Source organism: Ammodytes marinus (genome assembly GCF_949987685.1).
Source record: "Ammodytes marinus genome assembly, chromosome: 11".
Lineage (NCBI taxonomy): Eukaryota > Metazoa > Chordata > Actinopteri > Uranoscopiformes > Ammodytidae > Ammodytes > Ammodytes marinus.
Window position 1 is genome coordinate 6,416,729 of NC_137215.1, and position 118,048 is coordinate 6,534,776.

Below are 118,048 nucleotides of genomic sequence, written 5' to 3' on the forward strand. Positions count from 1 at the left end.
CTTTGGCAGCAGTTGAGGGCTTGAGTGCATATGAATGGATCTGTGGAGTCAATAACCATTTGCCACACATTTTCAAAGGATTGCCGTCTGGACTCACTTCCTCTTTTTATTTGGAAGGAAGTCTTAGAAAAACAGGCTGAAGCAGGTCTTCCTTCAAGATCCATTTGTATTACAAGCATTTATGTGACCCCTCTACCTTAGCCAACCCTTAGGGCCGCCTAATTAATATAATGATATGATATAGGCCTATACTACAGTATAGGGCACCTCCAGTCCACCACAGGCTTCATGGTCAGTATGGTTTGCTCCTGTAAATGTGCAGTATTTTGTTTATTGCAAATACATTGCCTTAGAAGCCTATAACAAGCTTGCAGTCCTGTTAAAGTTGCATTAGCTGTTGTGGTTGCCTGCAACTGTCTCACATGCACTCATGTGGTTTGAGGACAGCCTGCTCAAGGCAGATTTACTGCTGTGCTATTTGATATCCCTATTTCAGGGGTTATTAAATGTCCTGGGAATGTGTCATATCCTTCTCCGCCTGCAGTAGCCTTGGCATGTAATAGGGAAGAATATGCATTTGACTTGATGAAGTTTCTACCATAAAGTAAAATCTCTTCACACGCCTTGATGACACACAGGTGACCTTCATTTGGATTAATTATGATAGCCTATAGGCCTACATCTGAAAATGTGCTACACTGTCAATTGTTTAGGTAAATAGAGTGAATTTAGTAAATCTTTGATATTCCAGAAGCCTATTTGTTGTGTTTGTAAGTGTGAACATTTGTTTTTAAATAAATATGCTACACTCACTCACTGTGTCTGTGTTGTAGCCTTATAGCATAGCTTATGTTGCACATTTGTTATTTTATTTAAAAAAAAATTTTTTGTCACTGACTTCAAATGGGGCCACACAATAGACTGGGTCACACCTCTTTCCATATTACGAAATAAATATATTGTAGTTATTTTCCCCATTATTCAAATTAAAATGTAAAATTTTATTTTTTAGCCTGTTTTCCTACAGCAGCACCAGCTTCACGACAGCTTAGCAACGCACAGAAGTTTCTGGGGCGATATCAGTTCGGACCATGGTTCGGACGGTCCATGTTCTAATCAACATGATTTGGAACAGCTGTGCGTAAGTAGCTTCAGCTTGTTTAAAACCCGGGTTTGAATGCGAACTCACCACGCATTCAGAACCGACCACCGACTCCTATTTGCACCACCAAACAACTTGTTGGCTTTAGGATGTTCGCCTGGGTTTGTATTTTCGTTAGTGCTTCTGCTTGCGGCTTTGTAACCGCCCAACCAGCAGTTGGAGCCCCGGTAGAGGTCCCGCTGACCCGCAAGGTGCTGACCGTTGCAGCGTTTGCTGTGAAAGAATTCAACAAAGCCAACGACGCAGGACCGTTTCGCTACCACCTTTTGAAAATAACATCAGCCAAAACTCAGGTAAAACTGAATTCTGGAGTCATGGTAAACGCAGCATACTTTTTTTTTATTTAAAATAAATAAATCGATAGGCTATCAAATGATAAATTCTGCTATTTCCTTACAGGTGGTCGAGGGAATAAACTACATCCTGGATGTGCAGCTGGCACCTACGTGCAAGAGTCAGACCCATGGACATATAAAGAAAGGTCAGACCACCATCTCGGCAGGAGTACCATGTGAACTTGCTAAACCCAAGGTAACTTCAACATTTCAGGACGGGGAAAAAAAGATGCATCAATACAGCCACATGTCACAACCACACATTTCTGTCCCAATGCAGTCTGTCAATGTGGGACTTTAAAGTAAAGTAAATTAATGCACTAATAATTTGCCATTTATTTCAGGTGCTTACGTGCCACTTCGTTGTTACAGAAGTCCCATGGATATATTCACGTGTACTTTCTCAAAATAAGTGTGAATAGCCTGGCCTACTGTACACACTTGCTTGATTCTGTCTTGCTGCTGGTGATTTTGCCAAATAAAAAAGTTGTTTCTGAATTTTGTTTTGGTATCTTCTCGTAGAACTAGTTGTCGAATCACTTCAAAATAAGTGAATATTTGATCACGTCCTGCTACCTGTCCATAATGTGTGTGCTGAGGGGGGGAATAAAACACTTGATAGACAGCCTAGGCTCTGTGAACGGGCATCTTGCTAAGCCTACTGTAATGGGACCCCTTTGTTTAAATAGCCTACAGTTTTTTTTTCCCCCCACACACATAGTACAGAGAGGTAGTTGGTTGTGGGGTTGTGTGAGTAGATACTGACAACCTACTATGCTGACAACTAGTGATTTTGAAAACATGCATTTTTCAGAATGACTGACTCCACTTTTTAGTTCACACACCAGTTGATTTCATTGCATATATGCCACACGTCCTAATGCAGAGTTGAATAAGTTCAGTGACCTGCAGTCGTCTCTGCATTGTATAGGGCAAGAAAATGGCATAATTATTCCAGTGAGTGAGCGCGGGGCAGCTTTATACTGTGCCTCATCTCTCAGTGTGTGTCCTGGCAGCTGTACGGAGCTCCGGTTGCGTGTCAAGCTTGGTCAGACACATGGCTGCTAAACGGACACCAGGCTACACCTATCCACCCTACAATCGCTGCCCTCCAGAAGGGCTGTGTGTGTATGGAGGATTACAGGCATTTTCAGATTACTGCCCAGCAAGACTGAACTGTCTGCTGCTTTGACCCCCTTTTTTTTTTTTTAACCCTTGGGTATCCTTAACTTTTACTACGCCTTGGTTACCTTAGAGGACAAAAACGTCCTCTCCCTATAAACTGCCATAAAAACATTATACATTAATATTTTTTTCTACTTTTTTTTTTACAAACCTTTTATCTCACTTGACCTCTTCACATACATATCAAATATTCATTCATTTGTAATTGCTTTTAACCCTTTACATGCAAGTTTATGTGATGACGTGAGCCATTTTTATTTAAAAAAAACACAATAATTGAAAAATTTCTCATATAATAGATGCAAAGTGGATTTTTTTAAGTGGGATAATTAGACTCTAGGATATGTTAATGATTTGCAATAAAACTGCTTTTGATATATGTTTAGTATTTGTGCAGTCACAGATGCAAATAAATACTCCCTCTCATGACCTTAGAGGACAAAAACGTCCTCTCCCTATAAACTGCCATAAAAACATTATACATTAATATTTTTTTCTACTTTTTTTTTACAAACCTTTTATCCCACTTGACCTCTTCACATACATATCAAATATTCATTCATTTGTAATTGCTTTTAACCCTTTACATGCAAGTTTATGTGATGACGTGAGCCATTTTTATTTAAAAAAACACAATAATTGTAAAATTTCTCATATAATAGATGCAAAGTGGATTTTTTTGAGTGGGATAATTAGACTCTAGGATATGTTAATGATTTGCAATAAAACTGCTTTTGATATATGTTTAGTATTTGTGCAGTCACAGATGCAAATAAATACTCCCTCTCATGACCTTAGAGGACAAAAACGTCCTCGCCCTATAAACTGCCATAAAAACATTATACATTAATATTTTTTTCTACTTTTTTTTACAAACCTTTTATCCCACTTGACCTCTTCACATACATATCAAATATTCATTCATTTGTAATTGCTTTTAACCCTTTACATGCAAGTTTATGTGATGACGTGAGCCATTTTTATTTAAAAAAACACAATAATTGTAAAATTTCTCATATAATAGATGCAAAGTGGATTTTTTTGAGTGGGATAATTAGACTCTAGGATATGTTAATGATTTGCAATAAAACTGCTTTTGATATATGTTTAGTATTTGTGCAGTCACAGATGCAAATAAATACTCCCTCTCATGACCTTAGAGGACAAAAACGTCCTCTCCCTATAAACTGCCATAAAAACATTATACATTAATATTTTTTTCTACTTTTTTTTTTTAAAACCTTTTATCCCACTTGACCTCTTCACATACATATCAAATATTCATTCATTTGTAATTGCTTTTAACCCTTTACATGCATGCTTATGTGATGACGTGAGCCATTTTTATTAAAAAAAAACACAATAATTGAAAAATTTCTCATATAATAGATGCAAAGTGGATTTTTTTGAGTGGGATAATTAGACTCTAGGATATGTTAATGATTTGCAATAAAACTGCTTTTGATATATGTTTAGTATTTGTGCAGTCACAGATGCAAATAAATACTCACACTCATCCTCTCCCTATAAACTGCCCTAAAAACATTATACAGTAATATTTTTTTCTACTTTTTTTTTTAAAACCTTTTATCCCACTTGACCTCTTTACATAAATATCAAATATTCATTCATTGTTAGTTGCTTTTGACCTTTTAATTCCAGTTTCTTTGATGATGTCAACAAAGTAACAAAGTAAACCTGCAGCCACCTGAAAACCCACAAATTGCACATTACAGCTGCACACATATGCATGCGCACAAAGACACACACACATACACACACAGTAATTTCACAACACACACACAGACACAACCCTAAGGTATCCATATGGATCCACACTTTCCATTAATTTCTCATATTTCTTATGTTTAGGCCTGCAACTCTAAAAAATTACAAAATAGTACAAAAATGGTTTTAGGGAGCATATTTGATCCTCAAAAAAAACTGGAGAAAATAAATGATTGAGCTAGATAAGGCTAAAAAAGCAATTTTGGTGTCTTAAGTGTTGGATTATTGCCTAATATCATCAAATTTACATGTGTTTGTCATCATGGCTATGGTTTGAAAAAATAAAGTTTAAATTGGGCCATTTTTTCCATACACGTTTGAGTTTGTAAAGTTTGGCTGTGTGTACACAAACACACACACTATATTTTCTCAATACACACATATGCACCACACACTAGCATCCCTACCATCACACTCACACCATTTAGGTTGAATTTTTTTTTTCTATTGCACTGTGGGGGGCAGGACCGAAAACCTGGAAAATGCTTGTAATTCAACCCTATGCCAAATATAGGGAAATGGCTCAAAATTTTGATGGTGTTGAAAATGATCAATTTTGATGCTTTGTGTCTAGGATGAAAGCATAAAATCATTGAAAAAAATATTTTATGCTGTAATGACAGCAGGATCAAATTGGTGAAAAAAGGCCATTTTGAATGGGAGTCAATAGGGGACAAAAACGTCCTTAGGGAGCTGAGAGGAACAAAAAAGTGTACAGCCTTTATAATAGATGGTACAAAGTTGCTGAGTAGAAATAAACAAAATATTTGAAAAAAAAAAATCCCTGGCCAAAAATATTTCAGCTAACATAAGCACAGCCAAAGTTATACACAAAAAAGAGCGTAAAAAAAGTGCGAAAGGACAAAAACGTCCCCAAGAGCACCAAAGGGTTAAATGTAACGGAGGGAAATAGCTCACAGTTAATACACCCACCATCCCGAGGGGTAATAGTCAAACACTGTATGAGGATTTGTAAGTGGGGATTTTTTTCTTCTCTAAACACATTTTTTGCAACACTCCCAAGACAAGGAATAACTGGGACTCGCTTATGGACGAGTAATAAATGTTAAAGGTGCACTATGCTGTTTCAGGGTAGGCCTGCCGGTGGGTTACAAAACATATTTTATACATGTTCTTAGTATTGAATAATTCTATCAAAACTATTTTTTAAGGCATCAGTTATGAGAATATATACATCAAAAGTTACATAGTGCACCTTTTTAAAGTAAGCTGTAAAGGGGTGTGTGAGGCAAAAGGGGCTGGACCAGTCTGGCTTTGGTTACAGTAAACAGCCACATGGCTAAGCGGTTAACACACACCCTCTCACCCAGCCCATAATGTCTCTAATCATGGATGTCTTAATCAAACTGAGCAAAACATAAAGAATTGGCTGGCACTGTGGATTAGGTAGCAGGGGTGAGGAATGTGGGGGAAGGAAGGGGGGGGGGAGGCGGGGGATACTCCTTAATGTGGGATGACTAACAACCATCGAAGCTCCAGTGCCAGTGGAGTATGCCCCCTGTCCCATCTGCCATTCCATTCACCCACCCATCCACCCACTGACACACTAACAGGTGCGTGCACGCAGATACACGTGTGTGTTTTCAGTGCACACGCTCAGATACTCCACCCCACCCTCTGTCAGGGCCCTACCCCTGTCCTCACTTAGCCTGGGCAGCAGATGGTGAGGGGTAAGGCTTGTAGCCCCCCACACCACCACTACCACCTCCCCACTCCAAGCCACCAGCCCAGCCCATCACCCCCTATTTCTTACCCCCCACACGAGCAGCACCCCACCCCTCTTTGTGTTGTCGAAGAGCCCGAGTGTTGAAAGGCGAGCCCCAGCTTGTCCCCCCCCCAAAAAAAATCCTTGGCTGGCTGCCATTGGCGGGACTCAGTCAGGTGTCCTAATGCTTCAGTTAGGGGAGGAAACGCTGGTTAATCTGCCCATCGCGTGCCACCGGCCGTGGCCTGGCCTCTTTGTGTCTGGCACCCCTCTGATCGCTCCCTCCACCCCTTCATCTGTCTTTCCCCCTTCTCTTAGTTCCAACCCAGTTTCTCTACCCCAAGACTGTGTCATCCTTTTCTTAAAGATCCTCTCCTCTCCCTCTTGGTATGTGTTTGAACACCGTACTCTATCAGACAGATGCAGTAGTTTTGAAAAGTTGTCCCGCATCAATCTTGATGAATATGACTAAACCCAATTCTCAGTTTTGTGCTGACTCATCACAGGCATCCAGTAAACCTTCACATGCACCTTACTGGAAAAAAAAATTCCACTGAATATTTCACCATTCTTTATAACTTTTCAGTGAATAGGCCTGTGTGTCGATGTGTAACCGTTATAGCCGCCGTTATTACATTTTGCTGCGTATTCCTCATGGTCATCACCCTCTAGTTCAATCTCAAGTCATCATTGTGAAATGTGGGCCAAATATTCAAAGTGCCTTCTGAAATAAATGTTCAAGTGATTAGTTAATAGGCCTACAATTTTTCTTACCAATTAAATAACAGTATGATCACACATACTGTACTGTTATAGAATACACCATTTTAAATGTCATCTTTCGTGTAGTTTTATCGTCGTTTCTCATCGTCCTTCTCCAGTTTTTCATATTTTGCTCTTGATCTTAAATGCATCGGCTAATAGACTTTCATCTTTCTCTTTATACAGAGGCAGCATCACCCCTGTACTCCTGCAAGGTGCACTGCTCTGATTAGAATGAATGATGCCTAGATGCTGCTCGGTGGAGGTTGATATGGTGTCGTTACATAACCGGCGTAGGGGTCATTACCATTTGACCCCTGCTGACCTTGTTTGTGATTGACCCTGGGCTTGGTCACCGCTTCAGAGCACAGGCAGGAGGACCAGGTCATAGTTCAAAGTGTCCTCAGCTGTGCTGCCATGGAAACAGCAGCTTTTGCTCTTCTAATGGTCAGTTGTAATCTTCGGACAGTGGTTCCTTTAAAACCACAGACTTTAATTGGCTGTTTTTTCCTTTCACCTTTTGAAAGTGTTGCTGTTTATTCCTCTAAAAGCTGAAAACTACACTTGTTGGTATTATGTGGCTACAGCCAGACTTCAGATAGTAATCAATGTGGATGCATATCATGTTAGGAAATACTGGAAATGCTTCCTACAGTAGAACTGATGCTTCCTGGGTTGTTTTTTGGTATAATTTGGCTGGAGGTATTCCCATGTTCAAGTATCATTTTGCTTGTTACATTTGATTGATTAATTCTTAGTGTTTTGTCAGTTTTTTTTGTATTTTAAATGCTGTTTTGTGGTTTATCACGTAGGCATCACATGTGCAAGGCAAAGCCGAGCTCTCCCTCCTTTCGGTGTTATGACCAAAGCATTCGGAATCCGCCATTGTAGTCAATCGAAACACACACCCGTGGTTTGTTATTCCACTTCCTGTTTGTGACCGTTGTGAAGGGTTTCCTTGCAATCAGTGCTGCTGTTGGAGGCAGGAGGGAGGGGGGGAGAAAAATCAATACTTTCAATGTAACGTGTGGCCAATGGAATAAGGGAATGATTTATGTAGGGATGGCTACTCCCCGAATCAGATGGGATTTGTGTTAGGGTGGCCGGATGAGTGTTAGGGAGGTGGGGTGGTGTGGCACAGCGACCCACAGCCAGAAGAACTATAATAGGTTAAAAAGGAAAGAAGAAAAAAAGTGCTTGGCTGCTGTTGATTGTGGCACCACTAAGCTGTCCCTCTCCTCTCCCAAACACACCATGCTCTCTGACTGTCCCGCGTAATCTTAGTGCTGTAGTGTTATGAGACTAACGACTCGACGGGACACACACGTACACACACACACACACACCAGGAGTTTTAGCAGGTTGTGGACCACCAGCCAGAAACAGCATATGTCCCAGTCCTCTCCAGATTAATGTGAGCATGTTAATATTACCATACAGTTAGTGAGGAAGGCATAGGGGCACAGGGCTAGGGAGGGCTGAGAGATGAAAGGTACAGGGAGAGTGTAAGAGCCTTTGCAGACAGACTGAGATTTAGATGGGAGCACGAGGCGAGAGCAATGAGCGCAAAGTCTGCTGGCGGAAGCAGCTTGAGACTGGGCAAGTCTTGGAAAGAGAGGGATAGAAGGATGGAAGTGTGGAGGCGGGAAAGACCGAGAGAATCAGGGACATAACAACCATAGAAAAATGTGTGTGTATGTGTGTGTGTGTTTGCTTTATTGCAGTGGCCCCACCTACCCCTCCATCCTGTTAAGGAGGCACAGTCCTAAGGAGGAGGGGTAGGATCCCCTCCCTCAGCCACCAACACACACACACACACACAGACATACTCACTCTGGCTCATACACACACGCTGCTCCGTGAGGAAGCAGTCGCTGAAGAGATAGACCATGTAAGGTTCTGCAGGTGTCCCACCCTTAGACCACCACATGGATGCTTTAGAAGGTACTATTCCTATTTATTTATTCATCCTTTCTGTCATTCATCCCAATTCTACTTCAGTTTTAATGGGTTTGCTATTTCTTCCTCTTTGCTTGAAGATTTTCTCTTTCTTGTCCGGAGTAATCTGTGAGCCTGTACTGTTAATGTGCGTGTGTTTTTAAGAGATTGCATGTGCGTTTGTGTGAGACTGAATGCATGTTTGAATGATAGTTTACGAGCCCTACTGTAGCAGCAGGTCTGATAACTTTGGTAGAGTGGATTCTATTGGCCACATGTGATTCAGTTCAATATCTTTTATTATTATTGTTGTGTAATTCCTTTTTTCAAAACTAATTTTGTCGGGGTCATAGCTGGGGCTGCTTGTTGCATTATTTAGTCTTGAACTGCATTTTTTTTATTGGCGCTCAACTCTTAAGGGTGGAAGGAGACAAAGCGCATTATGTATGCCATGTGTACACCCTCTAAATGCGTATTCATTATATTTGAGTACAAATCAAGTCTGGTGGAAATACATGGCTTCATATATAAAATAACAGAAATGTTGCGGTATTTTGGGTGTGATAGTGATGATGGTGAGTGTAAAAGAGTTAGAGCTGAACTGAGTTTTTTTTAGGTGCCCACCATATGGCATATGTTACTGTACCAGTAACACAATTTGAAAAGCTATTAGTCAGTTAATCTCTGTATTTTGTTTTATCATAAGTAGATTTGTGTTGCATAAAAACTCAATTAGTCAAAGGAAGAAGCAGATAACATTTTTTATTAGGGAGACATGAGGGAGAGAATAGCTAATACTCCTATAATGGTGGGTGTGGGTGTGTACGAGCACATGTCTTGCATGTAGCGTGCTCTATTGGCAAACTCCCAATCCCACCCCTCTACTGCTCAAACTAGAGGTGTAGAGTGTATTGCAACTCTCCTCTAATATTATTGGTAATTTCATTAACTATGGACATTATATTTCTAAATGCAAAATAATTGTAAGTTCTAATTTGTCACAATTCTGTGTTTAACATCAATTAAAAAAAAAAAATCTCGATATTTTGAGCTGTAGCACCAATTTTCAAGGATGACTTGGCTAAAATGCTTGCGTAGTTTTGGGCGCGTTTAGTCTACCCCAAGATTTTCATAAATTATTAGGACATTCGGCTCACTTCCCTAGCCTTTCTGATTTTGTTCAGGACACACAAATAGGCCGTACAATCTATACTATAAATGTAATACATTGAATATTTTCTACCAATGTTGACGTTTTTCAGGACAGCCATACTCTGATTATCCATCGGTTGCATTCAGAATGTATCCAGGTCAATATACCCCTGTTTGGAAATCAAATTGGTTGACCATTTGTTCAAACAAACCTGACAAATAACCTTCAAATCAAATTTATTCTGCAAATCTGTTCCTTCCACAATATCCCCTCCTCATCCCTTTCTTCTGTTCAGGTTAAAGCAGCGTTCTCCCCCTCCCCTGTTTTAGGACGAGTATTGACCTGTTAATAGTATTATCCAAGCAGCGTGTGGCAGGGCCAGGGTCACATCCCTGTAGGGTTTGGTTGGTCAGCCCCTCTGGCCACCGTTTGGACAGAGAGGGACCAATAGGGCCTAAGCTTTGGCCACCTTTTAATCTAGCCCCTTTCACACCAGAGGTCACGCGTGTCAAAGGGTAATAAGTTTAACCCCTTGAGGGGTGAGGAGTCATAGGTCAGAGAGAAGGCTATTGGTAGAGGGTTTGCATCATCAATCAGTGGCACCCCTGGTTATTTCTGTGCATATTGATGACACAAACTCGTTTCTGTCAATCTCATTTGCATGGCCTTGCTAAGCACAAAAGGCAGCCATTATAATCGCATACACGTGAACAGAAATAACATGTGTAATAGGAAGAGGGTGGGTATGGTCAGTTTTAGTACTGTTCCACTTTATACAATACAATAATACGTCTTTTTAACCGTAATTTGTATTTTAACCAATTCACAAATCTAGATAAAACCCTGATTCATGTTTGTGCCATCCACGTTGATTCGCTGTTCAGTCAATTTCCGCTAAAAAACGGTGTGTAGAGGAAAATACACACTTTTTATAAATCCCATAAATGTTTGTTTGTACTAGTAGAAAAAAGTAATATCTATTTTTCTCGATATAACCTTTTTTTTTTTTACCATTAATGTACCAATTTATCCAGACGGTCCCTCTCTGCCATGTGTTTGTAGCTCTTGTGTGCTACACCCGTGCTGCATTGAATGTGAATAGCTGAACACGTGGACTAAAGCATATCAATATTTTGATTTGTTTTTCTGTGTTCGGCAAAAATATCCTGGTAGTTTTACAGTGGCTTCATTTGAATAATAATAGGTTGATTTGTAGGGGGTGTGGCCTTTTTAATGCATTTTCCACAATTTTCTCCCATTACACAAAAACGTCTAGGGCCTCACATATATCTTTAAACATTTCTAATTATTAATCCTTCAAAGGCCACACCGATACTGTGACATTTTCCTTAATCCCTCTGCAGATGAGCAAGTGTATCCCCTCCTTGCAAATGTGAAATGGTGCTGTGCTGATGTTTCTCCTCTCCCTGGCTGATGTTAGCGATGTGTCAGCACTAAGCTAGGCCTGCCTGCTAGGCTGCTGGGCCCAGCCTGGACTAAAGCCAAACCAGACATGTCTTGGCACCAGACAACATCGTCGTGACAGAATCAAAGATTGGGGGGGGGAATATGCTTATTCAGTGAGCAGTATTGTTGATCCATATTATCAACAAAGTGCAACGATATTCATGTTATGAACATTTCTCAAGGATTGTAAATGGTAAATGGACTGGACTTATATGCGCTTTTCTAATCGTACTTGACCACTAATAGCGATTTACACTACTGTCGCATTCACCCATTCACACACATATATACCCGCACTGATTGCAGAGGCTGCTGCCCATCAGAAATCCTGAGGCTTTGAGCTAACTACATCTTTGCCTCTCATTAACCCATTCACACACACACACACACACACACACACACACACACACACACACACACACACACACACACACACACACACACACACACACACACACACACACACCAATGGCAGCAGCTACCACGCAGAGTGCAAGCAAACTGGGAGCCATTTGGGGTTCAGTGTCTTGCCAAGGGACATTTTGACATGAGGCCGGAGGTGGCGATGGAACCGCCAACCCTGGGGGTGGACAACCACTGCACCTGCTTACAACAACAATTAATTAACAATAAAAAAAAATGTCTCTTCTGTTTTTTTCTTATAGATCCAACAGTGCTCAGTGAAGGGTTAGAGAAACACAGAGGGAGCAGGGGATGAAAGAAGACTTTACACAATGATCCCAGGTCTGCCCAGGATGTCGTGAGTACATGGTATGTTGTTCCTTTTGACGGATGAGTCACCACGACCGGCCTGATGTGTATTACTTTAAGGGCAGCTCCACTATACATTACATATATTGGTTGTGTGCGGTTCATATATGTTCGACTGAGCGCACTCGAGGTTGAGCGTTTGCCATTAAGTGTGTGAATAAGAGAGATGTACATGTTGCTCAGTCAGCTATTGCACAGACAGAGACCATCAATCACAAATGCATGGTGAGCCGCATTGCTCTTTTCCTGGTCCCTCAAGTCCTTTCTCTCCGCTGGAATTACACAGCACTTTACCTGCAACACTGCATTTTCCCTGGACTTTGTCTTAGCCCTCCACTGTAACTCAAAGCAACACATATTTGTGGCTAGGCGTCCCTGTCTTTTTAAACTATGACGAGAGGTTGAAATTTTATGGTGCAACTTATAAATCAGCCCTGTGTACTGACTGTGTGTACGGGGGCCGATCTCATATAAACTGTTTATGATATCGGCCACACAGCAGGTTCTGGTTCTGTAGTTGCAGTAATACAGTATGTGCACAGCAGGCTGTAATCGCCATAGCTTCCACGCTGCCTTTAAATTAACAGAGAATTAATAGAATGAGTTGGGCGTTTCTTGCGTTTGCATGGTAACATCAAGTTATTGGAAACCTTTACATCACTGCAACAACCTAATAGCCTCACAATAATGCTTGTCTATGTCCAGTTGACGTCCTGATTACCTGTATGTACCTGATGTCACGTTTCAAAGAGCTCAGCACCATAGGAAATTACTGTCTATTTTGACCTTATGTTTGACCAATAACATCAAGATACAGGTTCTTTCTGTTCCCCTTGTTTTACTACTTAAAGCTATAGTGCGTAACTTTTTCATATGAATGAATGGCGGTTACACTCACGCTATCCCCAAACGAGTTGACACAGTTGATTAAGCCTATTAGCTCCACAAAACTCTCCCTGTATTTCTCAGTAAAGCAGCGTTTACAACTAGTGTCGCCCCTCAACACTGGCGCAGGAGCTCAGAAAAATCCCAAGAAATGTTTCAGTTGTTGATCGTAGTGTTTAGAAAAAACCTGGACATTCAGCAGAAGGAATCAAATCCATGCGCGATCACAGAAGGCTTATCTCGTAGATGCGCCGAAAATGTTATTGTAATTACTCAGAATTCCTCAAAGGGCTAACAGAAATTACGCACTATAACTTTAATGTAATTTTTTTTTTTTTTTACAGTGACTTACAGAATTACCTCGTCTGCTCTTTTGAGTTATTTTAAAGAAACCTAACATTTCACATATTTCATTAAACTAGGTCAGGACACCCTCAAATTAACTATAGTTCCCTTCCCTGGTATGGGCAAAAGCCATCTGTATTTGATAGATGAGTGTAAAGACCTTGGGCTTAGGATAAGACACGAGGCGGCGTATGCTTAGTGCTCTGTGCGTTTTGCAATACCAGCGATGGTTTTGGAGTGTGCGTGTGATAAGCAGCAGGTGGACTGGTTTCTATTGTGATAAGAGCCGGTGATCGATCATGTGGTCAAGGTCTTGTGTTGCGGACAGAGTTTGATCAGCTGAGAGGTTCACTTCATATTTATCTCCTGAAGTACTGTAGTGGCTAACTTAGTATTGTGGGAAAAAAGCACACTTTACCAAACTATTGGCTAAGTAAGTTTTTTTAGTGTTAAGTAAGTGGGCGATTCTGGAGAATGCTTGTTGTCAATGTCACTTTTTGTCAAAATCAGGGAATATCTCATCATGATCTGCTACCTGTCTGTAATGTGTGTGTGCTAAAAAAAAGAAATGGTGTTCATACACAGCCTAGGCTCTGTAAACTTGCATGGAGATAACATAGCCTAGGCTGTGTAATAATACTGGATTTTTTCTGAGCGCCCACACAGTACAGACAGGTAGTGGATGGTGAGGAGATATTGACGGATGAAAAAAAAAAGTGAGGTTTGACCACATGACATCTCTACAGAAGCACTGACTCTTTATAGAGCCATTCAATAGAAATAGAGAAAAGTTAACTAAAGGAATGAGGTGTTTAACAGTATTGTGCGGGAGGTAGAAGTGTCTCCAACAGATGTTTTTTTTCCCAAGATGAATGTAGAAAGAACCCTGCTCTCTGACCGGGTTTTTCTCAAGTGATAGAGTGCCCGGGTTGTTTAGGAATGATCTTTGTAAAGGTCAGATATTACTGCCTGCTTTGTTGTGATGCGGTCAATAAAACAGCCAATAACTGACCTGGTGAAACATGCACAAATTAGAATGTTTTGTCAAGGGTTTCAACACCAGGATTTAATTTATGCCATTTGAAGAAATATAGAATAATCCTTCATGGAATGGAAGAAAACTCAATTTGTAGCATTTAACCTATACAATGGTACAGTGTAGGTTACCATACTATTACACCTCACTTTGCTTACTTATACTACTATTACTAACTGGAGAAGGAGCAGGGAAGACTTTTCATTAAAGACACATTTGAATTATATATACTTCATGGTCCATTCTTAAACATTGCACAACAATTCAAAAAGTGCTACCTTTTTTAAAATACTTTGCAATCTGAGTTTTCAAGGTTACCAAGCAAGTTTATATGAACATATCTGAAGTTTATGAATTACGTTGTGAGTGTTTTCGGTCCATTCATCATACATAATATTGTGTAATCGAGGAAGTTATTTTAATGAATGCGACCCATGTTTAAGAGCTTGTTGGTGGTATTCTTTTGAGGAGATGCTTAAGGTCAGTGGATAAGATGGCGAGGTCTCATTCAGCAGCGGTCCAGTCTAATAAATGAAGGTGACGAACGGGGTCCTTGAAGTGACCAGAAGCCTGTAACAGAATGCTCCCTGAGAAAAGGCCAGTGCTCGAATGAGCCTCCATCGACTCCCCACTCATTTACATGAGACATAAATTCCCATTTAAATGGCAAAATATTGCTTGACTGGCTGATACTCTGGGGCACATGAAATCATAATTGTAGTCAGCCGTGTGTGTGTGTGTGTGTGTGTGTGTGTGTGTGTGTATGACTGACTGTGTGTAGGGGGTTATAAGATTGAAGAGATGTGTGGAGGAATTATGCGCCAATAACGGAGATGGGATGTAAATATGGTCGGGACAGTCAGTAGTCTGATGTGCCATCGGCCCATTTCATCTGTGAATCAGGGGCTAAATGGCAGCCCGTCCCACTCCCAACCAACTGCAAATTAAAAAGGGTTTCATCAGTGCAGTAGAGACACGCTTTATATGAAAAGCATCTAGTATTAATGGACTCTTTGCTTGCCAGAAGATCTTTTTTCTATTGTTGAGATTAGTAGGATGGCAACTAACGATGATTTTATTATTGATTAATTTGTGGATCATTTTCTCTAATAATCGCTTTGTCTGTCTTTGTATGTCCGTATAAGCATAAAACATGCAGGACTGTTTTGGTATTTGGCTTGAAAGATGACTAACAGTTATGAAAAAAGTTGCTTATAAATATCCTTCGACCGACTAATAGATGAATTGTCGGATTTTTGCAATTTCCGGAGAGGAGTAAACTAAGTGTAGAAATTACCACTGACAAAAACTAGTGAAGCAAATGTTCTATGAAACACGTTACCTCTTTTCATGTGCGTCTTACTGTCCTGATATTTAACACACTGTACGCTAGATATGATAAGATAATCCTTTTAGTCCCACAGTGGGGACATTTTCAATGTTACAGCCAAACAGAGGAAAGTGAACATAACAAAAGCATCAGATGCAAAATAAAACAATACCCTATGTAAACTGTAAAAAAATAAGCTGAAAAGCAGTAAAAAGTTAACAGTTAGAAAGTAGGCTGACTAAAACATGTGACACACTGGACTCCAGATAAAAGCACTCTCAGATTCTGTGCACTCTGCTAAACTCTGGTTGTGCCCCCCAACCCCCCTCTCCTCATCCTACTATCCCCCTTTCCCTCCCTTTTTCTGGTGCAGTTTTTTTCTCCCACCTCTACAGTCGGGCTCCTTCAACGGCTGGCCTGGGACACATGCACATGTCACATCAGTTCAGGGAGATCCCAATTGTTTTTATCCAGTGTGAACCTCTGGGAGGTCGACGTGTTGCCCAAGTTTCTCAGCAGGGCTTCTTATCCCCAAATGCAACCTCACTGAATTTCACACAACCCCTTGCACACCATGTCCCACATTTTTATTGTACATATGCCTTTGCATTTCAATGTGGTCAATCTCACATTAAACTTTTTTTTTTTTATCTGAAAACGCCACGTCATTCAGTCCAAACTGGACCATCAACAAACAGTACAATATGTCTCCCCAGGAGGCCCCTTACAGACCTGTTTCATAATTTGGGCTGTTCTGTCCATTGTTATCTGCCTCCTTTGATAAATTTACCTCCGACTGATACAATGCGTCAGTCTTTTTGTTAGGGGAAGACAATTGCTTGTACATAGAAGGTCCCGGGCCTTAATGAAGTGCTTAAGAAGAACACACATCGGCTACTGGGCACAAAGGTCACTCCGTGCTCTTAACATTAGCTGACAGCTAACGGAGCGAGAGACACTGTGAATAGATTGAGACTAAAGTTCATATGGGGATATCATTATGTTATTGTTCAGTGCTGTATGTGGAAGTCAGTCGAGCGTAAAACGGATTTGTTCAAAACGGAATTTGAAAAAAGGCTATTGATGAGTCACAGTGAGAGACTAACTGAAGAAAACAATGATGGTGCCCTTTGAATAGGTCGTCAGGTTCACAGCAGTGATGTGAAGCAGGATCTTGACCTTCCCAAAATACCACCAAGGCCCTATGCCATCTCCTCACCCTAAAGAATCTAAACTTTTTCAAACTTATTTTTGTCATATTTTGTAAGGACTTGTTATATAGTCATAGTAAACCAATGCCACTACTCTGGTGTCAGCAGTAGCCACGTACATTGATGTTTTCCCACTCCTTTCTGGCAATTCTGCTTTTTATTTTCAAGTTTAACCACATTATCCACATTGATGTAGATCAAGCACAAGTCCCAGGCTACCGGTGTAGCAAAAGAAGAACCATTTTCTTGAGGGCATTAACCCTGTTTGAAAAAATAAATACATTGATGGCAAGCAACTCAAATTAAAGTCTTCTAAGAAAGGCGTTTTGCTGAATATATATTGTGTATAAACTTGACAAGTTTTCTTATGAAAACACAATTTTGCGGGACAGCTGTTTGTCTATTTGAAAAACTTTTAACCCGGGCAGTCTTAAATTGTTTTTGCTTGAAGCTCTTTACTGAAGATTAGGTATAGTGTGTTAATCAAAGACTTTACATCACGTGAGGAAATCGGTCTTCTATTCCTCCTTAATATCGGGATTGCAAGATTTTTATGCTAAAGACTCGGGGGACATTTTGGGGAGTGGAGGGGGGGCCTCATGATGTTGGGACAGATGGCATTTAGCTCTAGCTGTGCCGGGCTCAGTGGGACCTGAAGCTTAAGAGGTTAGGCCTGTCAAAACCACTCTGTTCATTCACTGCCTAACAAAGTGTGGACTGTCAGCCTGTTCCGTTTAATAAACTTAAGATTTTTCTTTTGTCAACGCCCAGGCTACACTTTGCAACTCGATGACCCGAATATCCCAACATGCACCGAGGCTCAATGAGAAAGATGGCACCTCTGGCCAAAGACTTTTTAAATGTGTGGACATATGTCTGATGTGCTTGGTTAAAGTGCAAAGGCTGATTGTGTTTTGTTACAGTTTTAAATATAATCAGGTCGGGGCAAATGGCTTTTTCAGCGAGATGTTTGCATGAACATTATGGATCGTTAGACATTGAAATATGTATCTAGTCAGAGTCCAGCATTAAGTGACCGTTCACCAACTTAAATTATAAGATAAGATGTACAGTGTTGAGACATAGACTGGTAAGGACCAAATGTATTAGACTTGAATTAAACTAGTTATTGTGGTTATTTGGTTCAAATCTTAACCCTCAATGCCACCAGAATACCTCATGGCCTGTGTTTTTGTGCCACACTTTTAACTCAAACCCATATAAAATGTTAGATTTTCAAAGCATCATACTTCACCACAAGAGGGAGACATACAGTTACAGACAGTGATTCTCAACCATACTGTACATTGTGCCTACTCACGTTACACTGCTAATCTCCACTCAAAGAAATGCCTGAAGCACGACAAATAAGTTTGTTAGAAAACCCTCAAATGATCATGCAGAATTGAGTAAATATGTTAAATCTCTCCACCTGTCCCTCCCTTCTCTCCCCCATCTCTCAATTTGTTTCAGTGTGTCGGGGTGGAGGGATGAAGGCTGGTGAGTGGTGACCTCAGTGAAAGGTCTGTGTGACATCTGACCTCTAACCGGGTGTGCTGCTGACCCAAGAGGATACGGCTCAACAATGGAAGGCACGTGCCCTGGCCTTGTCACCATGGTAACACAGGACCTTTTGGAACAAGGGGAGGTGGGGGGGGGCTTTATCCTGATCAGTGTTAACCGTCTGCTGCCAATTGACCCTGGATATAGAAAACTGTGTGTGTGTGCGTGTGTGTGTTTTTAAGGGACAGGGCACTGTGTGTGTGTGTGTGTGTGTGTGTGTGTGTGTGTGTGTGTGTGTGTGTGTGTGTGTGTGTGTGTGTGTGTGTGTGTGTGTGTGAGGACTCTAAGGGCTGACTGGGTAATCTCTGCAGGCAACTGTGATGTTTTTTTGATATATTTTCACAATCACCTGGAGAGATTCTGCAGTTGGTCTTACATCCCTTAAAAAGAAACATAAACCCCGTAAAATGTATTTCAGTTCATTTTTTTTTCATCTTGGCGCTTTCTGCAACATGTTAGGAGGAGACCAGTTTGTTTACCGAAGGTCGGCTCAAAACCGTCTGCCTACCTGAGGATTTCACGCTTTGGTGTAAGGTTATTATCATTGCACAATCAAAATAATGTTGCCATGGGCCATGCAACACTTGTATAATATGTTCATGCCTCAAGGTTACATGTCAGCCCTAGTCATAACAGTCATTTATTGTGTAAAATATGAAGAAAGGGGGAAGATGAATGAATAAGTCCTGATTAGGGGCCAACAGGTGCAGTCCACCTGGACGAAAAAGTGTTTTGAACCTTGTACTCAACCTATTTGATGCTGCAAGCTGCGTACTCACTATAGATGACCACTACCTCCTGATCCTAAAACTCAGCAGGACTACAATATATAGACCTATAGAAAACAAAATAATACTCTTGAGTTCCTTAGTAATATATTTTACACATCTGTTTTTTTTCTACCAATCCTAGCTGCCTATTTGATACTGCAAACTCACCATAGATAACTCAACCATCCTGCTACAATTCAGCAGAAGACCCAGAAATGTACTCTTCAGATTCTTTGTAATACATCTGACACATCTGCTTTTCTATCAACCACTACTACCGACTCTCCTCAGTCCTTTCCCCACTCTCTCACTCCTCTGCTTCCTCCTGTGATGTTGCTGTCTCCTCCGCGTCTCCCTGCGTTCTGCTGTGTTTTGGTGAAATCTCAGCTGGCAACTGTGAGTCGTTCACTAGCTGCTCTCACAATGGCCTCTGGGATTATGCTAAACGCCGCTCTCCCCATCGACCGGCGTCAACGACTCCCCTTTGCAGCGCCCAGGAGAGAGACAGAGCGCTCTCAATGAAGATGTCACTGCAATTACACAAGGCCGCTTCACAGGAACTCTCCCTGTCTGCTCTTCCTCCTGCCACAGCCCCCGAACCCTTACTTTTTTTAAACATTTCTTTTTTCGACCGTCTTTTGAAGTGCAGCCTCAACTCTTGCAGCTCTTTCATAATGCATTGCCCATTTTGAATTTGCATGAATTCACTTTCCAGATGCTTCTGCTGCCACCTTGACTTACAATGATGAGTACTGTACAGTATGGGCTATTGTGTTACGGTAGGATGAAAAGAATAATAACAGCGTGTTATATTTGTATCACTCCTCTCACCATTAGGAGATATAATACAGAAGGACCAAAATGTGTCTTTTACTATTTCGCTTTTTTGCCCCTGCACTGATGTTGGGGTGAATGCTAAGTTGCTTTATCTTTCAATTAACACCAGGCTACATTGAAAATGGTCTTTTTCGCATGTCCTCCCTGAAGACACCACACTCCATAGGGGGTCCTTGCCCAGGATCAGCCATAGTACAGCACCCCTGGAGCAGTTTGGGGTTAAGTGCCTTGCTCTAAGACACAATGGTAGAGATGGTGGGCACCGTAGATGTAATACCAGCCACCACTAGTTTTACAACTAACACCCTTCTGTCCGGTGTGACCTCATGGTTACGGGTCGGCTCTTTCCTCCAGGCCATCCCACCACTCCAGGAAGAACGTTGTGATGTGGATGATACTGCATCAGGAACTGATTGGCCGCTGCTCAATAGCCAACAGTACCTGATGCATTGCCTTCCGCATCGAAAGAAACATCACACAGCACTGGCTCCTTTGATTCTCAGAAGAGTGCACGATATAAGTCTATTAGCCCGCCGTACACATGCCTTGAATTCTTGCTCTAGGGACTGTTGAACAGTGATAATGAACAGATTTATACTTTATACACTTGCCACGCAGTTACCTCAGTGTGTGTGTGTGTGTGTGTGTGTGTACACATGCATGTATGTTAGTCACCATTGTTGGCAGGGAGATATACTAATAATCACAGAGAAATGATTAAACCCAAAGGAGTACTCATGTTAATCAAAGATCCAGTCCACCACTTTTTATATTTAAATATATGTTCACGCTATCTGTTGTATCATGTTTACATCATAGGTCCAGTCCATAGGGGTGCCCGGGTCTTTTGAGGACATGTGTTAGTCTTTGTCTTCCCGGCCAACTTTTCTGATTTTAAAAACAGTGTTAGCCGTATCTGCTGTTTTGACCTGAATAACATTTCTCTGGAGACTTTCTCACACCTAGAGGGTCTCCCACCTCAGAGTCACCTCCTGTGATTTGCAGGCACCACAGTCTCATTTAGTTGCAGTGAAGAATCAGACCAGAGATAATGTTCCTCTCTTCCTCTCTCTTATCAGGCTTTGATCAAATCTTCTATTGGTCTCTATAAACTCTTTCAAAACAGTTTTGATTAATCTACTTTTTATCTGTGATTTTGCCTTTTTTGTGCATCTCTTGAATAGCTTGCCAAGTAAAATAAACTTTTAGTGAACAGATGATTTATTTGTGCAGTTATTTTCTTGGGTCATCCCTGTTATTTATTTGCATGTTCGCCAGTGTATTCCTGTGCCGTATTTGATATTGCTTCATTCAATCGTCATGTTAGTCAACATGAATATCCCAATCTTGAGCTTTTAGGTTTTCACTGTTAATGTGAAGAAATAGTGCTTAACTTAGCCTATTAGTCTCACAAAACTCTTTTGTATTCCTCAGTGTGTCAGCGTTTACAGACTGGTGTCACCCCGACACTGGGGCAGAAGCTCAAGAAGCGCCCACAAAATATTTCAGTTGTTGATTCCACTGCTATGAAAACCACTGGACATACAGCAGATGGTATAAAATCAATGCGAGATCAACAAAGGCTTACCTCATATAGATTCACTGACAGTGTTGTAATTACTCAGAATTCCTCATGGGGGCAATATAAGTTACACACTATAGCTTTAAACTATCCAATTACAAGTTAAATATTCACGTTACAGAATGAACACTGGATTTTTTTATTCTTGGAAAGAAAAAAATCTGCTTTTTACCAAGAAAAAGTTTGAGTTTGTCGAAACACCTACAGGTTATGGCAACGTTCAGAATCTGCAATCCACTGTCATCCACACCCTGTGAGGAAATCTCAGAAGGTCAGCATTAAGTAGATGGTGCCAAGTCCGTCTCTATCTACTCATATCAACAAGCTGTTGGCACACACACGTTTGTGTTCACACACAAACAATCACTTGCTGTCTCTTCGCCCATGGGGAATCCAGGAAGCCATGCCAATTCCAGCAGATGTTCCTGAAGCGCAGGCATCTTGTAAACACCATGAAATGTATTAAGAGGCTAATGTAGTGCTTTGCTGACGGAGTCCTTCAACACATGATCTGATTTTACCACCTGCTGCACACACACATTCTGAGCATATATACTTATATACAGGAAATGAACTCACTCACAGCATGAGTTATGGATTCCCAAAATAACACAGATATGGTAAAGGCCGGAACCAAGAAAACTGATGAAATCATACGGAAAATAAGGAGAACAATCCAAACTGACTATGGGAATGTTAAAGGAGCATGTGGTACGATGACAAAACAGGTTTTATTAAAGATTACTGCATCATCTTTATGTATGGTATGGTATATATTTTTTTCTGTAATGTATTGCTATGAATCTATTTGAGAGTCTGAACTCAAGATTGATTGATTGATTGATTGATTAAATGTATGTTAGTCAAAGAGCATAGATACAGTAATGACCTTTATCTACTTACCTTGGTTTCTTAGAATACATGTGATTTTTATGTAAGGTTTTCTGTGCAGAAATATTATCAGAAAGGACTAATAAAACAGCTTAGTCTTCCATTAGCCTTTTTTATGATCATTAGGCCTAGCTTTTATTTATTTATATATTTTAATTTTTTATCAGCAGTCGTCAGTCTATAGAGGGAGCCACTGCAGCCTCCTGATCGTTTACTGCGTTTCCCCGGTGAGATCTCAACCTGCCCGGTACACCCACCCACCGCCCCCAGCATGTCATACTGTACGAGCCGCATGTTTCATCACAAGTGCAGCTTGCGCTCCAGAAACCATCCAACATCCACTGCACCGTTTAAAGAATAAGGACCAGCCTGCTACTACGAACACGTTCGGATTTGCAACACATTCAAACAAACGCATTCAAAACCGGGACGTTTTTTTTATCTCCTTTCAGCGCGCCAGGAGAGTTGGAGACCCGCAGGTAAATTGCAGTTACGTCGCCAAGGCACCACAAGATGAAAACGCTACTGCATACATGCAGCGCTCTGATCAGATTACAATGAAAACATTACACCGACAAGGAGTGTGGATGGAAACAAGTGAACAGAAAACCTGCACTAGCACTTGTTTCTTATGATAATGTTGTTCGCATGTTTCGGGAAATTGTCCGGGAAACAAGTGTTTATGTATTTTGAAACGAGGAAGGATCGAGACATTTACAATGGTATTTAATAACATTGATTAGACAGCATGTTAAGTTAGACACGTTCCTGTGCACATACAGAATTTTAATGAACATGAACTCTGCATGGCTGATTGACTGCTTCATATTCCTGGCGCTGGGCATGTTTACGCACGATCTTTACGCGTATTACGCACTTAATCCTTTTGGAGGAAAAACAGCAGAAAAACACTTCGCTTAGTTGAAGTCGCAGATTTAGCTGGAGCGGTGCCAAGGTAAACACCGCGCCAGCAGCGGGAGGTGTTGGGACTCGTTAAGCAATGCCATCAGTGATGTAATAACTGGTATTAAAACATGTAGGCTTGTCAAGCGAAAAATGATCTTGCACGCTCCTATCCATTCCGAACCTCCGCATCTCGTTACAGTGCTGCCCCAACGTTTGGTCGACATGCTGGGGATCTGCGTGTGTCTTTGTGCGGTGTTCACACAGGTCACGTCTCAGGTGGCTGAGGAGCCCGTGTCCTACACAGTGAGTGAGAGATTTTTATTGTCCTTTTAAGTGTTTTATCTGTGTAAGGGGAACACAACCTGTTCTGCGATGCTTTGTACTGTTATTTTTTGGTAGACAACTCATGTTTTGGATTCATTGTGTTTTTAAAAGAACTAAATATGATTTATTTCATGGTAATCGTGGTGATGTGTCATTCACAGTGCACAGAGGGCTATGAGTATGACAGCGCCAGAGAGCAATGCAGAGGTGAGAGATGACAAATTGCCTTAAATGTGTTTCTTATTTTACTTGTCAACTTTATTTTTTATCCATTTTCATTTAAGCTTAACTGAATGCTTGTGCCTTTTCACCAATGAAACGAATTCCAATACAGAAAATGCCAAAGATAGATAGATAGATAGATAGATAGATAGATAGATAGATAGATAGATAGATAGACAGACAGACAGACAGACAGACAGACAGACAGACAGACAGACAGACAGACAGACAGACAGACAGACAGACAGACAGACAGATAGATAGATACTTTATTTATCCCCATGGGGAAGTTCCTGTATCCAGCAGCTTATACACTGAAAACATACACCTAAAAGTCAAATAGCCACATAAAAAGATACGCATCTAAATTCAAAGGTCAGGAAAGTGCATACAATGTGATCCTTTCTTTTTTTCCATCCTTATCCACTGCACTGTGTTTTCCAGACATCGACGAGTGTGCCTTGCTAGATGACGCGTGCAAAGGAGGGATGCAGTGTATCAACCACTTCGGTGGATACCTGTGCCTCCCCAAGAGCGCCGTCATCTACATCAGCAAAGAGGGCGAGCAGGTGCCGCTGCCGGACCCCGTGCCGCCCGTGCCCTCTGTCCCCGTGGTCCAACCAGGCCAGCCTCAGGTCTCAGTGAGGGTCCCACAGCCCACACGCACCATACGCTGTACCACAGGCTTCACCGCAGATGAGCAGAACCTTTGCAGAGGTAAGGTCACTCCATAGGGCGGCTTGATTATTTAAAAAAAAATTATAATTATAGGGATTATTTCGATTGATATCGAGATCACGATTAATTAACACAATGATTATATTGCATTTGGAAACATCATGCATGCGTAAAGTACCTTTTCGATTTATTTATTTAATGGAAAGCTGAGGTTTTAACAGTGGATTTCCTTGAATTTACATATAGCTCAACTATAGAATAAAAACATGACCTCACTCAAAGGCCTGAACTGTCTTTAAATGATTATCTTGTTAAAAGTTGAGTATCTTATTTTCATTATTGTTGGAAGTCGAAATAGTAATTGTGATTAAAATTAAATCAATTGCACAGCCCTAGACCCCTCCCCCCAACTCTCCCAACACTTCCTCTCTCTCCTGCTTCATGATCATACAAAGTACCATCAAAGTACCTCGAAAAACTATTATCATTTTTTACTGCTGTACACGAACACTTGGAGACGGTTCCTTTTATCTCAGCGAGCTGCGTTGACAAGCTCCTTTAGGAAAGGAATTGGACTCTGTCAGCAGGATATGAGGTGTAACCACAAAATATAGTGTAGAAGTGCAACCTGGGCTGCTGCCACACTCTCTCCATTCACTTTTTTTCCCCCTAAAACCTCCCATAATACAAGAGATTTAAGATTTTTTGCCCCCATGAGACGGATTAGTCCCTAAAAAATATGATTGCGGATTGGATTCCCATTGCACTGGCTGCTGTGTACTGCAGAAATCAATGCCAACATTGAGAGGGGTTTTTATTATCACACATAGTATATATCTTCCAGATGCAGTGCTCCTGCTTGGAGAAATGTGTCAAAATGTGTCTCCAGCAGTGCTATGTAGGTATTTGATAATTACTTGCTAACGACTTTAGAGCCTCGATAAGCAGCGAGCTCCAAAGGTGAACTGTTCATCCATCTGTTTGACAGTCATGGACAGCTAAACCATGCGGAGCTGCCAGATGTGTTGCAAGCTGCTCGCTTTTCCTCACTGTGATGTCATGGTTCTCTAAACTCTTTGGTTGCTCTCAGCGTGATGGTTTTGGCCCCGAGGTCAACTCCTTACTTAAAATATAAAGAAATTGTTCTTTTTTTTTCGGGTGTTGAGGACCTGTGCTTTAGGGGCCAAATCAAGGAGATTTTTTATCAATCTGTGGCGAGCTCTGTGTGTGTGTGTGTGTGTGTGTGTGTGTGTGTGTGTGTGTGTAGCCCCTTTTACACAGAGATTGCGGCATATTGACGGAACAACATCACTCCAATATGCCGGCTTTGCTTGCTTCTGTGTTATTTACACAGAACCAAGCAACGGGCCTGCTGGCGCATCAAGTAGTCCCTTTTACACAGCGCTCCGGAATGAAAGAGGTGCTTGTAAACAGCGTCAGGTGTGACGTAAACATTTAGCGCCGCGCCGGTCAGCTGCTTTACAACAACAACAATGGCCGGTGAATTGAGAGCAGAAGTGCTGGAGCTTGCAGTAAGAGGGGCGTATTTTACTGTCCCCACGATGTGCCAGTTGATCTCGCTACGCGCTGAGTCCAACATCACTGGGACAGTTAACCAAACTGACTAAATCAATCCGACCGCTTCACCTCTGTGTGTGTGTGTGTGTGTGTGTGACAGGTTGGTTGTGAGCGAGTCTCTTTGTGAGGGCAGCGATCTGCCAATCAGACATACACATACACACAGTGTGTGAAGTCACGTTACTGTAGACAGAAATAAAGTGTGGATATACGCTCAGACTTAGGATAATAATAGCGGCGGCGGAATGTGTTAGCAAAACAGTAGCTCTGTGGCTAACAGCTGAGCCGGAGCCTTCAGTCAGCTGAAGCAGACAGTCTAGCGGGGCGAGCAGACTATTCCCCCGTTACTAGGTCGACCTTCAAGCTGAACAAGAGCCCTCCGCTGCGCGTCGGGCTCCTGCTTCAGCTTGTCGGTCTTTATTTCTAGCAAGTGACCCGTTCGCTATACTTTATCCCTTACTTAGCCTAGCCTAGCTTTCCATTGTACAACTTCTCCTGGGCAGAAATAGACTCATACACTCTGCAAAATGAAGCGCGGGGGTTTGGATTGAACAACGGACCTTATGATCAGCTAGATTATACACCGTTCCTTTTATTTGGTGATTTTTACGGGACATCAGGCCGCCGTGGTTAATGTTTTAAACACACGTCCTTCAACTGCTAACATGGTCGCATGTTTAGAACGTAGACTATGAAACGTCAAACGCCCCCCTGTTCCGCAACAACAAGCTGGAGCATTTAAACAGAGAGGCGGAACTGATCGTGTCGGGAATCTTACTACCCCCCGAGGTAGTAAAATTCCCGGAACGATCACTCGCACCTTTCTTCCCTCGTTCCGCAACTGTCGCATTTACACAGCTGGGGGGAGGGCCGAAAGGCCGGCATATTCCCGGCTTTCACTGGCTGTGTAAAAGGGGCTAATGTGTGTGTGTGTGTGTGTGTGTGTGTGCATGTGTGTGTGTGTGTGTGTGTGTTCACATAGAGTGTGAAGGGGCTGTGTGAGTGTGATCCTGTGTTTGAGCAAAACTCTTTGATCTTTTCCAAGAGGGGAGTAGTTTGAAGATTCATTCTTTGTCTCACTAACACACACACACACACACACACACACACACACACACACACACACACACACACACACACACACACACACACACACACACACACACACACACACACAGACTAGTGCCCTTTGTTGCTGCTTTGTGCCAGATGTTCATAGCTGCACCTGAGAGAGAGAACCACCGATATCCCTTCTAACCTTATCTAGCCCTTAGTTCCCAATGCACAATAAGACAAAGTGCATTTGCCATTCAGTACATGTGTTACAGTAAGTGGTTAGGAGTAGGCAGCAGTGGCATGTGGTGAAATGCTGCGCGTTGTGGTTTTGCGGGCGCACACAGCTCCAGCAGAAAAGTAGCACATTTAAATTTTACACCTGGGGCAACGACATGTGTGCTGCGCTTTATGTGTTTCTCTGAATTGGAACCCAATTAGGTTTTATTAGAGTGTAAAACATGGCAGCATATCAGCTAAAGTAACCACATAAGCGAGCTGGCGTAAGGGCGTAATACTTATTCATTCGCTGGCGTGCCGTTGGGAGTGCATGGGCTAAACAAAGATAGGCTGTTGCTGTCAGTGTGTGTTACTGCTTTTGAAAATGACTGTGAGTCCTTAACTGGAAGGCGTCTCGTGCCGTTATGTGGGCGTATAGTTCTGCTGGTAGAATGATATAATCTTTGTTTACATCAGACTCCGGTTTCTCTGTCATTACTTTTAACTTAGCTACAATGGGCCAATTGTTCTTGGATGCAGAATTGTCTTTCTCTATTTTTGCTTTTTTTTGTCCACAGTCAGGGGCTGTTTAGCAAAGGAATTTCCATTTACTTTCAATGGGAATAGGGTGTGTGTGTGGGGGGGTGGGGGGGCTCAATGTATCAAATAGCGCTTACATCAGGCTCCTGCCCTGCTAACTCACCACTCTGTGGAGGAAACCTGGAGTGCAGAGTCAGGTAGGGCAAAGGGGGAGATGAAAAGGCTGACGCTGACTAAGGAACCGCAGAAGTGCCGGAGCATTGACCAAGCCAGGTTGTACCGACGTCATGGGTTGCGCTGACGCTAAGTAGTTTTGGTGACTTACTGCTGAGTGTGTGTGTGTGTGTGTGTGTGTGTGTGTGTGTGTGTGTGTGTGTATGTGTGGGGCGAATAGTCGAGAGATCAGCTTAAAGGCTTTGGAAAAAGATGAAGCCAATTTTCCAGTTTCTGAAATAAAGTAGCTTTTGCGTACTATTCTTTATGCTGATTAGAAGTGAAACAAAACCACAATTTATATATATATATAATACACGTCACTCCGTTTTTTTGTCTTTTAATTTTTCATTCCCAATGCGGACGACTCTTTGCAAATGGGCAGTAAGAAGCCTCTTAGCCCCAAGTGTGAACCTGGGACTAAGTGTGTGTTGTTGCAGTGACACATAGGGGGAAGTTGGCGCCCTGCTCCGGCCCTGGCCACACAGAGAAACTAGGAACCCTTTACTGTATATGTGTGACAGCTTAATGATGCCTCACATTTCCATGACCTCCCCCCCACCAGCCAAACATACACATACACATACTTACTGTGTTTACCGCCGGGAGATCCCTACAAGTGGCTTGTTGTAGTCCTGTGTGTGCACATTTCACTCGCTTTGAGTGAGATCACTTCCTTCTAGAAATGAAGGTTGTCCATCAAAAGTGGTCGAATTGGGTCGTTAAAATCTAATGAAGAGCGAGTTCTTTTATGATCCTCATTTACAGTCCAACACTGTTTGAGAGTACACCTCTCAAGTTGTTATAACCACTTACTTAAAGGTGCACTATGTTACTTTGGGTGTGTGAGAGAATTGAAAATTTTCTAAGGTATATTCTCATAACTGAATAAACAAACTTTCTACACAGAGAAATTGGATCCCTCTAACACTGTTTGAAGTTAGAAAGCTATCTGAAAAGTTGCTGTTTCACTGTCTTTGTTAAAAGCAACAGGGCGGCAAAAAATATTCCAGTCTTTCTTTTGGTTCCAGGTAATAATTAGGTTTTGATTTTGTGATGATAGAATTATATTATACTAGGAATTTTGCTTAGAAAAAATATGTTTTCCAAACACTGCGGGCCCTGCCAATGTAAACGAAGTCCCCTCCCCTGAAATTGCATAGTGCACCTTTAAGCTGTGCTCTTAGTGACTCCAGGCGTGTAATATTGGCCATAATCTCATGTCTTACACTTTGTGGGTTGTGTTATTCTACTGGCAAGTGTTGAGTGTAGTGTACATACTGTAGCTAGCCCCTGCCCCCTTTTTTTCTTCTTCTATTTTTCATCTCTCTAAATGAAATACTAGTGTGGTGCAGTACGGGACATGAAAAGACTTGCCACGCGTGTTTACCTGTCTGGTTTCCTGAGGTCATGTGGGCCACATTACCACCTACATGCCTGACTAATTTCAACTGCGTCTGGGCGCTCTTCACCTTGCAGTGGCTGGAAATCTTTCCCCAAGTATGTTCTATTAAGACCTCTAAGCCCCTGTGTGTGACAGCGAACTTGTGTACTTTTCCGAAACAAGGCCGAGCGCATGCAATAACATTTTTCCACGCCGATGCAATGCACTTGGGAGGAATATCTCTGGAATGTCGAGCGTTGGTTGTTTTTTCCGTTTGCTCCCCATCTTTTTTTTTTTTTTTTTTTTGTGATGGTAGGAATTACTCACCACCTTGACAGATAAGCATCGGATCGATCTCTTGCGTCGGGGCAGGAATGCGGGGAGCGGAACGAAGCGGAGAGAGGGAGAGGGAGCAAAGCAGCGGTTGCACAAAGCACAACTTGATTTATTTTGACCTTTTAAAAGGTTTTTGCACATTGACGCTCCACTTGGTGCCTGTTGTGTCACTCTGACGTCGGGCTGACTTGGAAGAGACACGAGCCACACGCAGCCACCAGCTCTCACAACCACACACACACACACACACACACACACACACACACACACACACACACACACACACACACACACACACACACACACACACACACACACACACACACACACACACACACACACACACACACACACACACACACACACACACACACACACACACACACACAAAGACATGAGCCTGAACAGAGAGAGAGCAATGGCAGTTTTTCAGGAAATTCCTTCCGATGTTATCCCGTCGCTGTTTATTTCTCCTCAAGCTCAATCAAAGATAAGCGACACAGATTTTGGAAAATGTTGTTGCCCGGGGAGAAGGGAACACTCCAGCGCAGAGCGGAACGCGATACAGGACACACACAGGATGTGGAAATTAAAACAACAGTTTGTGTTGTTCGAAAGCAGGAAGTCAGATCAAACACAAAGGCTTTGGCTTGATGAAAACTGACCCACTTTGTTTATAGGGTTACTACTCTCAAAGAAACAGATCCCCAAGGGTGCTCCTTTGTGGCTGTTGAACCCTCCTATTAGCAGCTTTAGCTCTAGTCTTCCACCTGCTCTCAGACCGGTGATTTACACTGTCCTACACCTGTAAGGCTTATCTGTGGGACTGCCCTACCGCCCTGTGATTTAACGGCCTGGCTCATTGCACCTGTTACACTGCGGTTGCAGCTGTAACAACTTTAGTGATGCATCTTTGAGGCTTTGAATTGTAGATGCTTTTAAGGGATGGGGTTGGTCAGTCAGTCTGTCAGCTAACCACTTTGGTCAAGACTATATCAACAGTGCCCCCTTTCCCTGGTGTGCAGATAGAATAGTTGATCGGGTGCCATGAAATTTGGCACAGACATCCCTGCCCCCTGCATCCTCTGACTTTTTCAATGAGTTCTACTTTAAACTAAAAAGGAACACAAAGATGCAACATGGCAAACATTCAACCTGTCATTGTGAACTTTTAGCATGCTGACATTAGCATGTATCTCAAAGGACCACTCTTCTTAAGTTCAGCCTCACAGATCCGCTAGCACGGCTTTGGAATCTTAATTTTGTTATTACAATTTAGCTTATCACCTATCTATCATTATCCGCACAAATCTCGATTGATAAATGTCAGAACAGAAATACCACAGATACCTTTGCGGTTAGTTTGAAGCAGAGTAGCCGTTACATACTTTGTCCATCAGATCATCACGATTACCAGGTTTTTATCAGTATTGGACAAGTTTCAAATACTGGATGTGTGTTGACATCAGTGTCTCTATGGCGATATGGTTTTCAATCTCTTGCTCTCAGAGAAACTCAGAAATCAAGAGAAAAGTTAACAGCAATAACACCCTCAGTTAATGTCAATGTGTTTTAATGTGTGCCCATACCTTGGTGATCAGCTTCCCCACTGTGCCAGAGAAGACCTAGGTATCTTTTCAGGCACTGAATATAATGGAACCATAATGCAGGTGGCCCCTCAGGGTTGGGGCAGTCATTGCTTGTGGTTTTGCCTGCTGGTCGCTCACTGCCATGGTTGTGGAAGCAGCTTTGCCGTGCCTCCCCTGTACAGTGTGCGAGTGGCCCTAATGTTGTTGTTATTATTCTCCCCGAGGTCGGTTGCCTGTCCAACCGCCAGCTGCTTCCTCCTCTGATGTGCGTAGTACATGTGTTGCTCTTTCCGTTGACTTCACCAGGGAAAGGGGGCACAGGGCTGCTATAAATCAGTACAGCGCTCAGCTGGGCGACACTCACTATACATGCGATCGCGTGGTCCCAGTTTCTCACACGTTATTTTTTTTTTTAATTTGACATGATTTCGCAGCATCGCACCATATTTTTTTAAGTGTCTGGGGTTAACAGGTTTTTTCATTCCATTCCTTGCCACTGCATTTTTGCTTTCAAGGCCCGTAAATGGCCACAGCTCTGACCACCAGCCCACTGACATTTACAGGTAGGCAAAGAAGCGATTGATCCTCTTCCCATTGAATAGCTAAGGAGAGTGGCTCAGCACTTCTTTTTTTCATTTCTTTTTTCTTCTACACCGTTTTCAGGAGTAAGAGGAAGGATTATTATCAGCCGGGAATGTAGCTGGCACACTGGACGGATTTTCAAGAATGTCAAGACTCTGCCCGACCTTTTAGAAAGCGTGTGGAACAAACTCACAAATCAGTTAGTAAGAGTGTCAGCATGACTAAAACTCCTGTTCCTCCTGAACAATGAGCGCGATGAGAGGGGGGAATCTTGGGAGTGGTGCGAATAGCAAAAAAGAGCACGGAAATATTTCATGCCCTAATACGGATGGAAATACACGGCAATATAAGGTCAAGGTGTCACCAATCCTTTGATTTCTTATCTGCTTCTTTTCGTTTGGACTTGCTTTTTTTTTAAAGTGGGAATCACCAGCAGCACCACTCCCTCCTATTGGTCCTGAGGTCCTGTTGGAGCCAGTGATAGCTGCATTTCACACTGCACTGCATTGCAGAGGGGGAATCGAACACAAGCGAAACAAACGTCGTGCAGTGCAGCGATTGCCAGGAGGGGTGATATTAAGGTGTTAGGAGGTTAAGCAAAGTGATCGCTCAGGGGGCCAGGGGTGTATGACATGCCAATAAATTTGAAGCCGTGAAATTTTATGGGCTATTAACATCGCACTTCTAGCCCCCTGCTTTCCCAAAGATTGAATTATCCAATAATCAGAGGGAAAGAGTTGACGGCGTCCAACAGCGGGATGGCTCCAACTGTTCCCTGGAACGGGCTCCTGCTTTTCCATTGCAGTGGTTCAGTGAAAACAAGACTAAATGCTCTCAAGTGATAATTACAACAAGTCCTATCATGTCAGTATAAATCTGGAGCAAATAACACATTGTTCTGAATTCAGGCCAAAAAAAATCTCTTTCTCTTACTCCCTGTTTTTGGACACATATGTCTTTTTTTCCCCCTCCCCACCCATATCACACATCAAACATTCAAAGTGTATGACGACATTCAGTTAAAACATGGTAAGCTCTGCAAAAAGGGACATTTAATGTTTGAGCAACAGGACCCCTGGTGCACAAATACACACACACACGTACACACACACACACACACACACACACACACACACACACACACAGATACACACACAGATACACACACACACACACACACACACACACACACACACACACACACACAGATACACACACACACACACACACACACACACACACACACACACACACACACACACACACACACACACATTCTTTGAGCTGCCGCCTTCCCCCCGTTACTCCCCGACTCCCACAAGGCATTTAGAATTAATCTCCCTGAAAAGCAAAGGAGTTTTTTGACTCTGACATCACATGTGCACACACACGGCCGTAAATCTAACTTCAAATCTTAAAAAGCCCTTTTTTTGGTAAAGAAAAAAAAGAATTGCCTCCACCCTCTCTCGCTCTATCTCCTCATTCTTCTCTTCCAATTCTTCCACTCTTTCGTGGAAAGCCTTATCTCTCCCTGTGATGTTGCATAAGGCTCGCTCTTAGAGAAAACTTGTAAGCTGTGTTAAATAAAATGTTGTAGAATTTTAAAAAAATAAAAAAATAAAATCTGACCTCAGGGAATGGAGTCACTTATGTTCTCCCCACACGCAACACATCATCACTTTTGATGGCTTGGTGCAGCGAAATGTATTTTCCTGTGTAAGCTACATGGACTGTGCTGCATGTGGTAAGCTGTTTGAGGCTATACGGGACCTAAGAGCCAGCCAGAGTGGGATGCCCCCCCCCCCTCCCCCCACACACACACACACACACACTTGTACACACACACGCACAAACTTTAGTAGAACTTTGTATTGGCAGCCTCTTAAAGGTTTAGCGACAAAGTAGCAGTTACCACAAGATATTCCCGTGAATGAAACCCTTGGACCGCGTTCAGCACATGTGCTTTGAGTTAGAGCTCTTACAAGCTCTCTTGAAGGGAGCGAGGATGACTCCGACTTTTCCGTTCGCTAAGAGTCTTACGAAGCATCAGTGCGTTGACCTCCCAGTTACAGTAAATGTGCTGTTTCTTCTCTCTGTCACACACAGTTCAAGGGTTTCTGCATGTTCTGTAGGTGATGTTTGGTGCACGATCCATATGGACGTCAATTTTTTTTAAATTAAACATCCATTGAATTTCTAGCTCGGAGCACTTATGCATTGTACAAATTATGTAACTGAATTTTTGGCCTTTGAATTCAACTCATTTTAACCTTTATTTATCAATGTTCAAAAATGAAAGTTTAAAAAAATTCAATATATTCAATTTGCTCAAATCTGATATAAAAAATTGGGATTCATAACACGATTAAACATATGGGAAGCCAAGGCAAAGCAAAGGATTCTAGATTTTAGATCGGTAGCCAACAACGCTCAGCCCAAGTGGTGTAAATGCTTTCGGACTCAAGTGATTCACGCTAAAATGACTCCAAATGCACCTGATGGAATTCTGGTTGGGCAACAGTGGCCCTAACCCTCACCCATCTTTCTGAGCATGATTTCAGCATGCTGACATTAGCATGTAGCTATAGATGCCGCTGTGCCCAATGTTGCATAGATCTGCTTTCATGGCTGTAGACTTGTATTCTTGTTCATCTCTATCTGCTCCTTTGCACTGTTACAGCATCAACACACAGTTCTTTATTAAATCAGGAATCATTCTATCAGGAATCAGGAATGTCATACTTGTGTTGTGTAAATCTATTGCCAGAGGGCAGGGCATTTCCAGTCTAAATGAATCACCAGAATACCTCCAGTAAGTGAGTGGGCTTGTTGCTGTGATTCACAGGGACTTCATGTTGTCTTCCTGCTGGTTCCTGTCAAACTGTTTGTTGACATTCATTTTTCATTACTACTGTAGCCTTTATTCACTTCCAATTATATTTTTCTCTGACAAGCACACAACCCTATTATTCTTCAAAGTGGTTTACCTCCCTAGCTTGAGCTGTAAGGCTAGTTAATACAGTACTGTGGCCTCTGTATTGTTGAGCATGATAGTAGAATAACCTGAATATGCCCTTATTTACTGAGGGGGGTGACGACCTAAGGCAGTATTAACGGATGTTAGCTGACAAATCTACTCCAATCTGTAAAAATCATGCAAAACAAACACTGTCCAGTGTTGATGCACTTGCATTTCTGTTGCCATACACATCGCATGGGCAAATATATCATCCAAAAACAGACTTGGTCGATCTTTTGACCTAACAGACTGAATGTTGATGCAGCAGGCCTTCCACCACTAGTGACTGAGACCATCAAATCCACTACTTTTTTTTAACAGTATCAGTATCCCATAGTGTGAAGCTGTTGGAAAGTCACTGAAACCTGGCGCTGCTTGTGTATGAACTTTCCCAGATGCCTCTCAAACCACATCAGAGCGTAGGCTTTTACAGAAGAGCAAAGCTTTTATCTTTGTCCTTTTACTAAGCGGGTCAATGAGCAACAAGTCTCGTCAGAGCATTCCTCCTTCAATGCAGTTTGCACCTGTTGTCTCTCAGGTGCACCTTTAGATCAGCGCTGCTTTTGTCCCTGATGTAGAGAGTTTGTCTTATCCCTCTGCCCCCACGGAGCTGAACACCTGTAACAGCATATTAGACCATCAGTGAAAAAAACACTATTTTTATTTAGTTATTATGATAAAGTTTAACGATTTACGGCAGAACGACCGGAACATCCTGTGTTTCACGAACGGTTCTAAATCAAAGTTTACTTTGTTTCACCTTTGTAATATTACCATTATTAATCTGTCTAAATGCATTAACTCATCGCAATGCATCCTGAGGTCTCTCTTTCACACTTTCCTTAACTAATGCATGCAACCCCGGTACACGCTTGTGTATCTGATTTTGTCCAAAAGGGCAACTATAATCATAAAAAACTGAAAGGTACTAAGAGAGTGTTAAGACAGCTGACCTGCTGCTCACCTTTTGTTTCATGGGCTTTTGCCCAGCAAAATCAAGCCAATTTCTCACCAGCAATAGTCTCACTGGACGGTGTAGGCAGTGTGACTGGTACTGAGGGCACTCAAAGAAGAGTGTTGTCCTTTTCCGCTGCAAACACATCACACCAAACCCATCTGTGCATCTGCAAGTTTTCGCTTTCCTGCACTTTTCTTAATTGATTTATATATGATGATATATAAGTATTATTGTAAGTCTTTGTCTCAAGTTCAGCATAGTCAGCCAGGCAGGAGAATAAGGCAACTTTGGGTTCTCCAGGCACCTTCCAGTCAGATTCTTCTGCCTATTGTTTGGCACGTGTCAAATCACAATGCAGTTCCACTATCCCCCTCCTTTCCTGTGTGCGTGTGGTATTGAGGATAACTGTCTGTCACGCAGTTAAAACTGATGCCCACTGGCTGTCTGCATATGATGGGTTGTGTCAGACCACCCAAGAGGACTGCTGGTGGGCCCACAGGGATGAGAGTATATACAGTATGGGCGTATTTGAAGGGAGTGTGTGTGTATGAGTGTGTGTGTGCGTGTGCGTGTGTGTGTGCGTGTGCGTGTGTGTGTGTGTGTGTGTGTGTGTGTGTGTGTGTGTGTGTGTGTGTGTGTGTGTGTGTGGGAGGAGGGGGGTACAGAGAAAGATGGAAAAAAGGGATGAGGGGGTTAAAGTGAAAAAAGACTCCCTTTCAAAGGAGGCTCCAAAGCAAATCAAATTTGAGAATGTGATATTTGTAAGATCAACACAAAATGATTAATCTTTCCACTGCGATGCCATCGGGCTGAAAACAAATCAGATTTCTGCTGAAAACTTGAGGGAAAATAAGTGCTTTCTGAGGGTGTAGAAGTTTAACCAGTTATTAAAACATTGTAAACCATGTTTATCATTTAGTCGGCCAGTGGTAAATCCGTTTTTTGAATTTCTTTGGGAAATGTAGGGAAACTTAAAGTTTTAAAAGTTAATTTATCCATTTAACTACTGCTTTGTGCTTATCAAGTTGTATGATTACTAATGATTGGGTGTGTCTGGATCTGCGTGCTTTAGCGCTATGGTCGAAAGCACATGACTTATTATCAGTTGAGCTCTTTCTCTCTCTCTCTTTCACACTTTTACACATCTACACACACACACACACACACACACACACACACACACACACACACACACACACACACACACACACACACACACACACACACACACACACACACACACACACACAACACACACACACACACACACGCCTCCCCACTTCAAAAAGCTGTCCTGTTAGTAGAAGATAGGATCTGTGTTTTCCCCTATACACCCGGAGCTGCTGAATAAAAGCCCTTTTTATCTAGTGTGCCCGCTCTGTGTGTGAACATGTGTGTTTATGTGTGTGATGTGATGGTGTCAGTGATCACAGATTTTTACTGTCTGTGAAAAGCAGTTCACACATCGCAGATCACAGGCTTACATACAGTCCGGACATGTTGCTTTGGCTCATCTGCCATATGTTCCTGGGTTTACAGTATGGGCTTTAACTTGTGTCTGTGTGGGGTTTGTGTGTGTGTGTGTGTTTTATTGCAGACATAGATGAATGCGCGACAGGTAGACACACTTGTGGCCCTGAACAGGCGTGCTACAACACCAGAGGCTCTTACACCTGCCAGTGTCCTGCAGGCTTCCAGAGGAGCGGAGAGCACTGTGTCGGTGAGTTATTATCATTCACAGAAACACTCTCTCTCCTCTCTCGCTTTGTCTCATGATTCAAACTGATAAGTCAAGCCTTTGAAAAGGTATTAGCAACTGATTTAAACCCTCCTACCTCCTACGGAACTTTCAAACATTTATCAAACAGTTAAATGTATCTCTGATGATCATAGATGACCTGAAACAGCAAACAAGACCATTAGTGAAAACAACGCTGTTTTTCTTAATGCCTCACGGGTCCGATCTCCCAGGAACTTTGGTAAAACGATCTACGGCGGGCAGAGCGGAACATCTTTTGTTCCCCGGAGGGTATTTAATCAAAGTTAACTTTGCTTCCCCATCATCATATTAACATTAAAATGTTATCTATTCAGATTTTAATACATAACTTCATTGTGATGCCTCCTAAACTAATGCATAAGTCGCCGGCACGCGCTTAAGAGCTGGTGTAGTAAAAACCCAAAGGTCCAAAGGTGCCGCTAGAATCAACAAAAACAAAAAGTTCCTTGTAGCTACTTTACATACTACATTTTTTGCCCATACTAACTGCACATTGGGCGACCGTGGCTCAGGTGGTTAAGCGGGTTGGCCAATAATCCAAGGGTTGGCGGTTCGATCCCCGCTCTGCCACCTGTGTCACGGTTGTTGTGTCCTTGGGCAAGACACTTCACCCACCTTGCCTCGTGTGAATGTGTATGACTGCTGTATGTTTGAGGTGGTGGTCGGAGGGGCCTTAGGCGCTGAATGGCAGCCACGCTTCCGTCAGTCTGCCCCAGGGCAGCTGTGGCTACTATGGTAGTTTACCACCACCAGTATGACTGTGTGTGAATGAATGGAACCTGGAACCCTGTAAAGCGTCTTTGAGTGCCTTGAAAAGCGCTATATAAATCCAATCCATCATCATTATTACATGACTCTCCTGTACATTTGTTTGCGTCTGTGTTTTCCCTCCTGCAGACAGAGACGAGTGCTCCACGACCCACTACTGCACGCACAGGTGTGTGAACACACAGGGCTCGTACTACTGTGAGTGCAACGCAGGTCACAAACTGGCCAGCAACAACATCAGCTGTGACGGTAAGTCACTGACAAGCCACGTGTGCTCATGTGCTGGGGATTGCAACATCAAATTATGTAAACAACTCGCCTTAATGCTTTGTTATTCTGAAGGCAGCTCCGACATCATGCGTCAGCGTGGATAGATATAATAGATTTGGGCGTGGGTTGTTTTTACTTGCAGGCTCAATGCTAATGACAAGTGATTATTATAATAAATAATCACAATTACCTTACCTTATTTATGTTGCGCTTTCTAAATATCAAAATAGATTTGAATGTTAACAAGATCAAATACAATTTTAAAGTAAAAAAAAAAAGAGAGATTTAACAAGTGCAATTATGTAATAAAAATGTAGTCAGGTGGATTTAATTAAGAGGTCCTGTGTCTTACACAGCAGAGGATGTCTTGTGTTAACAATCACTGTGTTTTTCTTATTCCTCTGTTTTGCCAATATTCTAAGGTCAGGAAAGGCAAACAAACAAATAGTGCAGAGGCTGTCTTTGTTTTGTGCCTAGTAGCTCGGGTTCTATCATGAGATTGACCTGGTAACCCCCAAACCCACACAGAGACACTCCTCCTGAGGTCAAAGGAAGTTATTAAAAATGTCGTGCTGTGATAGAGAGCTGTTTGTTTCTAGAACGTGTGAGTGTGTTTGTGCAGAATGTGTGCATACTGTGTGTGTGTGTGTGTGTGTGTGTGTGTGTGTGTGTGTGTGTGTTTTGTTTTTTCTTTCTGACCTGCAGCGCTGAGGCCAAAGTACAACTTCTGTACAGGAAAATAAATGAGCCAATAACTTACTGACATACTGTATTGTTTGGCCTCCGTTTATGATAACCGTGTCCATCATCACACTGGTTGTACGGGATCTGAGAACTCTGCAACACTGTCACAATGACGCTTGGATAAAACACGTGGTGAAACTACAAAATAAAAGCTCCACATTGTAATAAACCAGAACTTTTCCTATTATGAGGATTCACTTTTTTTTTTGAATATGATGTTTAGTAACAGGTTTTAAGGACATAAACAACACCTAAGTAATATAGGTGATTAGTCAATATAGGAAAAAAATGGAAAAAAATATGATCACACACACACACACATAAATAGGAGAGTCACTGTTAGCCCAAAAACAAATTTGTATAAAATTTTTAAGTGAAACACCTGCTTTTGTTCCAGATGTGAATGAATGTGATGTGCAGAGTCCCTGTCAGCATCACTGCTACAACCTGATTGGCTCCTTCCTCTGCCAGTGTGAACAGGGCTACGAGCTGGCACAAGACTCAGTCTCCTGCCAAGGTGGACACACACGCACGCACGCACGCACACACACACACACACACGCACACACACACACACACACACACACACACACACACACACACACACACACACACACACACACACACACACACACACAGATATACAGTAGTGGATGAATGAATACACTTCCATCCTCCTGTAGACAAAGATAACCATCAAATCACATCATATCGCATTCTTCAGCGCACTGCCTCATACTCATTATCATACTCATTTGTTTGGTGTGTGTGTGTGCGTGTGTGTGTGTGTGTTTGTTTGTGCGTGTGTGCGTGTGTGTGTGTGTGTGTGTGTGTGTGTGTGTGTGTGCATATTTTCCATCCAGACATTGATGAATGCAGCTTCTCCAGCTACATGTGCCAGTACCAGTGCATCAACAGTCCAGGAAGTTACTCCTGTGAGTGTCCGGAGGGATATCAGCTCCAGGGAAACAGGTTGTGTCAAGGTACGCAAATCAACTGGCAAAGTGTAACGATGATATCTATAAGTTAAACATTTGACCCTATTCCCCTGCAGTGTGTGGCCTTAAAGATACCTGTTAAGAGGAACTTGATAAGTCCTGCTATCACCCGCTATTCTACCTCACCAGCGTGAGTGAAATCCACTCTGGACCGACACTGTCATGGAAAGAATGCGGAGGTTATTATAGGCAACACAAACACAGCGACTTCTGTGTTGCCCTGCTTCGCCACCTCTGTGAATTTATATGCATGATGTTGGTTTCTTGAAGTGGATTTATTTGAAGCTCAAAGGGAGAGCTGTTATTTTTTCCTCTCCCCCCCCTCGGTCAGGTGCAGGCTTTTATAGGGGCAGCCATGAATCCCAGTGATTGTGTCACAGGGACCTTTTGGTGATGAATCCAGGTTGCTGTGCCAGAAATAGCCCTGTGGTTTGGGGGAGGAGGGGGGGCATGTTTGATGGGGTTATTTTCATGGTTATGCAAGGGGAGAGAGCTTGCAGTTAGGCCTGTGTAGGGGTTAGATCGGGGGCTTCCCTGGACTTCAGTTCAGCAGGCTTCCCTCCTGTGTTTCCTCGTATCTCCACAGCTGCAGCTTAAAAACCCTTTAACACCGTTCCCAAACTACTATTCCCAAACTGTTCATGTCCTGAACTTTGACTGTGTTTTCACAGCTCTGTGTCGCGAAGCGTGTAGGGTTTGTGAGTTTTGGAAGTGCGGGACACAAGCATTGTCATCCAGCTATTTTTGACTATTAAATACTTAATAACTCATTCTCTCTCTCTCCCTCTCTCTCCTTCTCTCTCTATCCCTCTATCCCTCTCTCCCTCTCTCTCTCTCTCTCTCTCTGACACCCTGCTAAATCACCAGACATAAATGAGTGTGAAACGGGGACCCATAACTGCCAAGATGATGAAATGTGCTGGAACTATTACGGAGGCTTCCGCTGCTATCCCAGAAACCCCTGTGAGGCGCCTTATGCCAAAACCTCGGAAAAGTCAGTAAACATCATCCACTGTTTTTTTGTTTTTTTTCCCACTATCATTTTTTTTACGGCCGGTTTCCCAGTGATCGTGGTTGTTATTGTGTGTTTTGCAGTCGCTGTATCTGCAGGTCTCAGGCCGAGTGCCAGGGTCTCCCTCCATCAATTGTCTACAAATACATGAGCATCCAGGCAGACCGCACGGTGCCAGCGGACGTCTTCCAGATTCAAGCCACCAACATCTACGCCAACACACACAACACCTTCAGGATCAAAGCTGGCAACGAGGCAGGAGAGTTTTTCCTGCGGGTAAGTGGACGGGAATGACTTTTTGTGTGTGTTGTTGTAGATTGATGAATTGATTTTATTTGACCATTTTGATATACAATATGAACTGCACTCTATGTCATACATTAAAATACATAAATAGTCAGGGATGACACAATAAAGCCCGAAGACTTATTTCCATTGTGGTCCCGAGATGGACTGAGATTAAATGCAAAAACCATTAGATTGTAGTGATGCCGTCAACATCTGCAGTTTCAAGCTTAATACATCACATTACTCACATCTTTAGACTATTATTATCCCCTTGACTTCACTGTAAAATGAACCAACTTGATATTTTATAGGCTAATGGAACCTGTAACACAATAGCAACAATGTCTTGTTCATGTGATATCATTGTTTGGCATTCTTTGCAAACCAGGTTAAGAGTCTAGAGCCATTCTAGTGGCTCTTGATAGGCTGCATGTTGGCCAGGATTTTAGCTAAATGTTAGTGTCAGCAAGCAATTTAATTGTCCTCACAATGACTTGCTTGCATGTTGATGTTTAGTTGGTATAATTTTAAGCATGTACCGTAGTTTAGTTTGTTAGCAAGCTTACATTTGCCAAAAAGGAGTAAACACAAAATAGTGCTTATCAAGGATTTGGTCCAAAATAAAAGTATCAGAGAAATAAAAAATTTGATTGATTTATGAGTTATTACAATTCATCCTGAAGTAAACATGGATGTCTGTATCAACTTTAATGGCAATCAATTCAATAGTTGTTGTTGTAGATGTAATCCAATGTACTATATCATTTCAATGTTTACATATTGACCGATCATATTTTTTCTCTCAGCGTTCGAGCAACGTGAGTGCCATGCTGGTGTTGACCAAGCCTCTGTCGGGCCCCAGGGAATACATCATTGACCTGGAGATGGTCACTCACCACCTGACCATGAACTACCGCTCCAGCTCTGTGCTCAGGCTCACCATCATAGTCGGGCCCTACGCCTTCTGAGCACCAAAACTCCCACACAAACACCCACATAAAGTCTGGTTCAGCAAACATAGCAGTGTAACACAGCAGACGCCAGCATAACTTACTGTTCAATTTTCCTACAATAACATGCATACAACATATAACATAGGCTGTCATACACTTGCACAGCAGCGCAGCAGTTCCCATAGGCTTGCTCATGACAGACCAGCCCGCGCTGTATTGTGACCACTGGGCGTCTTTTTCTTTCAAGTGCCTTGAAGCATGTGAAGAAGGTGTTTTAGTGTCCTGAGGAATCAAGCAATGTGTTTCAACAACAGCACTTATTATAATGAAAGGATTTTCATCTTTCAAGTTGTACATTTTTTGTTACAACTGTTGACTCTAAAGCTGTAGTGCGTAACTTCTGTTGCCCACATGAGGAATTCTGAGTAATTACAGCAACACTGCCGGTGCATCTACATGAGGTAAGCCTTCAGTGATCGTGCATAGATTTCCTTCTGCTGTACGTCCAGGATTTTTTCTTTGCAGTACAATCAGAAACTGAAACATGTCATGGGCACCTTTTGAGCTCCTGCACCAGTGTCAGGTGGCGACACCAGTTTGTAAACGCTGCCTTACTGAGAAATACAGAGAGAGTTTTGTGGAGCCGAAAGGCTTCATTAACTTTGGCTTGAATGTAACCGGAATGCATTTATATATTAAAAGTTACGCACTATAGCTTTAAGTGCCTGAAGCGGACATAGTTATGATGCTGGTTGCAGCATTTACACTTGTAGTGGCACTCAGAAAAAGAAGCCCAGTGGACATACATCATAACTGTGATGAATATTTGATGCAGCAGAACCTACATTTATCACTTTATTCCCACCAGCACTGCTTACAATAACCCGTGTGTGCATCATTGAAGCACTCTGTCTTAGGAAAAGAGAGAAAAATCATATTTTCTATATAAATGTACATGAAAAATATGCAATATGAGAAGCTTTTTTTTTGACATTGTAAATCACGGCTTCTGTTGTTACATGTTGTAGGGTTTTTTTAGTATATACTGCTGTTGCGCCAATGCTGTTCGTGCAAGTTTTTCTGTACAGTTTCACTCATGAGTAATAATTTCCAGAAAAAAGCCAAAAACAGTTCAGAAGTGAAGAGGGAGGGAGTTCGCCTGTGAGTTGAGAGAGAGTACCAAACTGTTTACGGCAACAGGCTCTTAAGTCGTGTACATACAGAGGTAACAAAATCTGTTGAGTGTACGTGTGTGTGTGTGTGTGGATGTTTGTGTGAGTGTGTGCGTGGCTTAGTTTAATGCATTGCCAGCAGGTGAACATGAGAGAAAGGAAAAAGAAAAGTTGTTCACTAGGTTACTGTGGACATATTTTCAGACTTTTTTGTGATGCCATCCTCACAGCCCCCTTCGGTCACATCACACAGAGGCAATAACTTACAGGGATTTTTGAACTCGAGAACACGCACAGGAAATGACGGCTCTTTTTTTTGTAACAGAGCGTTTCAGCCAACTGACTGACCCGCACACTGGTGCCACGGTGATTCTCCAGAGGCCAACCCCAAGCTTTCTAATGTCGGTCCCACACTGGCACCAAAACTGGCTTGCGTGATAAACATAATTGCAGCGGCTTTTGCCTTGTAGCTGGTTCATGTTTGACACTGGGGGCTTGTTAGGAAAGTGTTAATACAATGCCACCACACTATTTTTTTTTGGGCCAGAATGAGAAAAATCTTTCAGTACCTGCGCTTTGCCTTTCATGACTCCACTCCCAACGTGTCTGCTCTGGCTTACTGCTGAAAACACTGTACACTGTAGACACGCAGCACTGAATAACCACATCGGACAAGCCAACATGTTGTCACCGCTCTCATGTGTAGAAAGTTATCCATCTTCGTCTGAAAGTCGTTAATGTGGTTTTCAGCAGCGATCATGCCATAGTGCCTTAGAAGTTAAAACACACACACACACACACACACACACACACACACACACACACACACACACACACACACACACACACACACACACACACACACACACACACAGAAAAATATAACACTAATGCTATCATTCAAGCTGTCAAGATTGTTAACTTTCTTCGTTGAATTGCCTTAATGTTTTTCTCTTCTATTTAAAATATATTTTTGTCATATGTATCTTATATTGATTTTACTCTGAAGAGTTATATTGTTGAATAAAATATGATGGATAAATGGGGCTGGGTTGTTTTGTTTTTTATTTATTTACATATATATGTGACAGAGCAGACAAACAACAACAGAAAATGTGTGGAAACTGATCATAACAAGTACTTTGCTGTACTGCACTGTGCCTGTACCATAGACATTATATAAAAGGCCTGTACCGGAGTAAACAAGGCCTGACTTTTGCATACAGTATTATGGAAAGCGCAGCGGTTGTGTGAAATGCTCTGCTGCTCTTCTCCTTGGCTTTTGGGAAAAACGTGAGTATGATTTCATCGGAATATAACAATGATAGATGCGGTGAACACCATGCCGAAGCCATCATATCTATCTTATTTAACGGGATCCAGAGGGGATGTAGTAATATGTTGAGTCAATGTGTGCTGAGGGACGAATGCGAAGATTGCACACACAGTCACTCAAACATACAAACACACGCGCACACACACACACACACACACACACACACACTTCAACATATTTAGATCTGCAATGGGTTGGGAGTGGTTTTATGGTAAGTTGTTACTCAATCATTCTGCTGTCAAGAGCTTTAGTGAGAGCAGTGTAGGGACGTGTAAGATGATCCATGATGTGTCATTGCTCCCTTAACCCCCGTCTGCAGCTACACGCTCATTGGACCTCTTGTGTGTTTTTTTTGCTGTCCGTGCGTGATTCAACCCCCGGGAGAAAACATATTGCTCATCCACTTATTTTTCTTTTGTAAATCTGTGACTCAACCAAGTGCTAAACTTTCACAAGGAGAGCATTGCATTCAGGTTGTCTCTCTCTCTCTCTTGATTGATTGATATTCCACTCAGGCTAACGGTGAAGATAATTAACTTAATCTCCGTGCATACAGCTAGACATTTCATTAATCACCGCTGGATTTATTACGTAGATCAAAGCCCCCAAGTCATTGGCCGAAGATCACTGAAAAGGAAAAAAAAAATGTGTAATGAAAGTTTAGTATGTTAAATGTTTGATCACTCAACTCACCACAGTGTCTTAGTGATGCAACAACTGTCCTATTTATTAGTGTTTGTATTATGTTAAGGGATCAGAGAGATGGTCATGTTAAACAGTCATTTATCTACATGTGATGAAAAATGTGGCAAAAAGCTAGAGGATATTTCAGAATCACGGAATGTAATCAGTGTGTAGATGATAGGAGATTAGCTCATCCTTTAATTCTGTACATCCGACCTCACGGCATCTACAGTAAGCTATGGGGATTTTTCTTTTCAACAGCACAAAATCTGGAGGCCAGGTTCCTGATTCAAGTTTGGGGAAACTACAGTACAAATCCATACAGCATGCAGATACAGTCCGTACCTCTTGATCTCTCCATTTCTCAGAAATGTCATTTGTCTGCGTTAACTTGATTGAGCACAATGTTCTTTAGTTACGGTGCACTGGGGCCTGCAGATTAGTTATTTATGCAGGTGTTACCCTGAGGTAACCTATCATTTCAGTTTATATTGTGGTTTTTGAGGGGCATACAGTGAAAGCAAACACATATGCAATTAATTCTGCTACCATAAAATAGTTTGCCAGTGAACAGTGAAGTCCTTGTACCAGAGCTGTTGCCTGATTTGCCAGGTTGGTAACTCAGCCTTGATTACACACACTCAGCTGACAGTTTGCAGTGTGTGATGCCAAGGAGGTGAAATCCCTTAAGTTTTATTGTGTTTTTGTGTATTTTGTGATGGCCCCCAAAAAGGTAAGAACACACAAAAATTATAAAATAATAACATTTTAAATAGCAGCTCTGTGAGGCTGTGCTTGGGCACAGTGGATCTTTGATGTGCTAACACCAGCATGCTGAAATGCGGGGACAACATGTTGATGTTTAGCAGGCACAAGCACATTTTTATCATGGTCGCCACATTAGTTTAGCATAGTAACATTTGCTAACATAAGCACTAAACATAAGGTAAAGCCTACAGTTAAGGATGATTGGAAAATCATTAGTTTTGCAGGTAAACCAAAATGCTGGACAAATTGAAAATGTCAGTGGATGAAAAGCTAAGGTATTGCCAAAGTTTGGTTCATGGCAATCCCACCAGTTGCTGTGGAGACCTTTTACTCAAAACAACAAATGTCAACTTCATGGTGGCGCTAGAGGAAAAATCATAGGACCACCAGAATCTTAACAATACATTGTCGGGTAACAATGAATGTATGTACACATGTTATTTCAATTCAACCTTTAGATGTTGAGATAAGTCACAGGTGAAGTGAAAACTTTTGTCAGGAAAAGTCAGGCGACCCTCCAAGGCTTAAGGATTCATTGTCAAGGTACCATCCATGCCTTTCCTTACAAAAGTTCATCTTAATCCATTCAATAGTTGTTGCGATATTTCTGCAGGACCAAAGAAACAAACAAACTATATGAATTTACAGATGAATTTATCCAGGTTTAAACCCAGCGACTTCATCACGAAAACTTGAGCTATCGATTACTTCTATCCTGTATCATTTCATAGTGTGCAGTTACATTAGTAACATTATATTCACTTTGGCCGTTTTCTACAGTCTATGGGCCCTGTCTTGAACTCTTGCAGAGTGGTTGTCAGGGAGAAACATAAGAGGTGTTTGAATGGCAAGCGACAGAGTGCATGAAGAGGTGAGAAATGAGTAGTTTATTGGATGGCATTTGAGATCGGAAAGACATAATCGCATGAGGTCACTTGTTAACACTGGCGAAATGTGCCATGCAAGGGTGGCAAAACCATACACAAGGGGCATGCACAGGGACACACACACACACACCCACACACACACATCCACGCCACTCATGAAATTGCTCTCAAGGTAACTGGAAAAAACACACGTCAAACAAACCAGCACAACCACACACCCGTCCATGTGTGTATGTTTGTGTATGTAAATAGTGAACTTTGCTGGTATGGTATGCTGCCCGGTGCCACTTGCATGTGGCTGTTGAACAGGTGCCAGGTTGTAAACACAGTCTGGGTGCCCAACCACAGATGTCTTTTCAATCAGCCTTCAGTCAGACTGAAAAATAAATCCTGGAGGTCCATACCTGCGCGATTACATTCTCTAATTATAGTTTGGAGCTGTAACTCTGAGATGACTAAACGAGACAGGCCCTCGGGGTGTTGTGAATGTAATTATATCTCCTCAATTAATAGGCCCCGGCGCCTCAGAGAAGCTTTTCTTATATGGTGACGACGTAGCCTACCTGGCCGTTTTTAGCTCGCCCTGGGAAAGCTTTTGAATTATGACATAATTACAAGGGGAAACGTGATATACAAGGATGATCATTATCCCCATGTACAGTAACAGTAAATGGCATTGCCTTTTATGTAGCGCTTTCAAATCAAGGAGAAAGTTTACATTTTCTCATCCGTGGGCCCTGCAGCAGTAGTGTAGTGTTACTGTTAGCCGCTAGGTCAAAAGAGGGAATATCTTGGATCTGGGGTGCATCATGTTAGGCTACAGCTGCTTCTATGGAAGTGTTACTTTTATACAGAGACTTGATATGTTGCTATAGTAGCACACTGGCAAAGCAAAACAGCCATACTATAGGCTAAATATTAAAAGACTAATTTGCACACTTCTTCACATTAAGAGAGGAACATTTATTTCATTTCATGTTACAAGGGAGTACATGAAGAATGCCAGTTGAAGAGGTGATTTTATATCTCCTCTCCAACTGCTTACAGGAAGGAGTAGCTTCCCTGCTGTGTGCGTAAATTAGCAATTAAAACTTTGCATAAGTACTGCATGATAAGTGCGTTTTAAGAGAAGCTGCAATATGTAGAATAGTAAGATATGGGATAAGAGGAAGTAGAGGTTGGCGAACACCAGTACAATGTTCTCATTAAAGATCTGGCACTGATCCATGGATCATTAAAAATGATTCAGCAGTCATTAATGAAAGCCCTTCATTATAACTTTTAAACTATTTATAAGGTGCAGCAAGAAGGAGTAACGGATTGATTCTGGAAAGATGGAGGTCGATTCATGGCTCCTATTGGTCTCAAGTCCAAGTGAGTAGGGAAAACAATCCATAAAGGATCCCAAAATGTCAGCGCACATCTGTCACGGATTTTTAAACCTTTTCAAATTTTCCACTGCCCTGCCATGCCTCCCTGTGAAACTTGGTAGGGAATCAAGAGGGACGTGACGTGTAGCCATACTGTATGTAAAGTGTGTGAGCGTATAGGGGGCTGCTGACGTGCCAGTCTAGATAATACTTTTCCTCTGGTCGAGGTGTGTGCTCACCGGGAGGGTGTGTTACTGCCGGAGAGTCTCTGTAATGAACAGGAGGCTGGCGCTCTGCCTGATCAAATTCCACCCGAGCCTCATATCTATCCTGCCTTCCAAAAATGTTCAGCATACCAGTGGGTTTTATTGACTTGTCAGAGCAGACAGCCCAGTGCAAGCTCTGCCTTGTAAGGTGTGCAGTTAACAGGTTTCCCCAAGCAGGAATGTCTGCTGATGGCTTTTTTTATTTTTTATTTGTGATACATTTTTGTGTTTCTTAGATCAAATTGAAGAGGTGAAAGGTGATATGAACTACCACATGTGTTAGGACAGCAATAATTCATAATACAGACTTCAGTCTTATATGAGCAAGCCCCATGGTTGGTCTCAAAAGCATTTAGATCACACAGGGAAACAACAATCATTGTAGACTTTTCAAAATTTGTGAATAAAATAATTCTGGACGATAAACAAAACATTTATAATTTTTTACTCCTTTCCCAACCAACTCTCATTTCTAATCCAAAAAAAGATGTTTGCTGGAATGGCATGTGTCTTTTCTTAAAGGGCAACACCATGAAAAGATTGTGTACAGCTTTTGGGGCTCGAAATCTGATCGGTTGCCTCGAGTCAGTGTCGAAAGTGAAATAAATCTGAAGGTGTGTAGTTAGAAAGAAGTGAGGTTACCTGACCTCTGTAGTTGTCCTCGTGCAAAAAGCTTTAGGCACAGTATAAATTAGCTGCTGCAATCATATACCTAAATCTCCCATGAACTGTCAGCGCTCATGTTGCATTGTGGGAAGTGCAGGTGTTTAGTCTTGACAAGGAGGAAGAATGAATAGATAAGATGATATCTCCGGTCCTGCTACATGGATTTTGATGGATTCTGAATTGTGAGTCTGATAAAACTAAAAAAGCACAATGCAAAATTGGTGTAGTAGGCTTTTCTCTTGATTTAACGGCAACCAAATTAAAACACCTGGACATAATATTTATTTTACTAGCTTGATATGACACTCCAATATTTCATATTCTTTACAAAATAATACCTTCATGTTTTTCAAAAGAGCAAGAACATATGTCAATACTACAACCTGAAAAGGACATTTTTGCTGCAGATTCTCAAACACCAGCAGGTCTTTATTTTTCATAGAAATCAATGATAATGCAACAGGAGGCACAGAGTGGGGCTAAATGTGAGCATGCAAAAACTCTCCCAAAAACATCTGACTTCCTGACGAGGCTGTTGATGGGGTTTCCCACACTCCTGCCGGATGTGTGCAAACACAGTGGAAAGCGTGGCTGGACTTTTCTCTGGTGAAACTGAGTCAGGGGCTAGAAAGCAGCTATGGTAAAGTGCCAATGTTGACAGATGCTACTCCCCTATCTCCCTCATAATGACTTTAGGCCCCCCCTACTCCCTTTCCTCTCACCCCCTGTCCTGCAAATACAGTTAACTGCATGACCATCCGCGATGAATGGCGGTTAACAGCTGCCTTCTTTTTTGATGCTTGCCTGTGAGAGCATGTAATTGCATTTGGCCCTGGGTGTACATGCACTCATTAAACCAGTGTCAGTGCCCATTACATTCCACAGCAGCGCAGCCCAGGTACAGAATGCAAATCCCAGGCACGAAACACACGAGCGCTCTCTTACTTCTTTAGTCTAGAAGGCCTCTGGTCAATAAAACACCACAGTGGAGAAAGTGACATTAATTGTTTTAAGAGGAAATTAACCTTTTCAAGTGATCTTGGAAGGGTCACTAATTCTGATGAAGACAAAACAAAAACTGATTTTTTTCTTAATTTTATTGAATAAATGTAGGAGTTCACACACACTGTAAAACTGGGTAAATGTTATCAATTCCAAAATTAGATACTCGCAAAACACAGCCAAATATCTCACTATTAGTAGTAAGAGGATGTGTCTTGCTGGAATAATTTAGCTGGTCCCAGTTGTTAGGGCTCAGAGAGGATAAGATCTGCTATGTTGGGACCCGGTCCATGTCGGGATCAGATGCAGAAATTCCAAAAATGCCCATCGACATGCCAAGAGCCAGAGCTGGACCCCTTCGTGCTCTGCTGAACAATCTTATCTCTTTGCATATTGTTCTGGTCTCCCTCACAAAATAATTGAAAAAAGAGAAATATATATATATTATTAGGACAGAATAATTTTTCAATTAAATGTATCTGAATTGTTCGTAAAGTGAGTCTGCTGATGGGAGGGAGGTGAGCTCACAATCCAGTTTACTTGAAGGTGAATATTCCTGAGACCTAAAGACTTTTGACAAGGAATTTCACATTTTTGGCTGTAAAGAAATCAGGATTTTCTTTGATCTGTGGCTCGTAAATGGGGGTTTAATATGGGATGAAATTGCCAAAATATGCCCCAAAGTTTTTGTTTCAGTAGTAAACTAGCCTACATAAAAAATGGCAAAAAAATTAAATAAAAATAGCTAACTACTTGAGCCGCTACTACCAGCAACTACTGCAAAATATAGTTAAAATACAAGTTGGATTTGGATTTCACAACTACCCAACACTGCTAGTGGGACAAAACATAAACTACAGATTCCAGTGGCTTTCAGGTCCTATATCAATCACTTTATTGTGATAGGTTACGTCACGCTGTGTCCATTGTTACGGGCCGGGGCCTCTGCTGTGTGTGACCGACCATCACTCATGTAAACCCCCAGGAAGATGCAGTGTCTGCCTGAGGTCCACAATAACAATGCAGACAAAGACACTTCATATCTGTTGCATTGCGTGGCTCATCATGCCAGTGTGACTGAAGAGACTGAGAATAAAAAGCTGAATCAAACAAGAAAAAATTAAAATTAGCGATGGCACTATTCCCCTCCAGTCGTCAACATTCCAGATGTGCAACATACAGCGGGCGCGGTCTGACACCTAGTGGCCAAACTGCGCATGCACGCATATTTATGCACAATGTGTGCATTACGTCATATCATCGTCACCACATCCCAAAAAGGGATGGCGAGGATTCCACACAGATGAGAGACAAAAACCTCTTAGCACAAAGTTGCTTGTGTTGTGTTCCCTGCTCACTCGGGGAAATGACTTGCTGCTACTTTAACCATTCATAACAGTGAGGGTGTAATACTGTAATTGTCCAACAGGTGGCACCGTCTGTCCAGTTTACAATGTTATAGGACACATAGGCCTTTACCCTTTTAAAAGTACCTTCACATATCCCCAATAAGCTATATAGGCTGTTAGGACATCGACAAACAGCAGTTTAGGAGTGTGCTTCCTTTATGTGCTGTCGGAAATAAAATAAAAAAAAATTAAAGCTACCCTAAGCCTACTATTATAGCAAGAGAATAGCTTGAATCTTATTACCTAATGCATTGTGTATTTCAAAAGAGGGATACGGAAGCATATTTCAAAGTTGTAGGCTACAGTAAATATAGGCCTACCGTGGTAATGATTCCATTGCTAACTTTACAGACATACATTCTTCCATAGCTTTTGCAAATATAATAACATCAAAACGTTTAAAAAAAATTCACCTGTTGTGATTATAAAAAATATCCCTGAATTAGAGACTTGTTCGCCTAGTTAAGTCATAAAGACAGCCCCAGTAAATGTGAATGTAGCAGGCCCAGGGTAATTTTAATGTTCAAGCTCGTAAAATTTGACCGTCGGCAGGGGGCAGTGAACGCATCACAAGACTTCGCATCAGACTTCACATTGCTTTTTTCCCTCCCTCCAAAAAGGTAAAGCTGAAATAATGTTATTTTATGCCGGCTAACTCATAACTTTGTTACCTATCTATCATCTATCTAAGCTAACGTTATTTAATGTTATCTTGTCTTTGTTGATGGCACACAAAAGCAGCCAGCTTCCCAGTATGAAAATAGCTCGTTTTGTTAGCTAATTTCACGTTAGCGAGCTAGCCTCGTATTAGCTTAGCATGTCCACCACCAGTTCTGCCTTCATTTAGGAAGTGAGAGTGGATATGACAGTTGGTCAAATACAAAGAAAGAAAATGCCTTAAATTAATAGGTAAAAATCACGAGCATTACATCTAGTAACTGTCCTTGAGCTTTCACTCGAATTACATGGTCTTCTTCAGCATGAGTGATATCAATGATGGACCTATTACATTACATTGCATAGTTTTCCTGGAAAAGTAGATAGCCAATTTTTTATATACTGAAATCTAGGTCATGTTAGCTTAAAGGATAAAGTTTGAGCTGCATATTTAAAATATGTTTTTTATTCTGCTTACTCCATACCTTTGAGGCCCTAGTTTGTAACAGGTGATGGGTTGGGATTTCTAATTGTTAACTCCAGAAAATTCCAATTAAATACAGTGAATTACCAAAACCCATTAGCTCAAAAAATTCTGTAATATATCAGTTTTCAATCAGCACCTTTCTGATACAGTCAACAGCAATTTAGTTATATATAAAATAAAGGTCAGATTTACAGTATTTATTTATTTGCACTGCATTTTTCTGTTAATCCAATTGTAAAAAAGTATATTTATTTGTCGTTCACCTTTACTTAGAAAACTAGCTTGGTCCATTCATTTAGTACCCAATGCTGCATTTGCTAATAGCTGCTTCAAGTCCCTTGTCAACAACAGAGAAAGTAAACTTGGTCTAAATCAGAATGTTTATTTTTGAAATTGTATATTCTGACTACATCCTAAATACACCATTTCTTGTTGGTCTCTCTTGGTTTTTAACAGTAGGTGATTTGAGATGGCGTCCTATAAACGCAGAGATTTCCCCCGGACAAGGTTCAACCCACAGCAGGATATGGTCATCAGCAGCCTGAAGAAGGAAAATGCTAATTTGAAGAACGCCCTGGTTGAGTTGTCTCGACAACATTCGGAACATAATAAGCTAGTGGAGGTAAAGTTAGCCAAACTGTTCAAACAATCAGTAATGTAACCCAATGTTAACTCCTGCTAATGCTGTCGCTAACAAGAGATTCATTTGTATTTTACTCTGTGTATTGTTTTACAGAAGCTGGGCATTGACTCCCTGTATTTGAGTTAAGATAACAAGTGATGAGCGACCTTTGCCAATTTCTCCTTGTAAAAATGCACAGTTAAAAAGACATGGTTGCTGTCGCCTTGTCTTGAACCCGAGAGTGACGCAACAAACTAAAAAACTAATAATGTTGAACTATTTAATAAACTTATTTTGTCAATGTCCTTTTGCAGAGATTCCTCTCTCTAGCATCCGTGAGGCTGGAGAACTTTCAGCAGAAGAAGATGATGAGTTCGGAGCCGCCCAATAAGAGAGAAGGGGCGCTGATGAACGGAGTGAGTATGAGGACAAAGACAAGCATTATATATATACACACAGTTACTCCAAAGAGACTGAAGAGAAGTCAAGGACAGGCTTGTGAGCGTCACAAATACTGCCCTGTCCTCACAAAGACAGAAGAAAGAGTTTTCCAAAGTCCGGTTTGAGTGTCCTGTTGTGACGTTTGCGTGTGGACAAAAGGCCAAACCACACAAGAAAAAGATGGACGGTAATGCATGTCTGTGGCTTTTGCTTCTTAGACAGCCCGTCTCGTCCCTTATCAGATTCACACCACTAGAGGGCAGCAGCTGCTAAATTCTTCTATCTAGAGGAGGGATACTTTTCATAAACATAACATAAAGGCTTGTGTTTTGGCCTGTTATAATGCCTGTTTGATTGAAGCAGTTGGGGTCAAGTCGGCTGTTCTGTATTTTTTCTGTTGTCAAATAGGACGCCGCTTCAGATGAACGGACCTCGGCCGTCAAAATCACGGAGCTCCAAAATGTCCTCACTGATGTAAGTACTGTCACCTGTGTTTGTATTATTCTCTTAACGCCAAATCAATTTTTCTGTATGCTTTTAATTTCCTCGCCAGTGTGTTATGTGCGTGTGTGTGTGCGTGCGTGTGCGTGCGTGTGATGTGTATCTGAGAGAGAGAGTCGCTGAGTGTCCTGTGTACAGTACCCATGTCTTGCTGGGTGTTTTTGCTTTGGGGCCATCCCCCCCTGGCAGAACTGTCTTTCTGTCCATCTCTTGTAACGTGCTCCTCATTCTTTAATTCAATCCCCCGTAGGCCTTGGAGAAGAACAAGCGCTGGCTGGAGTACGACCAGCAGAGAGAGGCCTATGTGAGGGCAGTGCTGGACAGAATGCTGTGGCAGAAGAAGCAGCTGAGCGAAGCCAATAACGCCAGTGCCCGCTCCCAGCAGCACAATAAGGAGCATTCAGAGGGTGAGTGGGCAGTGGGCACCCACCACTGGGGCAGCAAGGGGCAACACACTGTCACAACAAGGTTTTTAAGATCTCAAGATTACACTGGAGTAATGGGTAGAGCGTGTACCATATTGGCTCAGTCCTTCTCGCAGTGGTCGCGGGTTCGAATCTGACCCGCCGTGGACCTTTACTGCATGTCATACGCCGCTCTCCCCATTTCCGTTCTATCTCTCTGACTCTTGAACTATCGATAAAAAAAGATTAAAACACCTAAAAAATAATCTTTAAAAAAAAGAAGATTAACCAATTTCAGAATCTGCGGATTTTAACGCACTTTCAAAATCATTAATTTTATGACTACATGGTGCATGTGTGAGGCTGTATCTAACGTCTATGATTGTGTATGACATTTTTTGTGTGATTTCTTCTGTTCCTCTCGCTCCAGAGAAAGATCGAATAGTCCAGATGCAGGAGCATTATGAGAAGCTGTTGGAGAAAGCCAAAGACGAGCTGGAGGTGCTGAGGGAGCAGGTGAACATGACGCAGCAGAACCTGATAACAACACAAAACTGGTATGTGTGTCTGCTGCTTTAAATATATACTTTAAATTTAGTTTGTCGTATGTGTTGCTAATCAGGGTGCAACAACAGAGAAACTGGGTTAGAGCCCTGTGACGTGGACAAAACCAACAATTGTACTCTGTTATTACTGTACATTATTACCAAATGTTCCCATACATACAAGCTAACTATATATTAACTTGGTAAAAAAAAGGAAAGCGAAAAAAATACATCAATACATTTGCAGAGCCGGTTGTTAGTTAATAAAACATATTTTCTCTACATTTAATTCTTAGTATTGAATCATTTTATCATATTAATCAAAACTAAATTATTTTGAGGTAATCTGGAACCAAAGACTAGAATACGTTTATAAACCAAACTGTGGGGCTCTGCTGCTGACAGTGAAACAGTAACTTTTCAGGAAGCTTTCTAACTTCAAACAGTGTTCCAGGGATCCAATTTGCCTGTGAGTAAAGTTTAGTTTATTCAGTTATGAGAATTACATCTTGGAAAATATTCACTTCTCTGACACAACCAAGGTGACATAGTGCAACTTTTAAAGAATAGTTTATCATATGATAAAGTATTTTATTAAAAATATATATAAAGTAGGTTTCTGCTTAAAGTTGGAGAAGATAAGAATTAGGAAGTCAGTTAGATGATGGACCAGTTTATGTTTAGGTGTAAGGAGAGGGAGGTCGAGGTGGAGGAGCTCAAGCAGGAGCTCCAGTCAGACAAAGTCAGCAGCAGAAAAATCGCCCTGAAGAATCACCACTGCACTGGGGACGAGGAGCAGCCGCCTAAGGAACAGAGCAAAGTCATCCACGCACTGGAGGAGGAGAAGCGCAGGTCTGCAAACTTTGAGCTTCAGGTACGTCTGCATTTAACTGTTATAACTATTAAACCGACATCATAAGAGGGGAGAAATTCACACAATTAAAATGCAAAAAAAAATCTCTCTTTCTAGGCGAATCTCACTCAGCAGTATATGTTAAGTCGTTACCATGCAGACCAGGAAAAGATTGAACACATGAAGCGACAGGTTGGACAGACACACTGTCACTAGTCTGTATAAGTCATCCTAGTTTTAAGTCTCTCTTTCCCTTATACTTGAATAAATCCACATGCATTAAAGGTGGAGCCAGAGATTCATGAGAATTGTTTTTCAGCGCACAAACAGTAAAGAGACAGGTAGCTGATCATCAGGAGATATTGACTGATTTTGACAATGTGATTTTGAACTGTTGAATCTCTGAATCCACCTTTAACTACAAATTGAGATATGATGTTGCTTACCCATCTATTCTTAATAATGGCGCAGATTAATTACACTTTAAGAAGGATCAACAACATGTTTCCACCAGTCTATTCTCCTCTGTGATTCTGAGCGTGACTCATCCAAAGGACTTGGCATTTTACACAATTTTTCTACCTTTGTGCTTAACTTCTAAAGGGGAAATATCAACTCTCACATAAGCAAAGTACTGTATATATAATTATTTACAATTGACAAACCTCCACTATTTTATAATTACTTCTCCAATTTAATGCAAACTTGTGAAATTGTAGATCAAGATTTCTTCCCAAGACCTTGAGGATGAGAAGCAGGATTGCTTGTATTTGAAGAAGCAAATGGTCAAAGTGCTGAAGAAGCTGCAAAAGACCAAAGACCATGTGACCAAACAGTCCAAGGTTGGCATGAATCATTTTAATTTGAAATATTCCTACTTTGTCAGTGATAACCCTTAAAGCTGCATTAATTGGTTGTTTTGGGCACTTGTGGGCAGCGCAACAACTTAAAAAAATAACTGACATATTTACAAAATTCAACATTTAGTTGGTCACGTCTTTGGTCACTTGACAGATGTGAGTAATCGCAGACTTCGATTTATACTTTTCTGTTGCTGACCCCCATTGACATATTAATCTGATCCATTGTTAATATTAAAAATATGGATTATAGTGCAGCTTTAAGTTTTGCTGGTCAAAAATAATAGAAACAACTTGAATGTCTGATTTAATCACTTATTGTCTTATTAACCATAACTGATTTGATGATTCCTTCTCTATCAGAGTGAGCAGCAGGAGCGGCCACCATCTGAAGCCTTGAGCCCGCCCTGCCTGACCTCCTTAAGTCACCGTACCTCCTCTCCTCGCAGAAGCTCCATGAACGAAAGCTTCCTGGAGTGTCCCGGTTGCAGGGCAGAGTACCGTGGCTGTGACTACCGGGAACTCATGAGCCATCTGGAAGAATGTCCCCAACTCAGCTGAGAACTTTCCTGTAACTTCTATAATGTGGATTTTTTTACTTTTTACACATTGTAACCAAGAGGTACAAGTTAATTTTAATAAAGAAACTGTGTTGAGTTGAAGTTGTGCTTCTGAGTTTTTTTAATTAACCCTGGCTTTGTTTAGTTTTTTGTTTGTTTTTTTATGAAAAAAAAGTTTTTATGATGTGTTGGATCCTTAAATAATAAGTCAGCATCTACACAGCTAATGTCAAAGGAGACAAATAAATAATAGTGCTAAGAACAAAATACAATTACCTTTGAACTCTAAATACATACATTTGAACAATTATTGTTAAAAAACATATCAATTTACCAATTTAGTCAGCACTCTGATTGGGCTCTCGAAAAATGCATTTGTATATAGATATTTAATGTTGTGAAAAAAGAGAATTTTTTTTTTTGTAATGTTATGCCATGCTGCTTTAGGTCTGACCTCGGCCCCTCCCAATCCTCATACAGTTCAAACCAGATGAATAGATCAAAACAGCTTGTGTCAGCTAAGCTCGTTCCCTGTGCTATTTAAGGAAGTGGATTAGTATTGTCAACGATACGGGGAGTCAGAAGTCTGTGCAGTGGGCTGAGAGCTCGGATAGGGAAACGTGACACCACCAAAGGCAACTGAAAAAGTGTTAATATGGATTGTTGGACACCTCATAAATCGGTGTTGTTCCGTTAAGGAGCTTTTAATATCCCCTCCATGCAAAGTGAGAATGAGCTTTTAGCATGTCTGTCTAGAAGCAAACTAAACATTTTTAAACCTTTTCCCGTGGGTGTGCACCTACAGTCATATGAAAAAGTTTGGGAACCCCTCTCAGCCGGCATTATAATTGACTCTGCTTTCACAAAAAAAATATAAAAGTGGTATGTCTTTAATTTACCAGGAACAGCTAAGTACTGGGATGTTTTCCAAACAAAGATTTTTTGAAAAGCAGTATTTGGTTGTATGAAATAAAATAAAATGTGAAAAACTGGCTGTGCAAAAATATGGGAACCCTTGTGGTTTTGTTGATTTTAATGCCTGTAACAGCATGTAAAACTGATGATTCTAAACACAAAGTTGGTTGGATTATGTTGTTAAGCCTTGAACCTCATAGAATTACCTGTTTAATCATGAGAATTTATTTTAGGTGCCTAAATGCAAGTTGCACTTCTCTTTGACTCTCTGCTGAAGTGAGACAGAATGGGATCATCAAAACAGCTCCCAAAAGATCTTAAAAACAAAGATTATTCATTGTCATGGTTTAGGGGAAGGCTACAAGAAGCTTTCCCAAAGGTTTCAATTGTCAATTTCTACTGTAAGGAACGTTGTCAGGGAATGGAAGGACCAAGGCACAGTTGCAGTTAAACCCAGGTCTAGCAGACCAAGAAAAGTACAAGAGCGCCATATGCGGCGGATTGTGAGAATGGTTGCACACAACCCAAAGATCACCTCCAAAGACCTGCAAGAACATCTGGCTGCAGATTGTGTATCTGTACATGGTTCTACAATTCAGTGCAATTTGCACCAAAACATCTGTATGGCCGGGTGATGAGAAGGAAGGCCTTTCTGCGCCCACGCCACAGATACAGTTGCATGGAGTATGCAAAAGCTCATTTAGACAAGCCAGCTTCATATTGGAAGAAAATGCTTTGGACTGATGAGACAAAAATTAAGTTATTTGGTCTTTATAAAAAGCAGATGTTTTGGTGCAAATTGCGCTGAATTGTTGAACGATGTACAGATGCACCATCTGCAGCCAGATGTTCTTGCAGGCCTTTGGAGGTGATCTGTGGGTTGTGTGCAACCATTCTCACAATCCTCCACCTATGCCGCTCCTGTTTTTTTCTTGGTCTGCCATGCCTGGGTTTAACTGCCACTATGCCTGTGTCCTTCCATTTCCTGACAACGTTCCCTACAGTCGAAATTGACAATTGAAACCTTTGGGAAAGCTTCTTGTAGCCTTCCCCTAAACCATGACAATGAACAATCTTTGTTTTTCAGATCTTTTGGGAGCTGTTTTGATGATCCCATTCTGTCTCACTTCAGCAGAGAGTCAAAGAGAAGTGCAACTTGCATTTAGGCACCTAAAATACATTTTCTCATGATTAAACAGACAATTATATGAGGTTCAAGGCTTAACAACATAATCCAACCAACTTTGTGTTTAAAATCATCAGTTTTACATGCTGTTACAGGCATTAAAATCAACAAAACCACAAGGGTACCCATATTTTTGCACAGCCAGTTTTTCACATTTTATTTTATTTCATACAACCAAATACTGCTTTTCAAAAAATCTTTGTTTGGAAAACATCCCAGTACTTAACTGTTCCTGGTAAATTAAAGACATACCACTTTTATATATTTTTTGTGAAAGCAGAGTAAATTATAATGCCGGCTGAGAGGGGTTCCCAAACTTTTTCATATGACTGTATCTACGATGTGCACAAGAGGAAACGCCTTTTTACAGTCAACCTGTAAAGTAAACAATGGTAATCTAATTCACAGTATAAATTAAAGTGTTTTCGCTTCGGCTAATCAGCTAATCAGTGCTTTACACAGTTACTTACTGGTCAATTGGAATGGGATTACTCCTGGATTAACAGGTATAGTAGAGGAACATTCAGTTTGTGTGTATTCTTGCACACCCATTGGACAAAAGCGGTGGTGTTTTTACTATGACAGCTGTTGTTGAGAAAGGCATTAAGAAAAACTATATAAAAATAATATTCTTTGCACCGATGATCTCGATTTGATGTAACATATATATAATATGAATATTATATATATATATAAATTGATATTGTTGAAAAACGTTTTTGAAGAAGAGTGCAACAAAAAAAAATTACACTGAAGTAGCACAGAATAATATGATGTTTAACTACGCCTCGATAATAATAATGATAACTTTAAATGATTTAGCGCCTTCCACTGGACCCCAGGGCACTCTACACAGTTGGACATAACAAAGGAAGCAAAGAAAATAAATACACATACGCCTACATAGTGGAAGACAAAAGCGCATGTCTTAATGTTTAACAATCGGTGAATATCTTTTCATGATCCGCCACCTGTCTGTCTGAAAATCCGGAATTATCAGGCCTACCCTAAACTGTTCTGTAAACAAAGGGTATAAACAAAGGCTCTTTTGACTGGCAAAGATGTGAGTAAATCCCAGCCACACAAGTTTAACTGTGAAACGGAAGTTTGCCTGCCAACAAGGTAATTAAACTCTAAGCAGCAGGTAACTTTCCCACTTAAGCCTTTTAGATGATTAAATGTAGCTGCTATCTTTCAAGCAGTCCGGGAAAGACAGGCTCTGTGAGATAAGCACAGTCACTTCTTTGTATTCTGACATTTGACCAAAGTAGGCTACTGCTGGCTTTCAGTAGTTTGTTCTGTATTGACCAGTTGGGGCGAAGTTATTTCAGCTTGCCATGTGCCACTTACATTAACTCCTGTATCATTCAAAACAACACACAAAAAAAGACATATCTTGGGCCATAAAAAAAAGGAATTAATTTGTATAGTACCATTGCTTCTCTTATTAAAACCCTGACGAGCCCCAGATATTAGAAAATACAGATTTGTTTAAAAAAAAATCATTTTTTCACTTCATTTTTTGACCCATAAAGAACATATTGGCCCCTTTTTTAGTTGCTGTAGTAAACTCTGGCATTTTGTCTCATATGACAAATACATTTTGTCATATAATTTCATATCACAAAATTTGATAATTTTATACCAAGTAGTTTGAACTACATTTTCAAATATAGCTTTAGTTAACCTAACAAGATTCCTCCTTGTTACTCAGCCGTAGTTCAACTTCTTCCAGTGTAAAGTCATTGGTAGTTTTCAAAGCTATATTTTCAAAGTAGCTTCCCCAACTTTGTAGGCTATATAGCACATTTACAGAAGAGATGAGCCAGTGATCTCAAGTATCTTATCAGCAAAAACTTCTTTATTATTGATTGCAGTGTTGATTACCTGCTCCCTGCCTTCTTCTACAGCGTGGGTCATACTGCAGGTGCCATAACACCATATTTACATGTGATTGGATTGGCCCCTCGAAACAAGAGGCTGGATTTACAGGTTAAGAAAGATCAGGGGCTTTATGAAGTTAACGCCACGGTCATTAGTGACCTGTGGGATCCCCTTACCGAGTAAGCCACTCACTACCTTCTGCTACTGGGTAGGGGGTTGGAGCTGCAGCCTCTGTCCTACTTCCACAGAGGAGTTTGGATAATAATGTCTCAATAGATTCTGCACTGCCACAGCTCCTGGAGGTCACCTCTACTGCATTAGCTGCACCAGTCTGTATCAGAGAGGAGCATATTTTTTCCAGCTGCAGAAGGGACCACCGTTCACCAACACTTGGACAACATGGGGGACAAAGACAATGCCGAGAAGTTCCTTGACAACAACCCTCAGTTTGCTATGGAATATTATGACAAGAAAGTCAAGGCAGATGTCATCACCGCCGCCTTCAACAACCAGGTCCAGGTGAAAGACCCTTCCTCTTACAAGGATGTTACCACCATCCAGGAGGCCGAGTTCATCTTCGAGCTCATAAAGGAGATGCAGGGCACCAACCCAATGGAAAAGGCCCTGCATAAAGTCCTCCAGAGGATTGCATTGTTCATCAAGGCCGATCGCTGCAGCTACTTTGCCTACAGGGCCCGCAACGGAGTCCCCGAGCTGACCACCATTCTCTTTGATGTGACTCACAATTCCTCCTTTGAGTCAAATATGGTGAACCCCAACATAGAGATTGTTTTCCCCACTGACACAGGCGTTGTAGGGTGGACGGCACACTCCAAGAAGCCGCAAAATATTCCAGATGTGAAGAAGGTGAGCTAGTGGCACGGGTGGTTTGGAAATCAACAGGCATGTGTGTGTGTGTGTGTGTGTGTGTTCAGTACAGTAAAAGGTAACTTAAAATCCTGATTTGGACAAAACAGCTATTTTTCGTAACATACTTTAACTTTCTAACCTGATAACATTTTAGTTTTTGTCGAGAAAAAATGTACTCATAAGAATTTTAAAAGTATCAATGCATTTGTTTATGAAAATGTTGTGTTTTGAATTATAGTAAAAACTATTGGAAGAGTGCTTTTAATGAATACCACACTCTTTGAAGAAATGATTGGCTCACTCTTTACTGTAATACAGTTATAACACTACTCAGTCGTCGTTACATTAGGGCTCTAACAAGGCTGTGTTACTGACGAGACATCAGAGAAAACATACAATTCATTCAGTAAATTGTTTTTCTGTCTTCTCAAAGTTTCTCTGCAGAGTTATAGGGCTGTTCACCAACTGATCGATTATGTACTTAAAATGCAGGATTTCAATCTACAATCCCACTGTCTACAACCACATAGCTTTTTAGAGTGCATGGGAGTAAATTATTATTTACAATCTGCTTCATTTTTCATTGCTGCTTAAAGGTGCTCCGAGGAACTTTCAGTTTGTTTTAATTATTGCACCCCCTTTGGACAAAAGCGGTAGTGTTTCTACTACGCCAGCTATAGTTCCTGGGTGAGCGTACCCATGACAAAGGCATTAAGAAAAATTATATAAAAATAACATTCTTTGCACTGATGGTCCAATTTGCTGTTATTTTCCGTTTGCTGTCATTTATGGTCATCAGAGGAAAAAATTAGACTGTTACAGAAATATTTAAAAGTTCCTCGTAGCACCATTAAGTCTCACAACTGATCTGTAACCTAAACTTTCTTTCTTAACTTGAACCAATCTCTTTTTCTTTTCATTTTTGCAGGAAAAACATTTCAGTGACTTTGTGGACAAACAGACCAAATACACCACCAAATGCATGCTGACTGCTCCCATCATGTATGAAAAGGATCCCATCGGTGTCGTCATGGCGCTCAACAAACAAGGTGCAGATGAATTCTCAAAGAGTGACCAGGAGGTGAGTGTTCAGGGTTTTAATTTTTTCGTGCTTGGTCTGTCTATACTATAAGTGTGTTATTGCAAAAAGGGCAAAATCAAACGGGCTGCACTTACTAAGGATGAGAAAACTAAAAGTATGGCGCTTGGACTGCAGGGTTTAACACCTTGTAGTAAGAAAGTCGTACAATCCAGTGCAAGGGTCACAAGCTAATCTTGACTTGACAAGTTAAAATGAGTAATTTTAGCCCGCCCAGCTTGCTGTCTCTCTGACCTGCATATTCACAGACTTGACTTGATTCTTTGGTTCACAGTTATGACAGCTCAACTCATAATCCTTTTAAGGAGGAGAAGCTAAGACATTTTGTCCTCGTCTTGTTCCATGGCTTCTAAAAAAAAGTGGACTGTAAAATGTTGTTGTTAAAGAATACTGAAAAGGGAAACTGAATATGATTTATAAAGCAACACATTTTTTTCATTACAGCTCTTCACTAAATATGTGAACTTTGCTGCTGTGGCCACTCTCCAGGCCCACACTGCTTACATGTGGGACGTAGAGTCCAGGAGAAGCCAGGTGAATATAACAGAAAAATATACTTTATACACACACAGTGATCAATCCTGCTTCTTATCATGAAAAATACAGCAAATATGCCTTGTCTGTCTTCATTTTTTTCCTTTAAATATCCATTCTCTGGGGGCACTGAAAAACAATGCATGTAATAACACAAGAATCCAAAAGTCTTAAGAGGTTTCCTTGCCGTAGGTGTTGCTGTGGTCGGCCAGCAAAGTCTTTGAGGAGTTGACGGATATTGAGAGGCAGTTTCACAAAGCCCTGTACACAGTGAGGACATATATCAAGTGTGAGAGATACTCCGTGGGACTCCTGGACATGACCAAAGAAAAGGTGCGTAGAAGAAAGTCCACCAAAAGCTTATTCTTCAACTTCAGGTCGTTTTACTGACACTACCAAAAATGCTATGCGACCCGCGACTGCTTATAGTATGTATAATATTGCATGCACTGAACTTGGCTATTTGTATTCATCCCTAATGCAATATATAGACACATGATTTTGGTATCTTCTTTACCAGGAATTCTTTGATGAGTGGGCGGTCAAACTGGGAGATCAGGAGCCGTACAAAGGCCCCAAGACACCCGATGGCAGAGTAAGTCCACCGCTGGGTTTGATATTGTAAAAAAAAATTCTCATTTACTAATGTAAATAGTATTCAAAATTAAAACAAAAACCTTATTTTATGTTTGAAACGTTCAGGAAATTAACTTCTACAAGATCATTGACTATTTGCTGGAAGGCAAAGAGGAGATTAAAGTCATCCCGTAAGTGATTATAATAACATCATTTAATTTACTCTAACGTGATAAATTAACATGAATGTTCTTGTATAGAGACTAGCTTTAGCTTTTAGTATCTTGTCATTTTTCGATTGCTAAACTTCCTGCTTTAAGCTTTTCTGCATATTTGTTACTGGAGGTCTCATAAGAAAACATGTAGTTACTCATCCCCTCTGAACCCACAGCGGCCCTCCTGTGGACCACTGGGCTCTGGTCAGCGGTCTCCCAACATATGTGGCTGAGAATGCATTTGTAAGTTCCACTTTTCACACAGACCCTGAAGTATTTGAACAGTTTTTGTGTGCCACTGATCTGCTGATCTCCTACACTTTGAATTCTCCTAGATCTGTAACATGATGAACGCTGCGGGAGACGACTATTTCACATTCCAGGTGAGATGTTCTACTCTGACAAGTGGCATTCAATGAAATTAACTTTTTTTTAAACTCTCTACAATAATCTGCATGTTTTTTTTTCTTTGATTGTTTTGACAGAAAGAGGCCGTGGATGAGACCGGATGGACGATTAAGAACGTCCTGTGCCTCCCCATCTGCAACAAGAAGGAAGAAGTTGTGGGCGTCGCCACTTTCTTCAACAGATACGATGGGAAACCATTCGACGAAAATGACGAGCAGATTACAGAAGTACAGAAAACTATCCCTGTCTAGCTCATTCTTATCTTATACTGTTTAAGCATCCCTACATGATATTTAGTTTAAAAAAACACTAATTATGTTATTTGTACATATTAATTTAGCTCTATATACATAATCACTAAAATACTTTAGGATAGCTAAACCTATTATTTTTTCAAAGCAAAATAGTTTTTATTTTATTTTTTAAGATAGCTTGTACAGTATGTATGGAAGAACGAGGTAATACTTGAGTAAAATTGATTGTTTGTTTTATCCACATCCCTATAGGCTCTCACCCAGTTCCTCGGTTGGTCCACCCTGAATAGCGACACATACGACAAACTGAACCGGACAGAGTGGAGAAAAGATATCACACAGGAACAGCTCATGTACCAGACAAAGGCCACACCGAGTGACGTGCAGACCATTCTGGTAAGCTAGCCCAAATCACTCACAACAACATAGAAATATAGTGAAAGTGAATCAAGCTCTCAGTCCCTTTTAACCCTAACCAATTACCCCACAGGACACTCAAGAAAAGTTTGGCTCCGCACCAGAAGACTGTGACCAGAAGGCGATGTATAAACTGTTGGTAAGCGCTGCAATGTGTTTTTTTTTTTTTTTTTCATTGAATGGTCCCCTACAGTTTGTTTGTAATGGCGTGCTGGCTGTTTATACCGTGCTTGTTTCTGATGTGCAGAGAGCCACCATCCCCGAAGCCAACAACGTGGAGCTGCTCGAGTTCCGCTTCAGTGACTTCCCCTTGTCAGAAATCGAGCTCGTCAAATGTGGCATCCGCTGCTTCTTTGAGCTGGGGGTGGTGGAGAAGTTCAAAGTCCCAGCTGAGGTACAGTATGGCAGCAGTGCTTTACAGTCCAAACCCACCTCTAAAAACACTATATACACTAACAATTCAGCATGGTAAATGGACTTGACTTATATAGCGCTTCTTAGCCGATTTTCTCAGCCCCAAAGCGCTTTACACTTCTTACCACATTCACCCACTCATACACCGATGGCAGTAGCTGCCATGCAAGGCGCCCTCTGAACCATCAGGAGCAATTTGGGGTTCATTGTCTTGCCAAGGGACACTTCGACACGTGGAGGGTAGTAGGGGGATTGAACCTCCGACCCTGCACTCCAGAGGCGACCTCCCTACCCACTTCGCCACTGCCACCCCAGGGAAGGAAATTAGTGGCAAAAATGCTCTTAAGATCTAATATGGCCATAGGTTGTAATGTTACTGGGGCTTTAAATTCTCCTGTAAAATATAGAATTATTTTGGGGGGATTTTAATGGTATTTATATGCGATTTGCAAATCCAGAGTACTTTACAGCAGACACACAACAAATCGATACTCATCCTCTGTTATATCCTTTTAAAATTGTATGCAAATCTACTACTACTTTTTTAAATCGACGATGCCCATGCAAAGATTTGTAGCAGCTCTGTTGTGTCCTATGTGCAGACCCTGACACGATGGATGTACACCGTGCGTAAGGGCTACCGTGACATCACTTACCACAACTGGAGGCACGGCTTCAACGTGGGACAGACCATGTTCGCTCTGCTGATGGTCAGTGGGATTTTCCTCACACTAATATTCCCATCCCTTCTTATAACTCGCTCTACCGTTTTGTGACAACACACTTTCGTCCTACCTATTCCTATACAGACAGGTAAACTGAGGAAGTATTACTCCGATCTTGAGGCCTTCGCCATGGTGGCTGCTGGATTCTGCCACGATATCGACCACAGGGGAACCAACAACCTCTTCCAGACAAAGTAAGATTTCTGTGAATTATGGTGATAGAATTATTTAATAATAAGAATTAAATTTAGAGTAAATATGTTGCGGGCTCTGAACAAATCATCATCAACAAATCCCCCTCCTCTGAGACCGCATAGTGCACCTTTAAATTACATCATATTTTTTTACTCATATCTCCTTGTTCTGGTGGACTTTTCTAGGAGTATGTCCCCACTGGCAAAACTGCACACCAGCTCAATTATGGAGCGACATCATCTTGAGTACAGTAAGAGCCTGATGGAGAATGAGGTGGGTCAATAGTCTTATGTGGTTAGAAATAGAATATAATCTATTTGGAAATGTTTTTGTTCACAATAAAGTGCAACCAGCTGTTGTTGTTTGGACGGGGACTTGGCGGCGGTCTAAATCCTTGTTCTTCTGCGATCGTTCACAGGACCTGAACATCTTCCAGAACCTTCAGAAGCGTCAGTTTGAAACGGTGCAGCATCTGTTTGAAGTTTGCATCATCGCCACTGATCTCGCCCTCTACTTCAAGTAAGGGAAAAATGGAGTCAGGAGTTTCTTTTTGCATCTGACTGTAAAGTAAATGCCTGCCCCGCATTAAACGGTAATAAGTATTTTGAACCAGTCATTGCAGTTCTCTGCCTGATCGTCTATATAAAAACAACAACTGTTGCCAAGGAGACTGATTGATACGGCCACACCCACAAAGTCCTATCAAACAGTGTAAACAGTAAAAAAGCTGTGGGTTTTTTTTCAACTAGACTTTATAATATTTATGAACATTTATTTCCAATCAGATTTTTGTAAAAGCTCCAACTTTGTTATCCTATATTAAAGCCTTACATTTTAAAGCCTTGTTTGGTAAGATCTGACGACTATCTCTTCTCTCAGGAAGAGGGCAATGTTCGTAAAAATTGTGGAAGCTACGGAGGTGATGCCAGAGGAGAAGGAGAGGATAGACTACATCTCCAACAATGCAACCAGGAAGGAAATTATCATGTAAATGCGCCCGCAGGTTATCGTCTCAAAATAGCCTCAAATAGTCATTTTACCTCATTCTCTAGATCTGTCTCACGTTGTCATATTGTTCCCTAGGGCGATGATGATGACGGCTTGTGACCTGTCAGCCATTACAAAGCCATGGGAGGTTCAGAGCAAGGTGTGTTCCCTTCTTCGCACTTGTTCACACTTGTTCTGTGATTACGAAGCATTTTTCACCCAATGCGTTCTCATTGCTCTATCCCTTCCTAGGTCGCTCTCATGGTGGCAGCAGAATTTTGGGAGCAGGGAGACCTGGAAAGGACGGTCCTTGATCAGCAACCAATTGTAAGATATTGAATTATATATTGTTTTGTTTACTGCCTGGACTGCACTCGTTATAAAGACATACTAATCATTAACTCTCGCCTCTTCTTCTTCTTCCTCTTCTGTAGCCAATGATGGACAGAAACCATTCCGCCGAGCTTCCCAAGATGCAGTGCGGTTTCATCGACTTTGTCTGCGCCTTTGTATACAAGGTTGGTACCTTAACTAATGAAAAGATTATTATTGTTCATAAAAACACACGCGGTTCTGTACATATGTCTTTTTTCCCCAATGGATTTTCATGTGTGCCTATCTGTAACTTTATCTTGAAGATCAAATTAAGTTTTAAATGGGTTGTGATCCTCAACGTCCGCTCCTGTAGATGTTGCAGTATGGCCGACACAGACGACCAAATAAGGGCTGAATAACGCTACACATATTGCAATATGCATTGTTTATTGCAACGTATCGTGATGTATTATACCGTCCGTGACCTCATGTACTGCGATGCGTTTCGTATTGTGAAGTCCATATCACATACTCAGCCCTGCTCTGTTTGTGTTTGCAGGAGTTTTCGCGCTTCCACACAGAGATCAGCCCCATGTTCAACGGGCTGAACATCAACAGGGGAGAGTGGAAGGCGCTCGCAGACGTCCACGCCGCCAAGATGAAAGCTATCGAAGACGAGAAGACTAAGCTGGAGGGAGGCGGCGAAACAGGTGAGCCGGCTGATCTTTACAGTAAAACATGTTGTTGGTTTCATAGGATGTGGTAAAATGGCCCTAGAGGAAAGTTGGCCGACTAGTAGCGATGAATTTGCTGGTTCGATCCCCAGCGGTGGACAGGAGGGTCCGTTACTTGTAAAACTAGTCGTGACATCTACTTAGCCCACCATCTCTATCATTGTTTCCTTGAGCAAGGCACTTAACCCCAAACTGCTCTGTACTATGGCTAACCCTGCACTCTGACCCCCCCCCTCCCCCCAAGAGTAATTTGAGAGGGGATATGCGAAGAACGAAGACACTTACTTTGATCAATCATATATTGCTCCGTGTTGTTCTGCATTGTCCACCTTTCTCTCACCGTCTTTCCTCCTCTTTCTCCTCTAGATGTTGGTAAGTCAAAGACATGCGTCGTCTGCTAGACCCTCCAGGAGCCTCAAAAGGATTTATGAATGTTTGTCTGGGTGTGTATGTGTACAGTGTGTGTGCGGTTGAGCATGTTCGCAGATATGGGAATTATAATGTGCAGAAATACCTATCTTCTTTTTTTATATCATATTTATGATAACATTAATTTAACATTAATCTTGTATATTCTAATAAAATTGAACTTTGAATCATTAGGAAAGAGTATTGTATATAATATACGCATATTTAGCTCTCTTTCTTTGGCTTTGGATAAGATATGAATAGAATATTAATAGTTAATATAATGCTGTTCGAGCTCTTATATCTGAATATATTTGGAACATAAATTCAACTACAAAGGGCTCTTATTTTGATCATAAACAGAGCAGCTAGTGTTTCTTTTTTTTCTATTGTAAGCTGTGCTTTGAAAATGTCAAACATATGTCGCTGGTAAAAGGGGGAGAGATGTAAGAAGATTTGTCTGAATTGGATTTGTTTATAAGCCACCTGAAGCCCCACGGCTTTCCTTTTTAAGTCCCCCCGCTTACATAAAGTAAAAATACTGCTGCTCTGCTCATGTCATCTGCCATTCACATAACAGAAAGAGCGGAGTCACATTCAACATGTATAGGAAAACAATATGTTGTTGGGAGTGTGAAACAACACATTAAGTAATTATATGGTGTTTGAGTTCTTCAAACCAAATTGTCATAACATAAACTATTTTTTTCTTTGCTAATCTTCTCGTCTTGTCACAGAAGCTTGCGACAATGGTAGTCATTTAAATTGTACTTTCTTTTCTGATATCTTTTTTTTCTTCTTTTAAACATGAGACCTTTGAATCTCCGGCGCATCATGCAACCTTTGCAAAGATATATGACCCTATTGTGCATGTTGTATAGCATTAAATACATTATATGTGCAATAGCATCATGTATAACACATGCAAACAATGTCATTAAAGTTTATTTTTAAATCATGCCTGTTTTGTGCATTTGTAAAAGTCACTTTAACCATTCGAAAAAATCAACAAACAAACAAAAAGTAGTGGGAAGGAAACTAGACCACCATGTGCCTCTGTGTGTGTGTACACTATGTTCACTAATAGGATCCAGCTTAACCAGTTTTAGGATTTACACACTTTCAATCAACTTCTAACGAGTTTACGAGAGAACTGTGTTGCTGATACGTAAGTGGTTGACAAACTTGACATACATTCATACTGTACATTAATCAAATGTAAATGTACATCTGAATGACAATATAAGGGATTTCCACTTACAGTAAGAAGCTAAGGTTATCCCTACGTTAACTCTGAAATCACAGTTCACAAAGTAGTACATGAAAAAAAAAATACACACTATAGGCTGCAGTTTACAAAGGTGTAGGCTACCTCTGCCTCCTGTAGATTCAATGCCTGTTTAAAGTATGCGAGCAAAGTCACGTATTTTGAGCTTTGACTGTTGACACTGACATGCTGTTTGATCTCAGTTGGGATGGCTTGCAGATGTTGTGGTTCGTCAAATCAGAAGATCCCATACAGGCAAAAGGTATCACTGCCTCCCTGCTGCTTCTTACTAATTACTATCAGAAACAAAATGTTAATGAATGTAATAAATGAGAGCAAGATTAAACATATAACACATATTTTTTCTATTCTTGCACTGTCAAACATGCTATTGAGCAATGTTAATATATGTAGATATTGTACATGTTAGTACAAATAGCTATTCTAAACAGAACTGTACAAAAGACAATATTTGAAATTTTGAAGTAATTTTTTTGCAGTGATGGTAAAATACTGTAGCCGGTTAAGACTGCCGTCAGTGCCGTTACTGATTATCCCCCTTGATATGATTGGCTCAGGCAGGTGACTGACAGGTGACTAAAATACTTCATAGTTCTTACAGGAGCCAGAGAGCATCACTGTCAGTCACGTCATCAGAGGTAAGCCAGCTTTATGCATTACTAGAACACCTTTAGACAGCATGTGCACGTCTAGGGGTCACAGGTTTTTGTGACTTCATCATGTTTGTGGCCCTTCAAAATAAAGTGGTCCATCTTATTCAACCCATGTAAGAAAACTCATTCATGATATTACAACTTTGATCATTCAAAGCCAACAAACATCATGATGTCATAAAAAAAATCAATGCTTAGTTAATCATGATTTCAAGATTCACTAAAATACATTTGAATTTGTTTGATGGGTCAGGTTTTTTTGGCCTGTCACTTTAACTGCAGACTTTTCCACGAACAAGACATGATCGTCAGCAATAACTCAAAGATCATGATGATTGAAATACTTTAGCTGATGCATTAATTAACGTATTAAATCCTGCGTTAAATCATGCATGAGATACCGTTAATATTGTGCATTAGTGATAGTTCATGAAGTAATGCATGATTGAATTCAGGCATTTTCATGAAGTCATGTACCCTCAATATAAATATATATGGATATATATATTTCTTTTTTGTTGCATCATTACATGTGTTAGGTTGTCAAGTGAGGATGTAATGTAATTAGAAATTTGATAACATTTAAAATGTGTCTCAAATGGAAAAATAAAGTTATAAAAATAATTATAATAATGTAACTATAATTCATTCAAAATATAGAATCATAATGAAACAAATATGAGAAGAAATATGCCAGATAAATATATTTAACTTACCATTGTGGACATGGAGAGTATATTTAGAACTCATAAATCAATGGGCCTCGGTAGGGCTCTACATCTCCTCCTAGTGGCGAGGCGAGGCCATTTCATTTCTACACCTACAGCATATCACAAAGGCAATGCCTTGCTTTGAGAATATGTTTATTGAAATGCTGAAACTCTCTTTAAGAAGTTAGTGTGGTCATGCAAATCCCTATAGTCATGTATCCTATCCTAAAAGTTCACTAACAGAAGTCATAAACATACGACTTGAGCATATCAATATCTAGTGAACAGTGTGTGTCTTATTGTGGAGATGATGAATGACGACATTTATGAACACAGACACTAGCCATCATCCTGCAGCACAACAATAACATCCAGTGTTCTCCTTTCAGTACAAAAAAAATCGACTTTATGAAAAAAAATAAGAAATGTGTTACTTTCTTCTCCATATCCACACAATCCCCCTCTCATATCCACTCAAGAAAGAAATGGGTCTACTTTGCCTCACTGGTAATAGCTGTATTCTTCAAGTTTTTATTCTTGCGACTATAACAGTAAAGTAGCAAACAAACACACACACACACAGACGCATGCACGTACGCACTCACACACACACACAAAGAAACTGCTGCCACAGCACGAGCCTGCTCCCCTAAATCTAAATGTCCTGCTTTCATTTCGTAAATTGTATTATCACGGTAAACAGACACTGGATAGGCCTATCAAATGGTGTAATCTCATCAAGGGATGGTAAAATAAAGAGAGAGAGAGAGAGAGAGAGGGGGGGGGGAGGGGGAGAGAGAGAGAAAGAGTAGAGATCCAGAGCAGCATGTATTTATTAGAGAGACCTTTGGAAAAAAAAATGCAAACGTTTCTTCCCAGAATGGTCTGACGCATGCAGCTCTGCCTGGCAAAGTGTGCAAACATATTAATCTTACAACTCTGGAGGGATCTGAGAAAAATTAGATAGGCTTAGTTGTGAGGAAGAAAAAGGGCCTTATATGGCTTCTCTGTCTATGTCATGTCCGGCACAGCAGACGAACACATTGCGGCCTAATAAAACTGGGAGGGTTGTGTTTTTATGCCGAAGGTTTATGCATGATGTTTTTGGGTTGTTTGTCTGTACGTCCCGGCCATTCTTGTGAACTCAATATCTCGTGAACGCTTAGAGGGATCGTCCTCAAACTTTGCACAGATGTAGATTCTGTCTCAATGATGAACTGATTAGATTTTGGAGGTCATAGCTCCAAGGTCAAGGTCACTGTGACCGTATGCATCATGAACACAATACCTCAAAAACGCTTTGAGGGATTTTCGTCAGTTTTTCTTTCACAATCCTCACTCGGACTCCAGGATGGAATATTTAGATTTTGAAGGTCAAAGGTCAAGGTCACTGTGATCTTTTGTATTGTGAGCGCAAGTTTTGCACACATTACGATTCTGACTCTAGATTTTGTAGGTCTAAGATCAAAGGTTATTGAGACCTTACATATTGTATGGTCGCAGTGACCTTGTGCCATATTGCCTACCACCGTTGTATCCTACGTTTGGAAATTGCCTTGCGGAAGCATAGCCTATAACTGCCAGGCAGTGTTTCTAGTAGTAGGCTATATAGCAATAACACAGAAGAAGAAAAAAGAATATATGGATTTTTGAAGATTTTTTTTTAATTAGTTCAATTAAGAAAAGAAAAGAGAAAAGAAAGATACAAAAATAGAACATGGTGTGAATAAATGAACCAAACGAAGTAGCCTAGCCTAAATGAATCAAATAAATAAAGATATCAATGCCATGCAGGAAAGCATGCAGTAGGCTTTATGAGCAGAGACCTGTCCTTTGTTTGCCACGAGCCTGGGGGGGATGGGGTTCAATTAGACTAAAGCAGAGCAGATGTCAGCATGATAGGAGGGCTTCCCCGCACCCCTCCATCACAGCAGCCACATTCTGCATCCAGTCGCCATGGAAACCGAGGGCAAAACCAGAAAATAAACCCCAAACGTGTAACAAAATATACGAAATGTATGAGACGATCTGGGGCCAAACAGTAGGCCTATACTATCCTATATTGACCCTGAATATACAAGCTATATAAAGACAGAGATGCTGAGCCAACACCAGGCTATTGCCATGACGACAATACATTTTGATCGGGGTTCCCTCCCCGCATAGAAAGCCCGTGTGCGTCTGCGCCACATGCTGCAAGCAATCCGCTGGCTCATGTCAGGACAGACAGGGGCTACATTACATTTTCATTTTCTCTCCTCCAGCTGATTGAGGGGGAAACAGCACCATTCCTCTGCCTATTATTGGGTGGATTCCTCAGGGAGCTTTGGCACAGAGAGTGTGGTGGCGATAGCTGAAATCACAGGCTCATAGGCGTGGTTTTGGTTTTGGTTTTTGGTTTTGGTTTTTTTTTTGGATGGAGATGCTCCCGTCTGCTCCTGCTGGGATCCCCACCTGCCGTCACACCGCGTTTGTCACCTCGCCAGCTGGTGTTTTCTTGAGCTCGAGACGTGCAGTTCGGCGCGAATAGCATTATCATTATTAGATTATCATTAGAATTTTTGTTTTTCGTCACAGGGGACATCGATTTTTCTATTCATACACGGGGGTGTAGTAAAATTGCAGCGCTGCGAACACGCACGAGACGCCCGGCTCTATCACTCCCCCAGAGTGGCGTTAGCGCACGGCAGGCACATTGGTGGAGATCGTAAACAAGAGCGGACAGCGCGTCTTCTTGGCCTCCAGGCAACAGCAGCAGCGGAGACCGTGGTTCATGTTTAGGGCGTCTCGACGCACAGGTCGCGCCCGCAGCGGTTCGCAAGGATGGAAACCAGTCACATACGCAAGAAGATGTCCAAAAGATCGCCGTGGCTCGGCTTCCTTGTAGTGGCGTCCGTTTGTATACTCGTAGTGGACAGCAAGAGAGCCAGGCAGCCCCGCTGTCCCTCATCATGCACATGCACCAAAGACAACGCGCTGTGCGAGAGCGCAGGACTGATCCCTCGCAGCTTTCCCACAGATGTCCTATCACTGTAAGTCATGTGTGTTTTATAAGCAATTGTTAACCAGTGTTTAACTAAACATACTCGGCTTTATCTGCTGTTAAGACGTGGGTTCCTGCTGCACATTGCAGCCTTAGGCATTATATCCAACAGACTGGAATAACTGTTCGTATATGAAACAGTCTGTGCTTCAGCTAATCAGTGCATGTGTTTGTCTGTCTTGTGTGCTCCCTTCTCCACAGATCATTCGTCAAGTCTGAATTCACTGAAATCCCGAAAGAGAGCTTCATCCACACGCCTGCTCTGCATCTCCTGTGAGAAAAAAGCCTCTCGAGAATTGTGTTATGCAGTCTTTTGTGTCATGTTCCCAGTGAGGTGATCAACGCCATGTTTAACGTTATCATAGAAAGGATGTATCCTATTGATCGCTTAAACACTAATCCTTTAGGATGGAAACTATCTCTAAATGTAAGAAGGTAGGCTATAGTATTGCCTCTGCTGGGCATTCATCCAAGTATTGTCTTCAAAATGCATCAGACCTGGTTTCAGAATGAGCTCCATTATTAATGGGGACTCCCTGGTTTTGAGGAGGGAATCCCCCTGTAGCTCTTGTCTCAAGGGGTGGAGTAGGCTTTGCTGTGCTTCAAAACAAACATGTAAGACTGCAGGAATCCTATTAAGCATCGATCATTTTCTGATGTATTTGGGTTAGGAAAAATATATTTTTTTTTACTACAGAGAGCACAGCTGCTATTGAACGACAGCTTGTTGTTATCCAGTTTGTGAGCAGGAATAGTTAAATATTATGTATTTTTTTCTTTGCACAGCCTCTTCACTGCCAACGACCTGGAAACTATAAACGAGGATGCTTTCATTGGTCTTCCTCATCTGGAGTATCTGTGAGTATATGATGAAAGAAACACATTTGGACTATTCTTATCCTTATTTTCTTGACTGTCTTTACTTTCTTAACCTTATATAATTTTAACTAATTTTTTATTGCTTAGCGTGCAATCGGTCTCTGCGTCCATTCTTTGCTTTCCTATGTTGTAATCAATGTAAAGCACTTTGAACTACATCTGATTGGTTTAAAAGGTCGTGCTGTATCAATACATTTTGACTGACCTGGAAGCTGCTTTATAATAAGGCCATATTGTCTCCCTTTTCATTATTTAACACTTTTTTGTTCCAGGTTCATCGAAAACAACCACATCAGTTCCATTTCTCCAAATGCTTTCCGTGGACTGAAAACCTTAGTACATCTGTAAGTGTATACTGTTTTTTTTTGTTTTTTTTATATATTTTACCACTGTCTGTGTCTTTGTGAGAGATAGAATATAAGGAAGCGTTCTGTTATTTGTAACAGTGGAGCGCGTTGTAATGTGTCTGCAGGTGCAGCGAGCACTGTTCCAGTGAAACGCTGACAAAGTTTATTACACAACATTTGTTACCACACAGACATTTCAGTAGCCGGCCCGCTGCACAGCTGGTAATATGATTATGAAGCAAGTCCTTTATATAATATTTTTGTCACGGATGAGATTTGGCAACATAAGCAAGTAAAATCTCTTTAATTCTTCTGTTACGTCAGCAAAACCTCAATGAAATTAACTTTATTTCTGAGTAATGCACGCAAAAAAAATGCAGCTAAAACTAAGCTGATAGCTAACTATCAAAAAAAAGGGTATAGAGAAAAGATAAGTTGATGTAACGTGATATTTAACATTAAGACTTTAGTTACTTACATTAAAACAATTATCTCTGCATTGCAATGTCTTCAGAAATGTTTAACCCTCATCCTACCAATGTATTTTTACCCCAGGCAAAAAATACTAGAAGAAACCACCATCAGAGAAAAATGATACATTATTTGTCTTCTACAAATATTATTAGTTATGTAAATAATTTAATCTCAGATGAAAACAGATTATAATCATTTAGCAGAGTTAAAGTTGATATAGTTAGTGGAAATATCACTGCCTTTCAACTTCAAATTGACGGAGAGACTTCCCCTACTCTCCCTGATGGTGTGTGCTACTTTAAATTAGAAACTTTGGCACAGATAAACACAATAAATAGGTTTATTTATTAAAAATACACAGGTGGAATTGGCCCCAATACATTTGTATTTCTAAAAAGCATAAATTAGAAGAGAATTTTCTTACTGGCAATTTCTAATTAATTACGTACATTTGCGTCTCTTTGCCTGCAGTGTCTTGCCCTGAGCTCAGAGGAAACTAAACAGATACATTAAAGCAACTTCCTCAACAGCAAGATGTAGCCTACTTTCGGCTTTATTCCCTCTCTTTTGGAGAGACAAAGCCATAAATTGGCTGAGGAGGCAGCTCTAAAAATAAAATAATCTTTCAAAGAACTCACAATAAGTAATGTTCCTGCCTTCAGTCTCCGGGGCGGAATATACCTGCCCCGGCTGTGCAAGGTAACGCTGTGTTATAGCACACGCATTTAGATTGTTTTACAAAGAAGCGACTAAAGTTTATTTTTTTACAAATTAAAATCCAAACAGTAGCAAATATGTATCGCTAGTATTTGATAATGTGAAGAATTAAATGATGAATGGGGGTTGGTTTCATTGATAATATGATAAAACAAGAATATCAAGCATTAGGCTACTGTATATGTGATCAGTCAGCTGACATTATTTCATCTCTTTCAGGAGTCTGGCCTACAACAATCTGCAGACTCTGCCTAAAGATTTGTTCAAAGGCCTTGAAGCCTTGACGAAAGTGTGAGTATGAATTTAAATCCTTCATTATGTGGGAAGAATGGAGATCAATTGCACACAGTGTTACATAACTCAACACAAGTATAATGTATTCTCCTGTGGTCGATGGGTTATTCTATATATAGCGCGCTGTGTCATTATTCCACTTCAGCCGTGGCTTTGAAAGATGTGTGGGTGGTGCTTTTAGCGCCATTAAAATTAGAAGAGAGATCGCTTGCCCATTTATCACCCACCAGAGCTGTTCAGTGCTACTTTATATTGTCTCTAAATATTAACGAGAGCACAGAGATAGAACAAAAGGCTGAGGTTGGACTTCAGTGTCAGCAGCATTTCAAAATAAAATCGATCAATCACAAAGAGCTGAGAGTATGTTAACTTTTAGAGTAGTTTGGGAGTGAATTTGGTTGTTTTTTTCCCCCCGTCAGAGACCTGCGAGGGAACCAATTCAGCTGCGACTGTAAGCTGAAGTGGCTGGTGGAGTGGATGGTCAACACCAACGCAACAGTGGATCAGATCTACTGCAAAGGCCCGGCCTCACAGCTGGACAAGCAGATCAACGAGCTGACGCCACAGTCCTTTGACTGCATCACCACAGGTAGAGTCCCGAAAACCTCTGTCTTTTAATCAAACTCTATTTTTTTCATTATGTTTTCGTGTTGTCCATCCGTCTTGTGAACGCAATATCTCATGAACGATTTGAAGGACTTTTGTCAAACTTTGTACAAATGGCCGCTGTGACTCGAAGATGAACTGATTCGATTTTGGAAGTTGTAGGTCAAAGGTGAAGTACAGTATGACTTCATCCCTCACAAACGCAATATCTCAAGAACGCTTTGAGGGATTTTTGTCAAATTTAGCACAAACTCACCCTCTTGACTCAAGGATAAACTGATCACATATCTGATGTCAAATGTCCAAGTCGCTTAGACCTCAAATATTGTCAGCACAATATCTGACGAATGCATTGAGGGTGATCTCATTCAATTTTAAAGGTCAAAGGTTACTGCAGCAACCCTACATATTGTAGCTTCTTAGGAGCTTTACCTTCTTTAAAGCATTGTCTACCACCACTGGTATTGAAGGCTTGTTCCTGTTCGTCTTGCAGAGTTTGCATCCTACCAGTCCCTGAAGTTCGAATCCATATCGGTGGAGTCCTTTTCCTTTGGGAACGACCAGTACGTGGTGTTTGCCCAGCCCTTCATTGGGAAATGCAGCTTCCTGGAGTGGGATCACGTGGAGATGGTCTTCAGGGACTATGACGATATTGACAGTAAGTACAAGTCATGTCAAAAACACGGTGGTTGGAATGAGTTGACATTTGCTCAGAGGAACTTTCAGTTTGTGTTAATTATTGCACCCCCTTTGGACAAAAGCGGTAGTGTTTTAACCATGCCAGCTGATAACGATAAAAACGATATAAAAATAGCATTCTTTGCACTGATGGTCTGCCGTTTGCTGTTTCATGTAATTCATGATCATCAGACGAAAAATTGTTTCAGAATTATTTAAACAATTCCTCGTAACACCTTTAAGAATAGGGGGGGTGAGATCGATGGAAACAAGACAATATTAAAACTGAAATCTTTCTTTTTCTTCTCTTCACCAGGCACGTCCACAGTGATCTGCAAACCTCTGATCATCGACGAGCAGCTCTTCATCATCGTGGCTCAGCTGTTCGGCGGCTCGCACATCTACAAGCGCGACGTCTCCGCCAACAAGTTCATCAAGCTGCAGGGCATCGACATCCTCAAGATCAGGAAACCCAACGACGTGGAGACCTTCCGCATCGACGGGGAATCCTTCTTCGTGATCGCCGACAGCTCCAAGGCCGGCTCCACCACCATCTACAAGTGGAACGGCAACGGCTTCTACTCCCACCAATCCCTACACCCCTGGTACCGGGACACCGACGTCGAGTACATGGAGATCTCCTCCAAACCTCACCTGATCCTGTCCAGCAGCTCCCAACTACCCGTCATCTACCAATGGAACAAAGGCACCAAGCTGTTCGACAGACGCACCGACATACCGGGCATGGAGGACGTCTACGCGGTCAAGCACTTCCAGGTCAAATCCGACGTTTACATTTGCCTGACGCGGTTCATCGGCGACTCCAAAGTGATGCGTTGGGACGGGGTGTTCTTCCGAGAGCTGCAGACCATGCCCTCCAGAGGCTCCATGGTCTTCCAGCCCTTCTCCGTGGGCAGCTGGCAGTACGCCATCCTGGGCAGCGATTACTCCTTCACCCAGGTGTACCGGTGGGACGCCAAGAAGGGAGAGTTTGTTCACTTCCAAGAGGTGAACATCCAGGCTCCGAGGGCCTTCTCTCCGGTGTCCATAGACAACCGGCAGTTCCTCTTGGCCTCCAGTTTCAAAGGGAAAACGCAGATTTATGAGCACCTGGTCATCGATCTGAGCGCTTGAGGGATTTTTTTTTTTTGTGGACTGGTTTGTTTGAGTGGTTTGACATGTAAAGCGAAAGTGGCTGAAAGGAGGTATCGGTTGATCCTAACTTGAGCAAGGCAGACGTTGCTCTCTACTTTTCTAAAATCCTCCATTGAAATCTACAGGGAAAATATTAAGGCCACGGTAGAGAGAAATCAATTAGAAGATAATAAAGACGAAGTACAATGACGAGATTAGTCCAAGACTGTGGTTAAACTGGAAAGATGTTTGAAAGATTTGAAATTCTGCGATCAATAACTCATAAGTAAAACATTGTTAAAAACACAAACAAGGCATCATTAACTTAACTATAAGTGTAGCTTAGAAGACGTCCCGTTTCGGCAAGAATGAAGTTGTAGCCCATTGTCTGCCTTATAATGATATGCATTTTTTGTGTTCAAATAACTTTTTACTTATGACTTATTGATACCAGATGTTCAAATCTGTCAATATCTTTCCAACTTTACGGCAGTCTTGAACTGTCACCTTTATTCTCGACGTTGTATTATGATTTTATTCACAACATTGTATTTTCAAGTGCATAATAGAAAATAAACTTAATTGTTTTCTCTCCCATGGCACTAATACTCTTCTGTAGAAATCAGTGAATGACAAGATAAATGCATGTATCTCAACCAAATCTCTTTGGCTGAGATGAATGTTGAGTTCAGTTGCATGCCTCTCAAGTTAGGATTAGACCCAATAGATTATCAAGACATTATTGCATGACCAGGGCCTCAACCTAGGCCATCCCATCCTGATAAATGCAGCATCCATCCATGCTCATTGATACATTAAACCCTTGCATTGGCCAGTAGATTTTTTTTTTTAGAATTTGTGTTCAGCTTCTCATGTGACTCGGCAATGTTTATACATTTGTAATCTCATATATTTATCTACAGAAACTAATAATGAAATGGTACTTTTTATCCTAATAATATGTTTAACTCGAAACCAATCTGCCAAAATGAAATGTTTACAAATGTTTCTAGCGTTTCCACTTGTAAAGCTTAACAATTTGTAAATGAAGCTTTTTGTAAGTTAAAAGAGGGACCACACCAGTTCGATACGTTATTTGCTAAGGAGGAATGATTTCAATTATGTTTATCATTTGGGAAAATCTACCGGGGAATCTACTTGTGAAACTTTACATTTTTATTGTTAATGATTTTTAATGTTTTAAAGTCTTGAAATAAGAGTTTTTCACAAGAAGTATGGAAAACTTTTTGGGGAACTATTTTCACACTTAAAAATGGACCTGCAATTGAAAAAATAACTGAGGATAATGTTCATAATGCTTTACCGTTGACTAACATGTGCAAAATACATCAGTCGTGTCATGGATAGGATTATGTTATTGACTAATATCATGCTATATAGAGTCAATAAAGAATTACATCATCAAATGTTCCATCTCAACTAAGCTCCCTGCCGTTTGCTGTGTAGAGTGCATTTTCTTTTAGTGCGGATTTCCGACATTCGGTTCTCAATGCAAAAAAACACAAACAAACGCATATACTTCAGCGCTTGAGGGACATTGTCATAGTGAAGTTAGTTTTGTAACATTAGATATATGAAATTAGATCCAATAAATACAAACAAATAAAATCCTTTTTATTTTCTCCAACAAAGTGCACGCCTCAATTCTACAAAGCAGCACATTACAATGTAATGGAATAAATACAATAAAATCGGCTGAATTAAAAAAAAAAAAAAACGATAAAAACAAGCAAGGATATACACAAGTACCTGCATACTCACACTGGTGGCAGGACTAAAATCAGGCTCTTCAGAAAGGTTTCAAGACACAATCCACTTCTTTTTCTTTGACTTTTCACTCGTCTTCAGTCCAGTTGGATAAAGGCGTCCTTCTCCTCGGCTTTCTTAAGTAGACCAATTTAAATCCTGCTTTTTTTTTAATGTAATTGAGGGCTACCAAACTAACACGAAAGAAATACAGGTGCATCCTCTCATGTTCATACACATCACCCAGGAAAACTTGTGCAATTACAGCAGGTCACCTCCGCGTCACCTACAGTACCTACTGCTGAGAGAAAATAAAGTGAACACATTTTTTTTTCAGTTTTAACTGAAAGTTTCTACTCAAGTCTATGTGGTGCAACTTAGTGTTTTTCTTTCTGTAGGCAAATAAAATATAACATAAAAAGGCAAGGGAGCACATCCCTAAATAATATTCAACAAAATAATTTAGTGCTCTTTAAATAAAATTAAAAACACTATTCAATATGGTGGCTCTTAAAAAAAAAGAAAAAAAAAGTCACAGACCAAAAAGGATAATGCTTTAAGGGACATCAATTATATTAGGAAAGAACTCAAAATCCCATGAAAAAGGACAGTATTGACAATAAAATTCTGTACAGAACATAAAATCAATATACAATACAGTACCTGCAGATGTTATGCATTACAGTACAATTCTCTTTTTACATAGTTTTAGTATGGGCTCCAGCCTGATCTATATACTGACTTAACACAGGTGGAAAAAGCGGCTATTCTTTTTAGCTTTCAGTAAGTTTAATGGTTATTTCAGCGAGAGGAGAGTAGATCTGGTAGTAGGCGCGTTTTTTTTTTTTTTAGAAAAAAGAGATTGAAAACATTATTGCAGGATGGTCATCTTCAGTTTGCATACTGCATGTGTTACAAGAATGTGTCCTATGACGAGGAGCAGCGGGCCGATGAGAGAGAGACACAGGGCCGGACGGAAGAAGAAGAAGAAGAAAAAAAAGGGGGCTTGGGAGGTTTAGCTGTTTTTCGCCATCTCTCTCTCTCTCCGTCACAGAGGTTCAAACCTTGTTTAGCGATATCTCTCCGGTCTCCATCACTACCCTGTACAGTACATTCGTGGCCAGTATTGCACGTTACCAGCCAGCTCCACCCTGATTCTGCACGGTGGTGAGGAGGAGGAGGAGGAGGAGGACCTTCAGTGCTGAAGTTTTTTCTGTCCTGTAAAGTCAACACTATAAATCCAGTGGATGAGATGAGACCAGTTCACCTTGAAGTATCTCACCTTAAAAGACAGACTCCCATATTTCCCATATCTGGCGCGTCACAGTTTGAGCTCATTGGCAATTTTGCAGGCGATGTTCTTGAAGGCGATGGACGTGCCCGATATCCTCTTGAAGCGCACGCCGTTGAGGGAGAGGCGCGGCAGCTTGCACACCTCCATCTCCCACTGCACCAGGTTGTCTTGGCGAGCGTCGCCGTGCACACAGAAGAGCAGGAAGCGTTCGCGCTGCTCGTAGTCGCAGCTGTTGGCGTCCAGGACCTTGCGGATCTCGCGCATCATCTCGGCGGGCTCCATGGACGAGGTGGTCTTCATGCTCCAGGTGAAGCGCAGCGAGCGAGGCTTGGAGTCCCGCCCGTTGTCCTCCTTGGTGTCGCCGGACGCGCTCCTACTAAAAACAAGAGAAGAAGAAGGAAGACAGACAGAGGAAAGAGATGTTGAAGGAGAGAAAGAGGTTGGTTACAGGCTCTCCAGGGGGGAAATCTACAGCCTTGTTTCCACTGAGGGGTTCGGTTTGGTTCAGTGCGGTGCGGCCTCGCATAAGGTACGATGTCATGATAGTTACTAGGGCTGTGATTCTTTTGGAATTCCACAATTCAATTCGATTACGATTCCTGGGGTCACGATCGATTTTTTGATTTCTCGATTCAGTTAAAAGGAAGATTTCAGGATCTACCCCAGTCCACTGTGTGCTCAGAGGCGTTGTGGCAGATTATGCAATGGAAGCAATTTAAAGTCCATGTCGTATTTATCCTCATTTATCTTGTTATGCATGTGTGAGGACACAGAATCTTTCAGCCCGGTGAGGGCACGGAATCTTTCGGCTCCGTGAGAATGGTAACTCATTAACTCACTGCAATCAGGTGTGTGTGGCACTGATTGGCTGATTGAGCCCAGGTGTGAGGAGGTTTTATATGCCGAGACCCCAGTGCTCTGTGCTGCTCATTGTCTCGCCCTCTGGGATAGTGAGAGATTCTCTCTTAGTGCTCTCTCTGTGTTTAGAGTTCCCAAGATAACTGAGTTATTTGTCTATTCTTTCAGCTGCTTGGCAGCATTGGTTTAGTTTGTTGTTTAGTATGTTATATTAAAGGTAGCCTGTGTGGCCTTTACAGTTCTGTGTGTTTTTTGTTTTCTCCCCTTCCCCATATTCACATTAGCGATTCAGTGGTTATCCTTCCGGGGATAACTTTCAGAGGCCCCTGGGTCCGCACCTGTGTCCAAACCCCTCCCCCAAGTCATTACAGCATGTGATTTTAAGGCAAGTCAACATTACCGGCAGTAGCAAACTACATATTAAAAAAATAATTATATAAATATATATAAAATTATTATTTATTTATTATTTATTTTAATCGATTAAATCAATTTTGGCAAATTCTGAATCTATTTAAAAATGGAGGTGATAGGAATCGTGATTTTTCCACGAATGTATTTTTTTTTCACCACCCCGTTCAACAGCTCTGACCCATAGACTGTAGCCTATATACTCTGACGCGGAAATCGTGTCAGTCAGTAAGGTTTATGTCGAGAGTGGAATCGCAAGCCAGATCCACGGTTACCATGCCGTGACAAACCTAACTGTGCTGCTCAGTGGAAACAAAGCATACTGTACGTCTCCATCAAATTCTCACCTCAGTGTTTCTGTCCGGGCACTGGCCTCTCCCTCACTAGGCATCCTGTAAATAAACCAGGAACACACTGTTAACCAAAGAGCCGATGTCAACACGGGTTTGCCCCACACACTACCAACACCACCATTACTGGACACACAGAGGGAGTGTCAGGCTTCATGCCAGGAAGGAATCCATAGTCCTGGGTTTCAGGGTTCAGCACACACAATGAGGTGAAAGTGACTTCTGGAGGAAAAGTGCCACTGTAGCTCCTTCACACAAAAACATACGCAGCATTAATTAATCCCCACTGATCAGTTAGGAGTTGATTAAGTGGTGTAAAATATTTGCTTCGGCCCCAAGAGTTTGTCTCATCTTTTCTCTTAAAAGGTGGAGTCAGTGCTTCTGGAAAATAGGCTACTTGTTGTCAAAATCACTTTTTGTCAAAATCAGTGAATTTCTCCTCACGATCAGCTATCTGTCACTGATTTTGACAAAAAATAATTTTTACAACATTAGCCATAATTGCAGACTCCACCTTTATTAAGCTCACAATCCCCACAATGAGGAGAGTAAGGAGAGCTAAGCCAGCAACCGGAGGGGCAAATGTCCTGGCTTTAGTACTGGGGAAAGGTTGGTGAGCCGTGAGCTGTGTTGTCTAGGTGGTGGACACAGGGGGAAGTAATACACGGCATAACAAAGGGTGTCAGTAGACAAGGATGTGGCGTAGTTGGCAAGTACATAGGGGATTAAAGGTGGAGTCAGCGATTCTGGAGAAAGCTTGTTGTGAAAATCACTTTTTGTCATAAACCAGTGAATATCTCCTCAAGGTCCAAAGTACGGACAGGTAGTAGATTGTGAGGAGATATTCACTGATTTGAACAAAAAAGGGATTTTTGACAACATGCATTATCCAGAATCGCTGACTCCACCTTTAAGGAAACATGGGCCAAGTTCATAGTGGGCAGAGAGTGGTTTTTGTTTGTGTTTTTGACAAGGGGGGAGTGGGGGCGGGGAGTTACAGGTGCAGCAAGCCTTGTGTTCTCCTACCTCCGGGACGCCCTGAAAGACATAGCTCTATGCGGAGAGAAAAGGAGAGAAAGCTGTGAGCCGCTACATGATGGGCAAGGTTGTGTCCTTTGGTTGCCATAGTGACAGCAAAGGGTATAACATACAGATTTTTAATGAACAACCAAAGGATTGGGAATGGATAAAGAGAGTGTATCTGTTCTAAAGAGGCAATGAAAGTGTGTGATGCTTTCTTTGACATCACTGCTGAACACATTTTGCACCAAGTACACCTACTACTTTTATGTCTCTGTATGCACTCAGAAGGTAGCTCAGCGTAGATTAGCTCTGGATAGATTTTGAGATTGAGAGTGTTATGCTTCTTAACTACACAGCATACATTTAGCTATAGGCCACATGGTTTATAAACAATGCTAAACTATTTTTCACACCTGCCTAAGCTACTTTGTGCTAATGAGGAAAAGTGAGCGTGCTAACATGCTACACTAGTGACTATGGTAAACATGGTGAGCATCACACCTCAGCATGTTACCATTGTAAAATGTCAGCATTGTTAACATGCTGGCATTAGCATTTAGTTCAAGACGTCGCAAAAGTTGAGCCTCACCTCCCAGAATTGCTTGCATGTAGACTCTTATATTTTTCCAAATGCAAAGTAATATATGAATAATAAAATATTAAGCATATTAAGATTCAGACAGCATACAGAGACATAAAGGGGTTTTCATGAGGTTGTCTGACAAAGTAGGAACTAAAACAATCCCTTCAAAAAGGTGGACCATGCCTTTAACTATCTCATACATACCGGTCAGTCTCTCGGGCAGTATGATAGCATGCTTTTTTATTGAAGACAGACAACAAAATGTGTGCAACTTCAACACGCAATTCTCAAAGTAACGTGAAGAAATGAACTATAAGGTGCAGATAGCCTTAAGTAGCAGCCGCTTGCCTTGTACAGCCTTTTATTCGTCACTGACCTGCGGACAAACTTGGAGGTGATCTTGCTGATGATGCCAGTGGAGGTGCCCCTGCGTTGCTGGGCGAGAGCCCCCGTATCGTGGGACAGCGTGGGCGAGGCGGGGGGGCCGTTGTAGGTGGCGCTGCGCCGGTCTCTGAGCTGGGCTCCGTGGAAGGTGCTGCGGCTGGTGGTGCCGCGCGGGAAACGGTTCTTCTCTGGGGTGCTAATACTGTGTGCAGAGGGAGAGGTGGACGGACCCCGCGGAGAAGGGCTGCAGTATGGGGGGGACGATACAGGAGAAATCAGCACACGCGACTAGATTATGTACATCAAAGCCGCTCGCTGTATATCAAATGTATGTACATTTTCCTTTACTATATGGAGCGGTCTTGAAGCACTGCTGTCTGTTTATTGTTTTGTGTTTGTACATTTGTTTAAAAAAAAAAAAATTATATACAGAGCTAAACATTTTTAATAAATTATGAAAGAGAAATGACTTCATATAAAGCATTATGAACAAGAAATATGATATAAATGCACACGTGTATGTAAACTAAACATTAAAACATTAATCACAGTGGCTGATTACATATTAAGTAACCATAGTGAGGTATTTCAGACAGACAGGCAGCTCACCTGGACTTGAGCTCTGTGTTGTCGTCGATGGGAGGCAGTGTGCTCTTTGAGGGATGCCCCGACGAGGACATGGACTTGCTGTGACGGGGCCGTGTGGAGCTGATCGCAGTCGATGTGGTGCTGCCCGACACCTCAGTTAAACTGGGGACCAAGGAGGACGATATTACACCCAAACTTACTCATTTAAACTGACTAGTCAGATTAATAATGGTAACATGACAAAGGTGAAGCAAAGTTAACTTTGATTAAGTCCTGTTCATAAACACAGGTCATTTAAAATCATTGGAGGGAATTTGAGGCGGTTTCATAAACAATTAACTGTTCCTCATAGTCTCTTTAACTGTGAGTGTGTGTGTGTGTCTTTACCTGCTGTCTTTTCCATTGGGAATAGCTGTGTAGCGGTCGGTAGAAGATCGTTCACACACATACGTGTTCCTGCGAGTCATCGATCCATTGGTCTTTTTGTGGAAAGAGAGAACAAACAAAAAACACATTTGAATTTTCTAACCATTAACTAATTTTTCTTTACATTTCAGAGCTGCCTGCGCCCATATTGGGATGTGCATGTGTGTATATTTGATCAATTGTGTCCTCCACTCCCTCACCCCCACAGCACTAGTAGCTTTCTTCCTCTCCTGAACCCCTAGAGGAGAAGCAGGAACGTCTCCTTTGGAGGTGTTGAGCTCCAGCCTGCGCGCTCCGTCCCATTCCTCCCTGTGGTCACTCTCCACGCTCAGGGCCTGGCCACGCTTCGTATAGGACACCGCCGGAGGCACAGCGGGACCCACTACAAGAGACACACATAGAGGAGAATACTTACATACTAAACATCCACTAAACATAACAGCTAGGCATGGGCCGGTATCCGATTTCAAGTAAAACGCAGTTTGAAAAAGTCAAGGTTTCAAAATCCGATCTTCTACCGGGTGTAATAAGGTGCTTAAGGTTATTAATACCGTCAAAATATAATACCGGCCCATGCCTAATATCTGCATTTCTACAGCTCCAATATCGGGCATATTAACACAGAAAAGACCAGAAGACAAGGACAGTGTGTATGTTACAACAGCATCAAGCAAAGCCACTCAAAGCCAGTATGTATGTAGACATCACCCAGTCCATCAAATACACAGTAACACTCTGCAACAACACTTGGCTGATTTGCAAAAGCTGTTCTTCTCCTCCTCATGCTTTGAGGTGCTGTTCCCTGTTCCAGCCAGCAGATGGCGCCAGACACAACGGTCCCACATGACATGAGAGGAAGCTGCTACACAACCAGTGCAGTGTTTAGGTTGAGTCACTGACTTGCAATGATTTTAACTGAGCCGATTATGAAAATAAACAACATACGGCAAACAAAACGGTTAAAATCAAGGCAAAGTGAGGTTTACCTTTCCTCTCACAATAACAGTTATAAAGGTGGAGTCAGTGATTCTGGAGAACGCTTGTTGTCAAAATCACTTTTTGTCAGAATCAGCTAGCTGTCTGTACTGTGAGTGTGCTGAACAAAATCCAGTGGTAATACCCAGCCTAGGCTCTGTAAACTTGTACAAAAGGGGCCTATCGCAGCAAACCACTTTAAAGAGCCTAAGCTGTGTATCAACACAGTTTTTTTTCCCGATGCACACATCATTATTAGCCAATGGTCAGTGACTTGAGAGCAGCTTCCCTCTACACAGCACGCAGCCAGCAGCGCTCTCAGAGCTGTGAAAGACGAGGTTACTTTACTTGGCTTCTCTATGACACCACCACCACCACCACCATCCTCATCCCCACCATGATCGCTGTAGCGCCGCTGCTTCTGATTGGCCGAGATGCTGCGTGTGACCTTGGGATGGGCGGGGCTAACGCTGGAGCTGTTGTTGACTTCACTGGTCGGTCGCTGTCGCTGTCCCAGGACACTGTTGGTCGACGGCTCGCTCCCCTCGAACTAGAACACATAAGAGATGCAAAGGAAAGGATTTGGCACAGTCTATTAAAACATTAACACTATTTTAGGGGTGTTATTTTTTTCTTTTTAATTACTCGAGGGATCCTACTTTTTTCAACAACAAAAAATATAAGTCTTTTCATCAAAAGGTTGAATGTGTTAAGTGTATCCCTCAAACAATGGATGGACATACTGTAGTTAAACAGATCTATCCAATGTAAAAAAAAATATATTTCAAAAGTGTTAAATTTAAAAAAAAAAGACTGAGATTGGGCACTATTACTATAATTAATATATTTGTACATTAATTTTCTTTTAATTATTTCACGTCTTTTTTTAGTCTCAAAAGGTTGTAGTGCATTTATGAAAAATGAATAATAAGATGACAGACATGGGGTCACATGACGTAATGCATTAACCACTGCTGATGACCTCATAGTAATGTAAGTCAATCAAACGGACCTCTGGAGACTTCCTGCCCAGCAGCAGGTAGGTTGCCATGACTTCATCATACTTCTGGTTGCTGAGAGAATCCGTGATCTCATCTTTAGGGAAGCCCATCGTCACCATGAGCTCTGATGGGGGACAGAGGTCAACATGAATCACAGTCAAACAATCACACACAGGAAATGACTTAAGCACACACACACACACACACACACACACACACACACACACACACACACACACACACACACACACACACACACACACACACACACCCACACACACCCACACACACACACACCTATTCTGGTTGTATCGCTGAAGTCCGTCTCTGGCTCGATGTAAGGCTTTAGCTCCTCCTCGTCGTGACCCACATTCATCCAATGGTCTTTCATGATTTGCTAACAAAGAAACAAGACAATTAGGACTCATGTATGTAGTGCAGGGTAATTAGTTCTACTGCTCTTAAATGGAGCTAATTCATCACGACTCCTGTGTTCGTATAAAAACACGACAATTTAATGGAAATGTTACAGCTGACAAATGAAAAACAGAAGACATTTTTGGGACATCCTTTTGAGCACTGTATGACCGACCATAAGTCATAATAGTAGTAGCCATACAAAAATAGTCAATCTCCAATTATTCATATTAATATGAATTAATATTGCACTGATTTGAGCCTGGTTCTGGAGAGGAGGGCGGTACCGACTTCGGACTCACTGTGTGTGAATTGAACTGGCAATTAAACAGCTTATGCAAAACAAGCTTCAAGCATCCTTAATTTAAACCGTGGATGCAACAAAAAAATGCAACGTGTAAGGATTCCACTGAAATGAATTAAGATTTATTTTCTAAAAAGCTCCAACAAAATCCACATCATTTCATAATTTCTGAACGCTTTCGTCAAACAATTATGCGAGACCGCTCCTTTGATCTCAGAGGAATAACGTTTCCACATCTCCCATTTGATAAAACTGTCAAATTGAAATGTTCTGTTGTTTTCATAAATGAACAACAGCAAAGGCAATTACTGTATGGGGCTTTCAGATAACAAGCAACAATGGGCTTCAAATGATTTCAACCCTCTCCGTTAACCAAAGATGCAAATATTGCAAAAAACTCTATAATAACGGTACCTCTAAACTGCCTCGTTTGACGGGGTTGAGCACGAGCAGTTTCTTCAGCAGGTTTTCACAGTCTGTGGACATGTAGAACGGAATACGATATTTCCCCCGCAAGACCCTCTCCCTCAGCTCCTACACACAGACACAGACAGACAGACAGATAGACAGACAGACAGACAGGCAAATGGGATATTAGCAAGGCAAGGCATGTTTATGTACAGTATATAGCACAATGCAGACACAAGGCCACTCAAAGTGCTTAACATGGGGCATACAATACATCAAGATTAGACATTAGAAATCGCATTTAAGAATTAGTAAAAACAAAGAAAATACATAAAGATTCAAGATTAGCAAACATCATGTAGGCCGATCACATCTGTGCCTGTTTGGACTAAAATCTCTTTCCCAACAGACAGACAGACAGACAGACAGACAGACAGACAGACAGAACACAAATTTGCAACAAAACAGCAGCAATAATGAGTTTTTTTTAGAATGGAGGGGACAGTGGACCCCAGCCATGGCAAGGCAAACATTTTCGCTGAATAGTTATGGGGAAGATGTAAGCAAAATGATAAATGTACAACTCCAATACTCACTCATACAGAATTATTTATATATTTTGATTAATAAAAAAAATCTGAATAAAAGCATTTAGAACTTTTACTATAGGGATGATGTATTAGTTTTCCACTGGAACAGAAGCGGCTGCCTCATTTCAAACTTTTGTAGTTTGGAGGACACATTAAAAAGCTCTCAGTGCTTTTAAATGAGTAAGGTTAGTACGTGTCAGCAGAATATGACTAAAGGCAAAAGCGCTTCAACCCAACACTTAAAAACGTGGGGCAAGAAGCCGTCCATCATAGAGTTTGGCATGAAACACTGCACAGTCACTCTCAGACTGTCTGTCCTCAAAATGAATGTGTGGTGTTTCACGTGGTTAGACACAATCAGTTTATTATTTAATTCAATTCAAATCAAGACTACTTTCATGCTTGTAATGTAATGTTCTGTAAAAAAAAAATGCGATTAACAGCCTGACAAAAGACCTGAAGTTACTAAACAATGTGGAAAATAAATAAAAATGTAATGATCACAAATTGTAAACCTACATAAATACTGTATATACAGGAGAACAGTGCTACAGTTTGTTGTCTGTCTTCTTCCCAAACGGAGTGCGACACTGTATCTATTCATTCACATTTGCAAAGTCAGAGTAGAATGAAGAAAAAAAGGGTTGAGAATACTGAGCCCTTTATCATTGTAATCTAGCCAGAGGTGAAAATGAATGACGTGTAAACTACTTTATTCATGGTATGATATGGGGGCGCTCGTGGTGTAGTGCACAACTTCAGGGCCATGTTAAAGCGATACATTATTCTGTCCATATAAACAAGATCCAGTGATACATTCTGAGAACCAAAACAAATTTAGTTTGTCATCATCTTCTCATTGAGAATTAATTTGATGAAAAACGTAATGGCAATGCAGGACACGTGAAATGGGGAAACCCCAAATAAGCTACTAAAAGTTTTCTGGCGGGGGCCAAATAACGTCGAACCTACAGTATAATTGAATAAACAAGACATTTAGCCAGCGCTTTACCTTTAGGTTCTGTCCGTCAAAGGGCAGTGACCCGCTGACCAGTGTGTAGAGGATGACCCCCAGACTCCACACGTCCACCTCTGGCCCGTCGTACTTCTTTCCCTGGAACAGTTCTGGAGCGGCGTACGGAGGAGAACCACAGAACGTGTCCAGTTTACTGCCCACCGTGAACTCATTACTGAAGCCAAAGTCAGCTATCTTGATGTTCATGTCTGCGTCTAGCAACAGGTTCTCCGCCTGGGGTGGGAGAGAGATGGAGGCTTATTTTTTCATTCTGGACACACTGATCGTGAGGAGATATTTTTTTTATTTATTTATTTTTTATGCTTTATTGATAGTGTAGAGACAGAGTTGAAATGGGGCAGAGAGGGGAGTGACATGCAGAGAACGACCGCGGGCTGGAATCGAACCCGGGTCCGCTGCTGGCCGAGGCCCATGGGTGGGACGCCCTACCAACTGAGCTAAGGGCGCCCCCTAGATATTTACTGATTTTGACAAAAAAAATGTCATCAACCAAAAATATACAGGAGCAAATAGAACAAAATAAACCAAAAATAAGCAGACAGATAAATAGCATAAGAAACAAACGGAAAAGGAAAAAAAAGAAAAGAAAAGAAAAGAAAAGAAAAGAAAAGAAAAGAAAAGAAAAGAAAAGAAAAGAAAAGAAAAGAAAAGAAAAAAGAAAAGAAAGTAAACTGTCTCCATATTGTATCATGCAACTTTGTCACAGTACTTTAAAGTTATGTTCAACAGCCATCGTGCAGAGCAGCCAGAAACATGTTTTTAACAACTGTGTTTACATGCACATAGCTCTTACAGGAGAGAAGAGATGGATGTTTACTGTCAAGGTATTGGCACTGACACAACATGATGGATTGCGGTGTGTTTTTCACCCAGATGCACATGGCAGATACGGGTACAACTCAGGAAAACAATCTGATATTGGAGAGGAAGAGTTGAGATCCTCACCTTGAGATCTCTGTGTACTATTCTCCTCTGGTGACAATACTGCACTGCAGACACAATCTGCAAGACAAACACACACACACACACACACACACACACACACACACACACACACACACACACACACACAAACACGTCATTGAACACTACAGGAACATCTAAAACAAAATAATTTAATAGCACTTGTAGATTATAGATAATTTTTTTTTTTGTTATCTCCCATACGTCCAACAGCAGCTAAAGTGTAGGCCTACCTTGTATCATGCTAATGAGGGAAACTGGGGTTATTGGTCATCTAGACTAGAGTATGGTCATCTTTATCTGATGTTTATGATCTCACACTTCCCAGGCAAGTGTTTTTTTTTAACCAACATATGCAAGAATATCCACAATATACTGTTCTCTGACAGATGCCACCCACCTGCCTGCTATCGGCCAGACACAAGAACACTCTCACCTTCCTCTGTGTACTGACACACGCACACACACACACACACATAGACACAGACACAGACACAGACACAGACACAGACACACACGCACGCACGCACACACACACACACACACACACACACACACACACACACACACACACGCACACACACACACACACACACAGTTCCTCTGAGTCATCCAAGACCATTAGTGAGGGATTTCAAACAGTGAGGACTTGATAGAACTGTTTGCTAACACTCACTCAACACATTGAATTAACAAAGACACGAGACACACATGATCTAATTCAGATTTTTTAGGGTGATACAAAAGCATCTATCCCTACACTGCAATACCGTAGACGCCTTATTGCTTGTGCAGCACCACTAGCTGTCAGAGCAGTATATATCTATAACTAACTCTCAGCCACCCCTGCTCTCTCTCAGGCCAAGCTATATCTGCACTCCACATCTTTTCCTCTGCAGTCATTGGGTGATGAGGCCAGATCTTGGTGCATTGGTTGCAGTTCTTCTTGCCTCTGGAAACAGAACAGGGGCTGGCTGGCATGACGACAGGAAGGTGCTAGTGTTGCCGTGCCGATGATGGTGATGATGATGATGATGATGATGATGATGACTCACCTGTCTGAACTTGGCCCTGGCTTCCTTCTCCTTCATCCTGCCGTGAGCCACCAGATAGTCAAATACTTCACCTGGAGAAGAGAGGGGGAACGTACCATTTACATTCGGTACATTCTCATCATTTTATATTGTCTGTATCACACGTACAGGCTATCATAATCATGTTTTCACTATGTGAGGTCTTCAGAAGATGCTACGAGGAACTTTCAAATATTTCTGAAACATTTTTCCCCTGATGTAACAGCAAACGAAAATAATTATATTTGTATATCGTTTTTCTTAATGCCTTTGTCATGGGTATACGCTCACCCAGGAACAACAGCTGGCTTTTATCCAAAGGGGGTGCAAGAATGAACACAAACTGAAACCTCCAAGATAAATTGTTTACCGTTTCTTCAAACTGAATATTACATGACAGGCAGCTTAAAATCATACAACTTTTTTTGTGTACAGTATTACAGTACCCATTACATTGTTCTAGAACAAGTACTGAGGAATGAACACATTAATGCTTCACTCACCGCCGCTGGCATATTCCATCACCAGATAAAGTGTCTTCTCCGTCTCAATCACCTCAAACAATTTCACTGCGAGAGAAATGGGGGGAAAGAGAAGAAGGCAGGGTTAAAATAAATAAGCTTTTACAAAATGATTTCTTAATTTTTTGGGCGAGTTTACATCGCTGTTAGCTGTGTTGGTTGGAGTACCAAGTCCCAGTAAGTATAAGCATGTTATATACTGGTTAAGCCTGGTGTTGGTTTACTTGGTAATACTTATCCGGAAAGAAAATGGAAATATTACTGTCATCAAGATGCTGTTTGAACTCACCTATATTGGGATGATTCAGTACCTTCATTATTCGGACTTCCCTGAAGAGCTGGTGAGAGACAGAGAGAGAGAGAGAGAGAGAGAGAGAGAGAGAGAGAGAGAGAGAGAGAGAGAGAGAGAGAGAGAGAGAGAGAGAGAGAGAGAGAGAGAGAGAGAGAGAGAGAGAGAGGAATAAATTAATACAAAATCCGAAAACACTTTGCATGTATTTACCAGCAGTGAACCTAAGTGTTAGCTCTGTCTGTGCTGGGAAAAGGAGGGAGATATTGGAAAACTTTATTAAGCATTACAGAGCACAGGGGGCGCCTTTAGCTCAGGCGTCCCCTCCATGGGCCTCGGCCAGCAGCAGACCCTGGTTCGATTCCAGCCCGCGGTCGTTCTCTGCATGTCACTCCCCTCTCTGCCCCATTTCAACTCTGTCTCTACACTGTCAATAAAAGCATAAAAATGCCAAAAAAAATATATATAAAAAAAAAAAAGCATTACGGAGCACTGAGACATAAGATACTGCCATGGACCTGAGGATTATGGGACAAGTGTACTTTGCAAGGAAACATCAAATCATGTTTATGTAACCCAAAATCACATAACGCCTTTTTAAAATTTGCCTCAGTGGGTTTCACAGTCCGCACACAATATGACACTCCTGCCCTTACACAAGACTGATGCAGTGACAATGCACAATGATTTCTACACCAGCCGAGGTAAGGACTAGAACTAGGCACAGCACCATCCAAACACCCAGTGAGCAGCACCACATAGCTAGCCACGGCACAGTAGCAGCACACAGGCTAACAGCTAGTCAGGGCTCTTCTGGCTAATGTATACAACTTTGCACAGAGATCAATCGATCAAGATGTATTTGTAGCACTTTCAAAACAAATCAGATCAAGTGCTTTGCATTGATTTTCAACATAGGGAGGAAGCAAAAATGGATGCAGAGACCAATGCACACTAAGCAAGTAAATATGAGTAGTCAAAATGCTAAAAGATTAAGAAACAGCCAATAGAATAATTATACTAATATATTTTATTCATAAAGCGCTTTTCTAGAAACTCAAACGTTGCTTCAATGACAATAATAAAATACCAAAAATAAAAAGTTTGTCTCATCTTCGCAGCTGTGGGGAAGTGGATAGGACAGTCGGCCACTGGAGTGCAGGGTCGGTGGTTCGATCCCCCGCCTCCCCGCCACATGTCGAAGTGTCCCTGGGCAAAACATTGAACTGCTCCCGATAGCTAGCTTGCACCCTGCGTGGTAGCTGCTGCTATCGGTGTATGAATGTGTGTGTGAATGGGTGAATGTGTACAAAACAATGTAAAGCGCTTTGAGTCTATGAAAAACCAAGGAATAGCGCAATATAAGTGGAGTCCATTTACCATTATATAACATCTTAAAAATTATAATAAATTATTTTTTTAATTATGAAACGACCCTAAAAGGGTAAAAGCCCACACTCCAGTGCAACATGTGCAACTGCTGAGTGCAGCAGAGTCAAAAATCAGATAATTCAGAGTTCTAATAATTTAAAAGCTTGTCTCCTCAGTCTTGTCTTGGTGTGTCTGTTCATATCAGATGTGCTCCAGCAGCCACTTAGAGGTGCTGTTGAATCATTTACCTCCTTGCTGCTTTTCCCGGTCGCGCTGAGGCCGTGTTGGAGTGTAACATTTCACCGCTCACTCAACTGGGATTTAACCATCTCCTGCTACCTGACACACAGCACTGATTTTTACCCATTTGCCCCGACCACTTTGATTACGCAGAAATATCCCGCCCGAGTGAAGCTCTCATCTCTCTTCCATTTTTAAAATGATAAAATTACCAATCACTCCATCCAAGTCATTATGTGGAAATCTAAAAATGAGAATGGATTCTGTAGCGAGATGTGTGTGTGTAATATGCATGAGTGTATATAGTGGTGTGCGTGTGCAACTTTTTCTAATGGCCTTTTAGGTCTTACATAAGTGCTGGCATAGTCTATTTTTCTAGGTCATCAAACACAGCCATTATACCAGTGTGAGCAGGCCCCGGCTCTGTGGGACCTCTCCAGTCTTCTTTAACAACATGCAGGTACTCTCTCTCTCTCTCTCTCTCTCTCTCTTTCTCTCTCTCTCTCTCTCTTTCTCTCACTCTAAATATTCCCTCTGTTCTCTGTCTGTACTTGCTCGCCTGCCTTGCCTGTTGCCACAACTGTTTTTCTCTTCTTTCTTTCCGACACCTCCCAACTCATTAAACCCAGCACACATGTACAGTATAGCATAGGCATACAAGGGAGATGCTGTCAAACAATTCTAGATTTTTTCCCCACACTGACAAGTATTGTCTATGTGGCCAAAAGCCTGATGTAACTTATTCCTCGGTGTCATATAGAGCTCCATTGTTAACCAAAAAAACTGTCAAAAACACATCATTGTTGCACTGGGTGACATCTCCCTTCGTTACAATGAACATGGGGCAGACAGTGCACTGTAGTTTATTTTGAATGAATCTCGCATTCACTGTCTGGCTGCTGTCAGTGCTCACTAGAGTGCTGCCAAATGTGTATTAATCCGCCGCTGAAAATAGTGCACAACAAAGGCGTTATTTATGGTTCGAGTAACGAAAGACTAGAATATGTTTGTAATCAAAACTGTGGGCCCTGCTGCTGTAAACAACAACAGCAGTGAAGAAGTCACTTTTCAGAAAGCTTTCTAACTTCAAACAGTGTTCCAGCGATCCATTTTTCCAGTTAAAAAAAGTGTGGTTATTCAGTTATGAGAATATACCTTAGAAAATGTTCAATTCCTTGAGACACCCAAAGTTACATAGTGCACCTTTAAGTGCTACAGACAGACAACAAAATCAAGAAATAGATGAACACATTTTTTGTTTATGTGTTTTTTTAAATGCCAATAACCGGATGTGTGTAAACTTGTTCAAGGTTAAACCCTTCGATGTATAAACAGGAAGTCGCAGTTTGCAGAAGCAGAGGTCAGAACTGATGAGTCATGGATTCTCTGCAGTTCATTTTACTTCCTACATGCTGACCATGTACAATACAGCATGGCTTTTAAAATATTTTTATATATTTTTTTATTATTGATTTCATTTCAGACAGTGGTTTATAAGTCTGCTATAATACCAGTTACATTTTTGGATAAATAAAGTAATTTGTACATTTTTATTTAGATATTTGAAAGGAAAGTGTGGGGCTGCCGTTCTCATAGTTTGAATAGGTTGTGTGACCTTGTGTTAAATTGCGTCAGAAATTTCAATTCTTGAGTTGTTCAAGATAGCGAAGCAATATCCTGCTACTACTCCATATTCCTGCTGCTATGTTAGTGACAGAGGTTCCCCCATAGTGACAGAGTTCATTAGAGTGGAAACACACTGACACGATAACCTGAAGACATCCTGCAGTGCACAAGATCTCACACACACACACACACACACACACACACACACACACACACACACACACACACACACACACACACACACACGCTTCAACTGCATGACACATCCTTCAAGACAGAACTTCTTATGAATATAGTCCACAGAGTAGTTCAATCATTGACAGAGATGTTAACATGCAGATAATAAAGTATGAATAGTGTGTGGTTGCAGGTAGACTTCAGATGCTGCCAGAGGAAAGACCTGAGCCACATTCTCAATGAATGAATGATGCACTCAAGAGTCAGTGTTGCATCTCAATCTTTATTTTCTCTCTCTCTCTCTCTCTTCCTCCCCCCCCCCTCTCTCTCCTTTGCTTACGTCATTGCCCTGCAGCCCCTCACATGTGAAGCACGCGTGCAGCCACTTGGAAACAAAAAATTGGAACAAATCTGACTCACGAAGGCGGTGGAGAACGGACTACAGCAAACACACACACAGCGCCCGTCAACAGAATATCAATGGGGATGTGGCTACCATAGAGTAGTCTGGTATTAATATCAATAATATCTACAGGCACAAAGGAGGGTCACTGGGCGGGTTAAAGCAGGTTCTAAAGTGGTTTTGTACACGGTGAGTTGCCATATTACTTTCAGGCAAATTGACTTTTTCTTTCAAACTACAGTGACTCATTATGGTGGATTCAGATGATGAATTTAGACAGTAAATAGTTTTTCGGTCATTGTCAACACATTTCCAACAGTGATGCAGATATTGACCAATAAATAACAAAAAAGTATTATATTAAAAGGAAAACAAAAATGTGTCTGAAAGGTGTAGGTGGAGGATTAAGCCTTCCCCCTTTTTTTACTTAGCATATTCTGATAAGCAACTCATTCAAATCGTTGAATAAACCAACGAAAGCAGAGCTGAGAAAAACTAAACAAAAACGTGCATTACAAACATGAAACAAACACACTGTTTCAAATGTGCCTGAACTGAATCTCAGTAGTCTGTGCCAGTGACCTACTTCCAGCCACCCAGGGGCGCCCAGACTCCCAAACCTTAATTAACGTTGAGTCCCCCAATGCACAAGGAGCACAACAGCAGATATCAGACTGGGAACACTTTACGGGAACTGGCTGGACTATTTCAGTCACAGCGAGCACAGCTGCTCATTCAACATGGAGATTATTGATAGGATGAGTAGCCCTGGAAGCCCTATAATGAGTGTGTGTGTGTGTGTGTGTGTGTGTGTGTGTGTGTGTGTGTGTGTGTGTGTGTGTGTGTGTGTGTGTGTGTGTGTGTGTGTTTGTGTGTGTGTGTGTGCACGCATGTTTTTATGAGCACAAATAGTACTTCAAACCCGCATATCAGTAAATAGCCACTGCTTGCTGCTTGTCAAAGAAAGACAGATGGAGAGAGAGAGACACACACACACAGAGAGGCAGACAGGGGGATCGAAAGTGTCCCTGACATTCAGACAAACTGTCCTGTCCCTTCCTGGACTCCTGAGGGGCTGAAAATAACCCCAACACAAGGGGAAAGGCACATCTCTCTCTGTCTCCACCTCTTATTCATTATCCCAGACATAGAGGCACAGCTTATCAGCACTGAAAACAGTATATTCACAACAAGCATGTAAATCTATGCATAGAGTATCTTAGCAGCCTCAACATTTATTCAATATGTTATGATTCATCTCGGACAATCAGAATCAGTAGTGTTAGCCGTATAAATATTGCTTACACAAGTAAGATATTGTAAAATAATGATGCTATGTATATAAAGTGATTTGAGTTGACAGAGCTGCCTGTTCGTCCAATCACATTCCACTCATATGAACGAGACCCAAAGCTCCTCTCTGTAGCCCACGGGCTCCGCAGCATTTCATTTGCTAATGCAGAGTGGCAGGCGCAAGGCAGACAGTAAACAACAGCCATTAACAGAGCTTGACCCCGGAGTGGGCTTTTATGCAACTGGCAGAAAGTACCGCAAATAGGGAAAAAGTACAGTATGTTCACATACTCAGATATAAGATGTTTTACTAAAGGTTAGCGCTGTGGTGGAGGACAGAACATTTGCCAGCGTTTTGTTTACTCTCTTCACTCTCTGAGGCCAACTTTGCGTCACAAATCCAACTTTTTCCAAACGTGAATGTGTCTTGCATTGGAACAGCTCTCCTTTAAAGCTATAGTGCGTAACTTCTGTTGCCCCAATGAGGAATTCTGAGTAATTCGAACAATACTGTCTGCACATCTACATAAGGTTAGCCTTCGGTGATCAGGCATGTTTTTTTTCCTTCTGCTGTACGTCCAGGTTTTTTCTTAACAGTGGAATCAACAACTGAAAGTTTCTGAAACACTTCCTGGGCGCTTCTTGTGATTTTCTGAGCTCTTGCTCCAGTGTTGGGGACAACGACACTAGTTTGTAAACGCTGCAATACTGAGAAATACAGAGGGAGTTTTGTGGAGCTGATATGCTTGATGAACTTTTCAACTCATTTGCGGATGGATTGAATGTAACCAAAATAAATGGATATGAAAAAGGTACACATTAAAGCTTTATTTAGAAACAGCACAGCCGTGGTGTCTGACCAATCGATCATACAGCCTTTAATATTACGTCGCTGTTCCCATTGTTGAAGCAAAGGATAAAAAAAAATAAAAAAAACAATTTATTTACAGATTAGAAAGGGACACAGTGTGACGGGATGCCAGGATGAGAGCAGTGTTCTTTCAGCGAGACAGGGGATTAACAGAGAGGTCTATTTTAGGGCTAAAATGCCTCAAAACCATGACAACGTCAACATCCCAGACCACGGCTGACATGTGATGCATTTCCTGTGCCGGATCTAAGGAGATGCTTTGGAAGTCTGACCTCATTTCCTGTCGCAATCACAAAGTCACACCACAAAGTCACACCGGTGCAGAGGGCGCCAATGGGACATGAAGGAACACACAACACAGCTTCATTCTTACGTCATGACTCATTCAGCCTCTGGAAACCTATTTAAAAAAATCCAATAATCAGAGGAAAACTACAACGATAAGCTCATATACACAGAAACACATTTTAAGACTTAATATCTTGGTTTCTCTCCATTTTGAACTGCACTCTAAATCCTACTAGGACAGTGGTTCCCAAAGTGGGGGTGGGGACCCCCCTTGGGGTTGCGAGATGCCTTCCATAAGAACAAATACAAACTTAAAATTGCATATTTAACCTATTGTTGTACAAATATAAACAGAAATGTTTGTTTGGATTGTTCATTACATATTGTATGTTCACTCAGTGCTGATGTGTTGTTTGGCTGTTCTTCTTATTAATGTCACTTTTTTCATAGGCTTTAGAGGGTTTGTGCGAATGGCTGTGAGCAACATTATATGCCACCTCCAGGGTTGATGGGGGTCGCTGGGCTGAAAAGTTTGGAAACCTCTGTACTAGGTACTAAGTTAGAGGATGGTGCCTGTGTTTGTATGTGTATATGAGAGAATGAAATGGTTGCACAGGTAGGTAGAGGTCTTCTGTGTGTGACATGTTGCCAAAACTGTGACAGAAACACAAAAACAACGGATGTTCAGCCAGCAAGAGCCTTCTGCACAGACCAAAGAATCTCCTGCTTATGTCTGCATGTGTCAGGCAGGTGTGTATGTGTGTGTGTGTGTGTGTGCGTACGTGCGTGCGTGCATGTGTGTGTGTGTGTGTGTGTGTGTGTGTGTGCCTGTCCGAATCTGCCAGATTTCTGGCTGTGCCTACAGAAGCCAGATGTGTTGCCCAGAGCCTGGCAGTGGCATGTTGACGGGCTAACATGAAAGAGCTGTCAGTACCAACCAGTGGACGCGTGATGAGGGACAGAGAAGACTTCTCAGGCCTCCGCTCACCCACACAGACAAACAAGACCACAACTGGAAAACAATCAAGGCCATAGCCAGGATCTGTCAAATACCAAGATAAAAAATGTCCGACAAATGACTGCTCTCCTGTCTAAATAGCTGATCAATAATTGATATTATTTGACAATATATCAGGGTCATTCTTATAAAAAAACATGATATATCCATCAGAATATGAATCATCCATTGAACATAACAATAGTAGAATTGTCAGGTTAGCTGCATCTCCATTGACTTTGGGAATACATTGTCATGAAAGATTAGCATCACATTATTGGCAGGAGTAGCAATACTTTATCTGTACCAGTCTATAGCCTACTTAACCATTTCTTTTTCACCTTCCCTCTTTCTCTTTGCCTGTGGCTTCACCTCTGATACTTTCCCAAACGTACAAAGTGCAATGTGATACTGGCAGATAGCATCAGGCCTTACAATTGCGGTGCTGAGACTGGGAATTGAATCCCAGTTTACCGTACCAAAGTCATCGATGTTGCCCACTAAACTATACAACTCGTCTCATTTCAGGGAAGTCAGAACTGCAACTACGTGTCAGGCAGTTGCATTAATGTAGGTATAATTGTCTCGCCGGCATATTTTCACTTAAAAAATTAAACAAAACCTGAAGAAAAAAATTACAGAGGACATGAAGTCTGTGTTCTCAATAATATATACGAGAATAAAAACATTAGCATAACCCTAAATGTTTTACAGTGAATTGGAAGACTGGCTTTGCTTCTTTACGATTTAAAACGTTTACACTGTCAGCATAGACACCACCTTTTCAGATGCACCAGGGAATCCTTTGCCCTTCATGCATGTAAAGAGCCTGAGTCAGCCAATCAATAATCATGCCTCTGCTGTTATATAAATCTGCTTCCCGAAATAGCCGGCTCCACTGTATGGAATGCTGTTTTTTGAACCACTTAAGTGCACAAAGTGAGTGTACTCCGAGGAGCTGTGTTGCAGAACTACTATTACTACTCTGTGAGAGGGAGTAGAACAATCCATCCTGAAAACAGAAGTTGGTTTGGCTTCTTCAGTTTTACACCCATTCATTTTTAAATTTCCCTGCTGCTGTCGTAAGGGGTCACGATAAGTACAGAGCAAGCAGAGCAGCGCAAAAACACCCTGAGGGTAACACTCAGTCTAGACTTCAAAAACATGAAGAATGCCTCAGAAAAAAACAAGAAAGTGAATCACTGAAATTGCCAATGTTAGGCCAATTTGTAGATATGTACCAAGACGGATTTTCCAATTAAAAAAGAGAAGATTTATTAAATAAACATTCGTCTAGGGGGTAAAGTCCTCCCTGTAAACTGTAAGTGGTGGTTTTGCATTTTCAATTATATTTTATTATACTAACAAGCCAATCGTAAAAAATCATTGACATTAACAGCAATTAACTGGCTAACTGTCAGCAGTACAAACCGCAAGCACCAGAAATGACAACCACTGATTTGCAAAGCTGAAGTTTTTTTTTCTTCCTTTTCTTGGAGGTCACAAGAGTAACCAAAGAAAGGATTGCTTATAAGCCGATCTTAAGTATCTATAGTGGAGCTCTCACAAGGATACAATCGGACACTCTAGAGACGATGAGACAATCGATTCAAATCCAGGAGACCACGGCTGCATTATAAAACAAGCTTCTGCAATCTGCACTGCAGTAGGCACTTGAGTATACCATTACATCAATCTATAGAGCAGAGCAGAGGCAAGGAAATAAATATACAACTACATATAAGTATAAGTATAAGTAGGCAGCATACAGAGGTACATGTGTCTTTACACTTCAGATACACAAAAAAATCAGTGTATATCTCCTCACGATTGGCTACCTGTCCTTAATCTGGTGTGAATACACAGCCTAGGCTCTGTAAATGGGCATGTAGCTAGTTACGGAGGGGCCCCATTTGTTTACATACCCTTTGTTTACATACCAGTTTACAGAGCCTAGGCTGACAAACAAGCACTCTCCAGAACCGCTGACTTCCACCTATAACACGTGTGAGCACAAACAACAAATAGTACCCCATCCCCCCCTGTGAAAAACAAAAGGCCATGAGACGTGTACATATTCACGCTCTGGGGTCTACTGCAGCTGACATTTGAAAGGCCCACTGAATAATTGATCAGACAGAAGCCGATTGGCCCGCAGTATCACATGATACGTCTGCCCTGCCCAACGCCAGGCAGCGGACAACACGACCCATCGGCTATGTAACCACCCATGACCTAGACAAGACCAAAAACAACGATGGCAGAGTGAGTTTATATTGAGAAGATGAAAACACACACACACACCAGACCAGACAGACAGACAGACAGACACAGAGACACACAATGGCTCGAACTGTTCATTACCGAACTGTGTGTGTATGCAGATTAGACACCGCACAATAGGCCGTTAAACAAAAGAGCCGGCACAATGAAATTTATCTCACTCAGATGAGATGAGTTTGGAACCTGAGAGCTTAAAAATTCTACACAGCGTCTCTCTCCACAACGATTGGCTGTAGAAATTGCAGTCGGCTCCCATTAAGATCCATGTCAATTACAGATGTGCTTTCCTCGCCAAGAACAATGAACGCCACCAGACGAATTGCGGCCACAAAAAAATATTATAATCTTGTTTTAAAGATTTACAAGGAGCATTCAAGCATATAATATGAAAATGTGTTGTGTGTCTCACATTAGCGCCTCACAATAACACCCCGATAGATACGCCCAGCCTATCTGTCCTACAGTAACATTCACTGAGTTTATCAGACCCGTGTGGGATGGCAGACATTTTGGGGAAGCTAATTGTTGTCATTATTTCATCATTTAGACAGCCTGCCACAGAAATGTCCTCACTGGGGAGATAGCGGTCCATCAAGACATCAACACTACCTTTATCATGTAGGTGCATTGGCTGCAATCAGCCATCTATCATAATGAATCACAGCCAGCCGCAGCGGTTGCTTAGCGATCTGCTCATCCTTTACCAAACTAAATTTACAAAGAGCAGCGGAGGTCAGCCTGTGCAACGATAAAGAGTGTAATAAAACAATTATTCATGTCGGTGTCAGCCGGCCGCACGCACACACCTGCATTACTGAGCAGAAGTCAACGCTTTGTGATTCTGTAGGGATGACCGCTCTCCTGCCACGTGGTCTAATCTGCCATGAGGATTGTGCATGTATGGGTGTGTTAGTGTGTGTGTGTGTGTACGTGTGCGTGTGCGCCTGTGTGTGTGTGTGTCTGTGTGTTTTTAATCAGCACAAAGAGCTGGATTTATGCTCAGTAATCAGGAAACGGCCCCCAAAACCCTTCTTCGATGTAATTGGTTATGACTGCTAGACATTTTTAGCCTTTTACTAACCACAAACCAATGCTGGATCTAGGGTAGGGGAGGTAGAGTGGGGTGGGGGGGAGGGGGGGGGGCACTGGAGATTAAACAAGCCTTGTGGTCTCTCCTGACTACATATGATTACATTATGTAAAACAGCACATCCTGTGTTCAAAGAGCAAAAGGAACAGAGAGAGCGGCACAGGACTCAGGAGTGACTAATGGGAAAGCAATGAGCGCTGCTTCAGCTTTAACAAAGACATAAACGTCACCAGGAGGCCAGTATAGTGAGCGAGTAGAGGACTAGAGGCCGCTATAAGAGGCTTACAATACCTGGTATAAACTGTATGCTGGTAACGCGTCGTTCAAACAAATCCAGAAGGCCAGATGAGTGTTTTTTTGAGTGTTTTTTTTTAGTGTTAAAACGGAAAAACTGACTTACCCTATGACAAGGGAAAAAAACACGATAATCGTACTAGGATGGAGGGAGCCTTGATTTGACTGACAATTTCACAGTCGAATAGTCACACCATTATTTCCCAAGAAAATAAATACTAATGCCAATTCAACAACTGTAATTGGGTGTTTTAGCTTGTTTGTCTGGCGTGGCACAAAAAAAATTGAAGCCAATGAGGAGAGTAGAAAAAAAATGCCCCAGTAAAAAGGTGAGACCACACCCATGTGTCAATAAGACAAAAGTGACATGACAAAAAAAAAGCAACTTGCACAGGTAAGCAACCCACACAACTAAACAACAACACAGGCTTAATACACATTGTGGCTCCTCTGACATGGCCATCAAACGACAACTCACCTTCTGTAGACTGGTGGGATTCAGCTGGGTCTTGTCTATAATCTTCACCGCTACCTAGAGAGAGAGAAAAGACAGGGAGACAAAGAAAGAGTGAGAGGCAGTGGGGGATGTACAGATAAAAGATTAGAGAAATGTCTAACTATCTATTATCAGTCTTGTATTTGTGTGTTGGCGTGAACTATCCATACTATTTCACTATTCTTCTGCGAGGGTGGCCTCTGTCCAAACATGTCACAGCTTAATCGGCGCGAAACACCCCCTTACAGCTCTCTTGTTTTCAGTCATTTGCGGAGAGATGACAATTTAAAATGGCAGAAATATGTATTCGTTTTTGCGACGATGATGGATAGAAAATAAGCCCCATTATAACAAACACACACGGACACACTTCTTGCAGTACACACATAAATGCATCTGCAGCAGGCAAGGAATGGCCTCAAGTAAACTGTCGCTTCAACAGCCAAGCTATAGGGTCGGTATATAAAACACTGCAGGTCTGTTGATGTACTATCGGTATGGCAGGTCTTTGCTGGGCAGAAGTCAGAACCATCCATCTCAATAATGGCTCCCCAAAGTGCACACTGGAACAGACCCGCGCCCCTTTCCCCACAGCTCAGCAGCAGCAGCTTTTAAAAAGGCCCACTATAGCTGATCCGCCCCATACTGCACACTCACCAGTAAGCCCCCTTCACATTATGCTGATGAGGGATTGACACAGCGATATAATGTAATTACACTGAACTTATACACGTGGCCTTTCGCCGTTGCACAAAGTGATTGGACAATAATAACAACTCACATTTTGACTGAGTATTTGAATAGATAAGCAATCACCAACATTATTACTATTATTACTATTTATCATGAAGATAACATGATTCAGCATCTGTACCGGATTTCAAAGGGAATACATTTCACTTAAAACCACTGATGTCATTCTTTGAGCCACAACGTGCCTCTAAGCTGAATTTGAAACTCTGCCACTTGCTTTTTAAAAGTTGCAGTTACATCAGTGCATTGTTTACATCCAAATTTACTGCCCTGCAGACATCTTCTCCCCAGACCTAGGTGGCGCATTGCAGCATAATATCTTTACGAGATTACCACTAGCTATTGACCGGTTATATGGTGTGACACCACAGAGGAATTGTGAATCAACTCACACACATTAAGAGTACAAGTGGTCAAAATCTCAATGGAGACTCTGTAAACTCCCCAAATATTCCACTGCACATAACATACTATGTAGTCAGTGTGTAAAGAGTACGTTAATTAATTTGTAACAGCACATCGTTTGAGATAGGACACTGTTTGTCCGACTTGTACCTATCTGATTTTGAAAACAAGCATTTTCCAGAATTTCTGACTCAACCTTTAAGTCAACTCAGTTAATAATTGTTGTCTTTTTGTCAGTCCATTATGTTCAATAAGACTCTGACTCTAAGTGGATTGCTAACCTCAACCTCTGACCTCTTTTAGGGAAGCGGGGGAGGGCGCATTTAATTAATGAAACCAATCAACTTTAATAAAGCATTAATTACAATTGATCCCACCAGCGTCACTGTTAAGAGCTTAATAAACATGCTCCAGTGGACGCTGACTCTGGCTCTAATCCCACACAGCCTGTTCATAGGGGAGACCAGGCCAGCCAGCAGGAGCTGAGTCACGGCGGGAGAGAAACAAGGGTTATTCATACCGACCAAGGTTTTTTATCTAAGGACCTACACAGTGAGAGTACAGTACAAAGACCTAACATGTTAATTTTCATTTTAACTGGGGGAGAAATAAATGTAAATACCAGCAATGTGGTGGCTGTGAAAAGAACATGTTGGAGAGAAAAAGAGAGAGAGGCAGAGAGGCTGTTTGACGGTGTGTCTATTCGCAGCCCGTTTTAGGTGGGCAGGTGCACAGACAGACCGCACTCCCCCCCATCTCTCTGCTTCCTCCTGTCATGGGCAAAACTCAGGTGTGTGTGTGTGTGTGTGTGTGTGTGTGTGTGTGTGTGCATGGCGTGTATGGTGTGTGTGTGTGTGTTTGGATGTATGCCCGAGGGTGTTGAAGCTGTTCTTGTGTGTGTGTGTGTGAGTGTGTGTGTGTGTGTGCGTGTGTGTGTATATATGTGTGGATGTTATACGCCCGAGGGTGTTGGAGCTGTTCTCCCGTGACACCCCATTGTTCCGACTTCCACAATTCCCTTTCGCATGAGTCAGAGATATTCATTACATTTCCTCATGCGACACTGTACCAATATTTCCCTTTTTGTTAGAGATCCGAAGAACGTGTGAACGGCATCGAATCATATGCCAGTGTTTGTGTACATGTGTGTGTGTGTGTGTTCTCTCTCTCTCTAATGGATTTGGATGGGTGAATAATTTAGCTCCACGGTGACAGAAGGACGACGTGCATCACTGTTAATTATTCAGCACACTGGAAACACACGATGGGCCCATATGCTCTCGGCCGCTTGCAGGTCTTGTGGTCGCGCGCGCATTTTTTTAAAACACGTACCGTACATGTGAACATTCAGTCGGAAGAAGGGGTCAACTTAGTCATGAAGGCACTCGTGTGGGAGAGCTTTGGACATGTTCCGCTACACTTTCTATTTCCCTCTGAGCTCTTTATATTTCATAACCACACAGCTTTGTGATGTCGGTGTTCTAAAAGAAGGGAACTTCTTTAGCAGAGAGGAAGGTCATATCACACAAACACAGAAAGGCATGGGCGTTGCTGTCGCTATGTGGGCAGCAGGGTTGGTGCTACATATATACATATGAATCTACACAACACTTTCAAGAATAATGATAATATTAGGTCTGTGATACAGCAATATATAGTGATACTTGTTGTTGTGATATCTGATATTAAATTGATGTTTCATTCCCCATGTTGTGGCAACCTGAAAGCTGCAAGCAGCATGGCCGACATGTAAAGATTTATCGTTAGATGCAGCCCTATTCTAGCCTGGTCCAACCAGACCATCGTACTTCATTTCATTTGTACAGAAGGTCTGGAAGTGCTGTAATTGGCAAACGTTCACTCACTTGGAGGCGGGTGTCTGTCGAAGTTTAAAACTATTGGATCTGCCCAGTGCCACTCTGGATTAGCCAACCAATCGCATCACGTTTGGTCGTCACGTGTGTCATGAGCCGGCTTTTGACGGTGCGTTCCAGTTGGACAGGGAACTCGGAAATTTCCGACTTCACCACATATTGTAGTCTATGAATCTACCGGTACCTGGCAACAGCAACTTGTTAGAGCCTAACGTTTAGTTATTTGGACGAGAAAGGTTTTAGGCGTCCATACTTTCGTGAGCAGATGCACTGGAACACAGACAGGTCGGAACTCGGAACTACCAAGTCGGAAATCTCCTTCTTCTGAGTATAAAGGAACGCAGCATTCAACTGAAACTGGAGCGCGACTTCGACGTCATCGTTCTCAGCCACTCGCTCTGTTCGCTGATTGGACGATTGTAGATTCTCCGGAGAAAACTGGGAAATGCACGCGGAGCCAGGCTAGCCCTATTCAACATGGGGGAATACATTGAAATTGTATCATCAGTCCTCCCTAGTGGGCCTAACATGTCCATACGTGCAGTACAGCGTGTTTCAGTGTGTGTGTGTGTGTGTGTGTGTACGTGACCACATCCTGTTGTCACCCTCTCCAGGGGCAGAGAACAGTCCATGGAGGAGACCACTGCAATGTCCCCACCGTGCTCTGTTTTGATATTATTCTAAACTTTTTTGTTTGTTTGTTTTAGCTGCCAGAAAACACATATATGCAGTATATATACACATGTGATGCTTGCTGCTAAGAGCCTAGCACGGCTGTAGCTAATAAAGCGTCGATTTGAGTGGGTTATGTCCTTTTCCACCTGTTCTCTCTCTCTCTCTCTCTCTCTCTCTCTCTCTCTCTCTCTCTCTCTCTCTCTCTGCTCCATGTCTTTGCATTCTGATGAGCCAGCAGAGGCATCCAGGCACACAGAGCAGCGCCTGACCTTCTCAGCGAACAGCGGGTCGCATACACAATACGCCAGTGTGTTTAACATTTGCATTAAAAGGACGCAGAATGGATCAAGTTGTTATTGCTTTGACCCCTGGAGGATATTTATGCCCTGAATGCTCAGATATGTATTTACTGTACTGTATATAAACAGAGAAAAACATAACAAAGGGTGCAATGGGCTAAGAAACAGACATGAGTGGTAGATCAGTGAGTGCTGCACGTCAAAACAGAGTGAAAAGACGGGCCATTGTTTTCTCCTTAGGGGAACAAGAGCTTTAATTACAGACACACCAAAGCAGGATGTCTATCACTCTGTGTGTGTGCGTGTGTGTGCGTTTGCGTGTGTGTGCGTGTGTGTGTGGGTGCGGGTGTGGGTGTGTGGGGAGAGGAACACTTGCAAATCAACATATTTTTCTGTGAATTGTAAGTAAAAATGGTACCATCTTTTTTGGTTTCTCTGGTGTGTGTGTGACAATTGTAACTCAAGGTGCATTGTGATGAGCAGATGTGAACTGTGTGAAGAGTGTGAACTATTTATTCAACTCCTCAGAATTATATTGGTTTTTAGCAAAAATGGTCAAAATGGAATGCTTCCATGCATTCAAATGTGAACATAGGATAACTTTCTTAATCTTCCTTAATGGTAAGTTAAAAATCTTTGTATTATTTTACACTACTAGTCTGATGATGAAACAAGACCAAGTCTGACATAGTTTTGTAATGAAGAATGCATGGTGTAAAGGCTCTTAGACCTACATTTATTTATAGAAATAAAAAATACCAATAAAAACGTGTCTCACCTCTCTCCCGGTGAGGACATGTCTTGCCAGCTTGACCTTGGCGAAGTTGCCCTTGCCGATGGTCTTGAGGAGGCGGTAGTTGCCGATGTGCGGGTGTTCCTCTGTGGAGGTGAAGGAGTTGCGGCATCGCGGCAGACTGTGGCGACTGGCTGACTTAGTGGGCGGCGCCGGGGGCTCAACGAAGCCGTCCACCGACGAGTGCTAAAGGGACAGACACACACACATAAGGACATCAGCAACATCCTCAAACATACCTTTATCTATGGATTTTGTTTAGAGAACACACACACACTAAAAAAGAATTTAAAAAAGGAACACAAAAACATAAGACAAAATAATAGAAACAACACGTACTCTACGTTATAGGTTTCTAAGGACCGCTGATGACATTGTTTAAACTATAGGAAAATGTTAAACAGAAAAATAAAAAATCAATGAGGTGTCATGTAGGTCCCTTCGGTACTGTTATATAGTCCAGGAAAGGCTGCCATATTTGTTTAAACTTCTCTGCTTTCACTGAAATCTCATATAGAATTTCTTTCATATATAAAGTTATGGAGAACTCTATGAGGCAGATGTCTAAACAGGGGGCTATCTCTTTGTTCTAAACCTTAAGAATTTTTTTTTTTTACGACATCCTCGTAACATACCTGAATGGAACTTTGATTCATACAGACATCAGTACTACAACGACTAGTCCCTGAACCTCTCTGGATTTTTGGAACACAAAACTAAACTGGCTCCACCACACATATGCAAATAATGCAGCAAAGTGATGCAGTGGATGTTTTTATGTGTGTGTGTGTTCCAAAGCTGGGATATCCGCTGTGCAAACAAGAGAAGAAAACCATTAACATAGCCGTGGATCCAAGCAGGTGATCCAATGTGCTTTGTGTGCATGTTCATTATTGATGCACCGATTGATCCACCATTTTTCCCTTCCAACCAACCTGATCGAAATATCTGGGTTTTGGATATCCTCCGATACCGATGCTGTCAGATATGATATGTATTATTATATTTTTTGTTGGTGTTGATAATATGTGTTAGTGTTATTATTATAATATATAATATTATGGCTACATTTACTGTACATGTAGACACACACACACACACACACACACACACACACACACACACACACACACACAAACACACACAGTAGTAGCAGCAAGCACGTTAGCTCAAAGAGGATCTGTGTGGGAGGGAAGCAGCAGATTCCATTCTCTCTCTCTCTCTTCCCCTCTGAGACATGCTGACCTGTTAACCCTAAAGCCCTTATCAGCCACAAGACAAGATTTAACAAAAGAACGTGAACTCCTTGACTTTGTGCCTTTGAGAACTCCTACAAAATTGAGTCAAGCAGAGCCATATCACTGTGACTGGCTCTCTCTCATGGCCCAACCCGATAACAACAACAAGTGTCCCAGTCACTGATACCACAGCTTGTGAAGGTGAATTAGGAGCAGCTTGCTGTAAGTACAAAACGCTGGCACGGGCTGCGCTGGTCTGTGTCCTTTCCTCTAACAGCAGCTGCTGATGTCAGTCCAGGTCAGAGATCCCATGATCCTCTCTGCTGCCCTGTCGTCCAGAGCAACCACGCCCAGTTACAGAATATATAAAAAAAAAGCCCTTTGGTCTGGTTTACCCATGGCTCCACCACTCCTGTTTCAACAGTGGAAAACGCTATATACACCCTGCAGGGCGCACATCACCTCAGCACTGCTACATCCTGACAGAGGGAGAGAGCTACACTGCAGGATTCACTCCCCCGGGGACACAGGGGATTGAGTGTGTGTTGTGTGTGTGTGTGTGTGTGTGTGTGTGTGTGTGTGTGTGTGTGTGTGTGTGTGTGTGTGTGTGGGCGCTGCAAAATGTTGACTTGATGCCAGTGGAAGTCAGCAGCAGCATCCTTGATTCTAATGCACCAAAACCCTCCTTGAGAGCTCCTCCATCTCTGCAGCGTGAACTGTTCGTCCTGTATTTGCAGCTGGTCAAAGTCCCAAACTAAAGTGACTGGAGTTCTCTCAATCAAATGTATTTCCAGTCTGCCATATGGGAAATGTATCCATCCGCCACACATGCATGTACACACACACACACACACACACACACACACACACACACACACACACACACACACACACACACACAGAAACACACACTTGGCCTGACTCCAAAATCAGTAAAGTAAGCGAAGGGCAACTGGACATACAGGTGAATATTACATAAAGTGTGTTTGATCCTCCCAACCACGGACATGATGTATTCAGGGAGGTTATAGATACAGAAATAACACACACCTGCACACACACACAAACACAAACAAACACACGTGAAAACCAAGAGAGAGCTTCTCCTATTCTGCTGCACTAAAAGCCTCTCGTCCTCTCTGAGTAATAAGCTGTTATGCAATGCAGTTCAGCTGCTAGTGGGCCCTGGGGCAGGCTAGGCTGGTTGGCTACTGCCAGTGTTGCTGAGGCAGTGCTTAAATAGCCGCCTAGCAGTCTATGTCTATCTATTTGTCTCTCTATTGGACAGTTATAAGCACTCTGATGCGCCACTGGACACCAGCGAAGAAGAATGATCAGATATACAGTATCATCACGTGAAGTTAACATCAGGGTCTGCCAAGTTATATAACTTTGGAAATGCATTTTCCAAAAAAAATTATTTTATCACCTGAAGATGTATAATCCAGAAGCTTAGCATGTACCCCGAGCCAAAACAAAAGCACTATTTCTAATTCTGGGAATAACTTTTGGAAGACTCACTGCTTCCAGCTATTTCCACTCACGAGATAATACAAGGAGGCTTTTCTGTGCCTCGTCTTGTTTCCAGGAAAAGTCAGATGAACCTAGATATGTCAGAGCCTGTCAGCACACATGCACGCATACGCACGCACGCACACACACACACACACACACACACACACACACACACACACACACACACACACACACACACAGTGCTGCTCGGACAGATCTCCAAAGGAGTGGATTCTTTCCTATTATGCCGTGCTATACGTGCGCGTGAGTGAATGCGCGCGAGCAGACGAGGGTGGGTGGGGGTGGGTGGTCGTTCACAAAACATTCCTCCACACAGTCATTGAATGAAGGATCTCTGGCGGTACTTCGAGGCCATTTCTTTAGCCTGCTAGCAGAGAGACATGTCTACACAGTCTATGGTTTGATAGGCTACTGCTTAATATCGGCAGTAGAATAGTGAATAACAACACGCGCCCTCTTTCTCCTCCTCCTCCTCCTCTTTCTCACTGAGCGTGCAGTTACAGCGAGGCCCAATAGGTGATGGATGTCACATTGCGATGCTACCCGAGCGTTGCCATTGAAAAGTAGGGCAACATCCTCCCCCACCCTCCCTAAATATTGACGTTGTGCATTAGAAAATACCCACGGTTGCACATTTAGTGGAGCGACACCTCGTCTCCACAGGCCACAAAGGCAACGTTTCGATCCAAAACGTCCACATTCAAGCATCGCTATATCATTAAAGGGCAGCATACTGACGCAGTGCGTTGTTCGGGCTAGCCTAGGCTGCATAGCCTCCAGAAAATGGGGCAGACATTAACAAACTGCACCTTTAATCTATGTTATAACAGGGATCTGCGCTGTTATTCCCGTCAGAAAGAGGATCGGGAAGGGGAGAAAAAGCCAGGGTGCTCATTGGTGGAGTCGCTATGCAACACTCTAGCCCCAAAAGGCGCTGCCATAAACCTGCACCTAATAGCCGGGTTCCCCGCTCGTTTTGTCTTTTAAATTCCGTTCCCACGTCCGGTATCGTACCGGTGTCCCTCGGTAAACAGCACTTACGTTCTCGGTGTCGCGTTCGTTCACCGTGGGCAATGGCGTTCTGGTCGACATCTTGTGTGCTTTGCAGGCCGCTCAGCGATGCAGCGGGCTGGGCAGCAGAGCAGCAGCTCTAGCAGACAGTGCCTCTGTCCGTCCCTCTATACATCCCCCGTAAACACCGCAACACAGCGGCCGTCTCACCGCAGCATAGCGCGCACGCAGGGCTCCACGCCGACACCCCGGATTCTCTTATTGGCTTTGTGCAGTGCACTTCCCTTCAGGTAGGCTAGTGGCAGACAGAGAAGAGGAGGACAGACAGACCGGGAGAGAAAGAGAGAGAGAGAGAGAGAGAGAGAGAGAGAGAGAGAGAGAGAGAGAGAGAGAGAGAGAGAGAGAGAGAGAGATGGGGGCTGGCCAGGGAGATGCGTCGGTAGCGGACTGGTCTGCGCAGCGCATCACAAACCTCCTACCAGGAAGGATGGAGGGATCTCTCTCTCTCTCTCTCTCTCTCTCTCTCTCTCGCTCTCTCTCTCTCTCTCTCTCTCTCTCTCTCTCTCTCTCTCTCTCTCTCTCTGTCACACACACACACACACACACACACACACACACACACACACACACACACACACACACACACACACACACACACACACTGCCTTTGTCTCCTCTCTTTATGGCTCATTATTCAAGTCACCAGTAAACAGTTAAGCAGACAGTTGGAACAGTGTCTGTCTAGAATTGTGGGTAGATAGATCCAACTATAGGCTATAGGGCGTGAACATCCTCCTAAACGGCTAGGCCCTAGACATAGACCTAGCCTAATTGTCGATGTTCCAACAGCCTGCATATAGCTTTTGTAGTATGAATGAGTATGCAACATGGCTCTATTAAGGCTGGAATAATAGGATATAAATGCCTCCATTTTATTATTTATATGTGTGTGATCATGTTGGATGTGTCAGATTTTAATGAGCTTACGGCTGAAATAGGCTGTGGCTTAATAGCTCAGCGATTTTACGACTTCATGACAATGTGGTCACTCTGTCCATGCAGAGAGGAGAGGCCTAGTTCAAGGGTAAAGGCCTGTGTGTCACTTTGTAAACTGGACAGACTTTGCCACCTGTTGGACAATTACAGCATTACACCCCTCACTGTTATGAATGGT

The 118,048-nt window shown here is 41.8% G+C and overlaps 4 protein-coding genes and 1 pseudogene across 6 annotated transcripts; 4 read left to right on the forward strand and 1 right to left on the reverse strand.

Annotated features, from left to right (window-relative positions):
- Positions 1-23,044: 23,044 nt before the first annotated feature.
- On the forward strand, positions 23,045-45,370 carry efemp1 (EGF containing fibulin extracellular matrix protein 1). Its single transcript, XM_080037019.1, has 11 exons — positions 23,045-23,216; positions 23,843-23,946; positions 24,129-24,174; positions 24,634-24,906; positions 37,936-38,058; positions 39,016-39,135; positions 40,298-40,417; positions 40,764-40,883; positions 41,766-41,892; positions 41,994-42,186; positions 43,005-45,370. Exons 2-11 carry the CDS (start codon positions 23,866-23,868, stop codon positions 43,164-43,166), a joined length of 1,365 nt encoding a protein of 454 aa, XP_079893145.1. The 5' UTR covers positions 23,045-23,216; positions 23,843-23,865; the 3' UTR covers positions 43,167-45,370.
- An 8,954-nt stretch (positions 45,371-54,324) lies between these two features.
- On the forward strand, positions 54,325-58,642 carry LOC307257585 (centrosomal protein of 55 kDa-like; annotated as a pseudogene). Its single transcript has 8 exons — positions 54,325-54,477; positions 54,792-54,893; positions 55,327-55,392; positions 55,657-55,826; positions 56,254-56,380; positions 57,053-57,242; positions 57,941-58,063; positions 58,445-58,642. The product of its transcript is annotated as a centrosomal protein of 55 kDa-like (transcript).
- A 4,383-nt stretch (positions 58,643-63,025) lies between these two features.
- Positions 63,026-71,598, forward strand: LOC307257980 (cone cGMP-specific 3',5'-cyclic phosphodiesterase subunit alpha'-like; the record flags this gene model as incomplete). Its single annotated transcript, XM_080037353.1, has 22 exons — positions 63,026-63,493; positions 64,425-64,577; positions 65,040-65,129; positions 65,322-65,462; positions 65,650-65,724; positions 65,832-65,896; positions 66,097-66,163; positions 66,256-66,303; positions 66,406-66,555; positions 66,835-66,978; positions 67,073-67,138; positions 67,247-67,393; positions 68,016-68,123; positions 68,223-68,332; positions 68,519-68,606; positions 68,752-68,852; positions 69,213-69,320; positions 69,417-69,480; positions 69,573-69,647; positions 69,755-69,838; positions 70,195-70,345; positions 70,736-71,598. The coding sequence occupies 22 exons, from the start codon at positions 63,026-63,028 to the stop codon at positions 70,768-70,770; spliced, it is 2,538 nt and encodes an 845-aa protein (XP_079893479.1). The 3' UTR covers positions 70,771-71,598.
- A 4,114-nt stretch (positions 71,599-75,712) lies between these two features.
- Positions 75,713-82,958, forward strand: LOC307257260 (leucine-rich glioma-inactivated protein 1-like). Its single transcript, XM_080036434.1, has 8 exons — positions 75,713-76,460; positions 76,673-76,744; positions 77,258-77,329; positions 77,623-77,694; positions 79,108-79,179; positions 79,602-79,771; positions 80,282-80,446; positions 80,783-82,958. The coding sequence occupies exons 1-8, from the start codon at positions 76,252-76,254 to the stop codon at positions 81,598-81,600; spliced, it is 1,650 nt and encodes a 549-aa protein (XP_079892560.1). The 5' UTR covers positions 75,713-76,251; the 3' UTR covers positions 81,601-82,958.
- A 324-nt stretch (positions 82,959-83,282) lies between these two features.
- Positions 83,283-117,164, reverse strand: mark1 (MAP/microtubule affinity-regulating kinase 1). Of its 2 annotated transcripts, none has more exons than XM_080036501.1 (18): positions 116,905-117,164; positions 113,075-113,275; positions 108,273-108,326; positions 96,862-96,910; positions 96,555-96,620; positions 96,034-96,104; positions 94,961-95,017; positions 93,992-94,228; positions 92,396-92,515; positions 91,558-91,657; positions 91,272-91,384; positions 90,656-90,809; positions 89,485-89,666; positions 89,246-89,337; positions 88,880-89,020; positions 88,263-88,514; positions 86,278-86,322; positions 83,283-85,037 (listed from the first exon to the last, which is right to left on the reverse strand). In XM_080036501.1, the coding sequence occupies exons 1-18, from the start codon at positions 116,953-116,955 to the stop codon at positions 84,689-84,691; spliced, it is 2,334 nt and encodes a 777-aa protein (XP_079892627.1). In that variant the 5' UTR covers positions 116,956-117,164; the 3' UTR covers positions 83,283-84,688. The 2 variants fall into 2 exon arrangements, with proteins under 2 accessions (XP_079892627.1, XP_079892626.1); XM_080036500.1 differs by having other exon boundaries at positions 90,608-90,809.
- Positions 117,165-118,048: the final 884 nt, after the last annotated feature.

What these genes read in the sequence shown, in the direction of transcription:
- efemp1 (XM_080037019.1), top strand. Translation starts at nt 23,866, where the DNA reads ATGCTGGGGATCTGCGTGTGTCTTTGTGCGGTGTTCACACAGGTCACG. An exon ending in TGAGCAGAACCTTTGCAGAG is followed by an intron (nt 24,907 to 37,935) that starts GTAAGGTCACTC and finishes GTTTTATTGCAG; the next exon opens with ACATAGATGAATGCGCGACA. An exon ending in AGACTCAGTCTCCTGCCAAG is followed by an intron (nt 40,418 to 40,763) that starts GTGGACACACAC and finishes TTTTCCATCCAG; the next exon opens with ACATTGATGAATGCAGCTTC.
- LOC307257260 (XM_080036434.1), top strand. Translation starts at nt 76,252, where the DNA reads ATGGAAACCAGTCACATACGCAAGAAGATGTCCAAAAGATCGCCGTGG. An exon ending in CCCACAGATGTCCTATCACT is followed by an intron (nt 76,461 to 76,672) that starts GTAAGTCATGTG and finishes CCTTCTCCACAG; the next exon opens with ATCATTCGTCAAGTCTGAAT. An exon ending in CTGAAAACCTTAGTACATCT is followed by an intron (nt 77,695 to 79,107) that starts GTAAGTGTATAC and finishes CATCTCTTTCAG; the next exon opens with GAGTCTGGCCTACAACAATC.
- mark1 (XM_080036500.1), bottom strand. Translation starts at nt 116,955, where the DNA reads ATGTCGACCAGAACGCCATTGCCCACGGTGAACGAACGCGACACCGAG. An exon ending in ATGTCCTCACCGGGAGAGAG is followed by an intron (nt 108,327 to 113,074) that starts GTGAGACACGTT and finishes CTCTCTCTCTAG; the next exon opens with GTAGCGGTGAAGATTATAGA. An exon ending in TGGGCAGGAAGTCTCCAGAG is followed by an intron (nt 90,810 to 91,271) that starts GTCCGTTTGATT and finishes TATGTGTTCTAG; the next exon opens with TTCGAGGGGAGCGAGCCGTC.